The sequence below is a fragment of the Electrophorus electricus genome, chromosome 21 (assembly GCF_013358815.1).
Source record: "Electrophorus electricus isolate fEleEle1 chromosome 21, fEleEle1.pri, whole genome shotgun sequence".
Taxonomy (NCBI): Eukaryota; Metazoa; Chordata; class Actinopteri; order Gymnotiformes; family Gymnotidae; genus Electrophorus; species Electrophorus electricus.
Genome location: NC_049555.1, coordinates 12,846,487 through 12,968,835, shown reverse-complemented (window position 1 = coordinate 12,968,835; position 122,349 = coordinate 12,846,487). Strand labels below are relative to the sequence as shown.

At 43.9% G+C, this 122,349-nt stretch overlaps 3 protein-coding genes across 18 annotated transcripts; all 3 read left to right on the top strand.

Moving 5' to 3' along the window:
* Nucleotides 1–1,259: 1,259 nt before the first annotated feature.
* aktip (akt interacting protein) lies at nt 1,260–9,939 on the top strand. Of its 7 annotated transcripts, none has more exons than XM_035520960.1 (10): nt 1,260–1,364; nt 2,562–2,663; nt 4,083–4,291; nt 4,430–4,494; nt 4,927–5,027; nt 6,087–6,175; nt 7,303–7,401; nt 7,713–7,820; nt 8,120–8,180; nt 8,469–9,939. In XM_035520960.1, the coding sequence occupies exons 2-10, from the start codon at nt 2,622–2,624 to the stop codon at nt 8,574–8,576; spliced, it is 882 nt and encodes a 293-aa protein (XP_035376853.1). In that variant the 5' UTR covers nt 1,260–1,364; nt 2,562–2,621; the 3' UTR covers nt 8,577–9,939. The 7 variants fall into 7 exon arrangements, with proteins under 7 accessions (XP_035376853.1, XP_035376852.1, XP_035376858.1 ...); XM_035520959.1 differs by having other exon boundaries at nt 2,558–2,663; XM_035520962.1 differs by lacking the exon at nt 1,260–1,364 and adding an exon at nt 1,409–1,869.
* Nucleotides 9,940–10,621: 682 nt separating this feature from the next.
* On the top strand, nt 10,622–70,045 carry chd9 (chromodomain helicase DNA binding protein 9). Of its 10 annotated transcripts, none has more exons than XM_035520906.1 (40): nt 10,626–10,725; nt 15,660–15,743; nt 15,933–17,627; nt 35,223–35,596; nt 44,718–44,826; nt 45,431–45,577; nt 46,042–46,107; nt 46,381–46,436; nt 46,828–46,945; nt 47,174–47,260; nt 47,881–48,018; nt 48,200–48,321; nt 50,042–50,285; nt 50,565–50,741; nt 50,993–51,136; nt 51,235–51,490; nt 52,352–52,562; nt 53,255–53,450; nt 53,873–54,046; nt 55,138–55,326; nt 55,899–56,009; nt 56,353–56,549; nt 56,987–57,186; nt 57,816–57,975; nt 58,334–58,423; nt 58,883–58,986; nt 59,172–59,289; nt 59,461–59,518; nt 59,630–59,678; nt 59,776–60,028; nt 60,208–60,413; nt 60,605–61,507; nt 62,066–62,226; nt 62,480–62,710; nt 63,057–63,228; nt 64,308–64,447; nt 64,620–64,829; nt 64,965–65,102; nt 65,252–65,356; nt 65,492–70,045. In XM_035520906.1, exons 3-40 carry the CDS (start codon nt 16,065–16,067, stop codon nt 66,344–66,346), a joined length of 8,832 nt encoding a protein of 2,943 aa, XP_035376799.1. In that variant the 5' UTR covers nt 10,626–10,725; nt 15,660–15,743; nt 15,933–16,064; the 3' UTR covers nt 66,347–70,045. The 10 variants fall into 10 exon arrangements, with proteins under 10 accessions (XP_035376796.1, XP_035376799.1, XP_035376798.1 ...); XM_035520905.1 differs by having other exon boundaries at nt 46,039–46,107; nt 55,141–55,326; XM_035520909.1 differs by having other exon boundaries at nt 46,039–46,107; nt 62,480–62,656; nt 63,060–63,228.
* Nucleotides 70,046–109,989: 39,944 nt separating this feature from the next.
* On the top strand, nt 109,990–114,444 carry LOC113583790 (GTPase IMAP family member 4-like). Its single transcript, XM_027020328.2, has 3 exons — nt 109,990–110,192; nt 111,480–112,070; nt 113,476–114,444. Exons 1-3 carry the CDS (start codon nt 110,177–110,179, stop codon nt 113,535–113,537), a joined length of 669 nt encoding a protein of 222 aa, XP_026876129.1. The 5' UTR covers nt 109,990–110,176; the 3' UTR covers nt 113,538–114,444.
* Nucleotides 114,445–122,349: the final 7,905 nt, after the last annotated feature.

Here is a 122,349-nt window from a genome sequence, read left to right as displayed (position 1 = left end):
TGGTAAGATTTTTTCACCATGTCAAGCACATTGTTTCAGACACATTTCTCTCAGACTGCTTACATCAGTATTCAGTTTTAGTTAATCGCATTGAGAGTTCAAAGCCAGTGGAGTTCAACCCCAGGCCTGGGGACTCAAATACATACATCCCTGTTCCAGGACTTTCAATTCCAGTAATCAAGTGATTATTGATCCGTTCATGGGACAAATCAGATGTAATAACGCAGAGGAAACAAATGTTCAGGACCACTGAGACCTTGGACAGAAAACCACTGGATCGCATATCCTAGAGTGTGTCTCCCCCTGCTGTTGTATACTGAATAAATCATTAGAAAACTGAAAAAAGAATAACTATCGGGCTCAGTTTCTGAGCTTGTGTCTCTTGGTGAATTTGACAATACCGCGCATTGTCAGAATCTTCACGGTTTGAATCTATGCCCCATGCTTGTTTATTTGTTTAGTTTTGGTGCTCCCAGTATTCGTGGAACCGCCACCGCAAACCTCGATTCCATTGTCTCTTTCTCTCGTTATCACCCGTACAAGCTAACAGCCATCAGTATCTACGTCCAGGCCTGTTTCAGCGTTGTTTTCTATGGAGAGCGACGTCGAACTGAACATCCAACCTTGTGCTTGACTGCTTTTAAGTATCTTTGCAGCCTGCAAATTTGAAACTTTTCTTGGTCTTGCAGAGCTTATGCGAATGGTGCAAAAACTGAGAAACATTTCCATCGCCACATATTCTAGTAATGCCATTACAGATTCACCAGCCGCATTATTATATCAACCTGCTCTGTAACCTACACTGAAGATCACTTCTTAACAGTTATAGGCTGTGACCCAGCTGTTGGCAGGCAGCCCCCATTCATCGCTGATCAGTTTCCGCATGCTGACCTTGCGGCCTAAGTGCTACCTGGATATTACCTTAGATGGCAGAGCATGGCATTAATGCTGGCAGCATTGACCTGCCATCTAAATATGTCCTGCCAACGATACGGTAGTCAGGAACATGGATTTTTTACTTTTACATGCATCTTGAGAACAAGACTATGGATGCATATGATTATTGCTATCAAATATGTAACCCTCATCCTCACTGCTGTGTGAATTATTCTGAAGTGTTTGGCAAGGTTACAGACTAAAGCCCGCCCTTAACGGCCAAAGGCCAATACAAATCCACCATGTTGACCTGAAATGAGTGATAGGGAAGGGGAGCAATAGGAGTCCGCGTATCCCAGTATAAACCAATGGCAGGAAAGTAGCGCGTTCACTGGTCAGCAGGGAAAATAACGCTAAAACAGGGCAGATATGTACGATAGTTAGCTAACGAGCTTTAAAAATGTCTCAGATTTCCTGAGTTTAGTAAGGTAAGAGATTATGTTATCACTTCATTCAAATGCGTCTGTCCCGTGCAAAAATATCTTGCATGCCAGCGGCGGTCGCTTAACTTTTTATTAACGTTCAGCTTGAAATCGATAACAATAGCGCTGTCTCTCTTAATAACGGGATGTAAAGTATCTTGTGTATATATCTGACGTGAAGTGAAACGCCTGCTGTCGTTCTCTATATAAATATATGTGTCACTGCTTACTGAATATCTTTCAGCGTTAACCTCTATCTTTAGCTAGCAAGCTAACCCACCTAGTGTTCTGGTTCTTTAATCAGAGATTGACAGATTGATAGCCAATCACGTAGGGCTCTGGAATTAGGCCGGGGTTCAACAGCCAATGAGGGCTTCTCCAGAACCATGACCCGCCTGTTTATCAAGGTAGTGAGACGTTTAGGTATGTTGGTGCCGTAACCTCTCTGGAGTATTTAGCTGTTTGCTAATCCAGACCCGCCAACATCTGAGATTAACAGCCAGTCTGGGAGGTGAACACGCTACACAGTAATGTGTCTTCGGTTTTGCGCGTCTGTTTCTATCAGATATCTAGCTAGGTTAACGGTCACACTTTCTTATTTGCAGAGCTTTCCCATAACGTTAGCGTTATCTCGGCTAAATCGGTGGCTAGCTAGGGTTAGGTCATCACTGCACATCTGAGGTTTGCTCTCAGTTTTGTTGATTAAACGATTTCTTAAGATCGTCCTGCCAGCGTTAAGGAAGTGACCAGATCGCTTGATGGCTGGCTAACCAGTTAACCTTAACTATTATGTCGACACCTGTGTTAATTTTGAAACGTTTTAAATCCATATAGTACTGACTAGCTATCCAGCTAGCTACCCAGGGTTGGGGTTACTGCATAGCGTTTAATGTCGATCACAGTCACTATATTCTCTCTCCCATCATTACAAACGTTGGCAAAATCATATCTACAACTGACCACGTCGAGTCGCTTGGATAAAGATGTAGCCTAGCTAAAAACTGTTGCTATCCAGATGCAAGTTGTAGTTATTTGTCTATAAGTGAACATTATTCAGCAGTTTAAGATTGTCAGCAGCTGTCATACCATATCGGGTGGCAGACTGTTGTCTGGGCCTTGGGACGCTCGTCACGTGTGTGTGTGTGTGTGTGTGTGTGTGTGTGTGTGTGTGTGTGTGTGTGTGTGTGTGTGTGTGTCAGTCAGTGAATTCTGCGGATGCCATCAAGAGGCATAGAAGCACACCCTGCTCTAGCTCAATGAGTAATGAACCCTTTCTGGAGCATGTCGACGAACGCCGGTCGTAAGGTAAGGCATGAGCCATCGTTTTTCTGCTCATTTCGACTCTTACCTTCGCTGGTTTGGGTCCAATTTCTGTGTAAAATGCACATGACTCGGTCCAGAGGGCGTTTGCAGGTCAGAATGTTCTTCATATGAGGAGGCCTGCTTGAATGTGTGCCCACTGTTGGCTGTATTCTTTTGACTTTTTTTCTTGTATTTCTGAGGTTGTGTGGTGGTCTGTCCTTTTATGGCTAGAAGACTAAGGGCTTTGCATTTGTGACTTGGTTAATTTGTGACTTGGAATCATAAGTGACGGGTTTGGCAGGTTAAGGGTGGTTTCACTCATATTAACCCGAGTGAAATTCTTGGTGAAGAAATCCAGTGTATGGTTATTTGTGGGTGTGTCTGGATTGTTTTGGTATCTTGAAAGTTTGCTTACTGTGAATAAGGGAGGTGTGTGTGGTTTCTCCACCACCACCCTCATTGCTGATGTTTTTGTTTTAATTTGGTGCGGACTAGTCTGGGGACTCAGCAGTTCCAATGCTGTAGTGATGAAGGTGAAATTGAGCCGTAATGCTGGAAGATTTGCTGACTCCTGGTTGTCCCTGTGCTCGTTGCCAATCGTGGTCCACTTCCTTCCAGCTGGCAGGTTCCAGGTTCCCCTATTGTGTTCAGCATTCCTCCTCATGTCTCGGGTCTTTTGCAGTCTGACTGCTGCAGAGCTGCTCTGGGCTGGTTCCTGCACAAGTTCATGGTTTGTCGTAGTAGGCAGTCCTCACTGTTTCACTGTTAATCTGAATTTTGTGTTGAAATGGTGAGTACCATGGCGAGAGGAAGGATTCAGCCTATGATTTGTTAGAATTCTATGACTTGTTCTAATTCTAATGTCCAGTGAGGGTTTACATGGAGGCTTTCATGCACTCTTTAATACCTTTCTTCGCCATGAAGGAGTTTTCAGGTCGTTTCAGGTACAAGACCCTCATTAGTGCCTGATGGTCAGCCGCTTGAACTGAACATCCCTAGTCAACAGCTGTGCTCCCAAGAAGGGAGGTTCAGATGTATGGGTGATCTTATCTTTGCCGTTATAATGCTTTAGTAGAAATGCACTTGGTTCCTTTGTTACCAACCTCACAACATTTCTCTTATGACTTGAGAGTTTTACCGCTGCAGGTATAGTGATATCTTTTTGTCTCGTCTAGAGAAGTGTCCCTTCTATCATCTGTTGCACAGATCCCTGACACAATTTGCACTGACTTGGGCTGGCTACAATTTAGCAGCAACTTAATGAAACAGAAATCACAGTTCAGTCTTTAATGAAAAGCAGCTTGGGTCAAGACCTCGACTGGCCGGCTTCGGTGGCGGGTCTAATCTTGTGCTAGTACTGCAGACCTCTGTGAAGTTAACACATCCTTAGTCAGCTTTTCCTCTACTGTCTCCTTTGCCCAGAGATCTGACAGCGAGGAGCAGGGCGGTGCGGGAGAGCCCAGGATCAGCCCTGCCCGTCATCCCTTTGGCAAGAAGCAGCTGCCCTCCATCCCCAAGAACGCGCTCCCCATCACGAAGCCGTCCTCGCCTGCGTCCGCCGCCCAGGCTGCCAACGGCACGCACGCCTCCTACGGACCTTTCTACCTGGAGTACTCGCTTCTCGCCGAGTTGTATGTGCCTTTTTTTGGGTCAGCTTGGGTCATGCTGCCTGGCCGCATGCGTAGGGAAGGAATCTGGGGCGCTGCGTTTCTGTGGCTGAATGCTACGGTATGACCTCTTCTCCCTGTTGACGCTGCTCTGTTTTGCAGTACGCTGGTGATAAAGCAGAAACTCCCAGGCATCTATGTCCAGCCCTCCTACAGATCAGCTCTCAGTAAGCGCTCCCCTGCCCTCACGTCTTGATTAAAGGTCACTCGGGCGGTTTCGCAGGTTGATCTTTGCCCAGTATCTCAGCTGAGACGTTTCAGCATTCTTATTTGGTTTAACGCTGAAGTCTTTTCACCAACTCTAGCCCTGCTACCCACTAATGTGTTTCGTACGACACATTTAGCTGCGCCCCCCCCCCCCCCCCCCCCCCCCCCAATCAAGAACGACAATCTAAACAGTTCAACATTGGCTTTCCATTTTAAAATCTTGCTATGATGCGTTGCGTAATGTCTGCAAGCTTCAGTGAGTTATCCCTCCAATGAAAACAGCTAGCCATGTTGGTTCAGTTCATATAATCAGCATATACACCATGTGATTTTTAAATACACTCTTGGAAGTAACTCTGGTCTTGCTAAGTGTCTGCGTTTGTCTCTCTCAGTGTGGTTTGGCGTGATTTTCATCCGACACGGCTTGTACCAGGACGGCGTTTTTAAGTTCACCGTCTACATTCCGGACAACTACCCCGATGGAGACTGTCCTGTGAGTTCTGCTGTCGTCAGCACCAGCACAGCTCACAGTGGTTTCACATGCAGGTTCTGGGTGTCTTGCGTGCGCTGCCCAGGGGCTAGTCTGGCCTGCATTTCCTTACTCGTCATGGGCGGGGCAGATGCCGAGAGGTTTTTGTTTCTGCTTAATCATGGTTGGTAAAGTGGAAATCCACATGTGAAAACGGTGACCTGTGCAGGGTTCAGTGATAACCGAAAAATGCATCATTCCAAAGCCAATTTTTACTGTGCTGAACAAAAGTTTGTATTTTAGTGTTCGTGACGTATGCATAAGTGCACACGAGCTAATGCATTTGGTTAAGGTTATTTATTCTTAAAATAAGTGTACACTCGAGCAAATGCCCAGTTGACCAGTTGTCCATGTTTATCTGCCTTGTTGGCATATTGCTGAATATCTCTGCTTCAGAGCAGTCAAAATTGAAGCTGCATTCTTGCTTTGCTTCATATTTGTGCTTCATTGTCCTGCACACCTTGCTCTGAGGTCAACAGATCACTGTTTTTTCTTCACTGGATGCATGAATGGATAAGACCCTTTTTTTGCATCACAAGGGTTGTTTTTTTTGTTTTGTTTTTTTGTTTTTTTTAATGTACATAATTCTCCAACCACACCCAATATTTTGGAGCTGGTGATCTTACTGAAGAGTAAAAAATTAAAATAAACTGTTCACTTTGGTTTGTTTATGGACAGTTGTTGCTCTGTGTGCATTTCTTACTGTGTAGGTTTAGCACTTGAACAGCTCCAGTTCATGTAGCATTGTGCGTATATCCCACATGAAAGTGTGTATAGAACCAATCTACCAGAACAGAGCTGTTTGGTTTATTAGCCATGTAGTGGTATCGTTTAGCAATGCAGTATTTCACTAAAACTAAGCTCCTCTTACCTTTTCCTGTGGCTCCTTCATGTGGGTGTGTCTTTTAAATGGTATTGAAATTGCATCACAACAGGTCCTCCTCAGGGAAAAGTAGTTAGGGCAGTATGAATGGTGCTGTATGGGACTCTGAAAACACGCCTGTGTTGGTGTCTTTCCTGCAGCGGGTGGTGTTTGATATCCCCATCTTTCACCCCCTGGTGAACCCCGTTTCTGGAGAGCTGGATGTGAAGAGGGCATTCACCAAGTGGAGGTTTGTAAAGGAGGCGAAACTACTGCTTCAGTCTGTAACCTACGCTTGCTTTAATGGTGGAAGCCACAGCTTGGCTAGAGTCTCGTGTACTTTGGTCATGATGAATGAACTCCACCTCCCTTATAAAAGTAATCGGATTTGTTTGGATTACAGTTGACATTTGTATGTGTTGTCCTAGCCAGACTTATTACAAACCAGTTCTCTGGAAGTAAAGTCAAAATTCATTATCGGCTCTTAAAATAAAAAGGAAAACTGCTACTTTTAAAATGTATTCAACACTAATCCTTGGTTGAGCCACCTTTTGCTACAATAACTGCTTTAAGTTTGCTGGTGTCAGTTTTTACTAACTTTGCACACTATTGGAGTGATTGTTCTTCAGGTTTGCTCCTGGCAGTTCAGGTTGGATAGAATTTTCAAACGGTGCTACAGCAGAGTTGATTTCCGGACTTTTCACTTGGTGGTTGTGGAGCGTTCATCTGTCTCTTTTGACCACTCTCGTGGCGCTTTGACCTCGTGCTTGGGATTGTTGTCCTCATGTAGTGGCGTTTCTTCCAAGCTTTGCTGTGTTGTCGAGCAGTAGCAAGTTGTCTTGCAGTATCTCCCTGTACTTTTGCATCATGCATCCATCCTTCAGTTTAATAAGATGCTCCATGATGTCTGCGGAAAAGCACTCCCGGGTGGTGCCGTCATGGGGTCCTGTCTTACACACTCAAGATGAGATGTGGTTTGATACGGTATTTGATATGGACAAAGGATTTTCTTAAGTAAAATGATGTACAATGATATAAATAATATTAATAGTTCATTATTGAGGGTCAGTTTTCCAAGTCATGATGCAGCACAAAGTGTCTTTTGTAATCCAGACAGATCTTTACATCTTTTTGAAATGTATTTATTGCACAGCAGTAATAACATTAACCACTTGTATGGAGAATGGCCTCCCTGTTACCAGCCTTTGATGCAGCTATAATGAGGCCTTTGTTGGTCTAAGAGCAGGCACTGTTCTCCACCCGAGTCCTGCATTCCTTTAGACTCGTACGTTATTTGCATGCTTTGACTGACCAGTCACTGTAATGTAGCTGTAAAGTGCGTGTGTGTAGAGTTCACCGTGTCTCACCATCCTGCAGGCGGAATCATAACCACATCTGGCAGGTGCTAATGTATGCACGCACGGTCTTCTACAAGATTAACACCATGGAACCGCTCAACCCAGAGGCTGCCGTTCTGTAAGGATGTGTGGTATTTGTAAAGAGATCCTGGATTAATTGTCTTGGTTGGAGGGGGAAAAGGATGCATGCAATCCAGACTTTTAAAACCTCTTATTTATGTTTTTTTTTTTTTTTTTACCAACTATGGTGATGGGATGAGCAAGAATGCCCTGGTTAAACATTGGTTTAATTCTGCATATTTATCCTGCTACCCGTTTCTGGGCGGTTTGGCTGCATGATTGGCATTGTGGGGCAGTGCTGCCGTCTGTGGTTTCGGTTTAATCTGATCTAATTTGGATTAATTACTTTTATTACATTTTCCTAAACAGATACGACAAGGACATTCAACTCTTCAAGAGTAAAGTGGTAGATGGCGTGAAACTGTGCAACAGCCACCTTTTTGACCAACCCAAGATGGATGATCCTTACGCGATAAGGTATGCAGGCCCACTGGAAGGTGCTGAACAAGTTGGGAGGAATATGGTTCTCATCCTTATTGCGTGTCCTACAAAATACTTATGACCTCCTTTTTAAATTGCTAATTTTCCATTATTGGTAATTCAGCTGTTCTCAGGGAAGAATTGCCAAAATGGCCTCCTAACGGAGCGTGGTGGCTGCACATTTGTTTTAATGCCTATACTCGTGTGGCTCTGTTGAGGTTTCATCTGAGATGTAAGGGATGAAATGAGGGTTACCCTGAAACTGCTAAACTGCTGTTTGTTTTGCTCCTGCTCAGTTTCTCTCCCTGGAACCCGGCAGTGCACGAGGAGGCAAGAGAGAAGATGTTCACACACAAAGTGAGTGCTTGATGCTCCTGTGCTTCTCAAAACCAAGTTGAACCTGCCTGTCTAATTATAATGATGCAAGAGTCACTTTCTGTTCAAGGTTGAGTTTTCCTTCATATCAAGTTTCATTACACAACTTTTTGGTCTCGAATTTTTGCATGAGGGAGCAAGGGTAGAGTTGAGCATCACTAACCTCAGTCAAGACTTCCTGCTGCTTTGGGGTGCAAAAGCAGTCTACAGTTGGTTGACCCATGAGATGTTCTTGTAAGCCTTGCCCCTAATTTTGTCTGTTCACCACAGAGAAGGCCTGAGGATCACCCCAAAGGGCTGCAGGTGTCGGGACTGTCTTGGGTGAAACCAGGATCCACACAGCCGTTTAGCAAAGACGAATACCCCCTGCAAACCTGAGGCTGCACTACCACTTGTCGACCGCCAGAGGGGGGTGCTGAGCTACATCTGTGCTACGTGCACTTGCGTGGCTGAACCCTTCTCTAGAACTGCGATCTCGAAGCACTTCCATGGACTATATTTACAAACACTTGCTCAGCTTTAGAAACGAAAAAGAAAATCTCTGAAACAGCTTTAGATCTCTTAAAGAGGCTTGTGCTTTAGTATAAACCTAGTAACCATCCTAAGTGGGGGGGGCAATGGAATGAAATTGCATATCGTTGGTTCTCTTTAGATGACATTGTGACTTGCACATACTTTTTGCGTTTTCTTTTTTCTTCAGGTGCAACAGAACACCTCACTATGTGGAAGGGTTTTTTAAGAAAAGGGTGGTTATTTGCAGTAAATTTTAAAGAATGTTCTGTAAGCAGTTAGGTGTGCAGTGTCATGGCATTGTGGTTCAGAACCATAATGGTTGTATTTGCTGTGCGGTTGTGGAGATTCCAAACCAATGACCGATTTGGCTAGGCGACGTTGTAATTCAAGACTTGAATCTATTACACATCGCCTGTTTTAAGGCTGGAATATGGTGTTGGGTGTTGGCCAGACAAGTACTACTCCAACCAATGTAGAAAACAGTCACTAGAATCAGTTCAGTAGGATGCTTGATCAAGATTTCTGATTTGATTCTTGGATTAATTGCCCAGGAGCTGGCCACAGTAATGTAATTTGATTGAGCAGAGAGCTTGCATCTGTGTTTACTCACAGTTTAGTTGTAGGGTTTTAAAGTTGGCCTTTAATTTTCACAACCGTGTTTATAAACATGTTTATATTTTGCATATAGTTACGTTGGCTATTTTCTGTATGATCAGTCCTTTTGATCCTGGTAACTGGTCGTCACTACACGTTTGTGTGTGAATGGAGGTGTGGCGTGTGTGTGTGTGTGTGTGTGTGGGGGGGGGGGTTCAGTTGTGTAATGAACTGTATTGAATAGTGTTAATATATTGCAGAATAAGAGGTGTGGTTTTTTTTTTTGGTTTTTTTTTTTTTTAAAAGATGGTAAGTTGCGCTTGATTCTTACCCTAGTGTAATTTTGCTTTAAATAACTCATGGATGAAAGGGGTAATTATGTAAATATTGACGCTTGTCTGCACGTAAAAGGCCTCTGGTTTATTTATATACAGATATATATATATAATGGTATAAGTCTTCAATTTTAAGGATTTTATGTTTTTCTAATTACACTTGGTTTGCAACAATATCCATTTGGATGATCTCTTACACCCCCCCCCCCCATATCTCACTGACATGAAAGTCTGGGCTTTGTAACCAATGTGAGGTTTTAAAATGCAATTACATTAAACCCAATAAATCTGAAACGTCATGTGTGTCTTCTGTGTGGTTTTACAATGGCATCGTTCACTGAAGAATAATTGCTGCTTTTCCTACTGTATAGAATGGCTGTGCATCGTGCATCTTGTTTGTGTATGAGAGGTTGCAACAAAACCAAGACTGCAACATCCTCTTCCACCCCAGGAATCCCGTACCCCATTTCTATCGTCTACCCTAAAGTCCAAACACGTACAGTTCTCCCTAAAAAGGAATGCTAGGCTTTATCTACGGGTGAGAGACAATTTTGTGTAGGGTCATTTTGATTCCACTCGGAGCTGACTCGCAGTCCCTACTGTAGAGAAGCACTTGCTGTCAATGGCCACCAGAGGTCGCCAAACACCCACGGCTGCGATCACCGCGTTCCCCCTCAACTTCCATGTTTGTATTCTAACTACTCCAAGACCACCTTCGATTGGTTTCTTCTCGACGCGGCCATCTTGCTCGATCGTCCTAAAACTCAGCATTTCACGTGAATCAAACCAAATTAAAAGGCCACGTATCGACATTAAAATGCGTTATAAAGCGCGAGATCATATAAGATTACGAAATTCAAACATTGTTTTTTTTTTTTCCTGGAGATTCAAAGTGAAAGAAGTCCCGGTTGACCAATCAGAACGGACGCATACATCGTATATGCAAATGAGCGTGTGGACGTCATCACGCCAGCCCTGGTGGATCCGCCGAGGTCGCCGACGGCGATATAAACTACGTTAAATCCGACATTTTACCCCTCCGCGGAACTACCGTCGCCTCGTCGGGGGGCTCCGTCTCACTCCGGGTGAGTAGTCGCCGTTTGTTTGTTCGCCGTTCAGCGCGGTAGAACCGAGAGCCGCGGTGATGGAAACTCAGGTGTCCGCGCTGTCAGTGTTGGCGGAGGGGAGCAGGGGGAGAGAGAGAGAGAGAGAGAGAGAGAGAGAGAGAGAGAGCCGCGCAGCTGGTGGCGCCCGGGCAGAAAAGTGCGCTCAACACACTCCCAACACACTCCCAACACACTCCACCCACCTGTGTGCGCCGTCCGCTTATCTTAGCCTGCTGAGTTGCACGCAGGAGCCGGCGATGCCCAGTGTGCAGAAGTAGCAGCTTAAATTTGCTGCTGTGCTTCTGAACTAACGGGGACCCGGCGGGGTGTTTGGGCAGGCTCGGGTGCATTTAACGGGGACCGGAGGGCTGCTCTGCTCTGCTGGCATCACTGCGACTGTTGCTCGTTTCTGCAGCCTCCTGCTCCTAGCAAGGCGTGCTGAGGTCCGCACGGAGGAGGGCTGGCCGGACACGTGTGCACCAACACCGGCCCGGGGGCTGTAGAAGGTTGCCCCGGCACCACTGGCTCTGCGGTGCCGCGGCAGCTGTGTGCGAGCTCGTCTTGTCAAAGCCGCGACACGTGAAGGCGAAGATGTTGACGAGCACGCATGTGGTGGTCGGTCAGTGGACACGTCCAGGCTGCCTAATTCACTACACGCTGAAAACGGGCCTCATGCGGTTAGAAGTAGCGACTTTACCGTGGAAGTGTTCTTTAAACGAGCTCTTGGTTTAACTGGAGCTAATGGGATGATGGATAGTTTGTTTCTCTGCTTTCAACAGGCTATGGCCTGTGCTTGAACGCGCAGTCCCACCATAGCTGAGTAAGTGCCGAATCCCCCAGTTCTTAACTTCCACCCCAGCAAACACACAAACACGACGGGGGCGGGGGGAGAAGAACTCGGAAGACATTTTTCGGATCGTGTTGTCGGTCAAACTGCGATCCCCTTGGCGCTGGTAACCGTGACAGCCGCACGGCTCCGTGCCTGCACGCCTGACCCCGGTGCGCCCCGACCGGCTGCGTAGGCGCCCGGAGCCGCGCAGGAGAGGCGGTGGCGGTTGCCTTCCCTCCACCGTGCAGCCCAAGATAAGCCGCCGTCGGTACACTTGAAATAGCCGACGCCTTGTAATTTGTGGCGCTGGCTCTGGAGCGACGGGTGTGGGTGGAGGATGCGCACAGATAAACAAAGACGCCTGGCAGAGAAGCGGGTCCACCTCGGAGAAATGATCACTTCACCCCGACAACCTGTTGCTTTAAGTTTGCGCGACGCTGCCAGATAAACGCAGCTCGCATTAATAACACGTTCACAGCAGTAGGAGGGTTCCCTTGGATGTCGTGGCTTAATAAGACGTCTCTTGTCGGCCGTGGCGCATACAAGCGCGCAGGGCGCAGGGGTTATCGCAGAGTTTCCGTTAGCTCCTCGAGTTTAAAAAAAGCTGCTTGCTGTTTCTTCCTAGCTATCAGTTGGGGCCACAAGACCTAGATTGTAGATGTCTGCAAATAGTTGGATTAATCATCTTGACAGTTCAATAGTAATTACTTCGTTATCTGCCTTTAGCAGTGGATGACTGCAGCTGGTGTCATTTGACTGACAAAACATTATTACCCTTTATGTTTTGTTATTTTCACTTGAGTAGGTGAAGCTTTGCCACTATTCAGTTCCCTGCATTCTCAACCACATGTCTGGAATTACAGAGCAGCATAACCCTAAACGTTATAGTGAGACTAAACACTTCTTTGTCTAAAAAAACATCTTCAAGAGGCCCTTCTAAAAATGACTCAGTTTTCTATTGTACCACTTTGCATCTGAGTGCGTTTGAAACTGTACTGGCTAACTTGCCACCTGTTCCGTCCTGGTTTTAGTGTTCTTACACTGTGGATGAATGAGCATGGCTCTCGGATCAGCTTCGCCCAATCCCGTTTCGTATCTCCGACTGCGAGGGGAGAAAATAAAAAACTGTTCTCAGATCAGGTCAGTGCCAGGTTCTCAGGTCTGAGAACTCTCCCTGTTCTCAGGATGAATCAAAATCGTAGATGGATGAGTGGGCTCCTCTCACAATGTAGTTTTCACAGAACAAATCAGTCAGGCCATGGGGATCAAGTGTCTCTGAAAAAGGTTCCCGCTCTAGTATCAACTCTCCCATTCAAGCTCGTTAAGTGACATGTACAGCTCTGGCCTCGCTACACTGGGCCAGAAATTAGGCCCGTAAATCCATGAAAAAAAAAGAAAGAAGATAATGGACTATGAAGCAGGACCCCACTGAAGCTGCCAGAGAGAAAGAAACAAAGGCTAATAAGGTGTGCGCTCATGTTGGTTGATGAAAACGACTAACGCTTCAGTGTTCAGGCTTTCGGTGACTCAGCTGAGTTTATGCACACATTACTTAAGTAGGGTGCACTGGTTACTAACGCTTTATATAGAGGATATTGGCACCGTGTGTTTGGGTATTACCATTCACGTCTGTGAGTAATGTCACTAATGCAGTGGCCGTATAGCAAATACTCTGCTAGATAATAGTCTCTGGATGTTGTATTTTTGTATATTTGTGTTGATCATGCACTCACTGGTGGATCTATGGAAAGTGAGGTTGTCGTATTAAAACACTGTAAAACAAGGAAAAGCAAAAAGAAAGCCAGAGTTTGGGTCGGTGTGAAAGTGAGACCATTCCATTCACTAACTGCAGTGTCATTTCTGTTGCATGTCAGTGCCTCACCTAAATGTAAACAGTGAGGCAAAGGCATTTGGTCATTTTGCATTTTCGTGTTTGTTTCTTTTGCTTTGTTTCCCTTTTTTTTGCCATGCCAAGCAAATATTTTAGTATGATTCACAGAAATAAAAGAACATATATGGGTTAGGTTAATTCAGTAGGCTAGGTTCAAGGTGGAAGGATGGGTTTAAAAGAGACAAATCAAGAACAGAAACAGTACAGAAATGGACTCTAATGAATCAAGACGAAAAGTGTGTCAGTTATTTGCTTACCAGGGTTTTCAAACACAAGGCAAAAATGTAGTTTAAATCAATTCGTTGTTACACTGGTTTACGCTGGCCTGCAAGTATCAGGTGATGTCTAGTGTGAAGGTGAAGGAGTAACACATCCCATGCAGTCACCTAAGCTGCCTCACCAGAACGTCAAAAAATGATGTCCTGGCCAATCAGGATGACAGATTGGCACAGTAAGCACATGAGCGTTAAATAAATGTGTACAGGTGAAGCCAGCCTAATGAAATGTCATTCCCCCATCTGAACAGCGCCTATGAGTGTGCGTGACTGCACCTTCCCTACAGTTAGTCAGTGCTGTATACTCCAAGGTGTTGCCAAGGAATTCCACTGGATTCTGGGGTGGAGTCTTCCCTCTGGACCAGAGTCGGCTTTGGTGATTCCATATGTCAGTGTCCGTAGGGCGTGAAATTGTCGAAGTTGTTTGTTTATTTGTTTCTTTGTGTGTGTGTGTGTTCAGGGGTTGGGTACAAAAAACATTTTTTTGGGGGGTGGGGGGGTACAAAAAACAATGTAGGTCTTTTTCCAGTAAATCTGAAGTTGGGACACCCCCCTTGCCCCTACAACGTAGGGAAACCCCCTAATCCCATCATATAGCTGTTTTATTACTAGTTTCCTAATAGTGTGATTGCTGTTATTTTGTTGCCTAAATGTATTTTCATAATTTTCATGAATTTCTTACTTTTCTGGAATACCCACATTGGCTCGGCCTGAACTGTGTCTTCCTTGCTGTGTCTGTTTTTGATATTTTAACCGTTTGTTAGGTAAACCTGTTTGTTGACTTGTGTAATACGCTACATGTTTTTAAATGTAAAGAGGTTACATTTGCCTACCCAGTGCTTCTTAGTTCAGTCAGGTGCATGTGTAGGAACCAAACATTACTAATCCTAGTTTTCCAAGATGGGGAGAGATGGAGACGTATTAGTAATTTCCAGAGTTGGTAACACCACACCTGTATTTGGAAGAAAAATCCCTGAACAGAAGGGGTAGTTTACTGTGGCCGAGTGTCACCACCTACAGGCTTTCTCTGTGACCTTTCGTTCTTAGTGACAAACGGCTATTTAAAGGGTTGTTTTGAACGCAATAGTTTTATCAGATACTGAGGCTGTAGGATAGATACAGCCTGTTTCGTCTGGGCTTAGCCCCATGTGCAGTGCTGGCTATGGTGGGATTATTGAGGACTTATTTTCACTGTGACGTGGTGTGTTGTGCAAAAAGAACTCAACGTATGCTGGTGTTGGCTGTAGTAGTAAATAGTGTTGAGATGAAATAAAGGAAAATCAATTTAGTGTTGGTGCTTTTCAGGTGGACTTGGAGCTGTACACTGTGTGTGTGTGTGTGTGTGTGTGTGTGTGCGCGTGTGTGCGTATGTGCATGTATGCGGTGAGTCAGCAGGTCGTGACTGACCTCCTCCATGGGTAGTGCTGTTCAGGACATCCCGTCTGTCTCTGTTGCCACTGATGTGCGTGTGTGTGTGATACAGAACTGCTTTAAAAATAAGCTTTTAAAGTAAGAAACATTGATTTTACCAAAAAAGTAAATAAATGAATAACTGTGAAACACAATATGTTTTTTAAAAAGAAAAGCTTGATTATCCTTTAATACCTGACAGACTGTTATATCCATCAAAAAAGAGTGTGCACTTTAGTGGATATTTATATTCTGTATTTACATATTCATGAACTATATTCTGCGAGACTAATAAAAGGGAGGTAGTGTTGTTTTGGGTTTTTTTCTCATAGGCCACAAATCTATAGAATTTAAAATATGGGTATATGAAATGTTTGTTTTTGTTTGTCTCAAGCGCAGCCTCATCTAATGTTTTGATCATTTAGGTGTGAGCATCTAATGTTTATAAAAGGGGATTGTATCAATGTTTTAATAATTCAGTGATGGGTTTCTCTGCATTCTGATGTAGGCTAATTGTGACTCAAAAGTTAGCTCTTGCTGAAGTTCCCCAAGAACTGGGCTAATTCCTGTGCTGTATGACAACCTTGCTGAGGTACCATTGGTAGTATGATGCATTTTACATTTGTTATAACACATGTAGGGTTATCCTACAGCTTATTTTAACTGAGGCCTAATATTTTAGGCCTGATGTCAACATACGGTTATATGTATTTTGAAACATTGATGAAAGTTTTTGAACATTTGCTTAAAGATGGTTTTTGTCTCTTTGAACTCTCTGCAGAAACTCAATGGGGACATGGAGGCAGTGTGATTCTTGACACTCTACAGAAACACATTCCACTTGGCTGTCCTGCTATGAGGACCGCTATAGAAAAGCAGCAGTCTATGCAATGAGTCTGTGACAGACGTCATAATGGACTTTTTTGGTGACACAAACCTTTTTGAGGGCTTGACTCAGGATTTGGCTCAGGACTGCTTCAGCTCCGAGCCTGTTTCCTTAGCGGATGAGCTCGACCTTGGCCCAGGGTTTGATCCGCTTCAGATGAATCCAGTGGAGCCTGAGAAACACCCTGGAATGGTGGCGAGTTCTGTGCCCTCGGCCAGCCAGCATGGGGTACACTACAGTCAACAGATGGGTCAGTTTGACGGTATGAAGGTCCAGACCTCCATGGCACAGTCCTATTCAAGTCCAGTGGGCAACAACAGCGTTGGGGGACCTTTCCTGACCCAGTCATCCCATTTTCAAGAGCCGTCCCTGAATCAAACGCCTCAGACCAACGGACTATATTCCAGTAACAGTCCAATATGGGCGGAGCAGAGAGCAAACGCCTACCAACACCAGCAAATTCACCATCAGCACCAACCGCTGCAGCAGCAACAACAACAGCAGCACCACCTTAAGCAGCAGATGCATCCGCCCCAGTTTCCGCATCAGCTTCCACACTGCCAGGCTCAGCAACAGCGCCAACATCAGTACGGTCAGCAACACCCGCATCTCCAGCAGAGACGGCAGGTGCTCGGTCAGCAGCAGTTGTCTGCCCGGCACCAGATGCCACACCAGCAACTGCACCAGCACAGCAAGGCCTACCAGGACCACCACAGCTTCTACTACCCAGGCAGCGCGGACTCTCACCAAAGCCACCACGGCTCGATGAATTCGGAGGGGAGCCCCCTTTATTCGGGCGGTGAACAGGGTCCTCGCGCGCAGTCTGGACCTTACATGGAGGTGCCGATGATTCCTGCGACATCTCAGCAGCAGAGTAGGTACCAGCTGGCCCAGGGGGTGCAAGGGTTCCCTGCGGTCCCTGAGGTGGAGGACAGTAACCTGGGGTTCCATGTTCAGTCTTCCCCTGGAGCCTACACCCTGTCTTCCTGCTCAGCCAGTCTTGCTTCGTCCTACCCTTCTCAGTACCCCTTCCCTGGTCAGCCTTCTGCGGTGGTAAACGCGACCCAGCCGCCTCAAGCCGCCTTGACAAAGACCACGGCAGCCATGCCGTCTGCTTCCGGTCTTGGCGGCAGCGAGTCCGGCTGTCCCTTCTTGGCAGATCCGGTAATGGAGCAGCAGCAAAGGACTCAGAACCAGGGACCTGGGCCCTGGAAGCCCGCACCGGACACGTACGGTACCGCCGAGATGTTCTCAGAGGGCCTGAACTCTTTCGCCGGCGCAAACGGCCACTTCTCGCAACCGAACAAAGGCTGCGACAACCAGGGCGTGACCAGTGGTGGGTTTCAGGGTCTGGCTGAGGCACTGTTGGATCATCCGCACGGGGGAATCGAGGGGCTCGGTGATGGGCATGATCTTCTGGGGGATGAGCTGTTGCCCCAGCTCGAAGCGTTTGTTCAGGAAGAGACCTCCAACAGGTCCTGGAGCAACGCGAGACCAGGTGAAGACCCAAACGAGGAACCCGAGGACGACGAGGAAAGAGAAGAAGACATGGCTTATGAAGAAGCGCTGTCTTTGTGTTATGAGTCACAGGTAAGTGATCAGGCGTGCGGTGTCTGCATAATTGTCAGGTTTCCGTGCCTAAGTCTTGCTTGTTAGGAGCGAGCCAGATGTTAGGGTTTGAAGTGGGGTCAAGGATGAGCGTAATGATGGTGGGAAAATTCTGAGCTTTGTCAAAATAGTCTTAGCAGAATGTACGATGCAGGTTGTCATGTTGCGTTGCTCAACTTGTTTGCCGATTGTCACTACGGAGAGTTTAAAATTAATTTGACAAAAATAGAATAAAGATAGGAAGAGAGAAATGGAGAGGAGAGCCGACGTGCTGTCACAGAGGCTCCCTGCTAGACGCCAGCCTTCTGGATAATAATTAACTTCCTCAAAGAGGACGAGAGCAAGTATGACCGAAATGTCCTGTCGTTACGCCGAGGTGAAAGACTGGCGGCCGTTGGACAGGTACAGACAGTCAAGAGACAGACGCACAGAGAAAGAGGAAGAGAAATGGAGGCAAAGACGCTCTGAGATCATAATGGTGGAGCGTTTCCTCCCCGATGGGCTGCAGGCGTGTACCATCTGATTAGGAGAGAGGTATCGGGCCCTTAGTGCCACTGAGCACACTTAAGGGCATAATGAGGCCAGCAGCAGGAGCACGGAGGGGTAACCACAACGTGCGCTCTGTCCGGGCTGCAGCGTGGGGGTGGCGTGGTTATATTTGTGTCCTTGCGTTTTGGGTTGAATGTTTGTTCATGTTTGCAGGTGGGGGTTGGTGGGGGGGGGGGGGGGGAGGGACGAATCAGTGGAGAGAGAGAGAGAGAGAGAGAGAGAGAGAGAGAGAGAGAGACCTACAGGGAGGGGGGGGGGGGGGGGGAATGCTGTTAGCCAGCCCTGCTGGAGTCAGTGCTTACTTCTGGTATCAGAAGAGTGTCAGAGAGACACTCTCTCTTGCTCTGTGTCTTGTTTACTCTCTCTCTCTCTCTTGATGACGTAACTGCCTCAGTCTTTCCCCACAGCCTGCTGACACAGGGAGCTGGGCTCAGAGATTCAGCTGTCTCTCACACATGCAGCGCTTGCCAGTTTTAACACACACACGCACGCGAACGTGCACGCGCGTGTGCTCAGTGCACTCCGTCTGCCAGTACACACACAAGCTGGCACGTACTTGCAAACACACACCTAATTCTTACGGTTTGCCAGATGCACTCGCGCACGCACGCACACGCGCGCACACGCGCACACACACCCCCACAAGCAGATATCTGTACACACACAGCTAGGTAGGTGTTTGCTTTTTGTCAGACTACCAGCCTCATTGTTGCACCACATTGTATCATTTCTGGTTTATTGGGATAAAAACATTATTCCCAGAATGTTTTACAGCAGTTATTAGTTGATAGTCAAACAAGCAGCAGTACATGTGGATAAACGGCCACTGGTAGACAGACACACGAACTAACGGAGTCAGACAGGAGGCTCGCTGAGCTAATTTGTCTGTCCTCACAAATCTTTAATTAAAGCCTAGCCAGGAAGTCATGAATGTACAGATTGTGTGACTTCCTGGGGAGAGAGACAGAGAAAGAGGGAGACAGACAGACAGACACACACACACACACACACACACACACACACACCAGGAGGGAGAGAGAGAGAGAGGGACTATGAAGGTTAGACAGGGCCATTCATGTGCATTGGGCTATAGAAGGCCAACAGATGCACTATGTCATACAGTCACACCCATGCACAGAGAGAGAGAGCGAGAGGGAGGGAGGGAGGGAGGGAGGGAGAGAGGGAGGGAGAGAGAAGAGAGAGAGAGAGAGAGAGAGAGAGAGAAGGGCCTCACTCAAACTCTCTTCCTGCTACAGTAGCTTCTAAGAAAGACTCTGGAGTCTGTACCTCCTAGATCTGCGTTAGTGTGTTTTCAGTTCAAGCCAGTTGACCAAGGCTAACCGATTTTACATGTACTAAGGCCAGAACTATTTTTAATTAATTATTAAATTAATTATGAATTATTTTAAATGAATGGTCAATGCACTCAATTGAATGACCAGTTTCTGTGTGGCAAGGTTTACTTTGTAAATACTGCCCTAAAGTTTACATTTATTGTATTATTGACCTCCTGTTTGAAAACTAATAGCTTATTTTGTGCAGTGTGCAGTTTATATATTAGTTATAGTTACATATTTCTTAAGGTCTATTGAGAAAAATAAAGGCATCCTATACTGAATCATCCATTAAAATCTGACAGAATATCAAGTATTAATAACAGGTCACCCAATGGTGGTGAATTTGGCTTAACTCAAAGTTAGTTCCTAGTCAGATATAATGGCTAGTCATGTGGCCAAAACTTTGCCTGCTGTGGCCTACTTAAGTTGTGTAAAAGGATGAGCAAGGAAGACAAACTTAAGAGGCACAGATAAAATGCCAAACTCCTGTTCTAGCTCATCATGACAATTTAAAACAAATGAATTCCAGCATTTCACCTAGAGTTTGGTCTTTCTGGAAAGATCCCATAAATCTCCCCTTACTGCTTTGAGTTGATTGAAACTTTTAAATTGGATTTAAGTTGGCCCCTCCCCTTCTAACAGGAGAGACATGATTTAACATGGATTTTCATAAAGATAAAAGTAATACTTTATAAAATAAATGCTTTGTTTAAAATGAAGATAGAACAAATAAACCAAAAACCAATCTTACTTGAACTGAGGACTGAGGTATACAATATTGTGCATAAGCCCCAACAAAGGAAACTTTATTTATCTGAATAGGAAGTGTATAACTGCATTTAAAATGACCACATAACACTTAAAACCTAATAGAATCAAACTTTAAAATCAGTCAAAATAAACAAGAATGTATTGATGGTTTTTGATACCTGCTGATACCTGATATCTTGGCTGAAGAGACCTACAGTCTGGTTCAGTAATCTCTATGATTTTTAACTAACACACAAAAAAGTGTCAGCTAAATGCCATAAATGTAAATGTTAAATAATTCGACTCTGTCCAGAGTGCCCATTGCATCAGTGACGTGGTCCACTTTCTTCAGTTGAGACTGCTACTGAGTTGGTCTGGGTGTAAAATTTTCAGAACATGCAAAAGTTGTGCTGTCTGAGAATATCTTATTGTAATATTATTGCAGCTAGGATCTGCTATGGAGTATCTGTTTGGCTTGCACGTGTTTTTTCAATCTTTATCCAAAATCTCATATTACATAACTGAAACTTGAGGAGATAAATAGCCCGTTATTATTATGGCCTTTATTTAATAACAGATGTCCCATATGTCCACATCATTCAGAATATTCCACCTTGGATCAATCTATCCATATCGTATCTTCCCAAAACACTGTTTGTTCATCTAGGTGTTTCTGGATAAATGTGATCTGAGTATTTATGTTTGTCTTGGTAAATGTGAGCTGAGTATTTATGCTTGTCTTGGTAAATGTGAGGTGAGGTATTTATGCTCGTCTTGGTAAATGTGAGGTGAGGAATTTATGCTCGTCTTGGTAAATGTAAGGTGAGGTATTTATGCTTGTCTTGGTAAATGTGAGGTATTTATGCTCGTCTTGGTAAATGTGAGGTGAGTATTTATGCTCGTCTTGGTAAATGTGTGGTGAGGTATTTATGCTCGTCTTGGTAAATGTGTGCTGAGGTATTTATGCTCGTCTTGGTAAATGTGTGCTGAGGTATTTATGCTCGTCTTGGTAAATGCGAGGTGAGTATTTATGCTCGTCTTGGTAAATGCGAGGTGAGTATTTATGCTCGTCTTGGTAAATGCGAGGTGAGTATTTATGCTCGTCTTGGTAAATGCGAGGTGAGTATTTATGCTTGTCTTGGTTAGTGCTGCTCTCACCTTTTATTTTCTCTTTCTAACTGAGGTATCAGAAACAATTACTACCTGACGCTACAGAAACCTCCAGTACTCTGACTGGTTTGTTTGTTGGTTTGTTTGTTTACTTATTTTTGATCCTTTGTGGATGAATGCACAACATTTCTGGCTCCCCTTCTGGCTCTCTGGGGCCCCAGGAGCTTCCACACAGGAGCTTTGAACCCTGTGCAGGCTGATGGATATGACCGTCTGGATTGGTCCATCCTTTGGTGAAGCACAGTGTTCATGTTGATACTTTGACCATCAGGGTCGAGCTGCCAACACAGTCACGAAGAGGGAGGTTTAAAACAACCAGGTCCTGTATGTGATTGGTCCAGGGTCAAACATTTGCACTAAGAGAATAGGAAGGGCAGAAGACTTTCTCACACTGTGTAGTTTAACTATGATCCACCCCGTGGGTTTAATTTCAATACCAACTGAATCACAGACCTGCATCCATCCAGTCTCACCATGCTAATGCTCACGCTGAATTTGAAATATTTGGCTTCTGTTGATAAACAGACTACTTTTTTCTCTGTGGTTCAGAAGCAGAGGCAGCAGAGCGTGGCCTTATTTTAGCTGACAACGGTCATGTCTACTCATTTTACTCAGTAGTGCTGCGATCCTTGTCTAACCTTTTCTACGAAGCAGATTCAGTGATTGGTTAGCTCTGAGTGAAATGTAACAGGTGTGTCCTGTTGGAAATAAGACAGGTCACCTGGTCAAGATATCTATTAAAGGGGCCAGTATGAGGCTATGTGTTTACCTTGACCCTCACTCTCCCCTAGTGAAGGGAATAACATATTACATTACACACATCCATTTATGTTTCAGATTTTACTGACTCTAAGTGTTTTGACCTATAATAAACGTCACCTTTCATTTGCACTGATGCATTTCATTTACCCATTCTTATATATATAGGTGCATCTCAATAAATTAGAATATCATCAAAAAGTCAATTTATGTCAGTAATTCAAAAAGTGAAACGCGTATATTATATAGATTCATTACACACAGAGTGATCTGTTTCAAGTGTTTATTTCTTTTAATGTTGATGATTATGGCCTATAGGCAATAAAAACCCAAAACTCAGTATCTCAGAAAATTTGAATATTATATAAGACCAATTCAGAAAATGATTTTTAATACATAAATGTTGGCCTACTGAGAAGTATGTACAGTATATGCACTCAATACTTGGTCGGGGCTCCTTTTGCATGAATGACCGCTTCAATGCAGCCTGACATGGAGGTGATCAGCCTGTGGCACTGTTGAGGTGTTATGGAAGCCCAGGTTGCTTTGATAGCAGCCTTCACCTCGTCTGCATTGTTGGGTCTGGTGTCTCTCATCTTCCTCTTGACAATACCCCATAGATTCTCTATGGGGTTTAGGTCAGGTGAGTTTGCTGGTCACTCAAACACAATGGTACTGTGGTTATTAAACCAGGTATTGGTACTTTTGGCAGTGTGGGCAGGTGCCAAGTCGTGCTGGAAAATGAAATCCACATCTCCATAAAGCTTGTCAGCAGAGGGATGCATGAAGCGCTCTAAAAGGTCCTGGTAGACGGCTGCGCTGACTTTGGACTTGATATAACACAGTGGACCAACACCAGCAGATGACACGGCTCCCCAAACCATCACTGATTGTGTAAACTTCACACTAGAGCTCAAGCAGCTTGGATTGTGTGCCTCTCCACTCTTCCTCCAGACTCTGGGACCTTGACTTCCAAATGAAATGCAAAATTTACTGTCCTCTGAAAACAGGACTTTGGATCACTGAGCTGCAGTCCAGTCCTTTTTCTCGTCGTTCCAGGTAAGACGCTTCCGACGTTGTCTCTGGGTCATGAGTGGCTTGACACAAGGAAAGCGACAGTTGTAGGCCACGTCCTGGATACGTCTGTGTGTGGTGACTCCAGCAGCAGTCCAATCCTTGTGAATCTCCACCAAATTCTTGAATCGCCTTTTCTTGACAATCCTTTCAAGGCTGCAGTTATCCATGTTGCTTGTGTACTTTTTTCTTCCACTCAACTTTCCATTTATATGCGTGGATACAGCACTCTGTGAACAGCCAGCTTCTTTAGCAATGACCTTTTGTGGCTTACCTGCCTTATGGAGGGTTTCAGTGACTGCCTTCTGGACAACTATTGAGTCAGCAGTCTTCCCCATGATTGTGTAGCCTACTGAACCAGACCGAGGGACCATTTAAAGGCTTCGGAAACCTTTGCAGGTGTTTTGTGTTAGCCGATTAGAGTGTGACACCATGAGTCTTCAATATTGAACTTTTTCACAATATTCTAATTTCTGAGATACTGACTTTTGGGTTTACATTGGCTGTAGGCCATAATGATCAACATTTAAAGAAATAAACGCTTGAAACAGATCACTCTGTGTGTGATGAATCTATATAATATACGTGTTTCACTTTTTGAATTGAATTACTGACATAAATGATCTTTTCGATGATATTCTAATTTATTGAGATGCACGTGTGTGTGTGTGTGTGTATATAATCTCCTTTAGGTGGTCTCTGTCCTTCAAGCTTGGGTCCTCTGGGAGCCTGAGGGTCCTGTGTAGCATCTTAGCTGTTCCCAGGACGGCACTCTTCTGGATGGAGATCTCAGATGTTGTTCCTGGGCTCTGCTGCAGCCATTCTCCCAGTGTGGGGGTCACAGCCCCTAGTGCTCTAATTACCAGGGGGCTACTGCAGTTGCCTTCACTTCCACATCTTTCCAGCTCTTCTCTCAGCTCTTGGTGTTTCTCGGGCTTTTCCTTGGTGCTGACATTGGCATCACTTGGGATTGCTACATCTATCCTGCTGTTTGTCCATCACTGCTATGTCTGGTTGGTCATCCAGTACCATTTGTCAGTCTGGAAATCCCACAGGATCTTATCTTGGTCATTGTCCACCACCTTCAGCGGTGTGTCCCACTCTGACCTCGGAGCTTCCAGCCTGAATTCGGCACAGATGTTTCTCTATACTATGCCAACCACTTGTTTATGGTGTTTGTTCCTGTGTTGCCATGATTAGAGCCTAAGTGCTGTCTTTGACTCCAGCCACTTCCACTCTTAGCTGGTGGTACATGCCATGCAGGGGCTTATCCTCCATTATGCTCCTTGTCCCCCATCATTTCCATGTACCTAGATAGATAGATAGATAGATAGATAGATAGATAGATAGATAGATAGATAGATAGATAGATAGATAGATAGATAGATAGATAGATAGATAGATAGATAGATAGATAGATAGATAGATAGATAGATAGATAGATAGATAGATAATCTCTATCTATCTATCTATCTATCTATCTATCTATCTATCTATCTATCTATCTATCTATCTATCTATCTATCTATCTATCTATCTATCTATCTATCTATCTATCCTCAGTGTGTGTGCATATGTCTGGGTCTGGGAAGGCACAGAGAGAGAAAAATGGTGTCAGGCAGGTGCCTTATTTATGCTTCAGTGATTTCAACTTGAGTTTTTCCCCCTACTCCAACTTAACATCTGTGTGACGTGTGTGTGTTTGGTCTTAGCTGCTCTGGGTGTTTATGTCGTTATATTTTTGTGAAAGTTGAGTGTGTGTGTTGTGTTTACTGTGATCCTGGGTGTTTATGCAGTTGTTGATTTGCTGCTGTGTAGTTGTGTATATCTGTGTGTGTGTGTGTGTGTGTGTGTGTGTGGGGCTTTGTTGCTTCCTGACCCTGCCACTTTGAGGTTTATATAACTCACTCAGCCTGCCAAGCAAAGCATCTAACCAGAACTGTAACCTGACACCCTGTCGCTCACAAACCCGTCGTGCTCTGACTGTGTGTGAGAGAGAGAGAGAGAGAGAGAGAGAGAGAGAGAGAGAGAGAAACCGAGAAACCGAGGCAGAGACAGACATAGGCTCTGTTACGTAGTGAGAGAACAACCCCCTGATCTGAGATCAGCAGTACTCGCTTTCCTTTGCTGCTCAATGTCTGCACTACCTGGCACTCAGGGATGGTGGGAAGGGCATACAGGGTTAAAGGTCAACAGGAAGTAGAATATTCAACTGCGTATTGAGGACCGGAAGGGGAGGAGAGAAGAGAGAGAGAGAGAGAGAGAGAGAGAGACAGAGAGAGAGAGAGAGAGAGAGAGAAGGCGAGAGGGAGGGGCGTGTTGACTTGGCTTTGGACTGCTGTACAGCATGTGGGAAGTGAGCCAGACCAAACCACACAGTAGGTTCTGAATCAACCATCGCTGCCTTTCTCATTCTTCTCACTGTACGTGTGGGGGAGGGGTTTAAAAAGAGTTCACTTTGGTTCCACTGAGGGTCAATTGTTTTGTTTTTTATATTTTTTGTGTGTGTGTGTGTGTGTGTGTGTGTGTGTGTGTGTGTGTTGTAGCCAGCCGGTTTCACTGCACTTGTGGAGGGAGGGGGGATGGTTGCGTGGGTGGAATGTCGGGCGTTTTGGGCGACGACACAACTTGACCTCTTTCTGTCGCAGTCAGGTTAACCCTTCACACGCTGGATCAAAATGATACAATCCTCGGCTGGGTGTCAGGGTGGAAAACTCCAGTCTGGTGACTCTGACATTACCAGTTGCCTTAAATATTCTGCTCAGAATTCCTTCTATGCGTGGGTTCGTAGCTATAAGGGGCTGGTCTGTGGTGTGTATATTTTTCTTTGTCTTTGCCCTTGGACAGCGGTTTCTAAATGTCGAGCGTGAGAGCAGATCATTGATTGGTTGAGAGCAGGTCATTGATTGGTTGAGAGGAGGTCACTGATTGGTCATGAGTTCACGGCTTCTCAGGTAGCATCCAAATGTCAGAGGACTTGTCCGTTGCCATGGCAGTATGGGTCATGGTTCTAGATTTTGTTTATAGAAAGAAAAGGGAGGTGATTGAGTCTTGTTCCCCTGATCGCAAAAGCAAGGTTTGGTAAGGTCACCCCCCTCACTGGAGCTACGGTGTGTTTAGCCATATTGCTGCCTTATTGATTCAGATTGCTTGTCGTACTTGTTCTTCCGGTATCTTCCATTATGCTGAGTATGTTGTGTTTAATATTTTACTGATGTGAAGCAGAAAAGCAGAAAATGGAGGCTGGTCTCTCTTTCAGACGTTTGTAAATGATATTAGAAACAAAGTTAGATAGATGTCTTGAAGGATAATCATTTTCGTGTGTGTGTGTGTGTGTGTGTGTGTGTGTGTGTGTGTGTGTGTGTATGTGTGGCCTTTAGTAAGAATTTTGAGAATGAAGTCAACTCATTACATGACATAAACTATATGTTTATTTTTATTTTTTTTACAAAAATCACACGTTTGCTACTTTTGTTTATACTTGATTTTTCAAACTTGTCTGTAGCTGTTTACATACAGAATGTGATATATTTTCATTTGCAGTTAAATCACCTGAAAAAGAAAACTGCAAGAAGCTTTTGCAAATTAATTTTCATTGTTTATGGCTTTACTGTTTTCTAATTTATCGTAGCAAACCGACAGCAGAGTAAAGAGTCTCATCATGTAGTCATCTTCTCATGGCTACAATTTACAGTAGATCAACACAACAGAAAGAGTGACGTTTCTTCAGTTCAATGTGTTAACAGTGGTTTACTCACTTAACACTCAACTATGTAAATGCAAACAAATAAAACATCTCAATTTTTGAAGAATATTTATGAGGCACTTGAGTTTTCCCAAGGCAAGCACCTGTACATTGGCATTGGAAATTATCCCAGCATGCAGTGTATCCGTGCATCTGCAGACGTCCCATAATACAACCACAAGCCATCTTCAATTTTGGTTATTTAATTTTTTTTAAAATTTTTTTTACATTAAATAAAATAAGTTGTACGGTTATTTGTTTTCAGCAGTAATCATAGACTGGCTAACTAGGTTAGTTCTGTTGCTTCAGGCTACAGTGACAGATTATCACTTAGCACAGTAACGTGTTAATCTAACTAGTCACCATTATATTCTTCGTGATCCCAGTGTGAAAACTAAACCAGTTAGTGCACACTGACTAAGAGTATCTCAGTAAGATGAGTCTCTGTAATCTTAGTCCTGCTGAGATATAAACGTTATGCCTAGACAGTTAATGATGAGATTACGAATTGAGACCCTGCCGTGTGCCTGTCACGTGTCCGGCACTACATGGAAAGCTGCAACTTTACCTGCCGTGTATCTATTTGTGTGAAGGGCACAAATCAATTTTGCTAACAAAAACCTTCCTCTGCTTGACAATAGACGTGGACGGTGGTTGTGGGTGCTGTCCAGCTTTTGATTGAAATAGTGATTTGACCGCTGGCGATTCCAGACATTTGCATGGCATGAGTGTGGTTCAGAATCTCCTCTCAGGCACGTGAGATGGCAATCGCGTCGTGATAAGCAGGGCGGAGTTCCGCGTGGGTGTCTTTACACTTATCCCACAGGCACCTGTCTGCTCTCTGCAGGAAGCAGAAATTAGAACAGAAAGATACTGTGTGTGTGTGTGTGTGTGTGTGTGTGTGTGTGTGTGTGTGTGTGTGTGTGAGGGACTCTGTCGCTGCTGTCTTTTGTTCCAGATTAATAGCATTGCTGTAAAGGTTTCATTAACCCTACCTGCTGCATTTTTTTCTTGCTGGTGCTTTCCCATTTTCTCTCTCTCTCTCTCTCTCCCTCCCTCCCTCTCCTTTCACTGGTGCGCTGTAGCAGTGGTTACAGGACTCTCGTGTTATACTGCTGCTCTGTGGGCAGCGAGCCGTCCCCAGATGCTGTGAGAGTCCTGCCCTATACGTTCCAGAACTGTTGTTGCTAAATACTCTAAATACTCAACTACTCTTGTTGCTAAATAATTGGACGCGGCCGTTTTGCATAAAAAGAGACAAAGCTGCTGTGAATGAATGCGCGAATGAATGAGTGAATGGATGGATAAACAGATGGATGGATGAATATTCAGTATAAAAGCACTCCATATTTACCTCGGTGAACCAGGACTTCCTTTATGTGGCTTGAGTAATGGATCATATAGTCTAAAGTGACAACTTTTAATCCTTGTTTCCACGCCACTTCATTGGTCTTTTCCTTCACTTCTCCAGGCCTAATTCCATGGAAGTCGAAGCTCTCCTTGGCACTCTGTGTGCCACAGGCCAGCCCGTCCTCAGTTGGCACTTGTCACGCCCGTCTCCAGGTGCCGCACTCAGTAACGTTATAAGTTGCGTAATAAAAAAAATGACGATAAAAGAACAGTTGATGGCATCTCCCGTTCCTGCATCAGGTCCGTGATGGCCCGAGTGACTCCCGGGTGACCTGCTCACCCTCCGTTTGTTGCTGTCATTTCTGTCAGTCTCTGGAATCCTTCAAGGACTTTAAAACACAAGCTTTTTTAATTTCTACAGATATATTTGTAAACGATTTAATAGAAACTTTCAGTCGAATTGCCAATATTCCAACAACTGACACCAAACGTGCATTACAACAGTTCAACCTCTTTTCCTTTAAGTAACCTTGAATCCACAAGCTAGCCTGGGTAATTAGGGTCTGACATGAATTTCTAATTATGAGGCAGAGCAAGCATTAGCATAGCAACTTGTACACTCTAACTATGGAAGGATTTCTTTATAGGCTGATTACTATAAATATCCCCTACAGTGAGGCACAGATATGGGGCCATTTTAAACGTTTGTGCAGCCTGTCGAGATCACAGTATCAGGAAGCAGACAGCTTGTCTGTTCAGCCTGTCTGCAATTTGGTCTGCACAGAGTGATTTGTATAAAATGGTTTGGGACACGTTTTGGCAAATTATAAACTTTTTTTTTCTTTATATTTAACTTACTCACGGCTCATGTTGTCTTCAGTATACAGCCTGAATATAGCTTTGGATTGCAAGCTACAAAATCACCTAAAATTCTGCACTCAAAAGCAGGGAGAGAACTTTTAAAGAGGCACCCAGAATCCCTGTCATTTCCGGTTCCACAGGAAAAGAAATACATTATTTTCAAATTACCAATCTGCTTTTAAACACACTGCAAGCTTGAAAAGTGCAAGCTTTTTGAGCCAGAACATTGGACAATATTCGATCCGCACACGTCGTAAGCGGCGTTTTGAGAATGTGTAGAAACTATAGTAATTTGACCTGGAGCACGTACTCTCGACACGTTAGTGTGTTCCTGCAGCTAAGCACTGTATATGGAGTCAACAGTGTCCTCTAGACGGTGTGGTTGTAGGTCAAAGACACTGCCAGCTGTGTGTTTGCGCGTGCACGTGTGCTGGAGAAGGCCTTGCTTACAGGGCCGTGCTAGCTACTGCTTTACCCGGGAAAGGGTCATTAATAGCTGCTGCCATGTTCAGTGGGACCAGGAAACACTGCTACACATCTTGTCCTCTTTAATTAATCAGCTTGCCCTCGTCTCTCTCTTTCTCTCCCTCTCTCTATCTCTCCATTATTCTTTCCTCTTTATTTCACTTTCTCTCTCTTTCTCTCTCTCTCTGTCTCTCCAGTCTAACTCCGCATTACCCTGCTGTTCCAGTCTTAATTATGGACCCTAATCTTTCTCGGGCAGGTCCTGACAGTGTAATCTATATTCAGTTAACTAGCACACTGGCACGGCTAATGCTAGTGCGAGAGCAGCACAGCCTTGCGCGTAGTCTGCTCCTGGCTGTAGTGTGGAGCTGGCAGTTCAAAGCGAAGCCTGCTGTCATTAGCATGATTACACTGTAAGACGTGTGACTTAATGATCCGTATTTTTCTGGTACGAATCAAGGGAAGCTTGGTCACCTCGCTCGTAAATGACATGTTTCTTATAGAGTGAAACTTTTTTTTTTTTTTTGCAATACTAGTTAGAACTGTGAAGAATTATTGGACAACTCATGGATTAGCATTTTATATGTTCAGACATTGGTTTAAATTTCTGTTGTTGCCCCTTAATTGGCTGGCCATTTTAACAATTTAACAAGTCCCTCTTTAGATGAGTAATAATTAAATTAATCGGATATAATTTCCTATTATAAATGGTTTTCCGGCTTGCATCAGAAGTTGACACGGAGGTGAGATGTCTGTGTTTGTGTTTAACGGTCCGCCTCCCGCACTACGCCACCTCCGTGGTTGGATAATGTAGCTTGAGCCTGACACCTGTGTCATCCTCCACCACCACCCCCACCTCCCCCTCCCCGAGCTGAACTCCACCCCCTAGCCAAGCGCAGCCATTTCATCTCATTTGCATATTAACTGTTTGGTTGCCATGGAACTGGTGTCATTTGTGCCATGTGACTGCGTCAGCATGTGTCTGTATCTCCCCCTCTCTCCCTCGCCGAACATTACAGCCAGGCTTGGCTCTTTGCACCTGTTTATATACCAGCTTGGATTTGTTTTCGCTCTTGTGGCAAACCTTTCTTTCCTTTCCAGTTCTCTCTGCTGTGAGTGAACAGTCAAGTGTGTTTTGCACATATAGACGGCTATGAACCACTCCCACCAAAAAACTGTTTATTTTTTGTCTTTTTTTTTTTTTAAGTTGCTGCGCATTTTAAATGTTCATACTACTTTAAATTATTGTGCTCTTGACTGTGTGTGCGCACACACACATATAAGGGCAGTAATTTAATATTCTATCAAAGGTATTCTGTCAGTTTTTTCCCCACTGTTCTCTCCATGTGTAGTTCAAACTCCAAGGCCTGACACTCACTCTCTCACACACACACACACACACACACACACACACAGAAATACAAATTGCTACATTCTACCTGTTGCACTGCTATTTGAGTTTAATTTGCCTTTTCTCACCACGGGGCAGGCTGAGTCCCCCTCTTTATCTCTATCAGTTGTAAAGGGCCAAACCAAGTCCTTCATGGTTTCTCTTTAAGCCCACTGGACAGATCGAGCCATCATGGCTTACTCAACGATTTCTGAACTTGGTACAATTTATTTTCGGTTTGGAAACCCACCCAGTAAAGCCACCCATGTACAGTTCTGTTTGATTATTAGTCTTGCTAGAGGGACATGCCTGAGATGTGTCCATTCCCGATATTATAGCAGCTAGACAACCTGTAGAGACACTAGATACCCCTGGAGGTTGGGCCTACACAGGCAGCTTCTGCTGTTTCACCTACTTATTGTTGTTAGTGTGCATTCAGACAGTTGGTGTAGAAACCAGGCTGTGTGGATCTGCTATGGCATTCATTTAGACTCTTTACTCCCTCTGTATGTGAGGGAAAGAGGGAGAGGAAAAAAAAAATAATTGCCATGCTCTAAATATTTTTCCTGTGTGCACATGGTCTTCTCTGTTCATCTTTCCCTTTACCCAGACGCTTTTTCGCCCATCTGGAACTGGAATGTCTTGAGTCGATATGTTATCAAACACAAATGAAATAACTCAAGAACCAGAAAAGACATCCGCTCATAAGTTTATTTAATTCAGTCGATTGCTTTACAAATCTCCAAACATTATGTTGTTCAACGGGAATAAATCGAGGTGTAATTGGTAAAAACTCCAGCGTTGCTCTAAACTTCAGAAGACGTTACGTGCATGTACGAGCTAAAATCCAGTATTTTGGGGGTTAAGTTGTGAAAGTTAATGTAATAACTGCGAGCCCCCTCTGCTGGAGGGAGAGAGGGGGGAAGGGATAGAGAAAAAAAAAAAAAAAAACACGAGTCCGGATTTTTAACGACATCTCTAATATTCATGCTGATGCATTTTGATGCTTAGTGCTTTCATTTTGCTCCGCTTTGCGCGCGACTCTCGCTCGCTGCACACACCCCAGCTCGAGAGAGAGAGAGCGAGCGAGAGAGAGGAGAGGAGGGGAACGAGGGAAAAGGAAGAAAGAAAACAAAAACAAGTGGAAAAAGGGGGGGAAAAAGCAAATCTACGAACCGCGCTGCCGAGCTCGTGCGAAAAGCTTTCCGCGTACAAAGGAGGAGTAGCGAGCCTACCTTCACCCGCGATGTAAAAGGAGGAAGAAGTGTGTGTGTGTGTGTGTGTGTGTGTGTGAGAAGAGAGAGCGAGCGAGCGAGAGAGAGAGAGAGAGAGAGAAGAGAAAACTAGCTCGCGGAAAGGAAAACGAGGAAAGAGATCGCGGACGGAGTGAGTCGGGAGAAAAGCGCGAGGGAGGCACCGGGAGAGCCCGAGCGGGGCTCGAGACGCGGTAGAATGAGAGGGTCCCGGACGCGCGCGCCAGGCTCGTTCGTCTGTTCCTCCGTCCCAGTAACGCGCAGCAGCTCCATGAAGCCCGAGCAGGGGAGGAGGTGAAAGCCGCCTGCGCCAAGACACGGATCTGCTGGGGGAGGGAGGGAGAGAGAGAGAGAGAGAGAGAAAAAAAACCCGGCGAAAGGGCAAGGCTTTTGTTAGGCGACCGGAGAGAGGGAAGAGGGGGGAAAAGAAAAGGAAAAAAAAAAACATGTCTACGGTGAAGAGGCCGAGAGGAAGGGTGAGTGAGTGTGAGTGTGTGCGTGTGGGTGGAGGTGGATGGAGGAACTGAACAGCTCCGACTCCCGCTGCAGCCCGTGCAGCCGCCGCCATCTTGCGCCGAGTGCTGCTCCGCTTCCTCTCTGCTGTCGCCAGCATGGCGCTGCGGGCTCGCGCCGGGGCCTGGACCTCACCTCGCCGCGCCGCGCCGCGCCGCGCCGTCGGGCTCTTGCCTTTCCATTCCAGCTTTTATGCCCTCCCTCCCCCCATCTCTCTCTCTCTCTCTCTCTCTCTCTCTCTCTCTCGGTGCAGTACTGAATATGGTGTGTGTGTGTGTGTGTGTGTGTGTCCGCGCGCGCACCAGTGAGAGACAGGAGTGTATCATTCATTCGCGGGTCCAGCGTGGTCTCATAGTAGTTGTGTGTATGTATGTGTATGTATGTGTGTGTGTGTGTGTGTGTGTGTGTGTGTGTGTGTGTGTGTGTATAGAGGTTTTCATGAGAGCCAGAGAAAGGGGGAGAGATTGAAATCACTGCAGTGCTGGCAGCCTGTAATTTTAGTTATTTATAGATGTATTACACAGCTGCAGTGCTTTGACTTGGGTGCATTTTCTCTCTCTCTCTCTCTCTCTCTCTCTCTCATTCTCTCTTAATTTTCCCTGTCCCTCCCTCTGTCCCTCCTCCCTTGTTCTATAGCTTTTCATTTCCATTTTTTCCCTTCTTTCCCTTCATTTCTCCTGATTTTTTCCCCCTACGCCCGAAACGGATTAGCAGAAATATTCCAGTCATATCCCTTCTCTTTCTTTCTGGAGTACTGCGTTCTGCAGCCCGTGTTTATCTTCCAGATGACTTACTGTTTATGTCCCCTCCCCCTCTTTGTTTCACTGCTTCCAGATAATTCTTTCTTTAGGCAGGAAAACGCATAGAAAGCCTGACAATGTGCTCAGATTGGGATCTGTGTTTATAGGTGGTGTTTTGGTCGGGCTCTCTCTGGGTGTGTTTGTGTGTGTGTGTGTGTGTGTGTGTGTAATGAAATAACGGCATTCATGTATAATTCACGTTATGGTGTGGCAGGCTGGGGCATGCTGACGATTGTATTATTCATGCAGGATTGGCTGACAGGCTGTCCGTCTGTCTGTCTGTCTGTGTGTTTGTCTGTTTGGCTCTGTCTTTTCCTCTCCGTCATCCTCTCTGTTGAACGTCTCCTGTTTTTCTGTCGAAAGGATGCGCTTAATTTTAACAGAGAGAAACTGTCCCAACCAGAGACCACGAAGGGTGTGTGACAGGGAATTGGGTGAACCTCTGTGGGTTGGGGGTGAATGCTAGAGCAGTGACCCTGTTCTAACTTTTTGTAAGTAGTTCACTTGTACAGTGAACTGTCTGAAGTCTGCCCAGTAGAACGTTAGTGATGGCACTGTTTATTGTAATTGGAAATTAACCTTTGAGTTGGTGACAGACGGTGTGTTCCCTTTTGACAGCTTTATACCATTGCAGTGGTATCTATAGCTTCATATGCTGTGTGTGTGTGTGTGTACACAAACGTGCAGGTGTTCATATTACTCTCATTCCCCCTAAACAGCTTGTCTGTGCCACAGAGGGTGAATGAAGATCTTGGTCAGAAGCGAGTACGCTTGGACGTCCCATGTTTTTACCTGTAGTGTGTGTGTGATGTGTGTTATGTGTCCGCAAGCTGTGCTTTCACACCTGCGTTCGGTGCTGCCAGAACGTCAGAGTGGAACTGAAGACACCACGGGCCTTCAGATGTTTGTGAAAGGGTCTAGAGTACTACAGTCTGCGCCAGGCTTGATTCAGGATTAGTTGGACGTCCTAAAACTGCCCTTCTGAGTTGATTTCGGATTTGTTTACAGGTTGTGCACTGCAAACACTGCCTGTTGATTTTTGACCACACGAACCCGAAGGCAAGACGCCTGTGTTCCAGCTCTAAAAACGACCTCACTCTCAATTTGAGGAAATTCAATTTATTGTGTAATGGTAGCTCTGTGCATAAGGGTCATTTAATTGACACCTACTTTTTCAGAGGTGCTACATATAGTAATTAGCTTATCTGTATCAAACCCGCTCTGAAATTATGAGAACACGAGTATAATTATCCATTTTGATCTCTTAACTACCTCAGTGAAAAGACATTAAGCTAAGGCTGAAGATTTTAGTCATCGTGATGAGGACATTGTGTTCTTCTGGGCCTGTTCGCTGCAGGAGGGAAAGAGTGTAAACATTTGAGTCATGAGCACAGTAAACAAAGACGTGTTTGTGGCTGCTATAGTATAGGCCTGTATGATGTTGCTAAACTGATCCACTACGGGGAGAGAAAAGGAGAATCTTCAGTGAACATCAGTACTTTAATTACGTCTTAAGATTGTACTGAGCTTGTCTTCTCCCCCCCCCCCTTCTCATTCCTAGCCTCCTAAGAACAGTAATGGTCCAAGCAGTCAGGCCCGGTTGCTCAGCCCGCCGATGAAGAGCGGCTCCTCCTCGTCCTCCTCGTCCTCGCGCTCCTCGGCGTCGGAGAGGCGCGCTCACAAGCGGCAGCAGATGGAGGTGCCAGCCCTGGAGGACAAGCAGCAGAAAGCCAACCGCATCATCTCGGAGGCTATCGCCAAGGCGCGCGAGCGGGGCGAGAAGAACATCCCGCGGGTCATGACCCCCGACAGTTTTCCCTGCTCCTCCCAGCTCCACGCTCATCGCGCAAGTGCCAGGCCCAGGGCCCAGGAGAAGAGCTGTAAGAAGGCACGCATCGTCACCTCCTCCAAGCCCAAGCAGAAGACCAAGATTGGGTAAGAGAAGTTTCCTCCTCTCCCGGCTGGTTCAGCCTCCGGCTGACTTGAAGTGAGAGAGTGTGTGTGTGTGTGTGTGTGTTCGTAATGTAGGAAATTTGAATACAGTTAGCTGGGTTCATGTACGTCCTTGTTAACAAAGACCACCTGTGGTTAAACTAGAGCCTGTGCAGTTGAGGGTGGTGTTGTTGTTTTTGTTTTGTTTTTGGTGGTGGTGTTTTTGTTTTTTTCCATGATCCGAGTCTGCTTATGGTTGGTGGGTTTCTTATTAGAAGCTACAAGCCTGTTTAAAAGGCATTCTGTTGCTGCAGAAATGGCAAGTGTAAAGTTCAGTCCTATTTACTGCTTGCTAACTAGTGCATGGCAGCCATTTACAACAGAGAGAGAGAGAGAGAGAGAGAGAGAGAGAGAGAGAGAGAGAGACCAAAAGGTGTGCGTGTGGGGGGGCAGTACTGGTCAAGAAGTGGGGGAAAAAATAAAATACAGTGGCTTTGCCATTTTATTCCAGATTCTATTCAGTTCTCAAGGGCATATTTGTAGAACTGTTCAAATGCAAGTAATAATGACTACAATAGATTGCCTTTGAATTCACATACAAATTAAAGTAGGGGGCAATTCTGCAAAAGGGCCTCAGCTGAACATCAGGCTGCACAGGTGCCCTGACTTCGTCATCACTGTCCTCACAGACGATCGCTTTTCAGCTTTTCTGCGAGGCTCACGTATCGTCCGGCGTCACAGAACCGGCTCTGTGGCAGAGCTGCGCCAGAAGTTGCCCGTGACTGCATGGGAAAGTGTCCTGGGGAGGTATTCCCTGACCGTGGATCAGCCCTGCAGGCTGAGCCTGCTCGCCGCGCTCAGTGTGGAGAGCGGGAGAAACCTGATCCCAGATCAGGACTTCCGCACCGACGTGACTCACAAGCGCAGACTTGGGTCGTCCGAGATCCACCCTTTCACCTGAATAAGGAGAAATGAAACCTTTGTTCTTAGCTAACAGGAATGACAAACAATGCAAGAGCACTTGCGTGCCACGCATATCTCTCACCGCGCGGGTAATAATTTTTGAGGCTTGTGTACAGAGCAAATGGCATGCGCAGCTAATATATCCCCTCCCCTCTTTGTTTTGGTTTTGGTTTTTTTGTCTCCGCTGCTGTGCAATATGGGCATTAGCAGGCCAGCAGCCTGAGATCAGTGTTATTTGCTATGAAGGATTGCACGTGCGTTGTTGCATTAACTCACTTCACAGCAGCGGGGGTCTCTGTTTGCGACGAGAGCTATGTGTCTCTCCTTGACCTCGGATGGAGGCTGGGAGACACGACTAGACGGAGAATTTCAGCAGAAGGTCCGTAGAGCACAACGGAACTTTTGCTTATTTATAGACAGTCGAGAGAATTTTTCCAAATAATCCTGTGTCACAAGTAAAATGAACAGGTTTTCTACACGCATGAAAGCGAGGCACACACATACACAGGAAAAAAAAAAAAACCTAAATAGTCTTTATTCTTAAAAGATATACGAAACTAAAATACTTTACAGGAGAACTGAACCACTCTCCCAATGTGAAACGGTCTTTATACTGACACTTAGTGGCCTGGCTGTTTGAGTCTCTGTGCTAAATCTATTTTAAACATGGCCGCCTCCATGTGGGGGGACCTGCTCTGCATAAAGTGGTTCACTTGAGGACTGCAAAGCAATTTGATCTCATGTGAACTGCCCTTTATAGAAAAAAATGTAAAAATAATAATCTCTCTCATAAATATGGCGTGCTGCGTTTTTGGTTCTGCATTAAGCACTCAGTTGGGTCAAGTTAGCTGACCCTTTATTTTTGCTACACTAGCGGCCGTGGGGTTTATTTCTTTGTGTGTGTGTGTGTGTGTGAGATAGGTGGGTTGCAATGTCCAGCCACTTGCTTAGAAATCACATTTTTCAGGCTGTGCTGTGCTGCACATTCTAGCGAAGCAGCTGCAAATGTCTGAAAGTGTGACTTAAGTCTCCTGGTGTCTGACGGCACCAGATTGCTGGATCGCTCGGCACAAGCAAGCCAGCTCCAGTGATTTATTTCTTGATTAACCTCTTAATGTCTCTGTTGGGTGTGGTCTAGCTGTAAGTCCAGAGGGTTATTTTGAAGAAGCACAGTGAGGGTCTTCTGATCGGCGACATGACCCATCGCCGTAAGATGAGTGGGCAGAATCTAAACTCTTCAATCATTTGAAAACATTTTTGAGCAGAGGTACTCAAAGATGGAGGCAGCAGGACGGGTCGGTCCTGTCCCGGACCTCCCACTCCGTAACCCCCTGCTTCCTCTGCAGGAGGAATGCTCCAAATCTGCCGAGTGACATAACCGTGTTTACAGGAAGGTTGTAAAACTCACTCTCAAGGCCGAGCAGAAATGAGTTTAGCCTGTGAGGGACTGGCTCGGGTCATTGCGGCGTCATAGCCTCCAGGAGGCGTGTGTGAAGAGAGATCGTTAGTGTGTGTGAGTGTGGGAGGGGTCACCCAGTTGCTAATGTCAGTTACAAGGCTAAGTTTCAATACGTTCAGCATTCCAGCCTACCTGGACTAATGCACCATATGCGAGTGTTCTGCACTGACCTGCTGGCTGTGTTGAATGGATTAGCTTCTGGACTGACCTAAATACTTCAGCATTAGGCTGAATGAGAGCCAGAGTGTGTTTTCAGGTTGCGTGCATGGAGTGGACAGTATACTCGTGTAAACGTAAATATCAGTGTGACATTGTGCTGTGGTGTGCATTTTTTTTTTTTTCATTCTGTGGATACTGCGATTAACTCAAACACTGACTTGCTAACAGGCGTCCCCCGTAAGCAGTTGCAAAATAATAATAAATTATTATTTGAAATGCAACTGGCATGAGACGTGATTTGAGAGTGACACGCTGCCCTACCCCTCTGCTGTATCCAACAAACGGTACAATATAAACCAATCATATAGGCCAAGTGATGGTCCATTAGATTACATTTTAATATTCGTTACCTTTTAATAAGCCATTTTTTCTTGAAGTACGTTTATTTCTAGGATAGTTCTACTACAGAGAAATGTTTCAGACATGTCCTGCCCAAGGCCACGGTGGATGATTTAGCTCTTCTGTTTGAAAAGTTTATAAAGTCCCCCTCATATTGTTATTGAATGTTATTCTTTATAAAATTGTGTACACCACCAGTGATGGGAGCATGTTAAGATTTGCATGGTGGACTGGTTGTGACCTCAGTCTTAAGAAGTTGATTTACAGTTTTGAATTATTCTTACAAAAGAAAGCTGCATTTTTATAGTAAGGAAATAAGTTTAAATGTGGCAGTAATTGTTTTTAATTTCAGAACTCGAGTAGTTTAATCGTTTTTGGGGGGGGTTTGTGGTATTTTTGTCCTTTTGAACCGAAATAAGAACCTTTTGTGCACGGCTTATCTTTTGTCTATTTGTTGGAACAGGATGTGTTCGTGGCTAGCTCACCTGGCCGGTGCTTGCATTTAGTTTGGCGAAGCACCGAGGATGAGAAGTTGCTGACCAAGTTCACTCTGGCAACAGAGCCAACAGCACTGCTGTGGTTGGTTCAGACCATGAAGTCATAAAGGTGTGAGGGTGGCCAGTTTCACTTCACTTCAGTAAGACTGCAGCATCACGTGAGTTTGTATTTTCCCTGCTGTGGCACACGTGGCTCTGCATGTCGGCTAAGCAACAAGCCCAGGATGTAGGTAATCTGCTGTTAGAAAGGTGGGTGGGGGGTCTTCACAGTGTCACGGCCCTGACATACTGGAATTTCCACTAAAGAGTTCTGTGTCTGTGTCTGTGTGTGTGTGTGTGTGTGTGTGTGTGAGAGAGCTGAAGGCTGAAAGAATGTTTTACTTGGTGTTTACCCCTGTTGTTCACTAATTAGTTTCTGCAGTGTTAGAATTGCTAGAATGGCAGAATGGTTGTGTGTGTGTGTGTGTGTGTGTGTGAATTACAGCCTAGTAGAGATGCTGCAGAAATGCAGGTTTGTTGTGTGTTGGCGCCCCTTCATGTAGACGCACCAGCGGGAAAACCCTGAGTGGAGCGCGGTGCGTTTCAGTCCGCTACTGTCTGCCCCTGCTCCCGTGAATGCTGATCGGAATTGACGATTTGTTTACAGGTTGACGTTTACATGACCTTTATCAGAATAGTGTTTATAATAAGAAACAGTGTACAGGTAGTTTAACATGGGAATCCCCCCCAGCCTATACAGCAGGAGTTCTTGGGGTGCTGACCTGTCTGTTGCCGAGGATTGTGGGTAAACACAATTTCATAGAAAAGCAGAGCAAAGCAAAAAAAAAAAAGTCTTCGATCTCAGATCAGTAGGGAAGCAGGACATGAACAAAAGCATCCTGAATCTTCTCCTTAATTAGCATGTGTGACATCGGTAGGACCTTGACTGACCATGGTCAGGTTAGAACAGTGGAGTTCAGAACGGTGTTGTGATGGAGGACGCTGACTCCCTGTTCCCAGATCAGCTCAGTCAGGAGCAATTTCATTCACACGCTGCCACAGTGTCACTGATACAGAGACAGGGACAAAATCTAGACATGAGACATCCATGCAGACACAGAGCACAGAAGAAAGGCAAAGGACCAGATGACAGCTGGGTGTGTTGACTCTGAGTGGGTGTCGACTTAAAAAAAAAAAATAATTCACGTTCCATTTCGTTCGCCGGTGGTAGTGCTGTGTTGTCTTTCTTTTAGGAAGACAGTCCGTGTGTGTGTGTGTGTGTGTGTGAGAGAGAGAGAGAGAGAGAGAGAGAGAGTGAGTGAGTGAGTGTGTCTTGAGCATGTATGTGTGTGCATGTGTTGGCATTAGTGTCGATCCAGTAGAAAATATGGAAGGAGAGAAGCTGTCCACTTTTGTAAGGCTCACTTACGTTTTCCTGACCTGTGTGCATGTGCTCGGATGACGTCCAGTTGTTTAAATGACCCGCCTTAAGGTTGTTTGACTCTCTTTGTAAATGTTCGTTACATTTATCTGTGGCGTGTCTGTGCGTTGTAATGAAGCAGCCCTGCTCCCAGGGTCCGTTCTCTTAACTCTGAAATCTTAGATGCTGCATCGTGGTGTTGCAATTTGTGCAACAGACAACACTGAGAAATGGAACATGTAGCATGCGGACTTTCGCAATGTGGTACGTAGTAAATATTATGAGCAAATATTAGCATCCCATACATTCCTGCAGCTGGGCGGATCCGGTTCCTGCTGGAGGGCCGGGCCTCGGACAAGTGGGACCGGGCATCGGACTGTCAAGGTTTTTTTTCTTCTTCCAACAGTCTGACTGCTCTATTACCAACAGGATACCATGGGAAAAGCAAGTCTTGTGTATTTATATAGACAGAATTTCTCAGCCATTTCCTTTCTTATCTGTGAGTGAGTGAGTGATTCAGTCAGTGAGTAAGTCCTGGTGTATGCCAAGATTCTCTTCATACTAAATTCGAGGACGTTGGGAACATTAAACGTTGCTCTGCAGGCATGGTGAGTTCTGCCGGGGTTAGTTGCTGAGTGACAAGCACACAGATCAATCACAGTTGTCTTGCTAATCACGCGAATGGCGTCATGCAGCACTTATTGCTGTCGACCACGGCAGCATTTGGCCTGTCGTCTTCCTCTTTAAAGTAGTTCCCTTCAATCTGGAAGCAATAACAGTAGAGCTATAATGGGATATTTTGTACCTCAAGGTTCTGGACTAGTACCACATTTAACTAATTTTGCTTTCAAGTTCAGGTTTTCAAGTTTTGATTCATTAAAAAAACCTGGTATAGGTTGGCGTCATCATTTTCCAGCAAGTGAGCTAATTAGCTCGACTTCAGAGGACCATGGACTCTCCTGTCTAATTAGTGGCAAAACTAGTGATGCAGATATTGCCTCAGATGCAGTGCCTTTATCACAGAAATCCAGGACTTCAGCTTGTGAAACTTCACACGATTTCCTTTCATTTGATAATATTTGTCACAAACTAATGGATACACATCAGCCTTGTTAATACCACCCCAGTAACAGTTAATAGCACTTTTTCCTATTGATCTGTGTTCTCTCTGTTGGCTGCCTGCACCTTGCTTGACACTTCTTGCCCCCGCAGAAGTCAAGGCGGTACCTCGTAGCTTAGATTTGGTTTACTCCTCAGAGTTCAGGAGTTGGCCTGCCTGGGTGCAAGCAGCCAGAGGCGGTCCAGGGCTCGCATGTGGGCCGCAGGGAGGTTGCCAGGTCTGGCTGCCCGTTTAAGTACCGTGGAACTCCAGGCGGCCTGAGGCTTAGGCGATGCAGGTGAAGGGTACACGTGTGGACGGGGTGGTCGAGTGGAAGAGTTATTGATTGATTGATGTTTTATGGAAGAAACGCTAAGCTGTAATGGGTTCTTCTTCTACTCGGAACTACATCGTGGGGATTTTCAGGGGTGGGTGTGTGTGTGTGTTGTGATTTGTAAGTCCTGCGTGTTGCCGGCCTGCACACACGGCTTTTTGTCCCAGCTCCTGTGCTCTGTGAAGATCACGTGGCACTCACAGGATGTGATGTCACTTCTGCCACCCACCCAGCCTGCTGCATGCTCTCTTCGGGTTGCTAAGCAACCTGCAAGTCACATTGTCTCAGGGTTTAATGAAGTGTAATATCATCCGGGCAGGAGAAGTGTGTGTGTGTGTGTGTGCGCGTGTGTGTGCACGCACAGCAGATGTCCTGTTGTGTGAGTCATGACCCAAACAGACCTATTCAGCTCAACTGCAGGCGTGTGTTCGTGTCTTGAGCAGAGAGGGGCTGCAAAGGCAAACAGTCTTAGAACAGGATATACTAAAAGAACAGTGTTAAGAGGGTATTCCAATAGAACAGTCTTAGAACAGGATATACTAAAAGAACAGTGTTAAGATGGTATTCCAATAGAACAGTCTTAGAACAGGATATACTAAACAGTGTTAAGAGGGTATTCCAATAGAACAGTCTTAGAACAGGATATACTAAAAGAACAGTGTTAAGATGGTATTCCAATAGAACTGTCTTAGAACAGGATATACTAAACAGTGTTAAGAGGGTATTCCAATAGAACAGTCTTAGAACAGGATATACTAAACAGTGTTAAGAGGGTATTCCAATAGAACAGTCTTAGAACAGGATATACTAAAAGAACAGTGTTAAGAGGGTATTCCAATAGAACAGTCTTAGAACAGCATATACTAAAAGAACAGTGTTAAGAGGGTATTCCAATAGAACAGTCTTAGAACAGGATATACTAAAAGAACAGTGTTAAGAGGGTATTCCAATAGAACAGTCTTAGAACAGATAAGATAATGTAATATATTCCGTAGCATAAAGAGAATCAGCCTGATTTAATCACAGAAGTGAAAAAGATTTTGACAGGCAAAAAAGAGAACGGCTAGAAGAATATCTGATCCAGACCCCACCCAGCACTACTGGAGCCCTGTCTGACTGCCCTGTCTGTAGAGCTGTGTTCAGCGGCGGCCTAACGGGGTTGCTTGTAAGAGCCGGCCCCTGTCCTGCGAGGCCCTGCACCCTGTTCACGTGTGTGCCAGCGGCGCCTGTGTCCTGCTGGTGTCCTGCACACGCGTGTGAGTACAGTCGTGGTAGTGCTCCAGAAAGAACATATTGTCCTCCCCCCCAGTACAGAGGGGTCAGGAGAAATCGCAGCGTATGGAAGCTGGGACACAAATATGGACCGGAAAAGCCTCAGGAGTTTGATCTGCTTTTGTCAGACTTCCCCTTTGTGTGTGTGTGTGTGTGTGTGTCTGCCTTTGTATGTGTGTGTGTGTGTGTGTGTGTGGTCCTCCACCAATCCAGGCTAGTTACCATCTCGTGTCTCCTGAAAGACCCCACTCGTATGGCCAAAATTAGGGTGTTGCAGTATATATGGAGTATATATATTTCTGTATATATGGCGGTGGTTTTTTTTTTCATCCACAGTTCATTTCCTGTTGTTGGCGAAGTAACCTAAATGAATAGTATATTTGTTCTGTATTGGCGACGGAAGGGATTGTTGTTTCAAAGACCCCCACTGGAATAACGGCGCCTGCTGCTCTCGAACGCGTCTGTCCTCGTCAGCCTGCTGTTGAAACCCAGCTCACGCACACGGCACCGTCATGCGCTGAGAGCTCAGGTGAGGGTGAACAGGTGCTCCGCGTGAGCGGGGAGTTCTCACGCACACGGCGGCGGGGCGCTAACGCGACCTTCACATGCCCCGATCCTCACACCAGTGTTACCACGCCGACAGCGTTCAGCACCGTTTCAGGCTAGCGTTTCAGGCTAACGCGTTGAGCGTCACATCACGGATCGCGTCACCCGCCCGATATGGGAGAGCCCTGCAGCTGTTACTGGAAGTCCTGGAGCTGGGCTTACCTGTGCTCCGGAAGCGCCGCCTTCAGGATCCGGAGATCCGGCCACTTGCCGTTCCTGATACCCTCGCGGCTTGCGCACCGCAGTCGAGACCCGAACGCGGAGACAGACGGAGACAGTGGATAGACGCCGAGCATAGCCAACGCCGCTGGTGGCTTGCTGTGTGGGCGGCGGCTTCTGTGGCTAAATGCACCTGCTGGAAAGGCTCGCTGGGACTTGCTCCTGCATAGCTGCTGACGTTTGCTTCTGCTGGAGGGAAGAGTGGCACCCTCTGTGGTTTAGCAGAAGAAACTCGACATTCCACTGGGCGGTGAGCTCGTGCAGGCTTCAGTGCGGAGTGGATTATCGGGAAGACTGAAATGCCTGGCCTGGAGGTAGTGGGGGTTCCCGGTGGGAACCTGGAAAATGTACCGTACGGAGGTGCGGAGCCTTGTCGCCACTCGACCCTCTGACCTTTCCAGGGGTGGGTTACCCTGGACATGGGGAGGGACAAACGTGTGTGTGTGTGTGTGTGTGTGTGTGTGTGTGTGTGTACACTTCCCAATGCTGTTTTATATGCTGCAGAATGAACTTTAATCCAGTTGTTGGTATGAGTGTGTAAGACATTGTGTGGTGAGTTATAACATTTATTTTTTGTGTGTTTTAAATTGGTTTAGTTCAAATTCTGTGACCTGAAGTCGCAGGCCTAAATTACAGTGTGGTACATTTCTCAGGTGAATGGGAGAATGAATTTGCCTCATTTTTGTTTTTTTGTTTTTTTCGCTTTTTGTCTCCTCAGAAAAATTGTGATCAAGTTCAGCAAAAAGAAGAAACGCAAAACGGAGTCTTCAGAGGAGCTGTCTGACGACGAGCCCCCGCCCCGGCGACCCTCCAAAGACAAGGACTCCGTGAGTAGCCTTGTCTGTGTGTCCCTCACGCCAGCGGTCAGTGGGGAGACACAGATGGTCTCTGCAGTAAAGGACACACTCTGCTGCCGACCTGCAGGAGTGGGGCTGATGAGGTCCCCCCCCGTCCCAGGCTGTCTCTCCAGATATAATTATCCTCCTTCCAAACCCAGTGTGTTAATTAAGGTACAGCATCGCTGATGTCTCAGTTAGACTGTCAGAGATAAAGAGGTAGCCGTGTGGCCCCGAAGCATTCTGGGAATCGGCCTGGCAAGATGGTGACGGTGTTGGGGTTCTTTAATTGGTCATCTTGAGAGAGTCTCATCTCCCTTTTCATTATTGCCAGATATGACATTTAGGTCGCAGTATATTTGGGGACACATGTGCTTACACACACACACAAACACACTGCTAGTTTATTAAAGGGCTTCCTTCTGGTGTCACTGTGATAACCTACATATATGAAGCTCTAACACATAGATGCTTTAATACTTTACTCGTTCTGCCTCAACTACACAGATATGTGCGTAGCGTGTAATTTACATGCATGTTCTCCCACCACACACACACACACACACACACTATTTGTTGGCTGCTCTTTCTGCAGAAGCGGCGGTCGAACAGGCAGGTGAAGAGGAAGCGTTACGTCGAGGAGCTCGACGCTCGTGTGTCCGACGACGATGTGAAGGAGCTCGTTAAAGCCAAGAAGCTGAACTCCAGCGCTCCCAGAGAGCCTGCGCTGCAGCTGTTCGTGGTAAGATCCCACATCAATCTGATCTCTGTCCCGGGGCGGCTTTCCAGGGCTCCCACTTCAACGCCATACCCTTACAGTCTGGGAAGTTGTGTGCCCACGTCCATATACGTTTCTTAAACATGTATAAATGTTTATTAGTGTTAGGATTAGTGTTACAGGTTAGTGTGTGTGTGTGTGTGTGTGTGTGTGTGTGTTTAAGTATAAAATAAGAACAAGTTTCAGAAGAGAAATACTCCTGTTCCTAGATGAAGATACTAACAACATTTAGCAGAAACTCTTATCCACATCGACGTGTCTGTATGATGACCGCAGGTGTTCTCTGGGACTAGAAGCCATAACCTTGCCGCTACCCGCGGCGGCCCACACTAAAATCAGAACCGTGTTGAAAATGGTTGACTGCTGAAAGCAAATGAACTTCCAAGAAACAAGAAACGGTAGATTTCTCCTTCGTTGTTTCCCAGGAGAACCCCAGTGAGGAGGACGCGGCGGTGGTGGATAAGATCATGGCCTCGCGCGTGGTGAAAAAAGAGGTAACGCCACGCCCGTCGCACTTGGCCTGTGCTGAAAAGGTTCACGTGCACTGATGGCTGTGCTTTTGCTGCCGTATTCAGAGTAAACGCAAGTTTGTGTTTGTGTGTGTTCGTGTTCTGTGTTCTGTAGAACAGCTTGCAATGAACGAGTAAACAGAAGGTGCAAGCAATTAAAAACGTGCAACCCAAATAGCGGAGCCTGGAACCAGGCTGATTCTCTCCTAGGAAAGAGGAGCAGGTGTAAATGACGCAGTTGCATTCTTTGTTCAATAGGTGTCGCCAGGGGTCATGGCTGAAGTGGAAGAGTTTTTTGTGAAGTACAAAAACTAGTAAGACTGATCTCTCATGTTCTGGCACCGATGGCACATGTCTGGCTTTGATCGCTAGTGTGGCACGAGGCTGCCTGTTCAGTTTCGTGTCTATAAGACTGCACTGAAGGCAACACCTGTTGCTGTTCTGAAGTTCTATAAATGTATGAAAGATGTTTTTCAGACTAGTACTGTAGTTGTTCCTCTCAAAGCAAATTTAAACCTCCATTGATTTGATTTAATGTTCATTTTGTTTGGTTTATATTGGGTGTTCAAAAGTGGAAAAAAAAAGCTCTCCAAGTCAAGATGTGAAAACTATTGACTGAGCGAGTGTGTTTATGCATGAGAGTGCAAACTGTGTTTTATTATTGTTTGTAACCGTGTGTGTGTGTGTGTGTGTGTGTGTGTTTAGCTCTTATCTGCATTGTGAGTGGTCTACAGAGCAGCAGTTGGAAAAGGACAAGCGAATACAGCAGAAAATCAAGCGTTTCAAGATTAAACAGGCCCAGAGAGCACACTTCTTTGCTGACGTAAGAAGTGTGTGTGTGTGTGTGTGTGTGTGTGTGTGTGTGTGTGTGTTGCTCCTCCCCCCACTTGAAATACCTTGGTTTTACTTTTGTGTTGCTTAAATAACTGTTTGCTGTGTGGGAAGGTAATTATCGGTGATGCTCACATCCTTGTTTGTGGTCTGGTGTGTGTAGGATCGGTTGTTTTAACTCATTGGTGTAGTTTAACTTGGAGTTGGGTGTGTGCAACAGATGGAGGAGGAGCCGTTTAACCCCGACTATGTGGAAGTAGACAGAGTCCTGGAGGTGTCCTTCTGTGAAGACAAGGACACTGGAGAGGTAACCAGCGGAAACGACATTCCAACTTCCAGTACAAATGGATGAGATCCAGTTTTTGTTGATGCTGTTGTTTTTTTTTTTTTGCCCAGTGCACCTGCATGTGATGTTTGTTTCTCAAAAGTTTGCCTTCTGAATCTAATTAAGTATCAGTTGTTCAAACAAGAGGCTTCTGAGCTAGTCTAGCAGCTAGCTGCGTGCACAGCTGCCGTGGGTCCCCTGGGACTCTCTGAAAATAAGCCATCAAGTCCCCCGATTTCTGCCTTTGATTTCCAACCTTCACCGGGTCAGTGGGAGTTGGTACTGCTGGGAAGCGCTGGACTGTACCACCGGCCCAGGGTCCTGTCGGACGAGAGGAGCGGTCAGTGTGTGAGCGGTGGGACGCTCCCCTGTTGGGTCGTCACCGAGCCAGCACATGTGCTCCTAGTGGGGCGCGTTCTTTAGGTTCTGTGGTTCATATTGATCGGGGCTTGTTTCTTTTAGAAGACATGAGGAAGTTTGATGATGTTTAGGATAAGAATCTAATCACACAACTTCTGGTGGAAATGTTACATGACAACATATTTGTGTGTGTGTGTGTGTGTGTGTGTGTGTGTGTGTGTGTCTGTGTGCGTGGGCTCCAGCCCGTGGTGTATTACCTGGTGAAGTGGTGCTCTTTGCCCTATGAGGACAGCACATGGGAGCTCAAGGAAGATGTGGACCAGAGTAAGATTGAGGAGTTTGAGCAGCTGCAGGGAGTGAGACCAGACTGCAGGAGAGTGGTGAGTCTCTCTCCGGTCTCCCGCGCGTCTGCTTCGGCACCTGGCCCTCCATTTGCTGACGCCGGTGTTCCCCACACGTCTCTCTGCTGTTCAAACAGCATGAGGCTGGGAATGTGTAACCAGAATTACGTCAGGATCTGGAACTTGCCCTAACCACAGCTCTCGGGCTCTCTCTGCTCAGGAGCGGCCCCCGGCCTCTCACTGGAAGAAGCGCGAGCACTCTCGGGAGTATCGGAACGCTAACAGTCTCAGGGATTACCAGCTGGAGGGTGTCAACTGGCTGCTCTTCAACTGGTACAACAGGTCAGTACCGTCCTTTCCTGACATACTCGGGACAGTTCCTTCTCTTCTGTCCTTTTACCGTTTTGAGCTATTGGAGTGCAGCGTCGCCTCGGTGGTTATTCTAAAAGATCTGAGATTGTGCCGTGCACAATCCTCGAGTTTGGTAACGAAACTCTTGCCTTCTGGTAGCGCCAGGGGTGTGTCATAACTGATGTAAGGGAACCTACACCCGTCCCAGATGAGCCGCTGCACGCCAACATGCGCTTGTCGTTCCCAGTTAGTAAATCAGTAGCCAAACGAGCCTCCGTGGGTTGTGGAAAAATGGTCATGGGAAAATGGATGCTGAAACGCTGTCCCGGATCGTCCTTGGTAACGGATTATTCACTTTTATAAAACGTTGGTGGACGTGACTGGTTTATCCTCGGAAGGCTTCTGCTAACTGCACTTCTGTGAGGATCCTTGCAGTGTACCTACTTGAACGATATGAATGTAACTGGAAAGCTTTTGTAAGTTTAAAAAAAAAAAAAAACAGCTCACAGTTATGAATAAAGAGAACTCTATGATCCAGATAGCAACCAGCCGGTCTGTTCAGAGACACACAGTCAGCGCAGCCAGCCGTAACCTGTGCTGCACAGGTTTTTTTCCTCTATAAGGGAAACAAATTAGCATAGAAGTGTTTCTGGGCCATGTAAAAAGAGCAGGAATCCCTCTTGCTGACGCAGAACGTAACTTGAAGCTGATGTTGGGTGTTTGTGGGCCTGTTTCTGTTCATGGGCTCACACTGTGATCCTGAGGGTCAGGACGGTCTCCACGAGAGACGAGGTGGGTGTGCAGTGTTGAGGTGGTTAAAAGCCTTGAGGCTTTTCCTCGGTTCTGTTTAGTTGAAACCCTTTGACCATGAGCCCTTGTCTTGACGCCAATCAGAGCAGCACGTTAGGAGAGGTCTGCTTAGTTAATCGGCTTCTCTGAAACAGCTCGGAGACAAATCTGGATGACAAACTGGGGTGATGTTTCGTTGCACTGTTTTAGCCTGGATGATCCCTGGTGTGTGTGTGTTTGTGTGTGTGTGTGTGTGTGTGTGTGTGTGTGTGAAGGATTTTCACACAAGGGGTACAGACGTAGATCCTGGATTAAGTAGTGCGGAAGTGAAGCCAATGGAGTGATCAGATGATGACATGTCTGAACACAGACACACACACACCCTCCCCATCTCATTTCATACAAGCACGGACGCACACACGCACCTTATCTTGTTTCACGTGCGTACACACGTAATCACACATGTAGCAGGCATACTCTCACGCACAGATGTGCGCACACACGACAGGCAATCTCATTTCTCTCTCTCACACACACACACACACACACACACACACACATACACACATACTCCACCCATCTCCTCAAAGCTGCTGAGTACATTTTCTTTAAAAGCAAAACAAACATTCATTGTATCGGTTCAGGAATGTAAAAGCAACCACAGGTTGTGTCAGATTTCCTACAGGAGGTCAGGATTTCTCTGCCTGGGGACCTTTGGATCGCCCTCCAGGATGAGGGTGGATGTTGTCAGAGCAACATGGTCCTTCTGTGCGCCTGCTGAATAGTATGATGACGTGGTGTTTTTTCTCTCTCTCTCTCTCTCTCTCTCTCTCTCACACTCTTATCTCTCTCACACACACACTCCCTCCGTCACCCCCCCAACACACACACACACACACACACACACACCCTTCCCCCCCAGGCGTAACTGTATCTTAGCCGATGAGATGGGTTTGGGGAAGACCATCCAGTCCATCACGTTTCTGCAGGAGATCCACTGTGTGGGCATCAAGGGCCCCTTCCTCATCATCGCTCCCCTCTCCACCATTACCAACTGGGAGCGCGAATTCCGCACGTGGACGCACCTCAACGTCATCGTCTACCACGGCAGCGTGCTCAGCCGACAGATGCTTCAGCAGTACGAGATGTACTTCAGGGACCCCCAGGTGAGGACGCCATCACACAGAGTCCCACGCCGAAGAGGAGGCGGGGGGGCGTTGGAGTTCGTTGCTAGGCGACGGGTGAGATTAGCAGGCGGGTGAAGAAAGGGGTCTTTTTGGAAGTGTGTTCATGGAGGGGTTTGGAGGATGGTATGTCAGAACGCCGCCCGAGGGTTTGCTTTGATGGTGACAGAACGCTCGCACGCACGTGACGAATCGCGCACGCAGTTATGCAACGTAGATTCTTTAAAATGTTCTTCTTCATGACCTGCCTCTGCCCCCCAGGGGCGTGTGGTCAGGGGGACGTACCGGTTTCAGGCAGTCATCACCACGTTCGAGATGATCCTGGGAGGGTGTCCGGAGCTCAACGCCATCGACTGGCGCTGTGTGATCATAGACGAGGCGCACAGACTGAAAAACAAGAACTGCAAACTCCTGGAGGGCTTCAAACTTATGAGCCTGGTATGGAAGGGAAAACATACGCGTATATACACACACACGCGCGTACACACACGAGTGTGTGTGTGTGCGCGCGTGTGTGTGTATGTGTGTGTGTGTACACACACACATGCACATACACACATTCTGTGAGTTGTTGTTAAACAGCATGACTGTGCCATAATTCTTTCTGAGCTTGTTTTCCTGTAGTGTTTCTGAGAGGAGGTGTTTGGTTTCTGTCCATTTCCACTCCTGCTCACTCCTGCTGTGTTTAGGAGCACAAGGTGCTCCTCACAGGCACTCCGCTACAGAACACGGTGGAGGAACTCTTCAGTCTGCTGCACTTCCTGGAGCCCACGCGCTTCCCCTCTGAGAACACCTTCATGCAGGAGTTTGGAGATCTGAAGACAGAAGAACAGGTGTGTGTGTGTGTGTGTGTGTGTGTGGGTGGGTGGGTGGGTGTGGGTGTACTCATTCAGAAAGTCAGTGTAACCTGTATGTGTGTGTGTGTGTGCAGGTGCAAAAGCTGCAGGCTATTCTGAAGCCAATGATGCTCCGTCGGCTGAAGGAGGACGTAGAGAAGAAGCTCGCTCCCAAGGAGGAGACCATCATCGAGGTGGAGCTCACCAACATCCAGAAGAAGTACTACCGTGCCATCCTGGAGAAGAACTTCTCCTTCCTGGCCAAGGGAGCAGGCCAGGCCAACGTCCCCAACCTGGTCAACACCATGATGGAGCTCCGGAAATGCTGCAACCACCCCTACCTCATCAAAGGTACACAGAACCCAGAACCCCTCGCTCTCGGACGTGCCGTCGCGCCATCCAATGTTTCCGTCTGGGTCGTCATAGAATGTGTGGCCACAACGTGACGGCGGTCTTGGTTCCTTAGATACTTTAAACGTGCTGATTCTGACCGAATCTCCACTGCAACTTGAAGGCATCTTCAGAGACAATCCCGTGATGCAGCAAGAGCCGACGGTTGTTTTCTAATAAACGATGTTCTAATAAATGTATTGCTTTATGTTTTGTTTTTGTATCACAAAGGTGCCCAAATACATTTTTGTTTTCAATTTTAGGTTCATTGGTTGCCATTTTATAGTTTTCAGTACATCGAGGAATTAGCATGTTAGTGTTAACCTCTAGTGTTAGGCTATTGTTTTTTAATAACAAGCTGGCAAGTAAACATTATAGCATAGTGGGCAGTAGCTTTTTATCATGATGTCAGACGATATTAATGAAGTCTTATTATTTGGTAGAAGGTGCCTTTCTGTAACTTGGTACCTTACAGTGAGCACTCACTGCAGGACAAGATCAGCACTGGAAGCCTTTCTAAAGGCTGGTGTAATGGAGAGAATCTCAGCCGGGTCTGCTCGACTGTCAGATGGCTAGAGCTTGTGAGTTCACCAGTTAGACCGCTAGCTTGGGTAACTTTGTGCATAATCAGATATAGTACAAGGTAAATCATTTGGCATTTATGCAGTGGACGGGAAAGTTTGGTGAAGAAATCGCTCTCTAAACAGTCTCAGTAATCTGTCTTATGAGGTTCCTTAATGGTTAAACGCTCCCTACTTGGACAGCTGCCTGTATAAATCTTACTGGGTATTGAGGCAGAGTCTCTCTCACTCTCTCTCTCAGGGGCAGAGGAAAAAATTCTGGAGGACTTTCGTGAGGTGTACAGCGCGGCGTCCCCGGACTTCCACCTGCAGGCCATGGTGCAGTCCGCCGGAAAACTGGTTCTCATTGACAAGCTGCTGCCCAAGATGAAGGCAGGTGGACACAAAGTTCTCATCTTCTCCCAGATGGTGCGCTGTCTCGACATCCTGGAAGACTACCTCATCCAGAGACGGTGAGCCCAGGAACAACGGTCCTGAGTGGTGGTAGCCAAGGGCAAGGGAAAGCATCCCCCTTGTGGATTTAATTGGAACTACGACCCTTTGTTCAATCAGAAGTGTCATAAGTGCATTAAGTGGCATTTATAAATGAAGGTAGTTGAGGAAAGTGCTGTTAGGAATGTGGAGTCGCTGGGCTGTGTAAGTAAATCTGCTCCATTAGCTGTGTGTGTGTGTGTGTGTGTGTGTGTGTGTGTGGGAGAGAGAGAAAGCTGTAGGCAGGTTTAGCCACGGTTCAGTGGAAGGGTGCAGACCCCCAGGGGAGTTGACATCAGACACAGGGCACTAGAGCACTGAAGAGGTGGAATTAGGTCAGAGGCAGGGCAGGGTTAGAGTGTGGTGTACTGGGGGGGGGTCAGAGGCAGTGCAGGGGCAGAGTGTGGCGTACCTGGGGGGTCAGAGGCAGACACACAGAGTGGCGTGAACAACAGGGTGTCGAGGTACATAAAGAACCAGGTCATGCGCACATTTAATGTGCCTTCAACTACATGCAGCCTGGATCTTTCAGAGCTACAGGATCTTTTTAACCTACAGAGAGTGGGGGTTACTTTACGGACTAAAGATTTAACAGATTTTTTTCTTAAAATGTTTCCTGCAGCAGTTTCCTAATTGTGGTGTGTGATTTGCGTGACTGTGTGTGTGTGTTCAGATACCTCTACGAGCGGATTGACGGGCGGGTGCGTGGGAACCTCCGGCAGGCTGCGATTGACCGTTTCAGTAAGCCGGACTCGGACCGCTTTGTCTTTCTACTCTGCACCAGGGCAGGAGGGCTCGGCATTAATCTGACCGCCGCCGACACCTGCATCATATTTGACTCTGACTGGAACCCTCAGAACGACCTGCAGGTACACACACACACACACACACACACACACACACACACACAGAGGTAAAGTAGAAATGGCGCTGAGTCAGAGTAGCTGAAAGAGGCGATGCATAGCCTGTGATTTCGTGAGTGCCCATCTTACGTTTCCTAGTGCCCAGCTCATGGGAGTGATCGCATCTCATCCAGCTCACGTGAGTGCCTAGCTCACGCGAGTGCAAAGCTTACGGGAGTGACCAACTCACATTTCTCAGAGTCAAGCTCAGGATCTCTGCTCATCAAATGCTGAAGACAGAGCTTACAAGTAAACACTACTATGAAGAAGCTATTGTGCTTGATTTTCCTGCAGTGCGTAAAGTTAGCAGTGTCTCCCAGTACTGAACCAGCTCTGGTCGTCTTCACGGTTTATTACATTTGTTGGATTTTGCTGATTGTTCCTTCCAGGCCCAGGCTCGCTGCCACAGGATTGGTCAGAACAAAGCGGTGAAAGTGTACCGGCTAATCACACGTAACTCGTATGAGCGGGAGATGTTTGACAGGGCCAGCCTCAAACTGGGATTGGACAAGGCAGTGCTGCAGAGCATGAGTGGGCGGGACAACAGCCTCGGGGGAGGAGGGGTAAGTCAACGAGTTCTCCAATCAAACTGCAATTTCTCAAAATTACGTATTTTCACGCATTTCCCGAAAGTCAGGGAATGTCTGGGAGTTTGAGTTTTGGCTTAGAATGGGAACACTGGGTAATCGTGCCAGGCTACATCTCCTAAATTACATCTTTATTATTATTTTATGTTTCTGTAAAGCACTTTGACTTGCCAATACATGTGATATATGTCTACACTTTGACTTGCCACTATGTTTGATGGGGCTATATAAATAAACTTGCCTTGTCTTGCAACGTTTAAAAATAATTTTTTTTCCTACAATTTTTGATAGACAATTGCTTTTCGTTAGTGCATTTATTATTGATTTATTAGGCTAAAACATTGTTGGCTCCCTTATTTTGTGATTAGTTTCTTAGTAGAAGCACAATTTGTTGCTGCTGTTGTTTCCAGTTTGGTTGGTCAGGTAAAGGGGGATTTCCAGCTAAATACTGTGCAGGCATTTGGCACCTCGTCAACATGTGTGCGGTTTTCTCAGTGGCTGTCTGAGGATATCTAATGAACGATGGCATGCAAGAAGCAAAGATTATAAACCACTCTTAAAACGATTCCAGTCAGTAATTTTATCTGTCACAAACACAGGCCAGGTGCCAACGGTGAGCTTTGCAAGTGAGTTAGATGGCAAATCTGTTAATAAATTGTCAGACATACACGACAAAACCCTCAGATCTTCACAAAAGACCGACCAAAGAGTTGGACTCAGAACCACCACACCAGCTAAATCTTAAAATACATTTGGCTACACCTGTGTATAAATTCATGTCTAAAAGCATATACAAGTATGTACTATATACATGTACAGTTTCCTTCTCATGAGGGGAAACCTTATCCCCAGTGTATTTTAACACAGAATTTGTCATTTAACTGTACAGGTTTTTTTGACCTGGTCTTTGGGTTTTGTGTTGTGTATCTGACCGAATTTCTTCCCCCTATATTAGTTACTGACTGTGTTGGGTCTGGAGTTGCAGTTCATTTCTGTGTTTCTGACAACCGTCAGTGCTCAAAGAAACCTTGTAGGAAGCCTCTGAACCTCTCTCCCTGTCTGTCCAGCAGCAGATCCAACAGCAGCTGTCCAAGAAGGAGATTGAGGACCTTCTGAGACGTGGGGCATACGGTGCCCTCATGGACGAGGAAGACGAGGGAGCAAAGTTCTGTGAGGAAGACATCGACCAGATCCTCCAGCGCAGAACCAAGACCATTACCATCGAGTCCGAGGGGCGAGGCTCCACCTTCGCCAAGGTCAGCCTCTTGACCAACACGTTATAAACGCACGCTGGTACTACACATCTGCAGCGAGACAGACCATAACTGTCAGGAAATTTGGGAATGTTTTGCTCCTGCTGTAACTAGTAGTCAGAGCCACTGAGGATTAACCGGAAAACTACCTGCTGGTCCTGAAATATAGCCGCGCTTGGCTGTTGGTGGGAGTTATTTTCTCACCCCAGCTGTAAGGCAGGCAGGTGGGAAACACCTACAACTACACGTCAGCTCATTTACATGAACAGGTGGAACGTTCGTCAGGATATTTAAAATCCTTTTCCCGTCGTACTCGCGGCCAGGATGACGGTAGATCTGCTCTTTAAAGAGACTTGTGAAATGAACCAGATGCCCAGCCTGAATGTATGAACACATATGGGGGGGGGGGTGTAAAAAATTGCATAGTGAAGTGTGGTAATGTGATTAGAAATGAGTGGGACGTTACCACGGTGAGGTGGTGTATTCGTTAGCCTCGTGTCAGTAAAATGAGAGAACAGCAGTTGCTTGGCTACGGTGTCCTGCTGAGCTCAAACGTCTCTGCTCTCTGCACACAGGCCAGCTTTGTAGCGTCGGGGAACCGCACAGACATCTCTCTGGATGACCCCAACTTCTGGGACAAGTGGGCCAAGAAAGCAGAGCTGGACCTGGACGCGGTCAACGGCAGAGTAAGCTCAGCTCGGGGGAAATGGCAAACCGTCAAAGATGGTCTTTCCATAATCGTGAGACCTTTGGAAAGAGCTGTAGTGAACCTAAAGTTTTTACCCTTTTGCTGGACTGGATCAAACAACTGTGGAAAAAGTACTTTCATGAAATAACTCGCCCATAACTGCACTAAAAGTGGACGACAGACTATGAAAACTATAGACTGAAAAGTAGACTCCACAGCCCAGTAGAGACTGACTCAGTGATGGCAGCTAATCCACCACTCTCCTCTAATCGTTGTATTTTCTCCTCTTTCTTTCTGTCTTCTTTCCCCTCCATGTGCCTTCTCGTGGCGTGGGCCCACAGAACAGCCTGGTGATTGACACGCCGCGCGTGCGCAAGCAGACACGCCCCTTCAGCGCCACCAAAGACGAGCTGGCGGAGCTGTCGGAGGGGGAGAGCAGTGGAGATGACAAGCCCAAACTGCGACGCCCCCACGACCGTCTGAACAGCTACGGCCGCACCGAGTGCTTCCGCGTGGAGAAGAACCTGCTGGTGTATGGGTGAGCGCTCTGTGTGTGTGAGAGTGTGTGAGAGTGTTTGCGTGCGTGTGCGTGTGTGTGCGTGTGCGTGCGAGAGTGTGTGTGTGTGTGTGTGTGTGTGTGCGTGAGAGTGTGTGTGTTTGCGCGTGTGTGTGCGTGTGTTTGGCTCGGTTTCACAATTAAGAAACGCAGCCTGCAAACAGTGGCAGACAACATAGGTCACGCGTCATGTTCGGACAGTACACTTATTTGCTATTATTATTGCTTATCACTTGTTTATTTTTTTATTTTCAGTTGCATTGTAATGAAACATACTATGGGATGCATGTGTCGTCGTGAAATGTGATATTACGATGTTTTAAGTTACAGGCAAATTTTTCTTAGAGAGGACAGTACATATCTGCATGGCCAGACTGGAAGGCCACGTTAACGTGGTAACGGGCGCGGTGTTTGTACAGGTGGGGCCGCTGGCGGGACATCCTGCAACACGGCCGCTTTAAGAGGCCTCTGAGCGAGCGGGACGTGGAGTGGATCTGCAGAGCGCTTCTCGCCTACTGCCTGGTGCATTACCGCGGCGACGACAAGATCAAGAGCTTCATGTGGGACCTGATTGCGCCAACGGAGGACGGCAGGACCAAGGAGCTTCAGAACCACCTGGGTAAGGGCGCAGGAACCGAGCCGCCCCAGTCCAAGCTGGCTGGATTCGATGGCGAGTGATGTGGGACACCTGAGGCTCTCGCTTGGAAGAGCTGGTGGCCAGAGTGTTGTACGCAACTGTCAAATGACTGGCATTGCAAAATACACCAAAATACGTTAGACATGTGATTTGTAGACGTTTACTCAGTCAGAACAACCAGACACCCAAAAGGTTTATTTCCTCATGCAGTTACTCAATAACTCGGTCACTATAAACAATTCTCACACACACACACACACACACACACACACACACACACACACACACACAATTTGCAATTCTAAATGCAAATAGTGCACTATATAAACATTTATATATATTTATCCATTCTGTTTGTGTGACACTGTGTGCGAAAGAATCAAGGAAAGAAGACCAGTGTAACAGAGTGAAGCCGTTAATGACCAAAACGATTTCTTTGTCTGAACGTTCTTGGCAACTAAAACTCAACTCTTATTAGATTTCATATGTGAAACATTTGGGCTGTTGACAAAACTGAACATCTTCTAAACATGTTCCGTCCTGTGAACATGAATACTCCTGACAGTGAAGTGAAAGGTGTGTTTGTGTGTTTGTGTGCGCGTTCCCTCCAGGGCTCTCTACACCGGTTCCCAGAGGAAGGAAGGGGAAGAAGATGAAGACTCAGTCCAGCACGTTTGACATCCAGAAGGCCGAGTGGATCCGGAAGCACAACCCGGAGCACATGCTGTCTGACGACGGATACAAGAAGCACCTCAAGCATCACTGCAACAAGTATGCACAAGCTACCCTCCCCAAGACCGACACCAGGTTACCGCACAAAGACAGAGAAGGGTTTCCATCAGTTTATATTGGTTTTAAGTGTGACTTTTTTTGCTGTTTGCGTGTGTGCGCGCGTGTGTGTGCAGAAAAAGAGCAGGAGTGAATATACCTCTGTTGAACTAAGCTGATGTTGGAAAATAAAATCCCTTCACACAGATGCACACTGTGTGCGAGAGAGAGAGAGAGAGAGAGAGAGAGAGAGAGTCGCTTATTTGTGAGGTCAAAAGTGAATGTCCTGTGTACCAGTTATTGTGTGTGTGCGCACATGCTCCCTCATTCGTGCGTGTCTTGTGCTTTCTCTCCTGTGTAGGGTGTTGTTGAGGGTGAGAATGTTGTACTATCTGAAACAGGAGATCATCGGTGCACAGAATCAAAAAGTGCTGGATGGAGCAGAAGCAAGGTGAGCCCAACGTTGACCTTTCACCTCTTACATGTGCTAGAGCGTTCTTTGTTATTGCAATTTGTTTTTCTCACTCGAGTGTCCCCCAGGATGGAGAGTGTGTCTGTCTCTCTCTCTCTGTCTCTCTAGCTGGGTGCAGGGCTAGGATTGGTCACTGTCCACTCCACCCATATGACGCTCTTTCTCACTTTGTCGTCCGTTTTTAAAGTTGTACTAGGGAATGAGATTGTGAACATGAATCAAGCAGTTTTACTCCTTCAGCTTGAAGTGAGACTTTTCCTGTCAGAGTAACCATATCCGTGTCCAAGCCTGCATGCATCAGCGGGTGCTGCTATCGCCATCTGCTGTTCATAAATAAAACTGCAGCACACACACACACTGAGTAATTTGAATGTCTGAGAGCGTTTTTGTAAGCCTTTACCCTGTTGAACTGTTCTACTGGCCCTGTCTGTCTTCCAGTGAGATGGAAATCTGGGTTCCCGAGCCTGATCACTCTGAGCTACCTGTGTTATGGTGGGACTCTCTCGCAGACAAATGTCTGTTGATAGGGGTCTACAAGCATGGTGAGGTTACGTACACACACACACACACACACACACACACACACACACACACACACACCCCGCACCACGGAGAATATTTGTGTGGCTTGTTGGAATATGTGGTGGCTTTTGGACAAATTACAGTGTGCAGTCTGATTGCTTAATCCGTGTGTGTGTGTGTGTGTGTGTGTGTGTGTGTGTTGTAGGTTATGAGAAATACAACACTATCCGTGCAGATCCTGCCCTGTGCTTCCTGGAGCGGGTCGGCCGGCCGGATGAGAAGGCCATTGCCGCAGAGCAGAGAGGAAATGACTTTATGGATGGGTGAGACACAAGCCCCCACGTCCACACACACACACACACACACACACACACACACACACACACAACGCCATTCAGAAAGAGGCAGAGCAAGTCTTGTTTGACATCATTCTGAGCCACGTCTGAGGTTGGCTGGACGTGTGTGTGTGTGTGTGTGTGTGTGTGTGTGTGTAGGGACGTTGATGATCCGGAGTACAAGCCTGCTCCAGCTTTGCTGAAAGACGATATGGAGGTGAGGCGGTTACAGAACACGCACATGTCCATTATTCAGCAGGGTGTTTATTCTTAACGTTGGACGTCTTTTTCTGGCTTGATGCTGAGTGGAAATGTCTCCTGTCTGCAGGACGACGCTTCGTCTCCGGGCGATCTGGTCATAACAGACACAGGAGGAGGTACGGGAAGATGTACATGACATAGGCTAGCCACACTGTTTTTCAAATTATAGCACTCTAAGTGTGTGTGTGTGTGTGTGTGTGTGTGTGTGTGTAGAAGGCGGGTCCATGTTGGATGGCGGGGGTGGTTCTCTTGGTTCCGGAGCAGGGGTGTACTGGCCGTCGCCGTCAGCCCTGACGGCTCGTCTCCGTCGTCTGATCACGGCGTCGCAGCGCTTCACCAAGAGCAGACAGATCCTGCAGATCCATCAGAGTCAGCAGTCTGTGACCCCTGACCTTTGCCCCCTGCCTCCCACCCTCAGTGAAACCCTCAACCCTAAAATGGCTGCCAAGATTGAGCGGCAGCAGAGGTAGCGATGGCGCCCACGCTCAGAGTTTCTTTTTATGCAAATCTGGGCTTGTTGCAAAACACAAAGTATATCGTGACTAACAAACCAAGACCCGTTTCGAAGACGTCAGCTAGCGTAACAGTTTAGCGAGATGCCGTGCGCGCGTGTCCTGCCTCACGTCTTCCTCTCCTGCGTCACAGGTGGACGAGGAGAGAGGAGGCCGATTTCTACCGTGTGGTGTCGACATTCGGCGTGGTGTTCGACCCGGACCTGGGCCACTTTGACTGGACCAAGTTCAGGGCAATGGCACGCCTCCACAAGAAGACCGACGAGAGTCTCCAGAAATACCTCTGTGCTTTCACTGCCATGTGCAGAAGAGTGTGTCGCCTGCCCACCAGAGAGGGCGGTGAGTCACACACACACACACACACACACACACACACACGTCTCCCCGTGTGGTGCTGCTTTTTTGCACACATGCGTACGGGACTATTTCAGTAATGCGTGCCACTTGGCTGTTTCGGTCACGCTGGAATATTTTAAGCCCCGTCCCTTATTTAACCCACCATTTCTCACTCTTGTCTCCTCTCCTCCCAGACGTGGTGGATCCTGCCCTTTCCATCCAGCCAATCACAGAGGAGCGTGCTTCTCGCACCCTGTACCGTGTTGAGCTGCTCCGGCAGGTGCGGGAGCAGGTCCTGCGTCACCCACAGCTCTATGACCGCTTGGCGCTCTGCCAGCCGGGCCCAGACCTGCCCGTTTGGTGGGAGCCAGGACCCCACGACCGGGACCTCTTGATCGGGGCGGCCAAGCACGGGGTCAGCCGGACAGACTACCACATCCTCCGTGACCCCGAGCTGAGCTTCATGACGGCACAGAGGAACTACAGCCAGAACAAGGGGGCCCTGGCACCGAGCCAGGCCCAGAACCAGGCCCAGCTCCCGGGGCAGTCCCGCACGCCCACCCCCTTACTGCAGAGCCAGAGCCAGGCCCTCGGAGCCCCGGCGTCTCCTCTGGCCGACCCCGCACGCAGAGAGGAGGAGCCCGTGGCAAAGGCGGAGGTGCTTTCCGAAGGGGAGGAGAAGAGTGGGCAGAGGCTCGAGCAGGCAGAGAGGTGGAGTCCCACCGTCAGGCCTCCTACGCCCACGGGAGAGGGAGAGAGGGAGGGCTCGGAGAAAGGAACGGAGAGCGAGAGGCGCATGGTGGCTGCCAGGACGAAGCCGCTCGCGCCCAACGCCGCCGCCAGGAAACCCAAGAAGACGAGCAAGAGGAGTCGCAGGGAGGCGAGGAAGCGGTCCGGCTCGGACTCGGACTCCGACGCCTCCTCCTCCAGCTCCTCCTCCAGCTCTTCATCGAGGTCCTCCTCGTCGTCCTCGTCCTCGTCGCGGTCGGGGTCCAGCTCCTCGTCCTCCTCGTCTTCCTGCTCTTCCGGATCGTCTTCTTCATCGTCCTCATCCTCGTCTTCCGAGGAGAGCGACGGCGAGGATGTTCCGAAGAATAGTGAGTGACGTGTTGACTACCAAGTTCCTAAGACCTGTAAACCTGAGAGAATAAATTGATATACAACATTAGGTTAAGTGCACTCGTAGTAGGATGTGTACAAGTAGGCTGCCAAATTGTACTCAGAATTGTACTTCTTAAAAAATGTGACCCAACCTGGTAAACTCGGAAGACCCCTCGCGTAGTCTACTCAGACTAGTGGAGTTACCAGTTATTGTTTTATCCTTAAGGAATTATTAGACATATAGTCTGACATTTTTATAAACTAATTTGAACGCTAGTGTGGTTTGATGAGCAGAGCACATTCTCTGAACTCTTGATTTGTGCAGGGGGTTGATCTTATGTCACTGAGGTGGGGGGTGTTTCTGAGTAAAGTCTCTATAACGGGTGTCTGCAGTGGTGGTTTGTGAGTGGTATTAAGTACTTTCAGAAATGTAGTGCATGTCAGGTACGTAATGAGACCTGTGTGTGTGTGTGTGTGTGTGTGTGTGTGCGTGTATATGTGTGTGTGTGTGTGTGTGTGTGTGTGTGTGTGTGTGTGTGTGTGTGTGTGTGTAGCCTCCACAGTTCCAGGTGTAAAAGGCTTTGATGAGGACAGCATTGCATCGCACAGCACCACTCAAGATGACATGCAGGACAGTCAAGTGACCAACGGCATCACTAACCTCTCCCACCCCTTCCAGGGCGGGTACATGCTTGCTGCGTCTTATTGGCCGAAGGTAAACGGGCACTGTTTGCACACCGGCACTGTTGTCTGAGGACACACATCTGTCAGTACGTCCTAAAAAGACCCCATATGATCAGTGTCAGTCAGAAAACATTCTCACTGTGCAAGTCCTCATTCGATCAATGTCCTCTCCTAAGAAGCTTTGCCCTCGCTAATTAGCTTTGTCCACACTCACTGGTCGGTTCTGACTCTCCTAATGTCCTCACTGACTGGTCAGTTCTCACTCTGCTAATTTCACGTTGCAGGACCGTGTCATGATAAATCGGTTGGACAGTATTTGCCAGGCTGTGCTGAAGGGTAAGTGGCCTGGCTCTCGCCGTGTGTACGAAGGGAACGCCGTGGCCTCCTTTTACACAACCAAACTCTTGGACAACGCGGCCTGCCTGGCAGACGACCCCGCGGCCTCCCCTCAGGGGTCAAAGGTGAAGAAGCATGATGCAGAAAGAGAAAAGGAGTTCTCAGTCAAAATCAATGACGTATGTTATTTTAAGTTCTCCCCCTCCCCACCCCCCCCCAAACGCCGACTGGCGGCGCTACGCATGATCTGTTTTGCTGTTCTTTGCCTTTTGGTTTTGTGTGCAGAAACCAAAACAGCTTACGGCTTGCGGTTTTTACTCTGGCCCTCTCAGCTGCTTTTCAACTAATTGACTTTATTTCATTTCTATTGGTTTGTTTTATTCAGTTGTTTCAGTTTCACCTTGTGGACATGTAATCCATCGTTTCCTTTTTAGAATTACAGCTTTTGGCTTTGCCTGCTGTCAGAGAAGATAATGTACGTCTGTCTGAACTGAAGCCCCTGGCTTTGACCTCTGACCCCTTTAGCAGGAAGGCAGTCTGAAGCTGACCTTCCAGAAGCAAGGCCCTCCCGTGAAGCGGCCAGGGGAGGAGAGCGTGCTGTCCCAGCAGCAGTACCTGGCCCGGCTACAGGAGCTCCAGAGCGCCTCCGACAGCAGCCTGACCGACTACACTAAATCCCAGAACAGCTACCCGCAAGGTAACGTCAGCGCGCACACACACCCAGAACAGCTACCCACAAGGTAATGACAGCCCACCACATCACACCCACACACGCAAAACAGCGCTCCACACAGTAACGCCTGCCCACAGCAACACACTCACTCTCTCTCTCTCTCACACACACACACACTCACACCCCCCCCCCCCCCCCAGAACAGCTACCCACAAGGTAATGACAGCCCACTGCAACACACACACAGAACAGTGACCCACACGGTAATGCCAGCCCTCAGAAACACACACACACTCCCAGAACAGCGACCCACACAGTAATGCCAGCCCACAGAAACACACACACCCAGAACAGTGATCCACATGGTAATGCCAGCCCACACACACACCCAGAACAGCGACCCACACAGTAATGCCAGCCCACACACACAACCCCCCAGAACAGTGACCCACACGGTAATGCCAGGCCTCAGAAACACACACACCCCCAGAACAGCGACCCACACAGTAATGCCAGCCCACAGAAACACACACACCCAGAACAGTGATCCACATGGTACTGCCAGCCCACACACACACACACCCAGAACAGTGACCCACACGGTAATGCCAGGCCTCAGAAACACACACACACCCCCAGAACAGCGACCCACACGGTAATGCCAGCCCACAGAAACACACACACCCAGAACAGTGATCCACACGGTAATGCAAGCCCACACACACACCCAGAACAGCGACCCACACGGTAATGCCAGCCCACACACACAACCCCCCAGAACAGTGACCCACACGGTAATGCCAGCCACGGATCACATCATACACATGCAAAGTCCTTCTGGAGTATTTTCATCAGCTGGTATGACACTGGAGATAAATAGTGCAGTGCTTACACCTAAATCTAAACTTGGTAACAAATTAAAAAGAAGTATAAGGTGCGTGCGCGTGTGTGCGCGTGCGCGTGTGTGTGTGTGCACGCACGTCCAATTTTTTTCTGTCATCTGGACATTTGGTTCCCATAAAGAACTAAAATACATGCCCACACATAATTCCAGTATTCATTACATTTTCTCTCTCTCTCTCTCTCTCTCTCTCTCTCTGCAGGTCTTGCGGGCCAGATGCATCTGAACGGAGTGGTTGGCGATCAGCTGGTGGTGAAGAAGAGGAGAGGCAGACGGAAGAACGTGGAAGGGATGGACCTTCTCTTCATGAACAAGAACCGACCTGCTGCCCCGTCTGAGCGGGTACGACGCTCATAGCTAACACGCGTTCGCTTGTGCATCAGTACTCAAGCCTGTGTGCGCACTACACCTACAGTTGCGTGCAGGTGTCGGTGAGCCCAAACCTGTTGATTTCTGGACGCGTGTTTCACTACCGCATGTGCCCTCTTATTCCTCTCTGCTCCTCTGTCTGTAGACTCCGCCCACGTGGGGTGGGGGCGTGGCCACCGGTGCAGGCATCAGTCAGGGCATTGGGGGGCCACTGGACACCGAGAGCAGGGTCCCAGTTATCAACCTCAACGACGGAACGCGACTGGCTGGGGACGACGCCCCAAGACGGAAGGACCTGGAACAGTGGTTGAAAGAGCACCCGGGCTTCGTGGCAGACGTTGGAGCTTTCATTCCTGTGAGCTCGCTGAACTGATCTATGTTTGGAAACACAGTTCATATACATTTCTTTGCTTGCTTTCTGCTTACAGTAGTCACCAAGCTTTAAGTGGCCATATTAAAAGCAAGTTTGTGTGTGTGTGTGTGTGTTCAGGGGGTTAATAAGATGCAGTTTCAGGACGGGCGTCCCAAGCAGAAAAGGCATCGCTGCAGAAACCCCAACAAGATCGACGTGAACAGCCTCACCGGGGAGGAACGCGTCCAGATCATCAACCGGAGAAATGCTAGGAAGGTGAGAGGCCAAGGGTGTCTGTGGGCTGCACTTTTCAGCTGATCATTGGGTGCTTCCATCGTCTCAGGAAATGTACGTTGTGTGTGCGTGCGTGCGTTGCCCCGCCCTGTCTGATTCAGCGGTCTGATTTTGGCTGTCCTCTTCCTCAGATTGGTGGTGCTTTCGCTCCGCCCTTGAAGGACCTGTGCCGATTCCTCCAGGAGAACCCGGAGTACGGCGTTCCTCCGGAGTGGGCTGACGTCGTTAAACAGTCGGTGAGAAATCTAGAGCTTTTCCTTGTTAGCGGTACTAGGATGGAGAGCGCTTCCCTCTGAGGCTCTTTTCGCTCAGCCCTGTCTCAGCTGACTTCATTTTCCAGCGTCTAACAGTCCTTTGGGTCGTGTGTCCAGGGCTACCTCCCAGAGAACATGTTCGATCGCATCCTCACGGGCCCCATCGTCCCCGAGGAGGTCAGCCGACGAGGCCGTCGGCCGAAGAATGCCTTGGCCAAGGCGGCGGCGGCCGTGGCCGGAGGCAACGCCGCCCCGGGGCTCAACCCCCTCCTAGCCAACGGCCTCCTCGGCGGACTCGACCTGGGCAGCCTGCAGGCCCTGCAGAGCCTGCAGTCACTCCAGCTCACGGCCGGACTCATGGGCCTGCCCGCCGACCCGGCCAACGTGGCCGCCATGCTGCCCATGATGCTTTCCGGCATGGCCGGGCTGCCGAACCTGCTCGGGATGAGCGGCCTGCTAGGGAAGCAGGAGGCATCGGCGGGAACCGCGGCAACAGAGGGAGAAGACGCCGGGAAGAAAAGGAGCAGGGACCCGACGGCTCGGGCCTCGAGCGTGGACAGCGAAGCAGAGAGGACAGAGGGCCAGAGCTCGGCTGCTAGCAGCTCCACGGCTCCCGGCTCAGCCCAGCTAAGTGCTTCGTCTTCGGGCCACCCCATGGCCCTCAACCCCCTCCTCCTCTCCGGCATGCTTTACCCAGGGATGCTTCTTAACCCAGGCCTTAATTTGCCTGTGGCCAATCAGCCACAAGCTACTAACACTCAGTCCGCCCCTCCAGCTCAGCCCGCCCCCTCTGAGGCCATGCGACAGCGTCCTGGCCAATCGAAAGAGAAGGATGAGGACGAAGGGGAGCCTGAGGAACAGAAGGAGAACAGTGGTCCAGAGGGCTCGGGGAAGGCGGAGTCATCTTCCTCCGAGTCTGAAAGCTCCTCCTCCTCGTCGTCAGAGGATTCAGATTCCAGTGACGAAGACTGAGCCTTTATACATATATAAATACATATTATATATTTATACACATCTCTTAGAAATGTATTCAAATGCATATATAAGAGCACTTACATCATGAGTTTGATTTTCATGTAAATATAAGAACTAAAGTGTTGTGTAATAAGGACAGGCGGGGGGCGGGGCTTATGTGATTCTACAGATGCTGAAATAGGATTTCAGTGTTTGTTTAGGTACAATGTTGTTTTGACATTTTGCATGTCCAAAAAAAAAACAAAAAACAAAAAAACTTTAGTAGATTTATGAACTTTGTGAACTTGTATTGCACAATGATGTACAATTGCAACCAACGAGAAATCAGAAAAAGAAAAAAAATTTGGCATTACTGTAATAATTATGTTGGGATTTAATTTTATTAAAAATGAGCTCATACATTATTGCTCACGCGGAGCTGTATAATTAATATATTTTGTGTGGGAGAAACAACCGTTTTGATTTCTTTTGTAAATCCTCTTGCAGGATCGCACCCATCTGGACTCCACAGACCACAGAGTACTTCAGCAATAACGCAGGCAGCTAACGAATGTCCCTGGAGCTGATGCTGCTGTCCCTGCGCCTCCGTCTCGCTCACGCTGTCCCCCGGCTCACTTTCTTCTCCTCCGATTTAAAACTTTTCTCTGTCGTTACTCTGCCCTCTTCTTGCTGGGATTAATTTCGCTCAGTATTTCTTTCTCTCAATCCCATCTCCCTTTTCACTGTTCATCTTCCCAAGCTTTTACGTTTTCGTTCCATCCCACGCACATTACAGACCATCTCGGCCACCCAGACACTCGTTGCCCAGTTAGGAATGCCTTCAGATAACTCTTCCGCTGCAGTGAAACGCTGCCAAACCTCGGTGGTGGTGGGGTCGCTTACGTTCGTGTGTACACGGGGGGGACTGTCATTGTACAATGTAATCTTAACATGCGGCAGACGTTGGACGTGTATTGGTAGTATGAAGCAACTCTATGGGCTGTGCCTACTGTTGTATCCCTTACTGAGGTGGAGAGGCCTGTGTGTGTGTGGGTGGGTGTGTGTCTGATGTAGTTTAACTACACACCAGAATAGAGCAGGGAGAGAGTGTTTCTGAGGAGGAGGAAAGTTAACCATAATAACACAAGCAAGTGCTGCCTCATGTTTTAGCTTTGCTATTAGGGCTGCAGATAACGACACTAACGATGCCTAGACTTTGTGTGTGTGTGTGTGTGTGTATATGTGTGTGTGTGTGTGTGTGTGCGCGCGCGCGCGCATGTTTTGTGTTTTGGAGCAACATGGAGGCCTCTGGTCCTACTCAAAACCAGAACGCTTCCTTTAGAGTGCGTACACATGTGCATGACCGCCTCCATGGAGTACTGGTAGTCCTCACCAGTATGGCCAGTGTCGTATCCATGCACTTAGGACATATGGCGCTGCGCTGTCCTGCGCTTGCTTGGAATATTGCTTCATTTTAAGATTCTCTTAAATCATCTCATGTCTGTATTTGCCTAACTGCTGAATCTAGTATTGGAATGCTGGTTGTGGGGGGGAAGGGTAATAAATAAAAAAGTGTTTAAAAGCGTCTTAGGAGCTAATAATGGTGTTAGCAAGCGCTGACAACTCGGTAGTCCGTGTCTCTGGGTTCTCAGACTCTGTTCCTAGGCGGCCACAAGCGTTGCAGTGTGGCGTTTCCAACGAACACCGTTTACGAAGTTGCATAAGCAGAGTTGAGTAGTGCAGTAGCCAGGTAATCCCTCACCTCTGCTGTCAGAAGACTTGGGACGTCTTGTTTGGGGAGGAATGGCGGTGGTAGGGTGAGGGTGCGGCTTGGCGATCCTCACCTTTGGTTGAGTCTTTACTATCAGAAGAAACCCCTAGACTGCTGATCCCTGGTCTGCGTGATGGAGCAGCTCGAGCTCCCTCCTCCCCTGATACACTTCCTGTCTGCTGGCTGAACTGTGTTCAGTGCAGGTTTACTTTAGGGAAAGCGCGGAAACATTAGATTACATCTTTGCATTAGGGGGAATAAATATGTTTATTTGGCATCGCAGCATAAACACTGTTAAGAATTTTGCAAATAGTGCCAAGAAAACTTGTGTATAATGTAGTATTACTCATCATTATGCATACTAATATTCTTTATTAGTAGTATTTGATTTATGGTAATTTTGCAGATGCAGTATCGGTGGGTGCCAGAATTGTGAAATATCCAGAGGGAACATTGGCTTTCTTTTTGTGCAGATTTTGGTTCATGTTTGGTTGGTTGTTTTTTTAACACAAAGATCAGTGAACATTCTGAGGAGCAGCCGTTCTAGGTCACCATCCATCGAGTCTCTCTGGTGTGTGCGCGTGGTGGAGGAGTTTTTTTAACGCTGTTTTAGAAGTGCTCTTATGCCACACCTCTCCATCCGCGCAGACGTGAGGGGAGCAAGTCATTTACACTTTCCGTTGAATCAGTTCATTTAATTCCAGTTTAAAACTTCAACAAAACACTGAATATTTGTTGACTCATTCATTCATTCTACGTAAGCAAGGGTGATTGGGGCACTGGATTTCAGCACCTTTTCTTGTTCTGTACATTTGGTATGTTATGATGTTGCTACATAAAACAGCGTTCTCTTTACTGTGATATAGGGCAGTAGACTATTCGTCTTAGACTGTTGTGCACCTACTGAAACAGTTTGGACTTGATGCTTTTTTTTCCCCTTTTCTTTACACACACATCATACATCAACATTTAGGTGTATTATAGAATGAGTGCCGTGTCACCCACTCCTGCACTTGTATTTGTAACCGTGATCATTCACGCCATTAACAAACGTTTCCTTCAGTGGGTCACCCTGAGCACGTCCGGTTGACCCTCATGTCCGTTTTGAGGATCCCGTCGCCTCGTCTCATCGATGCTTACTCTTTGGCTCGCGCCTCATCTTTTGTCTTACTGGAAGACGGGTTTCTGATTCCGACCTGTATCACACTTCTCTTACATCACACTCAACCGTGTCGTTCTTAAAACACCTAGAAAATGTCCACCTGGGATAAAACCAAGGAAGTTCAGACTGATCCAGCCTTGTGTTAACGTCGGGGCAGCTAGGAGTTTTCCTGCTGAGTCATTATGACTGTGGAACAGCTGTGTATGTGAATAAAGATTTTACATTTACATTAAACATTAAAATCTTTTTTTGGGGGGGGGGGCTTTTTTTTTTTCTTTCTTGAAAATGGTGTTAATTCGTTCAGTAACTTGGATCCCATTTCAGGTGTAATATGTTGATTTATGTGTCAGAAGCTGGGGTGCTGACCCCTAACCCTGTAATTTCCTCCCACTGACGCAGGAACACAATGTCCAACATGCAAAGAATAAAAAGTGTATACACTACTGTAAAGATGCTTTTTTTAAAAAAAAAACCAAAAACAAAAAAATTATGTGAAGTAGATGAACTGATGCAAATAGAAATATGGCCCTTTTCTTTCTGTGTAGGTTTTAGTTACGCTTTTGATAGATGATGCTACACGTCATTCTTTGAGTCCTTTGTGTGGCAGAATTTTTTCTTTTGGACAGTTGCAATATTTGCAAGTTGTGTTCTGTGTAGTCGAAAATACGTCATGTAGTGGAGAATACCTGTCTTAAGAAGTCATTTCTAATTTATTGAATTACTTTCTATATTATATAGAGGAAATTGAGGTTTAATTATTTTTATTAAACATATTCTGACTATCCATGACGTCTTATGTCAGTTACTTTGTAAAGCATATTTATCATGGTTGCATTCTCTCGCTTGTCCTCTGTCAAGATGAAAGATGAGCTTTAATTTAAAAGTTTAACTTCCATTATTACAGAAACATAAGAGAATATAATTGATACTTTAAACATGCAATGTGCCACTGACATTTAACGTGGACAAAAACCAAAGGGGTCGATTCCAGGTCACGTTCTTAACAGGTTGGTACTGCAATACATGAATGTTTTCTTATGGGAGCAGTATCTGAATATGACCACACGGGGGCGGGATTGCGCATTATGCGGCTCCAAGTACAAGCAGTCCGTCTTATGGTAAACTGGTCAGTAGCATTTCACTGGTGCAAGCTACATTATATAGTTTTTAATTATGTTAAATGCTCTCTCCTTTCAGGCTTGCCTGTGCGTGCTTCCCTAATTTTATCAGCAATGAATTTGACACTTGGCACCTTCCAAAAAAACTTTTAAAAGTTACATAAAAGCCAACCACATACAGCCAGGACCTCTGCACTTAGCCATTTAGTACTGCGGTGAGCTGATCTTTATCACTGTCCTTATTCACCTCAGCTGATTGCATCTGCTAATTTGTTAAATGAAGAGCACGTTCAGGGTGATTTCATTTTAAGTTCAGAGTTCTGCTGTCCTGGTATGTTCGTGGATATTTGTAGCATATGAGAGACACTAGCTCAGGTAACGCCGTCTCTGCGTAGAATCCTGCAGTACTGCTGATCAATAGTTCAGATGTATTACTGCAGAAGAAAGAAAAATGTTCAGAAATTGTGTTCCTGATTCCTAAATGTAGATGTGGATGTAATTTTACTCCAAACAAAACTTACATTTAAAAAAAAAAGAAAAGAAAAACAAATGCTACAAAATATGGTACATTTTGGTGCTGAGGGTTTTTTTCTGTCCAAGAGACTTCTATAAAACATTACTTCTGCTTTGTCCTGCTTTTTTGTGCTTTTCAGTGTTTTATCAATAATGGAAGATTAATGTAGTTAATAAAACATTCACTTAATTCTGCCTAATAGTTCCTCCTGTGTATCCTTGTTCTGCCTCTTTCCAGTAATAGAAACAGAATGAAAGTCTTCTCTGTATGCATGTAATGACGTCTCAGTGACAGGCAATCTGCTTTATTTGGTCATTTTTAGGGGGGCTGCACTAAATCAGAAAGAGCCCAGCTGGCCGTTGGCAGGGTTGTGTAGCTTTGTGCTTCATGGCTCTGTGGATTAATGTTCATGTAATGTGGTCACATCTGTGCTTAAGTGATGTCCGTTATCAACATTGTGTGAAATTGGTGTTTTCAGAGTTCTGTTTCAAAAAGGACAGACATTGTTTGAAAAATCAGCTGTCGATGTGTTATGTGAATGTTACGTAGGTGTCAAAAAATACTGACAGAAACCTTTTGGAATGCTGGATTCCGAAAGTTCCGAAAGTGTCACAGTTCCACACACGTTTGTAGCCACAGCTACAGAGTGAATAAACAGCCCGCGCTTGTTGCTCAGTCACTATGTCGTGACACGGCGCGGTTAAATCTCTACCTGTGTTGCCTGGCAGGTAAATGACAATAAACTCACATTAATCCCACTCAACAAAGGCCTGTAAACCGAGACCCCGAAGGCCCATGTCCATGGCATTTGTGCCAGCGTGAACAGGAAGTCAACTGGGTAGTCATGGGAATCGACGTTTGTGCTGCCACAACACTGCTTGAGCAACACTACAGAAAGAGCTTAAAGCATTTATGATCCAAACACCTCTGGCCTTTGTAGAAAAACAAAAACAAAAAAACACCCTTGTACATTGTCAGCTGGGCTTCGCAGAGACGTTCTGAAGAAAGATTTCTCTTGGTGCACAAACACCCAAGAGCTAAAAGGTTTGGAACGCAGACACACATGCACATACACAAACATAACAACCCTTTTGTTTTGAGACATTGTGTAAACATTTTCCAGCAGCTGCTCAGAGCTGTGAGGGCCTCAGAGAGCCTCTTCGGGACTATATCATGGGGTGCAGCTCAAGCAGAGGGGTTCAGGTTGTAGATGCTACCAAGCACCCTAAAGACAGGCCTGAATCAGCCGCCTCAGGGAGCACAGAGGACTCAGGGGCCACGCTTTCCCTGGAAAAGGACAAAGATAGAACGAAGGTGAAAGAAGAGGTGCTCTCACTTCAAGGTTAGAGTCCAAATGTTCAGTTCAAATGTGTATGTCTATGTAATAGATTCTAATACAGATTATTATTATTATTATGATTATTATTATGATTATTATTATGAGTAGTAGTAGTAGTAATAGTAATATTGGATAGCTCACTGTAACTTGTACACTGTTAATGGAATATCTGATTTTAAAGCATAGTTCTTTTATAGTGACATTAGAGGAAGGGAGACGTTCACGTCTCTGCTGTTTCTGATACAATACTTTTTAAATGCTTTAAAAGAAGTTGTCTGTTGGTTGCAGTAAACACCACATGCTCTACACCTGTAGAAGATCCTGGATCCTCACTTTAAGAAGCGTTGAGTACATTGTCTAACTGAAATAAACCAAATTCTGTATACTGTTTATCAAAAGATCGCATATTGAAGCTAGTAGTCACAATCAGGCAAAAATAAATATATTTAATAATGAGATATATCACATGTTTAGATACTACTTATTTGTCCAAATATAAAAGAGTCGTTAGTTCTATAATACTATTATCAAGGGACCAATATGTCTGCAGTAAACTCTAATAAATCTTGCGTTTCGGAGAAATTGGTCTTTTTATTATATGTATTCGTATTAATGGGGTATAAAAGTGCAGTACTGCTACTGTCCAACAGGTGTCATTCACGTTCAAATTTGTTGCTATCACCACTAGGTGGCAGAAGTGCACTGCCAATACGTCGCCAGTTCCCTGCTTCTCGCTCCATTTGCTGAGAACATTAAATCTGATGGAAATTCATGTTTCGGGTTTATTAGCGCAGATTGAAGTGAGCTTGAAGGGAACGGACGTTCTATACAGCCTTCCAGCACATACCCATCACACAGACCGCAGGAAAAACATTACCATTACACAAATGGGAGTTGTGATTGAATAATGTGCTTGAGAAGATGAATGAAAAGCACGTTGTCGAGAGGAAAAATGTAGCGGTAAACAGGTTTTTAATTCCACATGCAGGATGAAGGAAAGCGCAGATTTGCCGAGTTTTCTCTGACTATTGATTAGAATAGCCACGCCTGCTTTATTACCTCATTATCAGCTAATTAACATGTGAGCGTAAAACGCCAATTATCTCCGCGGTCGCCGTTTGCCAGAATGAGACACTGGTGCGTTGATGGTGTGTGTGTGTGTGTGCTGGCTTCCTCTGGTGCCATCGCCTTTAACGGTCTCTAGTGATGGTGTGTGTGTGTTGGCTTCCTCTGGTGCCATCGCCTTTAACTGTCCATCTGAGGAACAGCCTTTGACTGAATGAGGAACAGCCTTTGGCTGAATCACACCATTCTCGCTGTGACTTGACGTGGAGTTCATATCAACCCCATGGTACCTCCTGAAAACCCATCAAGGTTTTTGTGCTTCACAGAGGCTATGCCAGTCGGAAGAGTCGGGGATATTCTGAAAACGAGCAGAGCATCTTGCTTTCATAGAAAATGTTATTTTTAAAATTTTTATTCTAGTTGTTTCTGAAGCTCATTGTAAAATTATGTTTTGTATATGAGGGATGTGTTGATGTCCTTTATCCTACCCCAGTCAAGCAACAGCAAAAACCATTAACTATTGGTATGAAACTATCACACTCATTGTTATACAGAATTGAAAGACTGGAATTAATACAAAATAAACCTCATCACATAAATATTAATGGGGTCTAAAAAATGGTGTGTGTGGTGGTGGTGGTGGTGGGGGGGGGTTTGTGTGCATGGCCTCCATTGTTTCTCTATGTGTGTAAATAAATAAAAGAGTATACTGTATCCACGCGTGCCACGCACAAGTCATGCATATGTGTGTGTGTCTGTCTGTGTCTGTCTGTCTGTATGTGTGCATGTATGTATGCGTGTGTGTGTGTGTTTTGTGTGTGTCTCAAGGTGAGTGTGAGTGTGTGTGTTTCTCTGGCAGCTGCTGCGTAATCATAGGACAGCCACCCGGCTGCCAGGTGCTCCTATTCATCTCCCAGATTTGTTTTGCCTGAGAGCAGGCCAGCAGAAGTCTTTTCAAAGCAAATGGAGAAAAATGGGGAAACGTATTCTAAATGTCATTCATTCAGTTGCCATGTCACTCTGACCTTAAAAAACCCAGTTCTCCCTTTTGTAAATGTGAATTGTGCAAAATACCACATTTTTGATAAGGGATAGAGACTGCGTGAAAGGCAGGTGTGTGTGTGTGTGTGTGTGTGTGTGCTGTAGTCATGTCAGGCTTGAGTATACGTATTAACACACAGGGTGGGAGTCAGTGGCACCATGTGTCGGTTTTCCAGGCGGAAGCTGATGGAGCGCTACTGTGATATTTACAGTGATCTTACTGTGATCTTTACTGTGATAATTTTACTGAGACATGGAAACTACATAAAGTAAGTGTGTGTGTGTGTGTGTGTGTGTGTGTGTATGGAGAGATAGAAAAAGGGAGCAAAAGAAAGGGAGTGAAAGAATAAAACTGGGTATATGTTTTTATACCTACATAAAAACAGGTTAATTTACAATTGGCCTTGGCAGAGTCTGGTCAATTCTAAATTAATTAATGTGTGTGTGTGCGAGCGCACACACACATTTGTGCACATGTGTATGTGTGCTTATGCTCCACAGTAAAGCGTAGCTCTTTGCAACGCTCAAGAGAGTTAGAGAAGGAACACTCAGTGCACTCATTAGAGCTCTTCTCGTATGTACTCTCCTGACAGAAGGGAACAACATTAATGGTGTGTTCACAGAAGCATCAAGTGTTTGGCCACTACATTAGTCGCAATTACGCTAAAATATCTCCCGGGCCAGAGATCTCTGCCTTCAGATGACATGTGAAGAGCCTGTTTTGACATGCAGTGACGACGCAGACATGAGAGGAGACCGAGCGACTGCGTCCTTCTCGTCTTATAAAGAACGAGAGGCTTTTTAGAGGGAAAAAAATCCATTAGAGGCCAATCATAAATATCTGCACTCACTATATTATACAGGGATGAAAGCACATAAGAGCACCACACAGACTGCACATGATTGAATTTGAGGGTTTCAAAATAGGACAGGACTCAGATTTCCTCCATTATATCAAACATGCCCAATATTCTACTACCCTCCTGTAAGTTATGAAACGACAATGAAAGAAACAGCATTAAATAGCAGGATATATAAAGGGACTTTTGTAATCTGGCAGCAGATGAAACATGACCCGTTATTACCACGGCTGGATTCCTGCTATTACCAATGCTGTATTTCTACAAGCTCTGTGATGGCATTAAGATCACTGTGCATACGGGTGTTGATGTATGTGTGTGTGTGTGTGTGTGTGTGTGTGTGTGTGTGTGTGTGTGTGTTGGGGAGGGGTAATGAAAGGAGAACAGGTTTGCTGGAAAGTGATGCTAGCATAGCATGACAGCTCGTTATCAACTGCAGCCACCGAAGAGCAGAAACAGCGTGGCCACGAGAATCAGCCCTGGAGCAAGAACTGTCATATGTACAGCTCTCTCTCTCTCTCCCTCTCTCCTTCAGTATCTCTCTCTCTCACGTTCTCTCTCTCTCTCTTGCCTCGCGCTCATTGTTTCTCTCTGTCTCTTTTTATCTATGTATCACTCCATCACTTGTTCAGTCTGCCTTTAGGAGGTAAAATATATTCACACAGTTCTTCAGTATGTTAGTAACTGTGTGTAAGACACATGGAGGAGGAAACACTGGATATCGAACACTGAACTTAGCACATCTAGTTTCTCTTATTACCTTTTTTCCCCTCTTCACTGTCTTGTGAGAATTCTGATATTTCGTACACACGTCCTGGGAACACTATCACCCTCCTCACTGCCTTTTTGTGTCCACAGCCATTTAGGTTCTCAGCCTACTCACCTTCAGCCTATAATGTGTTGGTCAGGCCTTAAGGAGCCTTTTTTACCCCCCCACACCCCCACCCTCATGCCACACCCCCACACCACACACCTGTTACATGACTAATCAGTTTTCATTAGTCATAGAGCCTTTACTCCGAGGTTTCCAAAGCCATTTATCTTAACGTGCTCCCCTAACAGACTAAAGCTTATGCTACAAGTGGCAAATGCTGAAGGGTCAGAGAGGCTTTTTGGAACTATATGAATATTTGGTTAATTCATTATTAATTAATTTATTAACTATTTACCTGAAATAGTGACTCGAAGTAGCATTACTCACTGATTGGATTGCAGTCATACACTGTCCACTGGTGGAAGGGAAAATAATCTTGAAATACTGTATGGAATGATATGGAAAGGTGACCATGGTGTAAATGAAACCACATGATTCATGAAGTCCAGTAACAGGACGGAGATTCTGTAGCTCCTAAGATAATTATACAGGCCGCTGTAGAATCTCTCCAACTGTAGAGTTTCTGTAGCTCCTAAAGGAATTAAACAGCCTGCTGTAGAATCTCTCTGAGCTGCATGCTTTGATGTGGTGTTCTCAGTCTCAGTTGGTTAAAGACATTTTCAAGCTAACCTTCCTTCTCCTTGGGAGAGCCCTTCCTTCACATTGCTTCATCCACTGCCTCTGCCATCTCTCCTCTCTCACTCACTCTCCTCCCTCGCTCACTCTCCTCCCTCACTCACTCTCATCCCTCACTCACTCTCCTCCCTCGCTCACTCTCCTCTCTCACTCACTCTCCTCCCTCACTCATTCTCCCATTTTGTTCACTCTTCTCTCTCATTCACTCCGCTGTCACTCACTCTCCTATCCTCATTCCCTCTCCTCCCTCGCTCACTCTCCTCTCTCACTCACTCTCCTCCCTCGCTCACTCTCCTCTCTCACTCACTCTCCTCCCTCGCTCACTCTCCTCCCTCACTCACTCTCCTCTCTCACTCACTCTCATCCCTCACTCACTCTCCTCCCTCGCTCACTCTCCTCCCTCACTCACTCTCCTCCCTCGCTCACTCTCCTCTCTCACTCACTCTCCTCCCTCACTCATTCTCCCATTTTGTTCACTCTTCTCTCTCATTCACTCCGCTGTCACTCACTCTCCTTCCTTGTTCACTCTCCTCCCTCTCTCACTCTCTTCACTCATTCACTCTCCTCCCTCGCTCACTCTCCTCTCTCACTCACTCTCCTCCCTCGCTCACTCTCCTCTCTCACTCACTCTCCTCCCTCACTCACTCTCCTCCCTCGCTCACTCTCCTCCCTCACTCACTCTCCTCCCTCACTCATTCTCCCGTTTTGTTCACTCTTCTCTCTCATTCACTCTGCTGTCACTCACTCTCCTATCCTCATTCCCTCTCCTCCCTCGCTCACTCTCCTCTCTCACTCACTCTCCTCCCTCGCTCACTCTCCTCTCTCACTCACTCTCCTCCCTCGCTCACTCTCCTCCCTCACTCACTGTATCATCCATCTAGTCCTCTCCGTTACTGTTTGCATGTGTTTGTATTCAGTAATCATGGATGAATGTTGGCTGATAGGTGTGGCCACTTCATTCTGTTTTACATAAACAGGTCATTCCCATACCACAAATTTGGGAAGTACAGCTAAATATTTTGCTAAAATCTGCATCTCATGTACCAGTTACCTAAACCACGCTGGCAAAAAAAACCTACCAGAATAATTTCTGCCATTCATTCAGTTTGGGGTTCGAGAGCTCATTACAGAGCTCAGGCAAACCTGGAGTCCTTCGCTGTTGCCTCCGTTATCCAGACATTTAGAAAATGACCTACTTTTTACACTGTGCTGCTGTAGCCACTGTGTCCTGTAGCGTTGCTCCTCAGAGTGCCTGTACTGTCCTGGGATGGATGCTACAGTAATATGACATTTTATCTTGAAAAAGGATGTATATTTGTACCCTGACTAATAACATTGTATGTTGATCTTCTGTAAAAATGACTGATGACCATTCTATAGTGAAAGAAACCTCCATTTAGCCATCACTATTTACACAAACACACACACACACACACACACACACACACACACACACACACACACACACACACACACACACACACACACACACACACACACACACATACACACACGTGTATATAGCTGTATGTACAAAACAGTAGATTCCATGGGGTGTTCTCATCATAGCAACAACTGGAAATGCAAACAGATCCAATGTCCAAAAGTATTAAAATGCCTCATCACTGGAAATGACAAATCCTACATTCTAACAGTCCAAAGTTGTTCAAAAAATCGATCTTGGTTTGTCCAGTGTACAGCTGATTACATCTCTTGCGAAAAAATATAGTGATGCTTAAGGAACAATGACTGATAGCAAAGGGTCCTTTTGTGATGGCTATTTTAGTGGCTACGTTAATAAATGTACATGTAGCACAACTAGAGCAGTCGCAAGCAGTTAATATCCATCCGGTCATTTATGTAACTCTTGATGATCATGTCTTTGATGTATTTGTCCTGTCTGTAGGAGATTGTAGGAGGATCCTTAAAAAGGGGTGTGATCTCTGCATCACCCTGGAGGACTCTGAAGTGTTGAAGTGTAATATCAGCTACTGTTGTATTTGATGAGTGAGTACCAAAGGAATTTTCGTTGCCTTAGCAACAGATTGTTTACAAGTCAGTGCATCAGGTCTCTGAACAGGTAAAGGAAAGCCGTCATCTATCTTCCTAAGGAAATCCACAGCTAGGGAATATATTCACATATTTCCAGTTTTCTGTAGGAATTCTTCATTTTCACTGCAAATACATTTAAGTCTTCCTGTAGTAGTTGTGAGTAAGAGTTTTTGTTGGTCTTAGATTCTGAAGAGTTGCATTGTAAATAATAAGTCTGTACGTTTATAATGGATGGTGATATTTAAACCAGTATTCTCAGATATAACTGAACCATTCAAAAAAGGTATCTTCCAGCCAGCATGTACACCATGTAGTGCCAGCAATAAAATGATCTCAAACATGATCGCGATAAAATTTGTGTTGATAATGATGACGAGCTTTTGAAATTTTCATTCAATAAGGATAGATGTAACAGCGCAGTTGTTTCTTTGTAATAGGCTGTTACATCTAAATAATTACATAATAAATGGTTTACATTTTGCACTTTTTCACAGATTTCTATCTTTAAAACATTTGAGAGATGTAAAAGCAGTACATAATTAATATTTTTTAAATTCAAATAAAGTTAAGGCAGATAAAGCATGTTTGCATAGTTAAACATTTACATTGCATTCTATTTTTGTAAATATTCTACAATGTAACTAATGAACCTTCTGGTTTCCTCAGAGGCTTCAGTCATTTGCATAGTACTCTTCAGGCTGGCAGCATTATCAAACTCTATATCATGAAGTATTTTGATCGATATGGGGAAAAGAATCATGATCAATATTTTATGTGGCCCAGCCCTAACCCTAATTCCAGATCTGGTAGAACTTGGAGGAGGACAACATACATGGTTGGAGCTCTTCAATTGCATGAACCTGTACATGTCCAGTAAATTGTTAAAAATTACTTCTCCATAAATCTAAAATATGTGCAGTTTGTGTTGTTTTGGTGTTTGTGTTTTGTTGTTGTTGTTTGTTTGTTTTTTTTGTGTGTGTTTAGAGTTTTGAGAAGCAAAAACATGAAAACATGTTTCAGAAAACATGTCTGAGCAATTAAACTTACAGCAGTAACATTCAACACAAATGACAGTTCAACCTGACACATGCAGTCTGCATTTTTAGTCATTATTTATTGAGTGAGTGAAATGCTTACATGATCACACCTACTACCTTCTTGGCACTTTTTTGATTGACTGGGCCGGTGATGTTGCGCTAAGAGGTGCTTGGCTAATGCACGTTTAGCCCTTGGGGATCTGTGAGTGTCTGTGTAAAGCTTATGGGTGTTAAAGTTCATACTGAACTTTTGACATAGTGCGCTACTCTCCTGATTTCTTTCTGTTTCAGAGTGGATAATTTAGCACATCTATGGAATTTGAGAGGAGTAGCATAGTGGTTATTTAGCCATAGTCAGCAGTAGCTCGGCACAATTGGATACAGATGCACTGTCTGAACTGCAGCGGCTAAGCTGCAGAATTCACCACTGACCCTAACATTTATCACTACTGACAGACCTTGTTTACTTCTCACCACCCATGTTATATTCATCACAACTGCCTCTCTGTCCAGCACACCTTTGCACGATACATGCCCCCTGGACCTATGAATGAATCAGTTTTCTTGTTCCATCTCCCTAAGACTGACTGAACATTTGATTTTAATACAACAAGATGTTAACACTTCACTCTGGGTAGCAAAGTTCAAAATTGGGGAATTTTTGTCTGAATTTTTGGTTTCATGTCATGTGTTGTTTTCTCCACACATACCACATGCTTCATCTAGTGTGCTTACAAGCCCTCATATCACAAGTGCCAATGGATTACGGTATTTCTGACCATAAACTCACAGAACATTGCCTGAACAGCTCCTTACTCACACTCAGCATAAAACCAAAAACCCCAGTCTATTTTCTCAAAGGTAAACCGATTGGCCCTGTCTCATTTTCTAGTTTCTTCTATCATCCCCTATGACTCCTGACTCACCGCAGATGGTTTAGGCTACAGCAGCACTGTGGCAAATGGCCTGACCACCTGAGAGAAAACCAGGCTGGATCCACAGGCTCCTTCCTCTCCTGGCCAATAATAGCCTGCTTCTGAACCTCGAACGGCCAGACAAGAAAGCAGAAGTTGCTGTTCAGCTCCAGTTATTTACTGATCATATAATACAGTACAGGTGCACCCTTTATGCCACAGGGTCAGCCTTTCAAATATCATATCACGAGCTACTGCTAAGCCCGGAACACATTTCTATACCATAAGCTCCCTCAGCCCATGTCTACAGACATGTGCATTGTCTTATTTTTTTCAACACAATAAATAACAATAAATAAATTAAACTCCCCAAAACAATCTACAATATATTCATTTTGCTCAAGTCTCACATCATCTCCATATCCTTTTCCTCAGCTACTCCTCAGCTTTGTGTTATTCTTGTTTTCTGCCTACTTATTTAGCACGAATGAGTTTGGCCGAATCACTACACTCAGTCCCTCCATGGCCGAACTTGATCCAAGTCCCTGTGATCAGATCTTGCCTTCTGGCTCTAACTGCTCCCATTCCTCACATAGCTAATGTTCCCTATCTCCTGCTTCTGTTGCTCTTTATCTCAAAACGGCATCAGTTAAACCAATTCTTAAATTTCCCCTCCTGCCATCACTCAAACCCCTAAAAAGTCATCTCTGATCATCACAATGACATATACAGGATTATTTCCGAGAAACGATTGCCTTAATTCAGTACGTGCACATGTAGCAAACCGTCCCCGGCCACTGTCTCTACCTGCACTTCCGCCACTTATGTCCAGCTCGGGCTTTCCTGCTCACCTTTGACCTGCTCATCAAACACATAACCCTCTGCTACAAATAACGCCCACGCCTACAAATAATAAGAAGAGTGGATTGCACAGGGTCGCCTAGACATAATGGAACAGTAACAAGTTTTATGTATCGCTCGCTTTAACACTCGAAATGTAACTAACGGTAACTGGAGCCTTTGGCTTGACTAAGTTATCAAACAGCTGGTAATGTGTTGCTACTGTTAGATAACCTCGGTCCTGATCGCAGTTCTGACAAATTAGCTACCTTGTAAGGATAAACATCTGTTGTACCGTTAGGACATTAGAGAGGCTTTGACTCTCATAGAAAATCTGAAAGACACCTGGTTCATAACTAGTAACATAGTACACCATATTTATGTGTATAATAATGTTGCCTTTCCTGACAGGTGCTCCTGTGCTCATCATGTGACCATGACCACAGAGCAAGAAAACATTTGTTGCAGGTTATTACCCCAGGTACAGAATACGTTTTTGGAGTTATTAGAAGTTATACATAGCAAACCTTCACTGGAAGCTTGGCTGGGACAGATTTTTCCAAATAAACTGCACCCATTTCTCATTGATTTTCAGAACCTTTGGTAATAAATAAAGGGTCACATTTTCTCATTTTGCAGCTCTGCAACTAGAACAGCACATCTTGATGTGAAAATAGTGACAGCTAGCTTGTGAAATTCGATGCGCAGCTGCACTTGTCTTCTCCTGATGCCCCTCCTTTCATCACACCCTTATGCAGATCGTTTGGATGGCCCCGCCCACACCTTAGGTATATAACATTTGAAAACCTGTCCATCCGAGTCAGTGGTTTTCAGAACGGAACGCTGCAGTTCCAAAGCTAAAATAATCAAACCATAGTACGGACTGCTTACTTCATGATCTGTCCTCTGTCATGTAAAACACCACATTGGACATGTTAACATGGACATGTTTTTTTTATGGGAGGAGATCTACCACTCATTTGGTGATATAAGAGAACATATTTGATGCCACAGATTTCAGTAACAACAGGCCTATTTTCAATCCATAGCATTCTAGAAAAAGTGGTACTACTTTACCGCTTACTAGTTTACTACTTTATGGTTACAAGGCTAAATATAACGCTTCAAACAGGTTTCTGCTAATATCACAGTGCTGGAAGTGCCTTTCACAGAGTCATTAATCTCCCTCTTTCTGCTAATGCTAATGGTTAATTAAACACAAACCTCTCTATTGATCTATTGGCTGCTGTAGATACAGCCAATCATATCCTTCCCATTCACCATGTCTGAGCTTACTTATGTGTCCTACACTGAGCTAGCTGATGTAGAGCTCACTGCTCAGGCAGACAACACTTCACCCCCCTTACCTCACACAGTTCTTGTTCTGCCTTGGTGATCTTCAAGGATATATTTGCACTCCCCTATCATTTGTTACCCACATGCTCTCTGTTGGTTCCAATCATCCATCGTCATGGACTCCAGTTCCTTTTTTTTTTATAAGAGCGTAGATGACACGTAAACTTACCTTAGCAAACCAGTAACCTTCCACAGCTCTCCCAACCTCCTCGTTCATCAACTGATTGTGAGACAGAAAAATACTGGAAGTCTGCAAATCTTCAAAAGGCAAACACTGAGTCTTAAGCGTGCCTGTAATGCAGGTTGACACGCCACACCTAACTGCCCTCCATGGCTCTCCTGTGCACCTCCTCATCCAGCAGTCACGACTCCTAAGCAATTACTGCACACATATACTGTTACTTATATACAGTGCAATTTGGCCTTCTCTCCCTGGTTTTGAGTGCCCTGATTGTAAGGTCTGTTAGTGTCCTTAGTGTACTAATGCTTATTTTGTCTATATGTTCACCTTGTCTAAGGTATGTCCGAGTTTAATAAAAGAGTTTTGGTTTGGTGGCTCTGTTTCTCAGAGAGACTTTTGAAGGGAAGAACATGTTGGAGTAAATGAGAAAAAACTGTAATTGATTCTACATGTAACAAAGACCTTTTTCTAAACCATGTGTGCAATTAGCAGTTATGGAACTGTGAGCCACTATTAAAGTGTAATTACGTAATTATATTAAATGCACTAATCAACATACCAAAATAATCCCTTTTATGTATATTTCTTGTTTTTAAAACACCCAAAGGGGGAATCAGCTGCGCGTATTTCAGCTGCATTGCTCTTCTAACCTTCACATTTATCATTATTATACAAACAAAGACCCACAAAAGGCCAGTTAGAAAGCTAGTCAGCTTTAGTTTGCTTCTCTGCCTTCAACAGAATCTCATGCTGGCCTATATTTAAATTCAAGCTAAACCTTCACTCATTTGACGTTTTAACTCATAACCACCATTACTGATGAGATGTGTTATTTGAGTCACACATGCAGTGTTCAGTGCAATGACTATGCATACGATACAAGATGAAGCTGTTTGACTCAACCTGTTGTCATTTACTGTGCTCAGCATTCCAACGGAATCTCAGCTTTCCACCGGAATCTCAGCCTTCCATTGTACTCTTCTGTGTGTCTTGAACTGATGCTTCAGTCGTTGTGTAAACGTCTAGACATCTGCCACTGCTGTCATTAGCAACATATGGCAGCCTAGTGTGCAAAAAAGGCTCCTGTCACTTAATTCTGTTTAACTGTGTACAACAATTATAACAAAGGGTCCACCAGAGTATGAACAGGGGCACAACGTGGATCAATTACACACAGACATCTAGTGTTGCTGGCATCACATGTAATGAAAATGAGTCCAGATGTGTATTGCTAAAACTGAGAGAGAGAAAGAGAGAGAGAGAGAGAAAACTAAGACAGACAATGATGCTTCTCTCCCTCTCTCTCTTTCTCTCCCTCCCTCCCTGGGAGATATAGCAGTGCTTTAATTTTATAGTCTGTAGTTTCTCTGATTTCCCTGTAGGGCTGAGAGCTGTTGGAGAAATTTGCAACATCTGCCTTACCTTGCACACACATTTATATAAAAAAACCCCCACACTACTGCAGAGAGATGAGGGCTGGTGGGGTGGGGGAATGAGAGAGAAAGAGAAAATGATGGAGAACAAGTGAGAAAGAGAGAGAGTGAACGCTAGAGGCACAGCATTCAAACAGCTGCCGGTCTCTGTTGAGTGTTGACCCCTGCGGATTGACAGTTCAAAAACCCATTAAATCGTTTGCTGTCACCAGAGCTAAGGACTGCCAGAGGCGATTGTGGATAAGATGCACTTAGAGAAAACAGTGTCATATCTCTGCAATATGTGATAATACATCGCATGAAGTGATGGGCTTAAAGTTCCTGTCTATACATCACACATAAATAGATCCTGTGTAAACATCAAAACAAATATTCTGTAAAGTACTATAATAATTTTAATGACAAGCAAACCAATAAAGAATTATGTCAGCTGTACCTGGTCTTCTACACCGTAAACAAAGGAGCTTGTTTTGATATGAAGTAATTGGAGCTGGAGGGTCACACAGACACAATCATAACAAAGAAATCCATTCAGACCCATAACTCACAGTAATGCTCCCTCCCATCTGCATTCATGGTGCAGTTGCATTCCCCATGTTTATTGCCTCTTTGATTGCATCTATTCTTTGACAGTCAGATTTCAGCACCTCCATTTGTCGCGCAAGTCTTCATTTCGCTGTAATGTGTTTTTATTCGTCGAGCGCAGTCGAGGTGGTTTGGAGCTACATGTCAGCCCCCCGATCTGTTTCCAATGAGAAGGAAAGTTACGAGTGATAATACAGAGACCAGGATCCAGAGTGGGAAATAAAAACTGGCGCATGAGCAATGCAAGCTTGCCTGCCCAGCAGACATGCTCAGACTCCCTCAGCAGACCCAGTGAGATCCTCAAATGCTTGTCCAGTGATGTGTCTATAAATTGATACAACATCAACCCGTGGTGCCAGGCAGGCACATGTTCCGCACTAGCACAACTCCAGATTAGGAAACTAGGAGAAGACGTCCAGCTAGAATGTGACACGACATTGCTGCAAACTCGCATTAATACCCTCTGTCTGAAAGTCTGAGCCAAAACCCAAACATTCCAGTGGTTCCTGCACTCCAAGTACGCTGGGGTCATCAGTATGCTTGCTCTGCTCCTGACCACTTCTCAAATCGTTTTGTTATTTATTGAATTCTGTTTTTTGAGCTGCCTGTCTGTCTGTGACACTCAGCCACCTCGGCTTCCTGTCAGTCAGTCAGCCTCTCTCCCTCACTCCTCCTCTGGCCTGGCCGCGGAACACCGTTAGCCGATGAGACAGTAGGCGGCCCTCGCTCGGGGCAAGCAAAAAAGGCTGTTCCTGATCAGGGTTTTACTGGGCTCTGATGGCACACTAATTACAGGATTAGCGATGTTTGGTTATGCGCCCTGCTCCAGGCAAGGCTCGTGGAGGGCTTGTTCATGGGGGGAAATATCACAGAGACCTGGCCAGAACGCCTAAACAGCCATGGTTGCACATTATCAACATGTGTCTCCTCTAATTGCCCAGTGTAGCTGCTGGCAACACTGCTACCACGGAGACGGTCTGGACTCCTGGAAGATTCTAGAGCTCACTGAAATCTATAAAATACTCCAGATTACCTAAATGACTGGATTACATTTTTAAATACTTATTTAGGAGAGAACTCCAGGAAATCCCACCAAATCAGCATGTAAATAAAGGACAGTTTACATCATGAGGAGAATACAGAAGAAAATTACTAAATTTAAATGATCCTCCATGTGGATTTAATGATAACCTGTCATATACAAGGCACTGTGAGAGGAGCAAGGCATAGCTGATGAACTCAGGTGGTGTTTTAATTGCAAAAGGCCAAAAACATGGAAAAAAAACAAAACAAGGCAGCAAGCTTAGCCAAGCCACTGATTGCTGTCTAGAGACCATCAAAGCAAAGCACTAAACTCACACACCTGTGGGGATTAAATGGAGTGGAGATAAATGAGGGACAGGTGTAGGTGATTATTTAATAAACAGGTGACTAGGACCAGGAAATGAACGTGTGCTGTGATTGGTGGATGTGGTCCGTGAGGGTTGGCTGAGGCATCTCTTCATGTGTAAACAGGCATGTTTTTGGGAAGGTGTTCCAAGTCTTTCCAAGTCGTTCTTCTAGAAGTCCTTTTTAATTGGTGGGTGGTAATGCAGTAACGTTTCTCTCCCAGGAGCCTGATTGGTGGAGAGAGCTGGTGACTAGTGCCAGAGCATGTTCCATAGTACATACTGCCATTTGATCCTGTCTACAAGCTTCAGACAAAGTTTGAAGGTATGTTTCACAGTTATCCTCTTACATAATAAAATCAATCATATTCTGAAGAATCACTGCTTGCTTCAATACCTTTGGCCTACACTATACATAAACAAATTTATTTATTTATTTTTTGGTCAGTTAATTTGCAATTTAACAACGTATTAAGTAATGTATTAAAATCCTTATGAGTTATTATATGATGTTGATTCTATATGACAATCATCACATTACATAGACAGCTAATGCTAAATCAACATCTGAACAGTTTTCTCTAGGCGAGTCACTAATAGGAATCACTGTGGCAGTGATCTGGCATCTGGATATTATTCAAACTCAGACAGGTCTTTGGGGTATGGAAACTCTTTCAGAGAGGCCCCAATGTCAGATGTGTTTATGTGGGATGGCCATAAAGTGGGTAGACAGAGAGTCTCTGTTCACAGTCATCCAAAATGGTAGCACTGTCTAGGAGGTTTTGATCACACCGACCTGGACTGATTTAGTACCCTTGACCCAAATGACCTTCTGAATCTGAGGTTTCTTGATGTGAGCAGATGTGACTGGGTCTCAGAGTAAGGCTAGGCCCTTGGGTTTCAAAACTACATTACCCATGTCCAATTTGATCACCTCAAAATGCATGAACCATGTGCTGCAGCTTGTAAAAAAATACAAGCACAAGAGAAAATATATGATGGCACACACATATAACAAAGTTAATGTGACAACCAAAATGCACATAAAAATGTTTACACACGCCACACATGACTGCATATACACCCCATCTAGTGTCCTATATATATATATATATATATATATATATATATATATATATATATATATATATATATATATATATATATATATATATATGTGTGTGTGTGAGAGAGGGAGAGAGAGAGAGAGAGAGAGAGAGAGAGAGAGAGAGAGAGAGAGAGAGAATGCTTGACAGTCCACACACATACACACATGTACACACACATAGTCCATGTCTTTTTTATTTATGCATTCTCTCAGTTTTTTTCCCTCCTTCCCCAGTGAATCCATGGCAACCAGCTGGATAAAGTCCATTGTATGTGCGTGTGTGTGAGTGATGGAGTCAGAGAGATGGCTCTCCTCTATAATGAGGGATAATGTGTTTATATTTGTGTAATGCTGCGCTGATTGCAGTCTCAGTGGAGGCTAGCACAGGGATAGCATCTCTAATGACTAGCAGTCATTACTCCCTGTGTTATTGCATTAGTAGCCTCTTTGTTATGGGCAAAAACATTCACATCCATACACGCTGACCGGGGCAGTGCTTTGTAATAACCCCTGATGGCTTTTTGTCTAGTTTGTAATTTGGATCATTATAAAGTCTACACCTGATATAAGCAAACTTTTCAGAGGGAGGCTTTGCAATGGAGAGATGCATTAGATAGATAGATAATGTGGCTCAGGAAGCATGGAGAAAAATCACACTGGAAAAGAAAATACTTTGAAACTCAAATAAATGGTACGAATAAGACCATTAATAAGGAAATTAATACTGCCACCCACATGTGTAACCATGACTTTATATAATTAAATTACAAGACAATTATGAGGAAGATTTTACAATGGATAATTGTTATCTATGTTTTATATAAATATGTTTGTATAGCTATATATTGTATATGTACTTTGCTTGCACAGCTGATGGAAGTATCTATTTCCAAAACACCCTATTTCTTTGGAAACCTTGTGTACTACATATAAATCTCTCACTATGTGTGTGTGTTTGTTTTTGTGTGTATTATGCATGCAAAAGACTTAGGCCATAGGTAGATTTGTTGCTTTATCATCTGGCAATGATAATGACTATATATAAGACTATATATAATTATTTCTCAGTCTCTGTTATACAACCAGAAAATACAGGAAAATTGTAGGCAGTATTAAACAACAGAAAAAAATCTGAAATAAAAACTATAGTTTGGAGTGGCAAGTATTTAATGTGACCTCCCTTTACAGTTGAGAAGTAGCAGGAAAAGACTAAACCTAAAGGAAGAACTTTGGGAAGTGCTGACAGAAGCCTGGTATAATATACCAGAAGATGATTTCAGAAAACTGCAGGACCCTATAAGAGTGATGTGCTTAGTGCTTAGGCGGTCACACTAAATGTTGACGTTTCCCTATAGAAGCCATTTTGTTTACATTTACATTTATGGCATTTAGCAGACGCTCTTATCCAGAGCGACTTACAAAAGTGCTTTGTCATTTACTCATAGAATATATCCAAGTACAGTATAGTAGGTTAGAATTAAACATACCAATGAACTAAAATAGTGTAGAATACAGGGATGAATGCTGATACCTAGAAGTACAAAATACATGAGGTCTATCTTAAACAATGATAATTGCTATAAACAATAAGTGCTAGAGTTTGTTAAACAACATAAACAATGCCCTACAATAAGTACTAAATTAGTCAGTCAATATAGGAGCAGGGTCAGTTGTCCTTTAAATATTCACAGTGTTCTGAACATTGTGGTTTTTAAAAATGTGTGTACATATTTCCTGTATTTTCTATATCTTAATAAAGATGGTCATTATACCATAATACCATTGCTAAAACAACAAATCTAATGGAAGCCTAAGAATTCTGAACACACGCGCACACACACACACACACATATATATAATTCCATGTGATAGCAACATTAGGAAAAAGGAACATGAGAAGCTTGAGAAATACAAAGGGCTGTAGGAAGAGAAAGAAAAGATGGGGTGGGCAACTGTGGTAATTGGAGCACTGGGGGCTGTGACCCCAAAACTGGGAGAATGTCTCCAACAGATCTCATTTCTCCCTATCAGCCACTTCCACTGTTTGCTAGTGGTACATATCGTGCAGGGGTTAACCTCCCATGATGGTTCCTGCTCCTCCTTATTTCCATCCTACTCGGGTTTCTGCTGTCTGAGGTACTCACTAAGCACATCATTACTTGGGGCCATCATCCTGGTGTACTTCTGGATCTTGGTTGTTTCATATGGGATAGTGCCTCTGACACACACTAGTCCTCAACCCCCCACCCCTCCTGCTTAGTGTATAAGTCTCAGAGTGCTGGATTTGGGATGAAAACCTCTGTACATTGTGAGGAGTTTCCTTGTCATAATGTCAGTGGCTTCTATATCCTCCTTTGGTCAGTTACGCCAGTGAAGTATCCTATGACTGGTAGAGTGTAGGTGTTGATAACTCTGATTTTATTCTTCCTATTCAGCTTCTCAGGATGTGCCTCACTCTTTGTAGGTGTTTGGCTGTAGCTGCTTGTTGTCTCTTCATGATTCCCATTTGCCTGTGGGATTCCAGGGTACTTGTAGCCGTCCTCACCGCATTTGATGGTGACTCATGCTATTGGCTTAAAGTTGGCCTCTAGGGTCGTCTTCCACAGCCCCATTGAGTTCTTGATGAAGAACTGGGGGTCCTTTAGGATCTGGACTGTCCAGCCTTCGGTTAACCATTCAAGGTGGGTTCCAGCCATTAGCAGTTGGTTTGTTTGTGGTGCCAGGTGTTAAAGATCCGGTACAGTTAGCTTCTTCAGCCAGTAGGCATGGACCATGCCAGGGCCTGTAGCTGTCCAGATCATCATATTTGAGATCCTTGGACGTCTTGGGAATCTGTTCAGGGAGGTTGCTGTGGTCTGCTCTCAGGGCAACCATTGGGCATGGTTGTTTTGTGATGCCCCCTTTTCCCTTATGCCTTTCCAGTATTTTTTAGTTTCCAGTTTTGGTGAGTCTGTTCTTATGCTATTACCCTGCCATGGAAAGTACACTTTGGATGGCTCATGAACATCCTGTTTATTTTCCTGGCTTCTACTTCTGTTGTGTATCTGTTCAGGCGGCCAGCCAGAGCTGTTAGTCTTTGCTTGGCAGTCTCCAAGGCCTCAGGTATGGACAGTTTGTTATACTTCTCAGGTACCTTCATCATGCCTTTCTGCATTTCTAAGACCCAGCTGACTTTTCTCCATGTTATCTTGACCTCTAACCTCCTTTTCCATGGAGGTGACTACTCTTTGATAATGCTCATCTTGTAGCCAAGCATAGGATCATATCTCCCCCGACCTGTCGTCCTGGCTCCCCCTTGCCGTAGCATGTGTGTTATGCCTCGTCGATCTCTACTGACAGCAGATGCCGCTTGCAGATTTTGAAACACTAGTTGTTTTGCTGTTAGTCTAGATGTTGGGTTTTTGAAGCATCCATAGTTCCCACATCCTCTACATATACCCTCTCACACTTGGCTTGCTTGTGTAGTAGCATTCCAACAGTTCCCTAGTCTCTATTCTTGTCCACAAATGTCTTGTATTTGTTCCAGTAGTTCGTTTTTCATCAGATTGCCCTGGTCCCCCAGCATCTGACATGGACCTTGTTGACCCAGGAGATATCTGAACCATTGTGATTGATTTTTTGAACTCTCATTGTTTGTGAGGTAGGCAGGGAGGGTGAAAGTGAAACTGGAAGGGTGAAACAGCAATATGAATTAATACTGCTAATTACAGTTTACATGCAAGTTAATTATTTATTTATACACATACATGAATTTAAAAATCATGATTCTAACTTTCACTTGTATAACTTGTATGTATGTTCTCTGTATGTATTCTTGTGCGAGTGGAGGTGATGAAGCAGTTTACAAGACAAGTCTCATATCGTGGATCGTGTCTGTGTTAGTTTCGCAGCTGGTAATTGATCTGAACAACAATTCTCTTATCCCTACATACATGAGTGGGCCAAACATTCATGACTTACAACCTGCTGTGAATAAAGCAACATCCTTTCTCTCTCTCCTATTCAGACACCTTGACTCTCGAGCTCTTGATATCGCTCTTATAGTTCCACTCTCCAGCTCTTTGCTATCTCTCACTTCTCTTTATCTTTTTACCCCCAACCCACTATAACTGTCTGTCTCTCTCTCTCTCTCTCTCTCTCTCTCTCTCTCTCTCCAATCATTGTCCTAGTCACCTACAGAAAGGCTCTCTGGGTTTTGTCACTGTCATAATGGCCATGGGCTAAACTCTTTTATTCATCAGCTGTGGAGAGTGGATGTATCTGGCTCTTGGGCCAGAGTGAAAGCGGAGCTTTCTGATTACAGCCCAGGCTTCAAAATCTAGAGCCAAGCCTAGAATACTAATTCCACCTGTCAGATGAAGCTGGATGCTGGATTGGCCTGGATGGATGGGCGCAATCCAGGGATGGAGAATGACTCTGGTTACACTGGGTACAGCTTAGTGTAGTAAACATAGCAATAACAAAACCAAAATACTACTGCAGATTGTGTGTGTGTGTGTGTGTGTGTGTGTGTGTGTGTGTGTGTGTGTGTGTGTGTATATATATATATATATATATATATATATATATATATATATATATATATATATATATATATATATATATATATATAATAGCAATTTCCTTTTCAACCACTGTTTTTCTGTTTTATTATCATGTGTTTTTATGAGTACAAGGCATTATACATTATACAAGGCATTATGCATTATAATTAAATTAGATAAGTAATGGAGGGACATGCTACAGCATATGAGTTGTACTCAGTGCTGAATTTGGAGCCTTTTTTAGCTGGGCGTCTCACTCCTCTGTTGTAGAGGAAGTGAGACAATACATGAAATTCAAGTATGTTGTTCTGTTATTGGGAAACATTTAACTATACGGACTCAATCAAATACAGACTGGCAGGTGTTATACTGATGGTGCTAATGCCTTCCTTAATCAAACAGAACCTGTTGCCATTCACTCCATTTGGAAGTAAGATTGAGTTATTTTCTGACAACACCACAGACAGAACACGCATCAGCTACAATTGAGACTAATGCTGAACAGGCATTTTCATAGAAACAGACAATTCCCTGATTGCCTGACCCAGATAAATTGACACTGGTACTTAACAGTTGATTCCAATTACTATTAGTATGCAACAGCAGCAAAAATAACATCATGAGTGACAATAACGATAGCTTGTGAATTTTCAGGACCATCCAGCCTATACTTCAGGTCTAAAAGCAAAGAACTCTGGAGGTGGACGCGCAGTTCATCTTGATTTCTACAGAAGTGAAAGAGAGAGGCAGAAAGAATGAAAGAAAGAAATAAAGAAAGAAAGAGAGAGAGAGAGAGAGAGAGAGAGAGAGAGACTCAGAGAGATTTTAGCGCTCTATATTCTCTGAGATAATGAATGCTTTGTCAGGGAAAATCCATCAGCGGTCACTGGAGGGGAAGGAAACGTCAGGAAAAGTTATGGTTTGTTGGCTTTTAAACCACGTGGTTTGGGCCAGCAAAGTAATTGAAGAACAGAACATGTCATGTTGGTGTGCTTCATCTATTTGTATTGCTGTCTAGCGGCCCAAATAGAAATAATGTGGTAGCCACACAATGCACAAGAAACAGGGACATTTTTAGCTAGTAATGAAACATATTGTATTACAAATGGACACACAATCAAACACACACCAATTTGAAGTTAGTATGATAGGTTTAAATATTTGATGAATGGTCTCATTTTGTAGAAACTCTTTAGCTTGATATGAGTAATTTAAGTAGTATTTTCATTATACTTTGCCAGTAATTAACAAAATATAACCTGTAAATAGTCTATACTAAGCTTAAATGATATCTAGCCATAACTATGAGTGAACATTTATTTACTGATTGTATTTTTGCAGATTCCTAATTCACTGTTCACTGTAACATTCTCAAAGCTAAAACTGCACCTAGATGTCAGTCTGAGAACCAATCATCACTTTTCTCATCTCCCCCACCCTCCACACCCCATTAACCCCCTTAGCTACCCAAGCATTGCAACTCAACACTGATTATACTTACTGTAGTCTAAAACCAATCTATGCCCCCCCTGCCCACACTCTGTATGTGGAGAATGTCATCACTGGAATAGCCATCATTACCATTATCTCTTAATCGTTACTGTGAACATTGGCAGGACTCTATTACAGTGACTCACTAACATGATAAGACAATCTGTGCTCTGATGGTTTCTTGGATTTGGGCATTCATTAGTATATCAGGAGAACTCTATTCATATAGAGTCACCTGCTATTGTTACTGCTGGAAGCTTAACTGTGAGAACAGGCTCTGTGATCTGAACTTTTTTTTTTTTTTTTAATTCTAGGAACATGTGTGGTATTTATTTGTCCATAGAGAAAAGAAGAATAACACACCAAATATTTTCCCAGTGACACCCAGAACTATGGGCAGCCATCTGTGACAGGGTGGAGGAATGGTACAGAGAATGTTGTGTGTGTTTGGAGTGGAAAGAAAATGCAGTAACACACATAGGAGGTCTATTTAAGTGTTATGATTGGAATATGGGGAGAGAAAGCGAGAGAGAGAGAGAGAGAGAGAGAGAGAGAGAGAGATTCAGAGGAATGTTCTAGAGAATGAAATTGACTCATGGGCAGTGAAGAGTGAAATGACATTGGTATATGAATCTAGCTATTGTGTTGGGTCTACATATGGGGATACAGCACTCATTTAATAATGCTCATAAGCACATTTAAGATGAGAGAAATACTGTTTCTTTGAAACCAGTCAAGGAGAAACTGCACGGCTAACTGTATTTGAGATACCTGGAATTCAGTTTAGACTGAAATACACAGAGATGAAAAAGAATCAGAAACCAGAAGAAGGACCTTAGCTATAAGCAAATGATACTTTAAAAAGGCTCTACAGGTCCTGCTACCTGCAATCTAATAAGAGGGCTATACCGAGCCTGGATAATCAAGTTATTTTTATGTTCCATCTGGGCCACGGCCTTAATTAACTAAATGTTTCAGGATCATCAAATCTCGCGTGATTTCATTCAGCATATCATTTTACCTACGATAGCTAGCTACTCAACTTCTTCATTGGTGAAGAAACAAGGTAAAATAAACTTAAACATTTTCTTAAGATAAACCCCGTATTATTGCGTTAGGCAGATAACCAAGTCTGTCTTACTGCTGCGTTGCATTTGTAAGACTGAGAGGAAAAAAAAAAGTTTTCTAATCCAGACCAGGGACGGCTAGCTAGTTAAATAAATGTTAAGATTTTATATAGTTTTACATTTTTTAAAATATTGTCATTATAATGTATACTATTTTTCAAATGAAAATAAAATCAAACAGACTGTGACTATATTAGCTAACTAGCTAAGCATGTCCTGTCCCAGGATAATCTAGATCAACTAGTGACCATTGCGCTTAGACAAAAACTCAGTTTTACCAACAGTTTTGCTTACGGGGCTAACCATGATTTTTGATTGGCTAACGAATCACCAGAGACGGCGGAGAGGAGCCTCCTATCCCACCAATGAGAGGAGCTGAGTCTTCCTTTCCATCCAATGAGAGGATCTTAGTCTTCTTTTCAATCTAATGAGAGAAGACTAGTCTTCCTTTCCATCCATTCAGAGGAGCTTAGTCTTCCTTTCTATCCAATGAAAGAATCTGGAGTTTTCCTTTGCATTCAAAGAGAACAGGCAGTGTGATACTCCTTAACCATTCTGAACAAATGCATATGAAATTTAGATTTGTTAAAATCGTTTGTTAAAATCTTTTGAAGTAATTATATTAAAATGTTTAAATGTTTGATGACATATCTTAATGGCACATCACACAGAGGAAATAAATACCAAAAACATCTTATCAAGAAATAACCATATTTTTTGAGAGACACCTATGTGGCTTTTACATGTGAGCTTATTTTGTTAAACGTCTTTTGGGAAATCCAGCAGTTAAAGTGGAAAAGAATCCCAGAGGTTATAAGGCAAATGGAAGACAGCTTTTCTGCACCCAGAAATGGCAACTACGTAATGCATAGCTCAGAAACAACATAGGACAAAAATCAATTGGGTCCTTCTGATCAGAATCAATAGTTTATCATTTTTGTTCATGCATTTCAACCCTAACATCCTAAACAGGTTCAATCAAAATGAAAGAATGGTTAATTGTGTTCCTTCGACTGACACCGACAAACTAACAACAGCAACTGTGTAAGACATGGCCCTATAGATATGAACTTACCTTAGCCAACTATTCACATATAGATATGAACTTACCTTAGCCAACTGTTCACCTATAGATATGAACTTACCTTAGCCAACTGTTATTCCAACATATAGATATGAACTTACCTTAGCCAACTGTTCACATATAGATATGAACTTACCTTAGCCAACTGTTCACATAAAGATATGAACTTACCTTAGCCAACTATTCACATATAGATATGAACTTACCTTAGCCAACTATTCACATATAGATATGAACTTACCTTAGCCAACTGTTATTCCAACATATAGATATGAACTTACCTTAGCCAACTGTTCACATATAGATATGAACTTACCTTAGCCAACTATTCACATATAGATATGAACTTACCTTAGCCAACTATTCACATATAGATATGAACTTACCTTAGCCAACTATTCACATATAGATATGAACTTACCTTAGCCAACTGTTCACCTATAGATATGAACTTACCTTAGCCAACTGTTATTCCAACATATAGATATGAACTTACCTTAGCCAACTGTTCACATATAGATATGAACTTACCTTAGCCAACTGTTCACATATAGATATGAACTTACCTTAGCCAACTATTCACATATAGATATGAACTTACCTTAGCCAACTGTTATTCCAACATATAGATATGAACTTACCTTAGCTATTTTTTCTGCATATAGATACAACTTACCTAGTTTTTTACATTATGTAAAACAAGTAGCTAGCTTGCCTTATCTAGCTAGCTAGGATAGCTCAAAAAACAACTTTATGCCATAAATCCTAGATTTACATCAGAATGAATGTGCTGAGATTCTCTTCAGAGAGGGATTGCTGTGATTTGGAAGTGACATTCAGGGATACATGCATTTGCTTTAAAGAAGACACTTTAAAGAAGACACACTTCACAAATTAGATGTTTAATTAGATAGATGTATAATTTTTCTGTAGTTGACAATGTGTTCATAAGTGTAGCTTACCAGCCAGCAAGCATATAGCTTGCATGTTAAATGTTTGGTATAGTAACTCTAAGCTACATGCAGAGTTATTAGCGTTCCCATTTCAGACGTTTTATGGTTTAGAGGGTGAACATGTCAGGGTAGCTAATTCAATACTGCATGTCAAGGTAGCGAAATCAATACTGCATGTCAGGGTAGATAATTCAATACTGCATGTCAGGGTAACTAACTCAATACTACATGTGACGGTAGCTAAATTAATACCAAGTCAGGGTACATAATTCAATACTGCATGTCAGGATAGCTAATTCAATACTACATGTCAGGGTAGTTAATTCAATATAGTATGTTTGGATAGCTAATTAAATACTACATGTCAGCGTAGCTAGTTCAATACTACTTGTGAAGGTAGCTAAATCAATACCATGTCAGGGTAGATAATTCAATACTGCATGTCAGGGTAGATAATTAAATACTGCATGTCAGGATAGTTAATTCAATACTACATGTCAGGGTAGCTAATTCAATACTACATGTGAGAGTAGCTAAATCAATACCATATCAGGATAGTTAATTCAATACTGCATGTCAGGGTAGTTAATTCAATACTGCACGTCAGGGTAGCTAATTCTATACTAAATGTAAGGGTAGTTAATTCAATACTACATGTCACGGTAGCTAATTCAATTCTACATTGAATTTAGTGTTTGATTTGTTTGTGTAGTTGTTTTTCTAAAAGAAATACAATAAAACAGTCACTTATTCATCCATCTTCTCAGTAAGGTGCCACACAAACACACACACAAAAAATGTTTAAAGTAATAAAAAATACCAGCAAATGGATGAATTCATTTTAATAAAACCACTGGAAAAAAGTAAAGAAAAAAAAAACAATCTCAGTAATTAGCCCAAAGTATCTAGCCCAGTGAAGTGGTACAAATATTTATCTCCTGAGGAATAATGGCCTATAACTCAAGATATTTTTACTCATTACTCATTTTTGTGCTCTCTCTCTCTCTCTCTCTCTCTCTCTCTCTCTCTCTCTCTCTCTCTCTCTCTCTCACACACACACTCACACACACACACACACACACACACACACACACACACACACACACACACACACACACACACACAAAGTTAATTAGAAATGGACTAAGAGATAGAAGGCTTATTAAACTGCTGACAACACATTCACTTTCTTGTTCAATACCCAGTAAAATGATTAAATTAAAGTTAATTAAACAAGATATTCTGAAAGTTACATTCTTAATTAGAGGTCAAGTTGAGTGGTGATTAGGCAGAGGACAAAATATTTAGTGCTTGCAATTAATATGAAATTCAAAATTAAATAACCTATTACTGATTACAGCAATTATACTGATCCTGGGTCTGCAGCTTCTTTTCTGTTTGTATTGTGAATGTGAAATCCATATCCTATGTAGATCCTATGTTTAACAGTGTCTGTGTGCCCACATGTGCCTGTCAGGGAGTGGGGGTGTGCGCACATGCATATGCACACACACAGAGGTGTACATGGGCACTGGCCTTTGGCGTTAAATGAATCTGAGAGGCAGTGTTTTATGGTACACATATAATGACCTTTCCATCTCTAATGAAAGTCACATTTATCTGAGTGGATCTGTTTTACTCTATGTCTCTCTGTGTTTTGTGTGTGTGTGTGTGTAAGAGAGAGTCTGTGTTGTTTGGTTGATTCATAGTCTCCGGAAAAAAATCTCTCTTTCTGTGTTTGTTGAATTTGCATTGATGGGTGTGTTAAATCAAGTACGTAGGCTTATTCTATTACAAAATCTGCACTTTAACTTAGAAGGTTATAAATCTGGTCACATTTCTCAGTACTGGGTTACAAAATTGGAATACAGTTAATTAAATAGTCACAATAATAATAATGAACCAGTAAAAAACATCTTGAAAATCATCCAATCAAAAAAGGTTCTTAAATTATGTATTATTGATCATTATTGATTATTTGATGGTCATTTCCAGATGTCAAGCTGCTAGCAGTGTGCTTGACTTGAGTCAGAAGATGAGATGTTTAATGCAGCGTCCATGCACACTGTGACTACTGAAAGAGCTCCTTCCCTTCCTTTCTATCCAACTTGCTGACTAACAGCGCTCTTTTTTCTTTGGCTTTTATCTTTCCCTCTGTTCTGTGGCATAGTTTGCTGCCACTAAGTCAAACTCCTGATTGACCTGTATCTGCCTCCTAAAAGCTTGATTAGTGTTTCTGCTCCTGTGTCTGCTTGTAGACCTGAACAGCACCTGATATGGCTATATTAAATACGTTGCGTTGTCCTGTGGAGATGCTGAAGTGACCTGAGAGGGAGGTGTGTGTGTGTGTGTGGGGAGTGTTAGTGGGGCGATGGAGTGTGTAAGATTGGAGCAGTACTCAGTACTACTCATGACAGCAGACCCATAAGGGAATGTAGGTCTCCCCACTAACAAGAAGGACACAGTGTGTGTGAGTACATATATGTGTGTGTGAGAGAGATAGAAATGGAATGAGATTGGGTTTTGATGGAGGAGTAGGTTATATTTAAGGTCAGAGAGGTGAAATAACTGAACACTTGAATTGCTCACTATAGATGCTGTGCTTATATATATATATATATATATATATATATATATATATATATATATATATATATATATATATATATAAAGGCTTTAATGTTGCTGCTTCTCTTCCACTGCAGTTCTACCACTGCCAGTGTAGCTGTTTGGAAATTGACCCTGATGTTATTACAGCTCGTGCCTTTAGTTAGACTGATGTCCACATTGTATTCAGGATGACATGACTAATGCCAAGAGTGTAGAGACAAACAATGCAGTTCAATGGAATTTCATTCAGAAGGGGAATGGAATCATAAATCCAGAAGCCTGGATGGCAAACATGCTTTGAATGGCTGAAATGTGTACTACCACATCTGCCCTCTAGGGGGCACTGGAGTGCTGCACTATTGAGCAGATCATTTATACTTGTGCATGGATGCAGTAATTCAACTACTGTGCCAATAAAATTGGGAGAGAGAGAGAGGGAGAGTCAGACAGCACTGTAGAATAAATAAATAAATGTGAATGGCCCCTGTGCTCCCATTTGAACATCAAAGTAATCAAGGAAAACAAGATTTTTTAATGGGATGGATGCAATTAGAATATTACTGCTCAGTTCAATTGGTCTACAAGCACAGAGGAGCCGATGAGTCTTCACCAGTGCGACTACTATCACCAGTGCACACATGTACTCTCTCTATCCTTTCTGTACACACACAATATGCAACCGCAAATTTATATCTATATATGTTTCTATATTTATCATTTATATCTATATGAACAGAGTTACTTCATCAGCTGTGCAGTCTGAATCTGTAGGAGCAAGCAGCTCTGTCAGAAATGCCATATTTCTTTGTGTACTTCAATACAATACAGTTTGGAATATCAAATATCTTTCTCTTTCTCTCTCTCACTCTCCTCCTCTTATATATAACTTATATATAACTCATATATAAAAGGGTGGCCATGTCCTAGTTGCATTGCATCATTTTAGTGATGATGAAGATCACGCTACCATCTCGTTCTGATATTATGACACTCTTGGGAAGTAGATTCTTATTTGCGTTGTTCATACAACTATCAGATCTGTTTTGTTACTTGAGGAAGGATAAGTGTTTCCAAATGTGTAAGGGAATAAAACTGTGTTGTGAGATTTGATGAAAGCCTGAGGAAGAAGAGTAATAGTATGTGTTTTGTATTAACGCAGAGAGAGATGTAACAGGAATACTGGTGTAGTTACCACCAAAACAAAGCTTAGTGCTTTGGTCTGTTCTACATAAATAACCTAATTTTCTGCCCTTGCTTTGTTTTCTAGCTTTCTGACTCACTCATTATTCTCTTTGTCTGACTAATTTTTCTTGTCTGCTTCCAGTGTCTTCAGGTTCTTTCTCTCTCTCTCTGTTCCATCCTTTCTCTCTAAGATACCATACATTGGGCCAGCTAATTTGTCCATTTCAGTTAAAGCCATTGTGCATGTTGCAACATCACAAAACAGCTTTAATGAGTTAACAGTGACAGTTGAACAAAGTTTTTGTTTAAGGTCTTCCTGTAATGCTATGCTGTAACTGGACACAGACATGACCAGATCATAGCATTACTGAACCATAACTGTTAAGTATAAACACACAAACATCTGCTTCTTCTGACCCAGACTTTGGTATTGACAGTGATTCTAACAATGATAACCACTGATCTGACATACGGGAAAACTAAAATATGGTAGCGTTTTTTCAGCATACATTTGTATAATGCAGTTTCATTTCCTGAACATCTGAACAGCTGTTATTTTAGATAGATTGGTAATATATTCAAATGAATTCATTCACATTACCCACACAATTCATAACTGTAATTCATTCATATTGCTCATATAGGTCTGAGGCAAGGAATGGTGTGTGCGTGTGTGTGTGTGTGTGTGTGTGTGTGCGTGTGTGTGTGCGTGTGTGTATGTGTGTGTGCGCGTGTGTGTGCGCGTGTGTGCGCGTGTAAAAAGATGCACAAGACCTCTTCTCCTCCCTGGTCTGTTGGACCCCTTTGCCTCTCCCCTCCCGTTCCCCCACACATTTGTGGTCTCAAAGACCCTCATTACAACTTGGACGCAGTGTGCAAATGATTTCTCTCTGTGCCAATAACACCAAGGTCATCTAAAATTACACACAGCTTTATTACATGTGACCACAGTATTTGTTATACAATATCATACATTGTACATTGTTGTTCAAATTATTAGCATTGTTAAATGCACCCATACCTCTGTGCACAAAAGCACAATTATAGCACTGTTCCTTTGTATATTGAGACACACTGCAGCCCATGTGGCTGCTATACATTTGGGCCTGTATCTGTAAATGAATGCATGATACTTCAATATGGTTCTCCCTGACTTTTTGTTGAGGGATAATTAAGTAATAATGTGTATATGAATGATGGTCATTTACATAGCTGTTAGGCCTATACGTAAGTCTTTCATATGTCATTTTGAAATAGCATTTATCTGCTCCAGTGTTCACATGTTTACAGACCCAATGTGTCCATATTTACAGAGCCAGTGTTTCTGGACATAAACTGACACAATTACCACTTGCACAGATGCCTTAGCCGACGTTATCATCCACTGTGGCTGTTAGGTGTTTCTCTTTGTAAATGTTTTGTTGTCCAAATGAGCTGCATTCAGTCACTTTATTTGAAACCGTTAGAGCAGAAGGCAAGGCCTAAAATCAGTGGTTTCAGCCCTGTGGTTTCCTGCTAGGTGCAGAGATGTTTTGAAGATGCATCGCCCCTTAATGAGTCGGCCCCGACGTGGTGCATGGAGTGCTGGAACCAGAACGAGAGGGTTGCAAACAGTGCAGCGTGGTCAGAGAGAGGCTCCTCTAAACACAGCACAGGCACCATCAGGTTCGATCAACAGTGGGGGATTGTGCTGGCCCTTCCACCTGGGCTGGCTCCAATAATGCCTGTTCCTGCTCAGCTTCTGGTTGCATTAGCTGTTTCATTCTGTCACAGATTTATAGTGCAATATGTGGGGCTTTTCCTTAATTATTTGCTACATTCAGCATGGCCTGAACTTGAAGGTCCATGTACTTCATGGTGCTTTATAAGTTCTTTGATAGGCCCTTACACACAAAACTGTTGTAGGTGAGGAACTCCTCAGCCTTGTTCACAAGCCTAGAATGCAAGCATGTAGAGCAAAGCCAGTGAAACCTATAGAGTGGACTGTCAGTACCTTTTACAGTCAGTACTTTTAATAACCAGTATTTTTACTAGTCATACTTTAATAACCAGTACTTCTAATAGTCAATACATTTAATAGCCAGTACTTTTAATAGTCAGTACTTTTAACAGTCTGTACTTTTAATACTCAGTAGTTTTAATAACCAGTACTTCTAATAGTCAGTACATTTAATAACCAGTAGGGTTATGCTTCTACTGTGGCTTGCCATCCTGACTCAGCAGGCAGAGTGGTTTAGTCGAGTAATTAGTGCTCTCGTTCGGCTGTGTTGAGGCCGTTTGGAGGCACGCGGAGGCAGAGCTTAGCACCTGTAGTCTTTTAACTACTCCCAGACATGTGGATACGGACGGGGAAAAGGACGCAGCCAATTTGGGAGAATAACAAGAAGCAGCGTGTGAATCAGACCCGAGGATGGCATTCCCAACTATACAGCAAGGCTTTGCGGGATCCACTGCCAAACCCAGCGTAAACACACGGGGGGATCCCGAGTGTTGTGCCGGCCTCGGTAAGGATTTTTACCAGTGTCATTGCTGTGGTCAGGACTCCGCATCGCCCAATAGGCAGACTGATGTGACTTTGCATAATTTGAATAATGCCATTCATGGAAATGTGCTGGGTACTGAAACTTTAATGAGGTCTGGAATAACATAACGGCATCTCATTTAAAACCTCTCCATCTTCCCTTCTTTTACCCAGCAAAGATTAACATACTCCATTTTAATGACTGTAGGTCATTATTTTTATTTCTTTTTTCATAGCAGAACTGTAATTAATCTAAAGGTGTCAGTCCTTATTAAGGTAAAGAAAACAATAAACAGAATTACAGCAAAACTGAGTCAAAAAATTCAATCTCTTCTGTTTTTTATTGCTCCTCTGTTCTTGTAATCTGTTTTTGGACTGCAGTGAGGGCTGCAGAGGTGGATTCTGCTGTTAGTGTAACCTCAGATCAATATTTCAGCAGCCCCCCCAAAAAATACCCAGAGTTGCTGCATTGCATTTTTTCCCCTTCTCAGTGTGATCCACATGGTTAATAATTCAGTCCGTTGTAAAGGTATGATCCGCTGAAGTAAATACGAGATGCGGTTCGGTGTGTTTGATCGAAAAAAGTCCAATTCTGTTTGCATAAACATAATCAGCACTGGCGGGAGAGAAACCCCCTGAACAACGACGTTCAGATGAAAATCAGCTTCTTGTTCTGAGGTTCACTATCCATATTTGAAAGGTGACTGAACCAAAATATTTTCTTTTGCTGTAGCATTGGAAAGCAGTTCATTTATTCCACTCCCGTTTTAGATGGTAGTCGTGAACGGCAATCGAAATTCATCTTAACAGCTTATATTTATGTATTCTCTCAACTGACAATGAGTTGTGAACCAACCCACAAAACCCCTAAAAGTCTGCAAAACAGACCATGATATAACTGAGACTCACAGATAATAACTGATATTATTATATCCTTTGCACATATGTCACTAACTAAAACAGTGAATAAATTCTCTTCAAATTGGTGCATCAACCTTTGAGCTCCGGCATGGTAGAAGCCTCTCTGTCCGCTAGCCTAATGTCCTCTGAGATTACACCACCAATTAGTCTGCCATTTCCTAACATTCAGCCTTCAAAGCTGGGAAGCTGCTACTTTTATTCCCCCACATCAAAGGCTATTATTCTTCCTTTGCTCTCATCCAATCAACATCCAGTCCTGGGATCTGGGAGCTTTCCCATTCCCGCCCCTCTGCACCCAAAACACAGCCAAGCTTCGAGTGAAGTTATAATGAAAGCAGTTTGCCGAATCCAAACACTTGAGAGAGAGGAGATGCTGTTTGCACCCTAGAGATGTCCGATTGTTTATTGTTTTTCCTGTCTTTTTATTTGTCTTTATGTACCTGTACTTATTATTCCACAATGACGTGTGAAGTGCAAAATCGGAAATGAAAGCACCCTCTCCCCCTTCCCCTGTAGCAGATGAAACATTTCTGACAGCTTCTACAGTTTAAAAAATGTATGATCCCAGTGAGCACCATAGAAGAATGTTTTAAATATATCTTTAATCCATCAAGGTGCTGAGCTGCATGAAATATGGCAGTGTACGCAATCAGGGCTACTGATCTCAACTGAGGTCAAGATCACAGCATTCTTAATAGGGTTCACAAAGCAGTTCAGGATATAAAAATTGCAACAACCTTCCCACAATTATGGTTTATGGAATTATGGTTTATGGAGTTATTGAAACAATAAAAGACAGAAAGTCGATTGTTGACAATTTGACGTGGAATGGTCCTGTTTATCAGAGATTGGCTATAATATTAATTTATTCAGTCATTTGATCAGTGATGTATTTGTATGTTCATTTGTCTGTTTTTCAAGCCATCTTTGCCAAGCCATCTTTGTTTTGAGGTTTCTGAATAACTATTATATTATTACTTTGAATATCCATTTAGTAGTTTGGACTGACATGAAAATCCAGAATGTTTATGGGAAAATAAATGCAGACCATAAAATATGGTGCATAATCTTTCGCTGGTGTTTTAAATCGTGACACGAGAACTTTATATCAGGTCAAATATGATGTATAATCCTTGTAAGGGAATAAACATTTATCATCCTACAGGTTAAGCCATTTTTCAGCAATGTGCAAAGATATAGTGATCATTTCTCATATAGTCTGGGGATCGTGCAGTGTAACTTCCCATGATGTTTTGTTGATATTTCTGCAAGTTGTGTGTGGAAAAAATGGCGCTGAGTCTTCCAAACAGTTTTAAAACTACTTTAGGGTGAAAAGTTTAAAAGTATAACTCACTAATCCACTAAAAGCCTTAAATAACTGTATGGTAACTGTAGTTTAATACTGAGGTTGAATCAAACTTTTAAGGTTTTTGAGGTGTCATGCACATACATGGAGTTGCCTTGAAATGGACACAAATGTCTGTGTGTCTGTGTGTGCATCTTATGTGTTTTGTCTACGTGTGGGCTGTTTCAGTACAATGCAGAAGTTCCTCTCAATTGTCCCTCAGCTCAAAAATATAGGCACTGGTTCTCTTTAAGGCCTCAAGGATTATTGATATGAAGTGACATATGTAAATGTAATCCCCACTATTAATTAGAAGTAACAAAAGCAATTTCTTTAACTACAATTGGTCTTCTTAATAGATAAAGGAGGTGTGCTTTACCCTCTACAAAAACAGTGTTCAGCATCTTCTAAAGCTCTGTCTTTTGAATTTAATTAGAAGACAGTGTAAGGTTTGGATTTCAGATCTTTTATAGGAACTATTGATTTCTTGAACTCAATATTGCTGTTGCCCCCAGACTCACTACCACATTCAGCTTCGCCGGTCTCCTAATCTTCAACTGTTTCTCCTCTTCTCCATAGTCACCTATTTACTTAGATGCTGTAAATTAACTTTTTGAAAAACACTTTGGCTAAACTGTTTTACGTCCTTTTAGCTATTGCCAAAATGGCTCTGAGAAAAAAGAAAAAAAGATAAAGAAAACCTTCTGTGACTTTCCACTGCTTTGTCATCATGTGAAAAGTTCAGCATGGGCCGGCAGTATTATCAGATTACTTCTTTACAAGGAGGCATTAATCCCTGCTTGTCAATCATTTTACGTGTGCACACACCGGAAGGCCAAGTGAAGGCAAGTTAGCATAAAATGCAACATCGATTACAGTAGCTTTAATTACAACCTAGCTGCATGAGTCATGGCGTACCCTTGTGCTGTGCTCTTGTAGGCTATTTCCTGTATGTCCTAGTCTTACTGGTTTCTGATTTGTGCCTGTTCCTCATTTTCTTCCAGAAGGTCAGCCTACCCTTTGAAACTAGTTTCACTGTGTTTTTTGACCATCATCTATTTCCTGATTCTGCATTTGCCTCGTGGCCTCAACTCTGCACTGTTTTATCTGGATTTCTGTCAATAAAAAGAACCCTGCAGTTGTACTCAGGCTACCAGGCTGCTATAATACAATCTTACATGAATATATATATATATATATATATATATATATATATATTCCTCTGAGGTCTGCAGTGGTCTAGTTTTCATGCTCCAGTGTTCAGTAAAGGCATGCTTTTCTGTTCTTCAATGACAAGTAGCATCACCCAACGTGTCGTCAGCTGTGGCAGCCCATTAGAGACAAAGTCTGAATAGTAGTGTGTTCTGTGATGAAATTCTGTACACCGATGTTGAAATCAGATGTGATTTCCTGGTTGAGGCTCATCTGTTTGCTGGCACAATTCTTGCCATTTCCTTCAGCTTTCTGAACAGGCTGATTTTGTCCACAGGGTCACTGATCATCACCAGATTACTGTAATCAGACACATGACCTTAAATGACTGGTTGGAATGTATAGTTTATATAATGACAGCAGGATTCACCTAATAAACTGGCAACTCGATGTTAGGCTTATGCATGTCACCAATTCCTTGGTTTATTTTATTAGAAAATTTGCCAAGCTAAGATGATAACATACAGGTACTGCATCACACCAAGATGAGCTCATTAGGACTTCAGAGTCTAGTGGCAGCATGCTTTACACCACTTCAGCCGACACTTGGCATTGCACATAGTAAACTTAGGTTTGTGTGCAGCTGCTTGACCATGGAAGCCCATTTAATGAAGCTCCAACACACTGTTCTTGTGCTGATGTTGCTTTCAGAGGCAATTTGGAGCTGGTTAGTGAGTGATGCAACAGAGGACCTCCACGCTTCAGGACTCTCCGGTCTCTGCTTTGTCAGAATGCATAGTCCATCGTTTCTTGGCTGAACTGTTGTTACTCCTTGACGCATTTCACAATAATAGCACTTACAGTTGACCAAGGCAGTTTTTGCAGGGTAGAGGTTTCACAAAACAGCATCCTGTGACATTTAAATACACTGAGCTCTTCAGTACGACCCATTCTGCTGCTGTTGTTTTGTCTATGTAGACTGCGCGGATATGTGCTTGGTTTTATACACCTGTTGGCAATTAGGAGGGGTGTCCACATACCTTTGGTCATGAATTGTATATTGAATTTAGGATTTAATCTATCACTTTAATTATGTCATGAAAAGTTTGACACAGGGAAATTTTTAAACATATAGTTATTTGGAGACCTCCCCGGAGTTTGTCTTTATGAGAGTTCAGTCATTATTATGTGGTTAAATTCCTACAGGATTTATTCATAATTTGAACCCTGAAATAAATCTCCATGGCCCAGAGTATAAGTGCCTTGGGTTGCGAATATTAGCTGTGTGAAAAAAAGGTCTGTGAGGTTTCTCACATTATGCTACACATAGCTTGTCATGCCCATATTGTTAAAGATATGTTCCAGATGTCCCATCTGTAACATATTGGAGCAGTATAACTTTACCCAGGAAGGTGGGGGGATCTGATCTGTCGTTCACACTATGCACACACACACACACACACACACACACACACAAAGGAACAGGGCAGTAAATCCTGTCTCATCACATCCCTACAATAACTTGATCTGCTCAAAGTAATGCGTGCCTTTCCATAAAATAAACAAAAGTTGCAGTATTTTTTTTAGTCCATTCAATATAGGCACCCAGGACTCATGACTGTATTAGATAACCACTGTGGTGTGTGATATACAGTACAGTATATGTTTCTAGTGGATCAAAACATACACAGTAAAGCTTGAATTTTAGATGTTTTATCATTGATAGAGGCAAAGAAGATGTTTTGGATAGTGAAAGGACTGTTAACTATTCAAAAGTGTGCTTTGGAAAATTCTCCCTCAGATCTCAGGAAACATCATACATTAATGCAAGTACTTAAGTACTTCAAATGAAGTCAGTGTTTGGTGGAGTTTCCTCCATTTCAACATGCAGTATGTGGCAGCTACATTTTGTTTATGCTGCTCAAGTGGAATTTCTTTCGCCACCAGGTTCCAATTCAGTATGACTCAGAAAAAGATTTCTGCGTGAACTAATATAAACAGTCATGCAAACTTTAAGTCTTTCTGAGTAATTCCTCCTTAGATACCATTTATAATAAACAGGCATATACTGGATATTTGAGCACATGGCCTTAATGAGAAAACAAGGGCTATCAGTGACACTAGCAGAGGTATTAGTATATAGCCAATGTTAAAAATACAGTGGGAAGATGCATCAAAGTGTTACTCAAACAGGGATAACAGGATATGGTATCAGAGCGAACTCTAACGAACTGCAGGTGTGTTGGGGGATTTTATGTGAAAAAAGTGACAACTAATAAAGTTCAAGTAAAGTGTAGCCTGCATTGCATAAGAGATTGCAATTGAATAGAGATGTCAGCTAGTGTTAATATCTGCGAACATAAATGAATATACAATGATCAGCCATAACATTAAAACTACAGACATGTGAAGTGCCCAACATTTTGTGTTGGAAGCAGAAAAAATGGGTGAGGATCCGAGTGATTTTGACACAGGTCAAATTTTGATGGCTAGTCAAATGAGTCAGAAACGGCAGGTCTTGTGGGGTATCTCCAAAATGGTAGGTCGTGTGGGGTGTCCCCGCTATGCAGTGGTTAGTTCCTACCAAAAGTGGTCCAGGGAAGGACAACCAGTAAACAGGCAACAGGGTCATGGGTGACCAAGGCTCATTGATGTGGCAAAAAAGATGGCTTACTGATTAATGATTAAGGATTAATGATAAACTCCAAACCAGTTTGCCTTATGAATGAGAATGTTTATTTCTGCAGAAAGTCCTGCAAGCAGAGAGGTTACAAATGCACATAGCTCTTCCCTGACAGATATCCCCCTCCTTAAACCATATGTAAATTTTGTTTAAGATAACACCAAGTTTATGCTAACAGCCAGTTTGTGTTTTCAATTTTCACATCTAAGCTTAGCCTACACTCACTGATTAATGTGATCTACAGCAATGATCTAATGCAATGTTTTAGGTAACCTTAATTTTGACATACTGAGAATCTTTTATGAAGGCCCAACAATGATGAAAACAGAGGGTTTAAGTAACTGACTGCCCTTTCGATTAAACTGCAGATTAAGTAACTTTTTTTAAATGGAACGTTTTAACAAACATGAGAAAAATGTGTGATTAATACAGTTTGTGAATAGATTAATGCAAGATGTTTGTTAATTAAAAAAAAAAAACAGTGAAAAGAACAACCTGGATAAAATAAATGTAAATACCCAAAGTAGTCCAAATGAATTGATTGTTTGTTTGTTTTTATTATCGTTTAAGCCTTTGATTTATTGATTGCTATTGCTATGTAAAGAGTATTTACAATTATAACAAAAAATGTTTCTACAATAAATGGCCTACTCAACCTTGCATTATGGAATTTCTTGATCCGCGCCCATACCTTAGTGACGTCAGCAACATACCCGTCAGCTCGCGCCTTCGTTTGGTTTCGCTTTGTGACGTTACAGACTCTGCCCTCGCGTGCAGGCAGGTGTTGACAGGTTTTGTCTTTCGCCCGCTAGGCCGGGATACTGGTTTGTGACTCACTGTTGTGGTAGTCCCAGGTAGTGCAGGCTAAATACTGTAATCGTCCTGGTTTCAGTTTCAAAGTTAAGAGTTTTCCGTTCCCGCAGATTTAGAGGTTAGCTGGCTAACTTGTCGAAGACATACTATGGCCTCCGCCTCGGGTGAGTCTATTACACGTAAATAAAACTGGAATTATGGAATAAACTGCCACGGAACACCCAGGTGAAGGGCATCTGACTAGTCTGCACTGTGCGAGCGGGGTAAATCAGCCAGTACAGTGTTCGTTACTCCAGTATGTGACTGGAATAATAAGGTACTTTAGTGAAGTTAGTGGTGCGATGGCTTCGGCTTGTGTGTAAATGTTCAGCTTTCCACATGATGTACATGACGCTAAAAACGCAGGCTTGGGAAACAGTACAGGGCGAGTGCACTCAACGCTTGCGGACACCTGCAATGTAGAAAGCAAATATTTAAAAAATTCTAGCTTATAAAATGTGACATTTTCACTGATGTCTAAATCGCTGGACAAGGCTTGGTAATAGATGGTAATGTTGGCTTTGTCATAGCATTAATCAGTGTTGGACACGTACTTGAAGCATATATCCTTGGTAAAAAATCACTCCAGTAGAAGTCCTCTTTTAAAATATATTTTTACAAAGTACTTGATTTTAAATATACGTAAATAGCACAATTAAAAGTGTTGCTACAATATTTTGATGAGCAATTTTTATGGATATATTAAAAATAACTAGCAATTGGAAAAGTTTTATCTTAAAGATAAGTCCATGTGATCTGCAGTGCTCCGACTTCCACAGGCAATACCATGTTAGATCCAGTAGTGTTCTGGGTGACACTGGTACAGTACACAACTATAGCTTTGGGTGACACTGGTTCAGTATACTTTTGTAGGTTTTGCTAACACTGGTACACTAAACTACTATATATTTGGGTAACGCTGGTACAGTAAACTATGGTTTTGGCTGATACTGGTACAGTAAACTTATTTAACTTTGGGTGACACTGATGCAGTAAACTACTATATATTTTGGTGACAATGGTACACTAAACTACTGTAGCTTTGGGTGACACTTGTACAGTAAACTACAGTAGCTTTGCCTGACACTGGTTCAGTAAACTATTGTAGCATTAAGTGACCCTGGTACAGTAAACTGATGTAGCTTTGGCTGATTCTGCTTCAGTAAACTACTATAGCTTTGAGTGACCCTGGACCCTGGTACAGTAACCTACAGTAGCTTTGGGTGACACTGGTACAGTAAACTACTGTAGCTTTGGGTGACAGTGGTTCAGTATACTACTGTAGCTTTTGGTATCACTGGTACAATAAACTACTATATATTTGTGTGATGCTGGTACAGTAAACTACTATAGCTTTGGCTGACACTGGGGTTTTCCCCCAGTATTAATCACATTTTTTTGTCCTTCAACAGAAAGTGAACATTTGAAAATAATATTGCTTGGTGGACGATGGGCAGGGAAGAGTTCATGTGGAAACACCATTCTACACAAGGATGTCTTCAGCATTGGGGCACAAACTGAAGTGTGTGTCATGGAAACTAAATCATTCGCAGGCTTCCAAGTCACTGTGGTGGACACACCAAGCTGGAACTGGGTTTCTGCAGAGGATTCATCTGAGGAACTTAAACAGGAACTGAAGAGAGGTCTTGAGATGATTGGTGAAGGTGCTCACGTTTTTCTTATGGTTTATCCTTTAGGGGCCCCCTTTATAGAAAGACATAAGATTGCCGTGCAGGAACATTTAGAGCTTATGGGTGCTGATGTTTGGGAACACACCATGGTGCTCTTCTCCAGGGGAGATTGGCTAGGAAAGGGTACTATTGAACAGCGAATAGAGGGAGCAAATAAAGAACTCAAGTGGCTGGTAGAACGGTGTAAAAACAGGTATCATGTTCTCAACAATAAGAGCAGGGGTGACGAGTTTCAGGTCATTGAACTACTGCAGAAGATCAAACAGATGATTTCTCAGAAAAGGAAATGGAGCAAGACTGAGCCACCTGAATGTAAGTATACAGCAGCATTCATGTTCTCTCCAGAAAGCACCTTGCCCTAAACTTGTCATTTGTACTGATTCTGAAACAATAGCTCAGGACAGATGTGAGATGTGTAGTAGAGTGTTATTATTATATTACACATTTTATTTGTTAAGGATAAAATCTTTGATCAGATCTAAGGTTTGGTTTCTACCAGTATTCTTTTAAGAATGTTTTCTTTTAAGAATACATTATTTTAGTATCCATTAGCAACAACAACAATAAAAAACACATGCTAAACTACTGATTCTATTCAGAACTAGGCTACCTTTTCTATATATAATTTGGCAGAGATGAATGTAAGAACTTTAGCAAGATATTTTCTATGATGTTTATGGCTTTTAGCTGACACTTTTATCCAAGGCAATTACAGTTATGACTGAGTCATAATTGAGCAATTGATGGTTAAGGGTCTTGCTCAGTGGTCCAACAGGGGCAATTTAGCAGTGGTGGGGCTTGAACCAGCAACCTTCTGACTACTAGTCAAGTACACTGCACTGAGCTACCACTGCCCCTATGTGTAAGGCCATGTGTATAAAAAGTCAACATGACAAGTCTTCAAAGTGATTGAGTTGGAAAATGTTTAATTGATAATTTATTGTTTTATGATCTATTTTAAATCATGGTTTGCTAACACTAATAGCATTATTCATATGAGTCTCCTGGCATACATTAACTGAGGCAGTTACATATAGTTAAAATGCCAAACCACATTAAACATACCTTATCAACTGAAGAAATGAAAATATCTGAAGTTATGAACTTTGTGGATGCTTTTTGGTGTAGTGCATATTTTACAAACTCAATCCTCTGACTTTCAATAATGACTCAGTATACAGACACACTAAAACAAACCATGAGAAATTGTGTCTTAAACCAAAACACAGTAGCTACAGAATTACTTTAAATAGAAAAAAGTCCACTGCTTAAAGCAGTTATGGAGTTGATTATAACTGAAGGAAGTATAACACATGTTACATAATAGATATTTCTTTTTAGCATTATCTTTTTTATAATACACTTTAAGCTAAATGCCCTCAGTTAGTGCTATTTTGTTTAAAGACAAAGAGCAGTAGCAGAAAAGCAGTTCTTTGAAGTATTTTTTTTTAAATCAGTGCCTTAGTATCAGTGATGCAGCTCACTGCAAATGCTGTTTATCAAGTGCTGTTTGGCAAGCAAAACAACAACACAGACTACAGTGTGATGCAAGGCTGTTCTGTATGGAAACTGTGGTTGCAGTGGTGACGAAACATCAACTGAACTGTGCTCCCACTGGAACCAGAGTTTCTTGGGTCAAAGGGCACACACAACCTCTGCATGTTTGTGATGCATATCAATGAAGACTTAAAGTTGTTGTGGTTCTTTTTTGTTGTAGTTACAGGAGAGACCTCATCTGCTGGTGCTCCGGAAGAGCCTTCACCTAAAAGAAATAAGTGAACCGAACTTCATACTTGTATGTCTGCTAAGAGGTCAATGCTGTATGTGTATATACTGAATATTTATTAAAGGGCATTTTTTATTTCTCTGTGTCTGTAAGGTTCAAATGCTGCCAGTGTTGTTAAGCTGTAGTTGACCACAGTGACTAATTGATGATTAACAGTTGACAGAATAGCAGTCAGGATAATAATTTCCTCGTGGATGGTATATTCCATATGGATGGAGGGGGTGAAGTCATGGTACGACAATTCCATTGTTTTCCAGCTTTCTGTCCAAAATCTCCAAGACCTTTCCATGCCCATGATAAACGAAACCGAGCTCTGTAGCACTGTAATGGAGCCAATCAGAAAGGTCGATCAATGGACCCCAGTTGGCCATACACCAACCCCCTGCAATGTCTTTGATACAACAGTCAAACAAGCTACAATCACAGCATGAGGAGCTTGTTTTGAAGTGGGCAGATGAAGGCCATGGTATTGACCAGGCCATGTAGCCTGTTTGGACTCGCTCACCATCTCTGGTTCTGTCAGTATATCGCTTACAGGTGCGTTGGGATTATATATAACACCGTGATCGAAGAGTCACACCGGAGAAAAAAGGCCTCATACTGATCTGGAGGTACATTTGTTAGTTTGCTGAATCTTAACCGTTGGATTCCTGGATCTGGAGACCTGGGGAAGAAAAAGATAAGACAAAATCAAAATGTTTTTTTGGACTTTTGATCATAACATTCAGTTTTGCCAGTTTTTGTTTTTGCATGGAATGTACTCCTTAACCATACAAATGAAAGCACTGCATATTACGAAAAATGCTTGTAATTCCCACAGACTCCTTGATTCCCAGTTTAGCATATTCCCAGATGGCTAATAGAGACTGTGTCACTCAGACCGAGTCCAGCGCATTCTGGTGATTCCCCTGCATTTCAAACATTTCGTTCATCCCATCAGTGCATTACTTGCTTTATTGGGTCAGTTAAAGCAGGAAACTCACCAAAGTGTGCTGCACTAAGACCCTCTTCAGTACCCACTTTATCTTGCTTCCACAAGCCATGGAGTGTTGCTAAAATGAGTGGCATGCAGGATCCATCAGCGCTCCAGTTTCTTTCCCCCGGATTCGTTCTGTTGTTCCATGTGATACTGCTGTCGGGAAACAACTCACGTGGTCTTCATCTTTCTCTAATCTCCGTGTGGGTTTCCCACCCACACGTTCCAATAAAGGGCATAAAGTCGTGCTGCATCTTCATGTCACGTTAATTATGCGCAGCTACAGAATTGCGCATTAAGGATCAATCACATCACTCACTTTAGCCTCACAGTATAGAAAACGCGAGGAATGAAGGTTTGGCCTTGGAGCCGTGCTGTACATGTTGTGAATATGGAATCGCTCAGAGCTCGTGTATATAAAAGCCCTTAACAATAGCCATAGAAAAGCTCTATTGATGCATTGAAAGAAAGCCTCACAGTCTTTGAGTCCATGTTCTATAGTTTAATCATTAATTTATTCTTTTCATTTGTTCATTTGATGCAAAAACCATGCACTAAATAGTGGGACTTAAAGCTTTTACTGTTTTTTTTTTTTCACTGCAGCAGTAGGAAAACACTAGAAGATAATGGTGAGAAAAGCACCTCTCATGGAAGTGCTATTAGGAGATTGGCAAATCTCAGCCAGCAGCTCCCGATGGCTCTCTTAACCTGTGCTTTTATATCCGAGCTCTTCTCCCCACATTACTATAATGTGATGAACTGTGTTTAATAATGTTAGTACACCGAGAGGCACAGTGAATCCAGTGACTTGCGTTCACTGACAGGAATATTAAGTGAGGAGGCTGTGGCAATATGGAATATAAATGAGCTTATTTTGCACTGCACAGCCTCACAAAGCGACTCAAAGACTTCTCACTCTGCAATAAATCATCCCCTTTCAGACAGCTGCGCGCTCAGAGGGCATTGTTTAATACTATCTGAAATGGGGAGAGGAAAGCAAATTGGTTTACATTGCACCAAAAAAGGTAGTGCAGGAGGACCTCACGGCATGCCTGTTAAGGACAGTGTATGGGTTGACTTATTGATGATAATGAACTTGAGGTTTGGGAAAGAGAGTTTGCTGACAAGGGGCTTATAATAAAAATGGCATGAGAGCTAGAAAAAGGAGAGGGAGATTGTGTGTGTGTGTGTGTGTGTGTGTGTGTGTGTGTGAGAGAGAGAGAGAGAGAGAGAGAGAGGAAGAAAGAGAAAGACAGAGAGAGAGAGAGAAAGAGACAGAGAGAGGAGGAAAATGAAATGGAGTAGAAATACCAAGCAAGCAATAAATGTAGCAAAGTAAGATTTTTCCGGAAAGGCGTTGTGCCGTCTCCTCAGTCCGTTCAATAAAACAACTTGCACTGCACTGAGGTGTATGTTTTGTCAAAGACGCAGAAGCCAAGTGATGAAGATGGTTTTCTTCTTGTTCTTCTTTCTGACCGTTCTGATCCCTTATAGCATATTGATGTGTGAGGGCAGCACAGTTTGCTATCATTTGTTTGCACATTTGTCTGTCAGATCCGTGTACTCATCCAGCAATACTGAAAGCTTTGTTTTTTATGACATGAGGTTGACAGTGCCCTCTAAAACCAGCACCACTGGTGTTTTATGGGCTGAACGAACCTAAAGTCATGGAGCTAACCAGTGTGACCTTTCTCTGGCATGGTCCAATATCTGTAGATGGGTTAAAAAAAGAAAGTCGATTTCCCCTCTCCTGTCAGACCTGTCCTGCTGCTGCTCCTTGGGCCTAAATGGGTTTTCTGTTTTTCTGCGGGAAGAGACGGAACTCTGACATGAAGCATAGCATGTCCACCGTTGCTGCTCTAGTAGTTTCAACTTGAATGTAACCAATACAAATATATCTGGCGGGTATATTTTAGCCACTGCATTGAGGCTAGAAAACAATTGCCAATCTCTACGGGTTCATATGAATCAACTCAGGGCCAGGGTTGTTTTTTTGGAACATATAGCTTTTCTTATGACGTTATTTATGTGAAAGTCGCTGAAATTGCTATGCTTTACAAATTATTCATATGAATTATTCAGGAGATTACGTTGAAATAGCACTAACAATGGTCTTAGATCACCGATTACCATCAGTTTCAAAGAAAAATAATTTGTATAGAAATTAAGCAATGATAACTATGCAGTTACCACAGCATATACGTGTGTGTGCATGTGTGTGTATGTGTGTGTTTGTGTGTGGGTGTGTGGGTGTGTGTGTGTGTGAGAGAGAGAGAGAGAGAGAGAGAGAGAGAGAGAGAGAGAAACAGCCTGTATATAGGAGTTAAATCCACAATGCTGTGATGTGTGTGTGTGTGTGTGTGTGTGTGTGTGTGTGTGTGTTTGTGTACATGTGTATATATATGTGTGTGTGTGTGTGTGTGTGTGTGTGTGTGTGTGTGTGTGTGTGTGTGTGTGTGTGTGTGTGTGTATGTTGCTGACTAACTGATGGACTAACTGAGGCTTTCAGTGCATCTTTAAAAAAACTGGTTAGCTAGGTACAACACAAAGTGGTTAGCAGTAAGGATGGCAATAAACACCAATGAAGAGCGATCATTATTCTCCTAACACATAATTAGGAAAGTGGTTACAAAGGTGGATTACATCTTAGAATGATTATTTTCACTAATGTTAGTTAGTGGCCATGTTGGAGATGGTTTAGAATAATGTTCTGACTTGCTGTATTGTAATGTGGGATGATGGTGGTGAGGTTAATGGTGAAGACTATAATTGTTATTAATCCAATGGGCTTCACTTTGCCAAGTATGAAAGAAGAAATTTGCTGCTTAAGCTTTAGGGAGTAAAGAGGTTTTTTGCATTTTAAAGTTCTCGGACACCACAATCAAAGGCTTGAGACAAACCGTCAATTATAAATCTTATTTTCCCAAGTGTAATGTTCAGCCCTTTTCAATATTAGTGATTGTTTCTCAATGTAATAAATGTGCATAAACAAAACATGCAAGCGTTGTCACAGTGAACATTTATTGGCATGTGTGGCTTCCACTATCAATTTCAAAGTCCCAAGTGGACTAATACCTTGTCTCTACACTGCAGATTAGCTTGAAGGATTGAAGGCTTCTAGGAATGGAAGCATTTTTTCTCAGCACTAAAACGCAGATTCTGTGCTGCTTTCAGAGGTTCCAAACCATTTCAGATGTCATACTGCTGACACTTGTGTGGAAGGCACTGTGCATTGGGTGGCGGTGTGTCGAAATGAGGCTTGCCTAGTTGTGCTGTTTAAAATAATACAAAGGTTCTGGTTACAACAATTCAGAGTCAGCAGTGAGAGGAAAAATCCATATGGCAAAATTATATCTATATTTAATGCATATCAAGAAGACATTAACAACATTTGTGATTTGGCTTCAACCAAGACAAAAATTACCTGTTCAATAAAGTGAGAAACAGCAAAGGGTGTTGCAGTGGAGAAAGATTACATTTGCACCATTTGGTTTGTGTGATATAGGAGTTGGCATGAGAGTGGCTTTTTCCCTGAGGAGCTGAAGCCAATATCATTAAGATTTACACAGCTAGATGCCTCCATCCTATCACACACACACACACACACACACACACACACACACACACACACACACACACACACAGAGCTTCCATCAGTATCTGAGCAAAACTGCATATAGTACATTCACTAAAGCAGACAGAAAACAAAAGGAGATATATAAAAAATGCCACAGCTTGTACTAATATTTATTATTGTACTATATGAAGTATATAGAGACATTCTGGATACTGTGGATGAAGGTCTATAATGCTGTCAAAGATTTATGATTTATTCTTTAAGTATGCATGTCATGTGAGGGCAAAACATAATAAATGCAATTATATTACTGACTGAATTAAGGGAGACATTGATAGCTAGAATAATAATGTACAGAACACAAAAACCTTTGTCCGGTGCTGTGCTATTTACACTGCATAGATGCAATATAAAATCTTTTGTTGGACAAATATTTCTTGGATAGCCCAATAAAAAAAGGTTTCATATTTCAGCTAAGGCTAAACAATGACTTCATATCTATATTTATCTGAAAATGAATAAAACCTTTAATTAAAAAAAGACGAAAGGCCTTAGAGAAACAGGTTATTTTCAAGACATTAATCATGAAAATTTAATGGATATCAAATATTTAATACAGTAGAATGTACAACTAGTATTACTATGGCTTTTCTTCAAATCGATCATGTAGGGAAAATCCATAATTAAAATTATGCTAGTGGGCACAAACCATTAAAATTTCCTTTCTGTTTCTCATGTGGAAAAATGAATTGTACTGCCACATGATGATGTATAGGCTATTAAAAGGGGAATAGATGATTGTGCTTCTTATAAAAATGACTAGTTAATTATATTACAGATATATAAAGTGTGTAATATAGCAGCCACTAGCTGCAACAAAAAAGTTAAGGTTTGTCACATTTTTTACTTTTACAGTTGCAAATCTGTGATAGTGCCAAATCCACAGTAGTATGTTTTCATTCAGAATGGCCAAAGTCCTCCTTTAAATATGTGGTGTTTAAGGTGAATGTTACTGTTATTCACATACTACGAACTTCAGAATACTATTCAGTGGTAAAATTGACAGGTTCAGATCATTAATCAGCTGATATATTGGATTTATTTTTTTACATGTGATTGATTTAATAAGGGAGTTCAGTATATTGAATAATGAAGCATTTCTTCCAGCTGTATTTGTGTTCATGTGCCCATGTGTGTTTGGATGTGTGTGTGTGTGTGTGTGTGTGTGTGTGTGTGTGTGATGGTATTATTCAATAATCGAGTCTGTGTTAGTGTTAGTGTTAAGCCTTGTGTTAGTGTTTAGCCCTGTATTAGTGTTAAGCCCCGTGTTCGCGTTTGTGTTAAATCCTGTGTTTGTGTTAGTGTTAAGCCCTGTGTTAGTGTTAAGCCCTCTGTTAGTGTTAAGCCCTGTGTTAGTGTTAGTATTAGTGTTAGTGTTTAGCCCTGTATTAGTGTTAAGCCCTGTGTTCGCATTTGTGTTAAATCCTGTGTTTGTGTTAGTGTTAAGCCCTGTGTTAGTGTTAGTGTTAAGTCCTGTGTTAGTGGTATGCCCTGTGTTGGGTTTTCTCTACTCCCCTTTGGGTAGGTTGCTGGTTTGTGTTTTGTTGCTTGTATTTCAATTTTACCTTTAAAAACATGTAGTGATACCTGTTACTCAAATACTATAATAATTAACAGTTCTAAACAATATGGTATAATAACATAAACAAACAAATGTACAATAACTAAAAGTGCAACTCACTCCTCCACAAAAAGGTTCTAATGAATGGAAACCAACACAAAGGCCTTTTGCTAGGCCTTGACGTTCTTGAGTAACGTCAGCTCTGGGCATGAGTAATAAAACAACACCAACAGTCCACAAAGATGAATGTGTGCGTGTGCGTGTGTGTGTGTGTGTGTGTGTGTGTGTGTGTGTGTGTGTCTGGTCCTTACTTAAGTTCTTAACTTCCTTATTCTGAGCCAGGAGTGCTGGCCTATGTATGCCACTGTAATGAAACTGCTCCATGCTCCATGTAGAGTAATTGATGGTGTATTTAGATTTGCCATCATTATCTAATTTAGTTAGTAATGTTCCATCCCCTTTTTGCATTAATCAAATGAGCTGAACATTTATGGTTTGGTGTGTTAGACAGTGGCTTTAGTAAATAGCAATATTCATGCACTCTCTTCTCTCCTCCCTCTGGTCACGTTTCATCACGGTATAACCAGAGAGCCGTTAAGCGTTAGGTGACCAATCATCATATTGATTCTGACTGAGCGTGTCATGCACTTCCATGTCACATGTTGCCACTGGGTTTGTGTGGGGTAATCGGCAGCTCACGCTGTGAGCTCATCTCAGACTCGCCGTGTGCTATAGAACGGAGGGCCGCCTCTCTCATACCAGGCCCTGCAGCCAGAGAGCAACTCCATAAAACAAGACTAATAACCCTCTACAGCAGCGGCACACACCAGCATTTGTTATTATGGGGATGGCACAGGCTAAATGGACCATTGTTTCAGTGGGCTAGTAGAGTTTAGAAGCCACATGTCAGAACGGAACGACTGGAAGAATTCACTGTGGGTCTCTTGTGATGTGATGAGAAGTGCGTGCGTGCGTGCGTGTGTGTGTGTGTGTGTGTGTGTGTGTGTGTGCCCGCGCACGTGTGTGCATATGTGTTCATGTGCCTGTGTGTGTTTATGCTGCAGGCTTTCATGAAGCATTAAGAGGTGTGTGTGTGTGTGTGTGTGTGTGTGTGTGTGTGTGTGTGTGTGTGTGTGTGTGTGTGTGTGCGTGCGTGCACGTGTGTGCAATTGCCATCCATCTTCACCAAGCCTCTGACTTGATGATGCAACCTGAAAGGTAATTAAGTTTGAAATGTAGCTGTTGCTTTGCTGTGGGGCTGAGGAGAGAATAACAAGGTGGAACAACAGAAATGTCAGCTCTGACGTATGGCCCGTCATCTTGCCTTCACTCTTCCCATCATTCCATCTGGCTCTTCAGATGCCTGCTTTCACATTCCATCTGATCCCAGCTCCTCCTCCTTCTGGGATTACTCCAGCGCAGGGCAACACTCTGAGAAATTACAGATCACCACTACTAATAACTGATATATTTAAAGCAATGTGGATCCAGTTGTTATATAAATCTCTTTTGACTATTTGCCTTCATATTATATTGAATATGCCTTGTGGGTGAAACACAGTTTTAGTGGTGGTGTTCTTAACTAACACTGATAAATACGTCAGAGACATTTTGGATGTTGGTTCCCTATCCCATTCCTTGCATCCTTTGCCCATCAAGCCTTCACTGTTTCTTCTTTAACATGATGCATACCACACCCACCAGCAGTCCAGAACACTGTTACCTCTTTTCAGCATGAAAGCACCACTGCGGTTCTGAATGCTTGGTGCTGGTGTATTGTGAATCTAATGAACCCAGATGAATGCTGCAGTGCTGCGCTGCTTTGTGTGTGTGTATGGGGGGGGGGGTGAATTTGCTCTGTTTGCACATATGAACCTGTATGACAGGAAATGAGGTCGCTTGCTATGTGAGACATTCGCCGAACAACACACTCCTCAGCACTTACAATGAACTGGTAATTGCAAATAAATGACCCGTTTCACCATACAGCCATGCTGAGCAACCCTCACCCCCCACCACGTAATTCGAATCAACATAAATTATTTACTGTCTCCTTAGTGTCGAACAATGTGTTCTGTGGACACATTTTGGTTGCTGGCTATTACTAAGGGTTACTTTCCATCATCTGGTTTGCTGTGGGACACAAAAAAACACAGTTTATAATAATAGAGAAGTAATAGAAAAATCTGAGCTAACAATCTGTGATTGAGTGAGAGACTGTAACATAAATAAATAAACTGTTTGCTAAACATATTCATGGGTTTTTCTTTCCATCTTTCCTCCGACAATGTAATGAGCACACAGCCTGCTTTTAAAGTCGTCCATTTGTAAGTGTTGTGGTTTGAAATGGAATAGCAATGTGTTTGCGTGTTACATGACTGATGTTGTATTAAAGTCGAGGCCCCAATCTATTCAAGGGGACTGTGCAGACCTCTTTCCACAATTGAGTTAGCTCTGTGCAATCGCTGCCCATTCAAGGGCTGAGAAATTGAGTTTTAAGCCCGAAGCACTACCAGTCCCCTGAAATGGAGAGAGAGAGAGGGTGAGGGAGGAGGGAGAGAGAGAGGGAGAGAGAGAGGGAGAGAGAGAGAGAGAGAAGAGAGGTGTGTGAAGAAATGTGCGCACACATGC

Excerpts from the sequence above, each read along its gene's own strand:
- aktip (XM_035520960.1), top strand. The coding sequence starts at position 2,622 with ATGAACCCTTTCTGGAGCATGTCGACGAACGCCGGTCGTAAG. Across the intron at positions 7,821-8,119 it reads GATGATCCTTACGCGATAAG|TTTCTCTCCCTGGAACCCGG; the intron begins GTATGCAGGCCC and ends GCTCCTGCTCAG. Across the intron at positions 8,181-8,468 it reads AGAAGATGTTCACACACAAA|AGAAGGCCTGAGGATCACCC; the intron begins GTGAGTGCTTGA and ends TGTTCACCACAG.
- chd9 (XM_035520903.1), top strand. The coding sequence starts at position 16,065 with ATGGACTTTTTTGGTGACACAAACCTTTTTGAGGGCTTGACTCAGGAT. Across the intron at positions 59,679-59,775 it reads CATAACAGACACAGGAGGAG|AAGGCGGGTCCATGTTGGAT; the intron begins GTACGGGAAGAT and ends GTGTGTGTGTAG. Across the intron at positions 64,830-64,964 it reads ACGTTGGAGCTTTCATTCCT|GGGGTTAATAAGATGCAGTT; the intron begins GTGAGCTCGCTG and ends GTGTGTGTTCAG.
- LOC113583790 (XM_027020328.2), top strand. Across the intron at positions 112,071-113,475 it reads CAAGACTGAGCCACCTGAAT|TTACAGGAGAGACCTCATCT; the intron begins GTAAGTATACAG and ends TTTTTGTTGTAG.